Raw genomic sequence first — 144,179 nt, forward strand, 5'->3', positions numbered from 1 at the left:
CGCGACTGCTGAGAAACGGCGCGGACTTCCGCCTTGTATCACCTTTCATTAAAGAGTATAAGAGTATGAAAATACTGCAAATACTGATGCAAATACTGCCCATTGTGTAGTTATGATTGTCTTTAGGCTTGCCATCCTTCCACTTGGGCGGCACGGTGGTGTAGTGGTTAGCGCTGTCGCCTCACAGCAAGAAGGTCCTGGGTTCGAGCCCCGGGGCCGGCGAGGGCCTTTCTGTGTGGAGTTTGCATGTTCTCCCCGTGTCCACGTGGGTTTCCTCCGGGTGCTCCGGTTTCCCCCACAGTCCAAAGACATGCAGGTTAGGTTAACTGGTGACTCTAAATTGACCGTAGGTGTGAATGTGAGTGTGAATGGTTGTCTGTGTCTATGTGTCAGCCCTGTGATGACCTGGTGACTTGTCCAGGGTGTACCCCGCCTTTCGCCCGTAGTCAGCTGGGATAGGCTCCAGCTTGCCTGCGACCCTGTAGAAGGATAAAGCGGCTAGAGATAATGAGATGAGATGAGATGAGATGAGATGAGATGAGATGAGATCCTTCCACTTGCAAGTGGTAAGTGATATGCACTGGGATCACACACAGCGGCTCAGTCCCGAATCACTGCTTGTGCACTTCACTCGCGCGCTCTGTGAGCTGCGCAGGGCCGGAGTGTGCACCCTCCAGAGGGCACTCGCTGTTCAGGGCGGAGTGATTTGGAGCGAAGGATGCCTGCGGAGCCGAGCATATCCGTGTATTGGTGTTGCTGTGTGCACGCGAATCGTGTATTGGCGTTGCTGTGTGCACACTAATCGTTTTAAAAACGTTAATCTGATGATCCGCTGATACGGTCTAATGTAAACCCCACCTCAATGTGTCAGCCCTGTGATGACCTGGCGACTTGTCCAGGGTGTACCCCGCCTCTTGCCCATAGTCAGCTGGGATAGGCTCCAGCTTGCCTGTGACCCTGTAGAACAGGATAAGTGGCTACAGATAATGGATGGATGGATGGATAGATAATAGGTGGCATAGTGGTGTAGTGGTTAGCACTGTCACCTCACAGCAAGAAGGTTCTGGGTTCGAGCCCAGTGGCAGATGAGGGCCTTTCTGTGTGGAGTTTGCATGTTCTCCCCGTGTCTGTGTGGGTTTCCTCCAGGTGCTCCATTTTCCCCCAAAGACATGCAGGTTAGGTTAATTGGTGGCTCTAAATTGACCGTAGGTGTGAATGTGTGTGTGTGTGTGTGTGTGTGTGAATGGTTGTTTGTCTCAATGTGTCAGGCCTACGATGATATGGTGACTTGTCCAGGGTGTACCCCGCCTCTTACCCATAGTCGGCTGAGATAGGCTTCAGCTTGCCCGCGACCTAGCATAGGACAAGCAGTTATGGATAATGGATGGATGGATAATAATAATATCAGAAGTAGTAATAGTACTGTAATAGCGTTAGTAGTATGGCATAGTAGTATGGATAGCCACTTGCCTTGCTTTGTCATTAATGTTGTTAGTGTCAAATGTTGTTTTTTCTAATAATTAATAAATTATTATTATTATTATTAGTAGTAGTAGTAGAATATCCTCTTTGGGTATCTATCTATCTATCTATCTATCTATCTATCTATCTATCTATTGCACAAATATGAAATGTATCGTAAGTTCACTTTTAAGTGCAGTGTAACAGACTGTGCTTGGCTTTCAGTTCCGTCTGAAAAAAGAGGACATGGCCACACATGACTACATGAACATGAAGCCACGAACACGGTGGAGGAAGCAAGGCATCCATCACCCAACACACCTTAGCTGGTACAACGACACCAGCAATGGCACGGCAGTCAGCAAGAAGCTTCCAACCAAAGGAACATCCGTTTAACTCCAAGATTGATTTCAAACATATTACCCCAGCACTGCATGTTTTACTGTTTTTCCTGCTCTAATCCACCTGTTCGAATCACATAAAGTATATATTAATTAGTTGACGGGTTTAGTCAGAGTGTGCTGGAGCAAAGAGAACATTCAAATATGCAGTGCAGGGGGGAAATACTGCACTAAACAAACTTTTATTCAACCACCCACACTCTTACTTGTGCAGAAACTGTAGCAAAGCTATAGGCTAAAGGTTTTATGTAGTTTTCTATTTGTGTCTTGTTGTTCATTCAACCACTGTTGTGTTTATGTTGATAATAAATTTCTAACTTGTTAATCAATATCTATTTAGTCACATGTGGATCCCTACACCGGAATTATTGGCAAGCCTTAATAAAAAAACCAGAGTATGTCGTCTTATACAGTTTTATTTAAGCACAATATTACTTCATCTTAAAGCTAGACGGCCTTTCGATTTCATAGAATTGGTGAAATTTAGTTCCCGCTGAAATTTGGTCATTGTGATATCTGTTTATTTCTGTGATATCTCACACAATATCAGGCCATTCTGTAGCTGGGAAATTATTTAATTTGAGGGGATTCCCTAGCAAATAATTTACATGAAATCACTTGCTTCGTGCAGTCAAACAGACAGAGGAAGTCCGTGTGTGCATGCGCAGGTTTACTTTCTTCTTCTAATTCTTTTGGGTTTTACAGCACCTGGCACCCAGTGTTGCTTTACTGCCATCTACAGGTTTACCTTTGACCGTGCACTGACAGTTACATCATTCTGTTGCTAAACGAACAGCTGATCACACAGAGGTACTCGCTGACCGCCGATATTTATTAGTTTGGTCCTGCGTTTCCTTTCCTTCGCAACATAACGCCTTTTCTTCTCGCTTTCTGTTACTGTAGTCAGTCTTTCACGTTTCATTTGCACACTCACGTCCTCCATTTTTCTCTCCTGTTTCAAATTTGTATCCCACAATGCCTTGCGTGAATGGGGAAAGCCCACCACGTGATGTATGACGTAGTATCTTGAATTGGGTCACGGTGAAGCAGGAAAAAATAGTGGAGAATTTAGGGCCACATGGCCCCAAAATTCATTCATTGTTCTATTTTTAAAAACCTAATAAACTTGGAAGTCTGTGATTCCATTTTTGTTTTTTGTTTTTTTGTCATTTTTTCCGTTTCCGGTTGAGAGAACGTCATACGCATTTTAGCTGCCGCTTCTCGCCAGAGTTTTTTTTAATTATTATTTATTTTTCCTTTGTTTTTCTTTGTGTGTTGTGTAGCTTGATGTTTGTTTTCTGTTTGAATGTTTTGTCCACTGTTTGTGATGTCGCTCCACACCCAGTTTTGGGCGTCAGTTTCCTTCAGGCCTTGGGCCGTTAAGGGTGATGCCTGGGCTCCTTGCTATGGACTGCAGTGAGCTCATTGCTCTTTTAACATTGGGGTTGTCCAGCACTCTGTGTGGCGGTGCTTCTGTGCTTGGCGCGGTGTTCCGAGCGATGTTGTCTGGTGGCGGTGCAGGTGGTTTGGGACATGCCAGTGCTCTGTGTGGCGCTGATGCTGTGCTTGCTTTATGGATCCATGGCACAGTGTTCCAAATGATGTTGCCCGGCGGCATCACGGCAGCTGTGCAGGTGATGTGGGATTCATCTTCATTATAAGCCTTTTGGTGGGACTGTGGTAGCGACACCATTGTAATTACATCCTGACCCTCTTTTGGTGGACTCTTTTTTTTCTTTTTCTTTTTTTCCCTGATTGTAAAGCAACCTTGGGTGTGAAAAAGACACTATATAAATTGAAATTATTATTATTATTATTCGAATTCAGTAGCTTTCGGTCCACTAAACAAAAATAACTGAGTATCAGGGAAAATACTTTTTACGACCTACACTTGAAAAATCTGAAAGGCAGTCTACCTTTAAATAATGGAATTGTTTTTTTATGCCCCCAAACACAATCATCCTGTAATATTTGTGTACTGCAACCTTTTCTGTATTTTATTTGGATGAATGTTTTGGGTCATTATCTTGTTACAGAGGCCATCTATAGCCAAGAAACCTTGTGGCAGAGGTAACCAGGTATCAGACTAAAATTACTTATTGAAATGTATTAATTTTTCCTAGAATGACAATTTGTTTGCCTTTATTTTAAAATACTGTTTATTTTTTATCATGATACTTCTATGAGTATTAGAATTTTTGCCCATTTTCTTGCTTGTTCACTGTGTGACTGACTGTAAACCTACACTACCTTGAAGATATAATAATGGCTTTAACACCTTATGTATGTTGTGAACTATGTGCAGTAAGAGCCACTTGGGACTCACACCTCTTCTAGCAATTTAAAAAAATACTTTTCCTTTTTTTTCTTTGTGGTGAAGTTTTCACATATTGTCCAAGGCAGTCCAAACAAGTAACAAATTAAAACCAGTATAAAACAACATAAATTGTCTTGGTAATGTGCTGGGCCACTATGAGCCCATCAGAATGACTTCAGTGTACCTTGGCACAGATTCTACAAGTCTCTGGAACTGGCTTGATGAACACAAAGATAGTCTCACACTTGGTGTTTTGATGATGGTGCTGCAAAGACGGTGGCTGTTTAACACATCACTCCAAAATCTCCCGTTGGTGAGCAATTAAGTTAAGATCTGGTGGTCATAGGATATGATTTAGATTACTTTCATGCTCATCAAACCATTCAGTGAGCCTTTGTGGCCTGTGGATGGGATTGGGGTGATCCTGGAAGAGACCACTCCTATTAGAATAGAAATATTTCATCAGAAGGTGATCAGTCTGAATAACATTGCATTGATTTGCAAGTGGACCCACACCGTGCTGGCAAAATAAAATAAATACCTCCACGGCATAACAAAGACACCAGTTTTCCATTCATTTGTCACTCCTTGGTATCTACTGAGCAGGGTTTGACACCTTACAGATCCAGCATCTTGGTTTCAATCCCGAGTTCTGGTTACTGTCTGTGTAGAGTTCCTGTGCATGTTCCTCCTGTGTCCATGTGGGTTTCCTCCAAGTTCTCCAGTTTCCTCCCAACTCCCAAAACCATGCCAATAGATGGATTGGCAAAGATGAATTGCCCGTATGTGTGAATGATGGACTGGCATCTAATTCAGGTTGTATTCTCACCTCACAGCCAGTCATCCTGTGATAGGCTCCAGATCCATCATGACCCTGGCCAGGATAAGGTGAGGAGAGAATGAGACAGTGAGTCTATCTGCTCAGATACTTGCTTAGATAGATAGATAGATAGATAGATAGATAGATAGATAGATAGATAGATAGATAGATAGATAGATAGATAGATGGAGAGTGCACCCCTCCACCATGGATGATAGTCAACTCTATGACATGCAAATCTGCAACCACAACCACTTTATGTCTGGATATATTCCCAAAACTATTAGAATTATGTGTCCGCATGTGCATCCCAGAGGATTACCGGTACACCTAAATGTGGATTGCGATATGGATTCATCATATTTCAACACTGGCTATGTTTTGTTACTGAACTTTACTGCCATCTATTGGATTTTAAGATGTATGGCATTGCTGAGTGCAGACTTACACCAAGGCCAAATGTCATATCTCGCCAAGTTAGAGAAAGTGAAACTGAATTTGTGGATCTGCCCCATGACTCAGATCCACTCCAAAGATTACTGGGTTCTTCCTTGTCCCATGCTACACCTTTCCACCAAGTTTCATGGAAATTGGTTCAATAGGTTTTGCACAATGCTGTTTACAGGCAAATAAACAAACAGACAAACAGACTGGGGTGGCATGGTGGTGTAGTGGTTAGCGCTATCGCCTCACAGCAAGAGAGTCCGGGTTCAATCCCTGTGGCCGGCGAGGGCCTTTCTGTGCGGAGTTTGCATGTTCTCCGCGTGGGTTTCCTCTGGGTGCTCCGGTTTCCCCCACAGTCCAAAGACATGCAGGTTAGGTTAACTGGTGACTCTAAATTGACCATAGGTGTGAGTGTGAATGGTTGTCTGTGTCTATGTGTCAGCCTTGTGATGACCTGGCGACTTGTCCAGGGTGTACCCCGCCTTTCGCCCATAGTCAGCTGGGATAGGCTCTAGCTTGCCTGCGACCCTGTAGAACAGGATAAAGTGGCTACAGATAATGAGATGAGATGAGACAAACAGACTGCACCAAAAACATAACCCCTTTGGTGGAGGTAATAAAAACAGAAAGAAGCCAAATCCATGTATCAATGTTCATTTTTCAAAATGAATTCCATGTTCACTGTAAGCTGTTTTCCAGTTGAAAACATCTTGGCTTAAATATTACACCAAAAAAGCCACCCAAAACCACACTTTTGATGTCTTGTTGGTTTTTATCAGTATGGAAGTAAGGGCGTGTAAAATTTTGCAGGTTGGCGCACACATGTAGGCCTTTCTGCTGCTTCTTCTTCTTCCCATTCTGTCCACTGGAGGGCAACATAGCCTCTTAAAAGCCTTCCAAACAACAAAAAAAAAAATCTCCTAAGAGCGGACCATTCCATCATTCCAAATGGTGCATCCCTTGCTAGTGTCGAGGTTCCCCCTACACACACCCTCCCCAACAGCACACACACACTGAGAGAAGCAGCGTTTTAAGCCTCTCAGCCACAGCACTTTGGGCACAGACACAGTGCGAAGAAGTTCAAGAATGTTACCACGGAGTCCATCATTCAGCCATCGACTCTGCATTGCTGAATGTCTCTGCATTGTTATTATTGTTGAATATTAATGCAGGCTGCATGCTTCTTCTTCTTCTTCTTCTTTTTTTTTGAAAAGTCTGAATAATTTACACCAAGTGTAATGTTCTGCTTACTGGGCATCAGTGATATAATGTTAGCCTAATGTTCTAGTCTGGAAATAAACAACCGGCTTAATATGGATTTCCCCAAAATGAATGAAAGTCATGGCACACTGTGGGAGTGCATGCAAGCTCCAGTCAACCGCTCCAGCGTGGAAACAAACACCACCTGTAGCAATGCGTCAGTATTGACCAAACTTCAAGCCACACGATCTAAAGGTGAGCTCTTTTCCTTTGATCTCATATTTCATAGCAGATTGATATGAAAAGTATGCTGTTTGGGTTTCAAAAATATTCAGACTCATTCTTTAATAACCAATGCTTTGCATGAGTGCATACTTAAGAATCCACAGCTTTGTACATAAAATAACTAATGGTGAGGACAAAAAGGTTCTGGAGACCACCCTGTTTGTGAAACTCTGAAATATTCTGTGAAAAATCTCTATAGCGAATGACTTACCCATTTCCAATGTTAGAATCATCACTCAATCAGTGAACCATTGAGAAACCAATTTCTTTCCTAAGCGTGTGCTTTCAAGTGAAACGTTGTTGGTCATTTCATGCCATGTCCATGAACTGGGGCTGAGTCTAGAATGGTTTTTAGGTTTTGAGAGCCTGTATTCATTTCCTCTTGCGTCAGTGTGCAGCTTAAAATAAAAAGAACAAATTAATTAATGTTCAGCTTTCGACTTGCAGTTTTAATTGCCGTGAATCATATTTGATTTTTTTTTTTTTTTACTACAGTGGTGATTTCCATCCTAAGAACATGGTTTTGTGTTAAAACCCAAATATTTTATGTAGTATCAAAATCCTTATGTCATATGATGACAACACAAATTTTTATTGTTGCTAAGGACTGCGTTTAAACTTCAAAATCTGTATTGTTGGAGTAATATGATTCCTGTTGCTCTCATTTAACAATTTTGGAGTTTGCCATCTAATTTGCAAACCTCCAATTGTTCCCATGAGATGAAATAGCACACCAGCAGCTCTGTTTGTCTATGAATATCTTATTACATATGTTTTTACATATGCAGTTTATAATGCATTTACAATTTTCATTAATTCAGATATGTTGGCTGCTTGAAAAGGATGTAAATGCATCACAATATTGGGAAGATATATTCGAAAGATAATGGAGCTCAATCTGTTGCGCATGAAATGCATGCAATCAATAAACTGGAAGATCCGAAATGTAATGCACATACAGTACGTATGACATTTCAACATTGTCATGGAAACACATACCAAAAAGACTGAAACCAAAACCTTTATTACAGTTTATTTACTTACGTGTACTTACCTATGAGTACATCAATTTATTCAACACACACACACACACACACACACACACACACACTATTTAAACATTTTAAACAAGGTACATTGAATTAAAAAAAAAACCCACAACCAAAATGCTACCAAATGAAATTAATGAATATATATCAATATTGTGCATTCTTAGAAAGAATGGTTCCATCTAGCACCCATCTTGTTCTTCATGACTTTGTGAGAGACCCTTAATACAGAATTTATACAAAACCTTATAATAGATATTTCCTTTTCAGAAAATATTCCAAGGAGAACTTTTTAAGGAAACTTAACCATTCAAAGAATGCTTGGATAAAACCTTTGAGGATAGGAATTTGAAACAAAAAAAGCATGTCTTGCCAAATCACTATCGAATTATTACCAAATCACAGTGAGGTGAAGAGGAACATCAATGGTGTGGTAATGAAGTAGAAACGACTCCAGACTGCAAAAGAACATGAAGATACCTGTGGAAATTCCTCTGTATTCCTGCCATACAGTATGCTCTTATTGCTCTGAAAAGCATTTTATATTGATTCTCAAGCACACTTAAAGATAGACTACCTTTCAGATTTTTCAAGTGTAGGTCATAAAAAGAATTTTCCCTGACACACAATTATTTTTGGTTAGTGGATCAAAAGCTACTGAATTTGAACCACAGAATTCCAATTTTATGTTTAAAAAACAACAACAACAACAAAAAAACAGATCAATTAATGAATTTAAGGCCACGTGGCCCTAAATTCTCCACTATTTTTTCCTGCTTCACCATGACCCAATTCAAGATATATCTCATGCATCACATGGTGGGCTTTCCCTGTTCACACAAGGCATTGTGGGATACAAATTTGAAACAGGAGAGAACAATGGTGGACGTGAGTGTACGAATTAAACATGGAAAAACTGACTACAGTAACGGAAAGCGAGAAGAAAAGACGTTATGTTGCGAAGGAAAGGAAACGCAGGACCAAACTAATAAATATCGGCGGTCAGCAAGCACCTCGGTGTGATCAGCTGTTTGTTTAGTGACAGAATGATGTACAGTAACTGTCAGTGCACGGTCAAAGGTAAACCTGTGCATGTGCACACGGACTTCCTCTGCCTGCTTGACTGCATGAAGCGAGCGATTTCATGCACATTATTTGCTAGAGAATCCCCTCAAATTAAATAACTTCCCAGCCACAGAATGGCCTGATATTTTGTGAGATTTTACAGAAATAAACATATATCACAATGACCAAATTTCAGCACGAACTACATTTCACCAATTCTCTGACATCGAAAGGTCATCTCGCTTTAAATAAAAATCAGGTTTATATTATTACCGAACCTGAACTCATTTAAATCTTGTAAGCATTTGAACAAGCTATGGCAATGTGTACGGATTCTATTCTTATTTACACAAACAATGGACACTAATGCTCACCTCAACCTTCACTTTTCATCCAAATTAAGTCTAGCAAATTGTTACTAAATTGTAAGCACAAGGCTATGCTGGCATTATTACCATTTCAGGATCATATCAATTTTATGAATATTTATCTATAAGTGTTCTCTTATCAAATGCACCATGAAATCGAAGAAGAAGAAAGATCAAACCTGGAATCCCTGAGGGTTCTTCAGACTCTGTCTGGAGGAACCAGCTGGGTGTTTTCCTCTGACAAGTAGAGACCCTTTAGGAAGCTAAGAAACTCACTAAGATCCATTGAAGCTGTTTTTATAGGAATGGTTCATAATTACTACAGTTTTGTCATCATAAATATCATCAGTTGCTGAAATACACAGAGTTACTACAGCCAAAAATATACACATGTTCAGCTCTGTTATATAGCACTTGGATACCTTTGCATTACACTACAATTGTGAGTCTTTCCATTCAAATGGTGTTCATTCGGAGATTTTTGTTGAGTCTCCATGTTTCTTTTTTAAAATTATTACGAAAAACAACTAAAACAACGACATTTCTGTAAAAATGAAAAATTTATTTATGCTAACTAATCATTACATACTGTTTAGGAATAATTGACTTTTGAGTTGGGATGGCACGGTGGTGTAGTGGTTAGCACTGTCACCTCACAGCAAGAAGGTCCTGGGTTCAAGCCCAAAGGCCGGCGAGGGCCTTTCTGTGTGTGGAGTTTGCATGTTCTCCCCGTGTCTGTGTGGGTTTCCTCTGGGTGCTCCGGTTTCCCCCACAATCCAAAGACATGCAGGTTAGGCTAATTGGTGACTCTAAATTGACCGTAGGTGTGAATGTGAGTGTGAATGGTTGTTTGTCTCTATGGCCAAGTTTACATTAGACCGTATCTGTCTCGTTTTCTTCGCGGATGCACTGTCCGTTTACATTAAAACGCCTGGAAACGCCGGGAAACGGGAATCCGCCAGTGTCCACGTATTCAATCTAGATTGTGTCTGGTCCGGTGCTGTGTAAACATTGAGATACGCGGATACGCTGTGTTGAGCTCTAGCTGGCGTCGTCATTGGACAACGTCACTGTGACATCCACCTTCCTGATTCGCTGGCGTTGGTCATGTGACGTGACTGCTGAAAAACGGCGCGGACTTCCGCCTTGTATCACCTTTCATTAAAGAGTATAAAAGTATGAAAATACTGCAAATACTGATGCAAATACTGCCCATTGTGTAGTTATGATTGTCTTTAGGCTTGCCATCCTTCCACTTGCAAGTGGTAAGTGATATGTGCTGGGATCACACACACAGCGGCTCAGTCCCGAATCCCTGCTTGTGCACTACACTCGCGTGCTCTGTGAGCTGCGCAGGGCCGGAGTGCGCACCTTCCAGAGGGCACTCGCTGTTCAGGGCGGAGTGATTTGGAGTGCAGGATGCCTGCGGAGCCGAGTGTATCCGTGTATTGGTGTTGCTGTGTGCACACAAATCGTGTATTGGTGTTGCTATGTGCACACTAATCGTTTTAAAAACGTTAATCTGATGATCCGCTGATACGGTCTAATGTAAACCCCACCTATGTGTCAGCCCTGCGATGATCTGGTGACTTGTCCAGGGTGTACCCCGCCTCTCGCCCATAGTCAGCTGGGATAGGCTCCAGCTTGCCCGCAACCTTGTAGAACAGGATAAGTGGCTACAGATAATGGATGGATGGATGGACTTTTGAGTTGCTGTAGCATGATTTTAGAAAATATACCCTAGTGTCAGAGAAATATTAGGCTGGGGTCCTCCAGCCATAGAATTGGAGTCCTGGTTAAAACTATAAAACATACTCCTGGTGCAACAAAGATAGGCGAGAGAGAGAGAGAGAGAGAGAGAGAGAGAGAGTACACAACACTGATGCATGTCTATGTTATCCAGCGATTAAGAAACAAAACATTGAGCATCTGAACATCTGCGTTAAATGAGAGAAATGTGTTACATACCCTGCCTCTGCCAACACCCTGTTGATAATAATGGAAAATTTGCCTGGTCTCACGAGCACAATCACAGATGTGCAGTGAATTTGGTGTATAAATACACACTCACGTTAGAGACACAAGTTAAATGAGTAGGGCAAAAACATACAAAACAACAAAGCAAGGAGGGAGACATCTGTTTCATATACACAATGGCATATTGCACTGTTAATGGTCTTTGTTTTTGCATGATGAAAAGATCAATGATTGGCTAAATCAGCTGTAGCAAACTGACTGGAATTCTAAAGAGAGAGGGATTTTGATTAATTGTATGTATTTATGAACAAAGTAATAAGAATACATTTCAAACCCAAGATTAATCTTTTCTTTAAGCTTAATTCATAACTCTCCCAATACTTCTTTAATTATTTATTCTATTCTTTATTTATTATTTTATGTTATTCTTTATTCGGTATTCTATTCTATTCTTTTATTTGGCTTTTGCCAATTCTTGTGCATTAACCAAGGCCATGTAATACAAGTCAAGTCAACTTTATTGTCAAATATGCTATACATGCTCGACATACAGCACAGATGAAATTTCAGTCCTTTCTGACCCACGGTGCAAACAGGCAATGCAATAAATAAAATAGAATTACACACACACACACACACACACACACACACACACACACACACACACACACACACATATATATATAAATTGGAGCAAAAGGACATAAAATAAATAGTCAAGGGCACTTGAGGTATAGCAGGTAAACATGAAATAAGCAGTATAAACAATAAACTAACAGCTGTTAAGGTGAGGTAGTGTGGAATAGTGCAAATGAGCGAGGTAAAGTGAAATGTGCAGTCCCTGAGTTCAGTGTGCGAATGAATGTTGAGTGTGTGTGTGTGTGTGTGTGTGTGTGTGTGTGTGTGTGTGTGTGTGTGTGTGTGTGTTGGGGGGGGGACTGTGAGGGTGACATGATGTCAGATGCCGAAGGGGGGGGGGGGGGGCAGGGGGGTGTACGGACAGAATCTGTGGCGGGGGGCAGAGGGGGGAGGAGGGGCAGAACAGGGAGGGAGTTGAGCCTCCTGACCGCCTGGTGAAAGAAACTGTCCTTGAGCCTGCTGGTTTTGGCCTGGAGACGCCGCAGTCTCCTCCCTGACGGCAGCAGACTGAAGAGGCTGTGAGATGGGTGGGTGGGGTCACCAGCAATCCTGATGGCTTTGCGGGTGAGGCAGGAGTTATAGATATCCATAAGAAAAGGGAGAGAGACACCAATGATCCTCTTAGCAGCTCTCACGATGGGCTGCAGAGTCTTGCAGCAGGACACGGTGCAGGCGCCGTACCACACAGTGATGCAGCTGGTCAGAATGTTCTCGATGGTGCCTCTGTAGAATGTGTGCATGATGGGGGCTGGGGCTCTTGCTCTCCTCAGTTTGCGGAGGAAGTACAGATGCTGTTGGGCTTTTTTGGCCAGTGATGTGGTGTTGTTGCTCCAGGACAGGTCTTCAGAGATGTGCACACCCAGAAACTTGGTGCTGCTCACCCTCTCCACTGCAGCACCGTCGATAGTTAGTGGAGCATGCTGGGTGTGCGCTCTCCTGAAGTCCACAACAATCTCCTTCGTCTTCTCCACGTTCAGGCGGAGATTGTTGTCCTTGCACCACATGGCCAAGCAGCTCACCTCACTCCTGTAGATTGTCTCATCGCCATTGTTGATGAGACCCACCACAGTCGTGTCGTCCACAAACTTAATGAAGAGGTTGGAACTGGATGTTGGTGTGCAGTCATGGGTCAGCAGAGTGAAGAGGAGGGGGCTCAGCACACATCCTTGGGGGCCCCCCCATGTTCAGTGTGATGGTGCTGGAGGAGTTGCTGCCAACTCGTACAGCCTGTGGTCTCCCCGTCAGGAAGTCCAGCAGCCAGTTGCACAGGGAGGTGTTGAGTCCCAGCTGGTCCAGTTTATGAATGAGCTGCTGAGGAATGATTGTGTTGAATGCTGAGCTAAAGTCTATGAACAGCATTCTGACGTACGAGTCTTTTGCCTCCAGGTGGGTGAGGGCTGAGTGGAGGGCAGTGGAGATGATGTCATCGGTTGAATGGTTGGACTGATATGCAAACTGGAAAGGGTCCAGGGGAGGGGGGAGGGCAGACTTGATATGCTGCATGACTAGCCGCTTGAAGCACTTAATGAGGATGGGAGTGAGTGCGACCGGGGGGGGGAGTCATTGAAGCAGGAGGGAGACGGCTTCTTTGGGACCGGGATGATGGTGGTGGCTTTGAGGCACATGGGGACAACAGCCTGGCTCAACGAGATGTTGAAGATGTCTGTAAAGATATCTGTGAGCTCCTTGGCACAGTCTCTTAGGACATGACCAGGAATGTCATCAGGACCCGGGGCATTCCATGCGTTTGTCGTCCTGTGAGCTCTCCTCACGCTGTCTGGGGTCAGTGTCAACACCTGGTCGCCGGGAGGTGGTGGGGTCTTCTGTGCCGTGGTGCTGTTGTCTGCCTCAAAGCGAGGGAAGAAGTCGTTCAACTGATTCAGCAGAGAGGCGGAGTTATCACAGGTCTGTGGCGAGGGCTTGTAGTCTGTGATGGTCTGAATCCCCTGCCACAGGTTCCTGGTGTCTCTGCTGTCGTTGAAGTAGTCAGCAATTTTCCTGGAATACTGTCTCTTGGCCACCCTGATGCCTCGTGACAGGTTGGCCCTAGCTGTCCTCAGGCCCACCTCGTCCCCAGCTCTGAAGGCGGCGTTCCAAGCCCTCAGGAGCCTGTGGACTTCGCCTGTCATGAGAAGTACTTACAAATATGAGTATCAAAATAACATTACTTTCATTCCTGATATTAAGCAGAGTATCAGAATCAGAATCTCACTCACTCACTCACCTGTAGGTCAATAGGCTTGTCAGTTGCCAGCCTCTTATGAGGCTGTCTGCATCTATCTTGAGCACACTTCATCCATCTCTCACAGCTTTTGCCAGACAAACAACCATTCACACACACCTATAGGCAATTTAGATAAGCCAGTTAATCTCATCCACATGTCTTTGGACCATGGGAGAAAGCCTTCTGGTGGCACCCAGAGAAAACCCACACAGACATGGGGAGAACATGCAAAATACACACAGATTCTGCTGATGGGGGCATTTCTATCTTGAAAAAGACATTCAGGACAGAAATATAGAGCCCACACCACACCACAAGATGCACACCACTCATCAGCAGAAAATCTCAGAGGTAGAAGGTTTTGCTTAACCCAGTTGAGCATGCATTTCACATCCAGAAGAGAACACTGAAGGGTGGAAGTCCTCAAAACAATCAACAACTTAAAGAAATTGAAACAAAGCATCACAAAAGAAGAATGCAACAGTTTGGTGATGCCAGTTGGTTGCTGATTTGATGCAATTACTGCAAGCAAATATTAAAGCATTTTTTGTGTATATATATATATAAAATTTACCAGCTGGGAGGTCTGTATCGTGAAATACTGTGACCAAGGTCTTGAAAATACTGACCGAGGCCTCTGGGCCGAGGTCAGTATTTTCAAGGCAAAGGTCATGGTATTTCATGATATGGACCGAACTTAAGCTGGTAAATAACATATGTATGTAATAAATAACACAAGTAAATAAATAACACAAGTATGTCTTCCACCTTTTGACCTTCATTTAGGCTTCAACAGAACTTCCCAAAGACACTGAGGTCGTAGGTCATCTTTTTTGTTGTATTTTCTGCCCTTTGCTCCTCAGTAAACTGCTGGATTTGCTCAGCGTTAGCAACAGTTACAGGTTTTCAGCTTTCTCCTGAAATGTTTTCTTTTATTTCATCTTCATCAGGGTAGTAAAACTTGCTTTCGCTGTGAACACTGTCGTTATCGCTATCCATGCTGTAAAATTAATGCTATTATACTGAGAAATGTGAAAATAAAAGTTGACAAAAAATTGCTACCATGTTTGTTGTTGTTGTTGTGAACGAGTGAGTTGCCAAAGGTCCGTAAACAGGATCTGTATCATAGGATTCTGGACCACTCGCGAGCCAATCAGGGCGCACGATTTGATAGAAACCAGACCATGAAAAAAAATGTGTTATTGACAACCCCAAATAAAAAAAATAAAAAAAAAAAGTTGGGACACCATGTTGAAATTGAAATTAAAACTGAAAACAATGATTTATAAATAATCGTTGACCTGTATTGCACTCAAAACAATAAAAAAGCACATTATTTGATGTTTTACCTCATGATTTTTTTTTCAAAATAAACACATTTCAATGTTGATTCTTACAACACATCTATACTATTAATGGAAGGCTGTCTGTCTCTCTGTCTGTTCACCTCACCAAGGCTGGACGCATATACTCAATACTTTGCACATGGATTGATAACAGCCCAGAGGGGCCCAAGACAACATTTATGATTTTCCAAAACATGGGATTAGTGCTAATCCAACACACTATTCATTTCCCTTAGGCTACATGCTCACACTAACACACTGCTAATTTAAGACACTATCATTTCCCATAGGCTATATGCTCATGCTAACACACTGTGTGCAGCCTCAGCTGGGAATCCCCTCCCTGACTTGCCTGAGAGTTTCAATTGTATGGGCCTTTACAATCAGTGTTCCTCGACAGAGGCTTCTGCTAGGGCCAAGTTAACATCACTGAGGAGATGCAGAGAGCGATTTATGTCATTCTGACAGAACACAGTGAAAACATATATCACGTGTCCACTCAGCTCTCCACTGGGCCATTCAGAGGAAATCAGGTTCACGGGCAATAACTACTTGTTTCAAAAAAAGTTGGGACAGTGACGCGTTTACCATTTTATAATGCTGGCACTCCTTCTCACAACACTTTAAAGATGTTCAGAGAATGAAGACACCAATTGATGAAGCATTTCAGGTGTTATTTTGTCTTATTCTTCCTGAAAACAGGTCTTAAGGTGTGCAGAGGGGGCAGGCACCCTCTTCTTCCACAGCCATGCCTTTGTAATGTGTGCAGAATGTGGTTTTGCATTGTCTTGTTGAAATATCCCTGGAAAAGATGTCATCATGAAGGCAAATCTCACTGTACTTTTCTGCATTAATGGTGCCATCACAAATATACAGTGGGGCAAAAAAGTATTTAGTCAGTCACCAATTGTGCAAGTTCTCCCACTCAAAAAGATGAGAGAGGCCTGTAATTTTCATCATAGGTATACCTCAACTATGAGAGACAAAATGAGAAAAAAAATCCAGAAAATCACATTGTCTGTCTGATTTTTAAAGAATTTATTTGCAAATTATGGTGGAAAATAAGTATTTGGTCAGTAACAAAAATTCATCTCAATACTTTGTTATATACCCTTTGTTGGCAATGACAGAGGTCAAACGTTTTCTGTAAGTCTTCACAAGGTTTTCACACACTGTTGCTGGTATTTTGGCCCATTCCTCCATGCAGATCTCCTCTAGAGCAGTGATGTTTTGGGGCTGTCGCTGGGCAACACGGACTTTCAACTCCCTCCAAAGATTTGCAATGGGGTTGAGATCTGGAGACTGGCTAGGCCACTCCAGGACCTTGAAATGCTTCTTACGAAGCCACTCCGTTGCCCGGGCGGTGTGTTTGGGATCATTGTCATGCTGAAAGACCCAGCCACATTTCATCTTCAATGCCCTTGCATTGGAAGGAGGTTTTCACTCAAAATCTCACGATACATGGCCTCATGCTTTCTTTCTTTTACACGGATCAGTTGTCCTGGTCCCTTTGCAGAAAAACAGCCCCAAAGCATGATGTTTCCACCTCTATGCTTCACAGTAGGTATGGTGTTCTTTGGATGCAACTCAGCATTCTTTCTCCTCCAAACACAACAAGTTGAGTTTTTACCAAAAAGTTCTATTTTGGTTTCATCTGACCATATGACATTCTCCCAGTCCTCTTCTGGATCATCCAAATGCTCTCTAGCAAACTTCAGACGGGCCTGGACATGTACTAGCTTAAGCAGGGGGACACGTCTGGCACTGCAGGATTTGAGTCCCTGGTGGCGTAGTGTGTTACTGATGGTAGCCTTTGTTACTTTGGTCCCAGCTCTCTGCAGGTCATTCACTAGGTACCCCTGTGTGGTTCTGGGATTTTTGCTCACTGTTCTTGTGATCATTTTGACCCCACGGGGTGAGATCTTGCGTGGAGCCCCAGATCGAGGGAGATTATCAGTGGTCTTGTATGTCTTCCATTTTCTAATAATTGCTCCCACAGTTGATTTCTTCACACCAAGCTGCTCACCTATTGCAGATTCAGTCTTCCCAGTCTGGTGCAGGTCTACAATTTTGTTTCTGGTGTCCTTTGACAGCTCTTTGGTCTTGGCCATAGTGGAGTTTGGAGTGTGACTGTTTGAGGTTGTGAATAGGTGTCTTTTATACTGATGACGAGTTCAAACAGGTGCCATTAATACAGGTAATGAGTAGAGGACAGAGGAGCCTCTTAAAGAAGTTACAGGTCTGTGAGAGCCAGAAATCTTGCTTGTTTGTAGGTGACCAAATACTTATTTTACCGAGGAATTTACCAATTAATTCATTAAAAATCCTACAATGTGATTTCCTGGATTATTTCCCCCCATTCTGTCTCTCATATTTGAAGTGTACCTATCATGAAAATTACAGGCCTCTCTCATCTTTTTAAGTGGGCGAACTTGCACAGTTGGTGGCTGACTAAATACTTTTTTGCCCCACTGTAAGTTACTTTTGCCAAGGGACTGAGACAACCCCATACCATGACAGACGTTGGCTTTTGGACTTGTTGCTGGTAACAGTCTGGATGGTCTTTTTCATGTTTGGTCCAGTGCACACGACCTCCATTTCTTCCAAAAAATATCTGGAATACTGAATTATCTGACTACACTACACGCTTCCACTGTATGATGGTCCATCCCAGATGCCTCTGAGCCCAGAGAAGACTGGACTTTCTTCTGGACACAGTTAACATAAGGCTTCCTTTTTGCACAGTAAAGTTTTAACTGGTATTTGTGGATGTAACTCATATTGTAGTGCTTGACAAAGGTTTGCCAAAGTAACCCCGAGCCCATGTGTTTATATCAGCTACAGATGAATGACGGTTCTTGACGCAGTGCCATCTGAGGGATCAGAGATCACCGGTGTTCAGCTTAGGCTTGCGTCCTTGCCCTTTATGCACTGAAATTCCTCTAAATTCCTTGAATTGTTTAATGACATTATGCACCACAGAGGGTGCTATCTTTCTTTGAGGAACATTTTTTTTAAACATTTCAATAATTTTCTCACATGTTTTGAAAAAGCGAAGATCCTCTACCTATCTTTGGTCCTCAAAACTAGACCTTTCCTGGATACTGATTTTGTACCAAATCATGATTACAGTCACTTGTTGACATCACCTGTTTCAAATTACATCATTATTTAATTGTTTTACCTCATTACTAGCCCTAAATTGCCCCTCTCCCTACTTTTTTGGAATGTATTGCAGGCCTGAATTGTACAAATGGATGTATATTAACAAATGAAATGAAGTTGACCAGACAAAACATGAAATATCTTGGGTTCATCCTGTTTGCAATGAAATACAAGTCAAAGAAAATTTAGAAATCACTGCTTTCTTTTTTTATTTGCATTTTCCCTACTGTCTCAACTGTTTCTGATTTGGAGTTGTACTTTAAGTCAATCTTTTGAAATACTTATGCTTACCTGAACATTGGGTGATCTGCCACCAAAGGTGCCATATTCTAAGTTGGTTAGAATAAGAATATATCATATCATTGTACGTTGCTCTGGAAAAGAGCATCTGCTAAATGGCATGTAATGTAATGTAATGATTAACATGTTGAGTTATAAATATCAGGAAATGAAAGCAAAATTCAGGTCTAATGTTTTATATTAATCTTTTGATCTCTGCTGTTGTGTAGAGATTGTCCTTGCCGTTCCAGTACTTTCAGAGAGGACTGTATTTCCCCACTGGATAAATTCATTAGCATCTATAGGCATAATATCATGTCAGCATACTCTTAACCTGTTTAAATACAGACAGTAAGTAATTAAAGCATTAAAAATGAGCACATTAAATTGTTTTCCACATCATGGTATTGAGAAAGTTTTGAACTTTGCATACTTTGTGCAACATTACCCACCAAGCTTGGTAATTTGATTCTTACACGTTGGCATAGAGCCTAAATAAACTTGCTTGAAACCATTTAATTGGCATGAAATTACAGCAAGCATTGTTACCTGGTTTAATAAGGCATGTGACATTCGTAATTGCAAACCTAAGCTCTACTGACTGGCATTAATTAAGGAAAAGTGAAAACTGCCAAGCCAACCGAGCTATTATTGGGTAAACTCCCTTTGATTTCATCAATATTGTATCAATTCTGTATAAATTCAAAACTGAGGAGAGAGAGAAGCTGTGTTACTCAGGTCTCTAGCAAGAGATTGAGAAAGAGATTGATGGAATAGCCATTCAATGTGGAGTAACGGTGTTTAAATCATTAAACATGAACATTGGGTACTTCTCAGATGCAGTCACACTCTGAGGGGCGAGAAAACGGGAAGTCAGAGTTGATACTGGTTGCTCAGTTACAGGCTTGTAGCTGATATTTGGAGGGTATTATAGAGTAATTCACAGTTCAAGGACTTGAAAATGAACAAAGTGGAATCTGATAGGGTTGAACGGTGGTGTAGTGGTTAGCATTGTTGCCTTACACAGACTCAAAAACAAGCGTTCTCAGCCCTAATGGTGAAACCAAAGGTTTTGACATCATGTCTGGTATTCTCCAGGGCGACACTGGCACATCTCCTGTTTATTATAATCCTTGACTATGTCCTGCATATCTTCCTTGATAAACATCACAAGAAAGTTCCCCTTATCCACCCTCGGAAACATAGGCGTCACCCCCCATTCTCTTGACCGACCTGGACTATGCAGGCGATCTGTCTATCACAGTTTATACAGTCCAAAATGCAGATCATCTTCATGCATTAGAGGAGGCGGCAGCATGTGTTGATCTGCACTATAATGAAACCAAGACTGAGTTTATTTTCTTCATTCCAGATGCATCAGTAAGCACTTTCTCAGGCAAAGTCTTTAAGTGCGTCAATGATTTTAAGCACCTCAGCTCTTACATCATGAACTCCGTAAAGGACTTTATAACACATAAGGTAGAGGTGTGGGATACTTGCAACAAGCTAAACAAAATCTGGAGAAGCAACCTATCAAATAATATCAAGCCCAACCTCTTCAAAGCAGTTGTACTTCAAATACTGCTTTATGGGTCAGAGACATGGACACTCAGGGCAAAGGAGATTAAAAGGGTTGACGGATGCTACACCAACCTCCTAATGAGAGTATAAAATGTCTCGTGAAAGCAAGGCAACACCCTGGCCCAAATATATGGAGAGCTTCCACCCCTCTCGGTACAGCTTGTGCAATGCAGAGCCCAGTTCACTGGCTACACATTTCAGGCAAAGGGTATAATAATCTCAGACCCCCTTTTATGGAAGCCTTCCAAAGGAAGAACGCTAACGTTTCCTGACACTATTGCAAGGGACACTGTTATAAAGGTGGAAGACCTGCTCATCACAATCGTGTGGAAACGGATTGTTTGGGAAATTGCGGCTGAGGCCACAAGATGATGATAATGATGATGATGATACCTCCCAGCAAGAAGGATCTGGGTTCAAACTTCACAGCGGATTGGGGTCTTTCTGGGTATTTGCATGTTCTCCCTGTGCGTACATCTGTTTCCTACCACAGTCCAAAGACATGAATGGTTGTTCGTCTCTGTGTTCGCCCTGCTATAGATTGGCCACTGTCCAGTTTCCTTGTGACCCTGATGTCTAAGACATAGATAATGGCTGGATGGAACCTGATAAGTCCAGGGAATTCCAGTGAAATGCTCTTTACCAAGGTTTACTATTGGTCTTATGATATACCTCACAATGCTGTTGTATGATGACATGCTAAAGGCAAATCAGGATATAAAGTACTCTCTACATGCCTCAAAGGAAAACTAGTGGTTACTAGGAGATGCAGACATGGATATGAGGAGGAAAATGGTATGAATGAGCTACAGGGTGCTGTATTCAGTTCAAAAAGTCATTATTTACAGAGGAAATGCTATATTCAGAGGTTACACTACCTATGTGTAGTTCACACCCCTGAGGTTGCCAGATTTTATATGAGTTGAAGTGTCCAAGATATGGGTTTTCAGTAGCATTGAACAAGCACTTGGCTTTAAGCCTGGAGAAAAAGGGAAGATATAAAATGTGGACTTACGAAGCAGATGGCATTTTTTTCCTTCTTTGGGAAAAGTAATAATATGTATCATAATAGCAAGAGAAAAATGAAGAATAAATAAAAGACAATGCGATGAAATATGAATGAGAAACTGACAAACATCAAAATGAACATCTAGTAAGAGTCGAATATCTTGCCAATATTTTGCTGAATCAGTTAATCGCTGAAAAATGTATTTAATTTAAAAATAACACACATTGTTCGACTCTATTTAACAAGTTATAAAATAACACTTGATCCAGCACATCCTATTTTGCATTTTGTATATTGTGCAATGACAGTCTGTTGTCTATCAATATTATCTATAATAAAATAACCGCCAACTGCCTGACTAGAGTTTAGTTTGTAGCTGAGAGCCGAATTACGATGTGGACAAGTTCTGTAATAAATTCTCATTATGTACGCATAACTCTGCTCTGAGTACAGCTCAGCATGATTTGTGGTTTCTGAAATTGAAATGCCTGAGAACAATCACAGAAACTGATTACTTCAGTCATTGCTCAGTTGTAATCAGACTGGATATTTCTTCCCGTCACTGTTCACATGATTGCTACTGGCTGCACATGATTGCTGCTGGGTCCCACATCTGTGATAAGGATGATCCAAATTCTCCAAATCACTGATTCACTGTATCAGTAAGTGAAACACAGAGGGAGGCACAAGAGTTCTTTCATTCCAAATAACTAATGTACCATGACATCAGCTTAGGTTATCATGACAATGGAATCAAAACTCAAATGAAATCCCACTGATGCCCAAACGCAATTTCTGACTAGGCTTAATTGTGCTCTGGTATTAAGAAGGTCAAACAATGTTATCCATTACATGACTCTTCCCTCCTTCCTTTTAGAAATGTACTCACTGAGGATCCTCCTCTACTCTCTGATCTTCCTCCTGAGTGTGTTTGGCAACCTGCTGATCATCGTGGTGCTGGTTGTGAACAAGCGTATGCGCACCGTCACAAACTCCTTCCTGCTCTCCCTCGCTGTCAGTGACCTCATGATGGCCGTCTTCTGCATGCCATTCACTCTCATCCCTAATTTGCTGGAGGACTTCATCTTTGGAGCTGGCATGTGCAAGACCGTTGCCTATTTCATGGGTGAGGTGCTCTTCATTTCACCTTTCACTACCTACTGCCTTTCAGGGATTTATGGTGAATATTAGAGAATTTTAATATTATATCTGTTGGCTTAAATATTTTATGGATATAAAAAGTGTACACACCCTGTTAAAATGATAGGTTTTTCTGATGTAAAAAAAATGAGACAATGAAATATATAATTTCAAAACTTTTCCCACCTTTAATGTGACCTATAACCTGTATAATTCAATTGAAAAACAAACAAATCTGTTAGGGAGAAAAACATTAAAAAAAAAAAAACGTACAATAAACTGGTTGCATAAGTGTGCACACCCTTAAACTAATACTTTGTTGAAGCACCTTTTGATTTAATTACAGCATTCAGTCTTTTGGGGTTCACACCTGCCATCAATTAAAATGACTCTGATTAACCCCAAATTAAGTTCAGACATTTACTCAGTTGCATCCTCCAGCAAAAGCCAGCGTTCACAGAGAGCTTACAAAGCGTCAAAGGGAGCTCATTGTTGAAAGGTATCAGTCAGGAGAAGGGGACAAAAACATTTCCACAGCATTAGATATACCATGGAGCACAGTGAAGACCGTCACCAAGAAGTGGAGAAAATATGGGACAACAGTGACATTAGCGAGAACTGGACGTCCCTCCAAAATTGATGAAAAGACAAGACGAAATCTGGTCAGGGAGGCTGCCGAGAGGCCTACAGCAACACTGAAGGAGCTGCAGGAATTTCTGGCAAGTACTGGTTGTGTACTACATGTGACAACAATCTCCCATATTCTACATATGTCTGGACTATGAAGTAGGGTCAAAGAAAAACATCCAGGCCCAGCTAAATTTTGCAAAAAAAATACAAACTCTCCCAAAAGCATGTGGGAAAATGTGTTATGGTCTGACGAAAGCAAGGTTGAACTTTTTGGCCACAATTTCAAAAGGTATGTTTGGCGCAAAAACAACACTGCGCATCACCAAAAGAACCCCATACCCACGGTGAAGCATGGTGGTGGCAGCATCATGTTTTGAGGTTATTTTTCTTCAGCTGGAACAGCGGCTTTAGTCAAGGTGGAGGGAATTATGAACAGTTCTAAATACCAGTCAATTTTGGCCCAAAATCTTCAGGCATCTGCTAGAAAGCTAAAGATGAGGAATTTCATCTTTCAGCATAACAGTGACTCCAAAAAAGTTTTGGAATGGCCCAGCCAGAGCCCAGACCTAAATCCAATTGAAAATCTGTGGGGTGACCTGAAGAGGGCTGTGCACAAGAGATGCCCTCGCAATCTGACAGATTTGGAGCGCTTTTGCAAGAAAGAATGGGCAAATATTGCCAAGTCTAGATGTGGCAGGCTGATAGACTCCGACCCAAAAAGACTGAATGCTGTAATTAAATCAAAAGGTGCTTCAACAAAATATTAGTTTAAGGGTGTGCACACTTATGCGACCAGCTTATTGTACATTTTTTATTTTTTATGTTTTTCCCCCAACAGATTTGTTTGTTTTTCAATTGAATTGTACAGGTTATAGGTCACATTAAAGGTGGGAAAAGTTTTGAAATTATTTATCGTGGTCTCATTTTTTTACATTAAAAAAAACCTATCATTTTAATGGGGTGTGTACAATTTTTTTAACCAGTGTGTGTGTGTGTGTGTGTGTGTGTGTGTGTGTGTATATATATATATATATATATATATATATATATATATATATATATATATATTTATTTATTACACACACACACACACACACACACACACACACACACACACACACACCGGTGTGGGTGTATATATATAAGCACAAATTGGGTTTTGCTGTAAAAATAAATCTTTATTTGAAAGACTCATTTTAAGGGGAAAATCAGCATCCCTTTTTGAACATTATTCCAGTTATACCAGGAAAGACATATTTACAGGTTAAAGCATTATAATAATATTACTACTACCGCTGCTAATAATACAGTATATATTTGTTTTCTGCTTTGTAAAGTCTAAAGTTGAAGTACTGTAAGAGTTGTGAGAAAAGGCACAGACTGTAACCCCGACCCTAACTCTACTTTAACCTTTCAAACTGTTTATACAAATTGAGTTGAATAAATTTTCCACTGTGAGGCCATGCTGACAAAGTAGACAAAGTACTTTCACTGAAGAGACAACATTAGGAAAATTAAAGTATTTGATAGCAAAGGCAAAAAAATGTTGGGAAAACCCAAGTAATGAAAGGCCAAGATATGGTGGAGCAGTGGAGGATAAGTTGTTAGGGCTTTGAGCTACTCACCAGAAGGTTGTGAGTTCAAACCCCAGCACTTCATCCCAGCTGCCACTGTTGGGCTCTTGAGAAGAATTATATTCTGCACAATTATATCCTGTCTTAATTGTAAGTCACACTAGTCTGCAAAATAAATATAAATATGTGAGTGAAGGTGTCACAAAAAAGCTTGATAGCTGAGACAACAAATGTTAGATAGATGGACAATGAGCAAGACAGAAGAAGAAAATCTAAGAGTCTGGAGTGTTTGGTAGTAATGGAGAAACTCAAATGAAGTGAAATTATCGAGGGCTTTATAAATAAGAAGGAGATTTTGGCTAATATGGTTTTGGGATAAGGTGTTGATAAGAATCCAGACTTTTGAATTCTGGATAGTTTGAAGCTTGTGGGGTCACCTGGAGCTGTTTTGTGTAAATATAATCCAGGCTTCTTGGATGAGAGATTGTGCAGCAGAATATGAGCGATAAAATCTGTTTATTAATATTACAAAATACGCTGTTATTAGCATGCAGCTAAATTGATTCTTGTGAGTAAATAGACTTGCCTCAGATTTCACTAATATGATAATAAACAGGGATTAAATTGGGATTTAGATAATATTTTATATGTTTCTTCACTGAGGTCCTAATTTAACTAAGTACAAATAATTGGCAAGACCTTCAGTTGTCAGTCTTCCTTGTTTAACAGCTTTGCCATCAAATTAATATCCAAAATATCTCCAATTCTTTTTTGGCAAAGACATATAATTCCATAAATGTATTTAAAGCTAGACCGCCTTTCAGATTTTTCAAGTGTAGGTCATAAAAAGAATTTTCCCTGACACCCAATTACCCACATCTCAAGGGGTTATCCTCAAAATAAATAAATAAATAAATAAATAAATAAATAGATTTTTGTTTAGTGGACCAAAAGCTCCTGAATTCAAATCACAGACATCCAATTTTATTAGTTAAAAAAAAGAACAATTAATGAATTTAGGGCCATATGGCCCTAAATTCTCTGCTATTTTTTCCTGCTTCACCATGACCCAATTCAAGATACTATCTCATGCATCACGTGGTGGGCTTTCCCTGTTTGCGCAAGACATTGTGGGATACAAATTTGAAACAGGAGAGAAAAATGGAGGACATGAGTGTGCGAATGAAATGTGAATGACCAACTACAGTAACCAAAAGCGAGAAGAAAAGACGTTATGTTGCAAAGGAAAAGAAATGCAGGACCAAACTAATAAATATCGGCAGTCAGCGAGCACCTCGGTGTGATCAGCTGTTTGTTTAGCAAAAGAATGATGTAATTGTCAGTGTACGGTCAAAGGTAAACATGCGCATGTGCACACGGACTTCCTCTGTTTGCTTGACTGCGTGAAGCGAGTGATTTCATGCACATTATTTGCTAGGGAATCCTCTCAAATTAAATAACTTCCCAGCCACAGAATGGCCTGTTTTTTTGAGACATTACAGAAATAAACATATTACAATGACTAAATTTCAGAGGGAACTAAATTTCACCGATTTTATGAAATCAAAAGGCCGTCTAGCTTTAAACCATCACCATTAGTGCTATTATTATGCCATTTACCTTTCCATGAAATTATTGTACCTGACCTTCACTCCAAGTTTATCTCTGATACTAAACCATGACAATGACCTGATGACGATGACCTGATGATGACGACAATGACCTGATGAAGATGATGATGACCTGATGAAGATGACGATGACCTGATGATGATGACCTGATGATGATGATGATGACCTGATGATGATGATGACCTGATGATGATGACGATGACCTGATGATGATGACGATGGCCTGATGATGATGACGATGGCCTGATGATGATGATGATGATGATGATGACCTGATGATGATTACCTGATGATGATTACAATGACCTGGGGCCACATTACAGAAACTTCCTAAGTGTAAAATCCTATCTTATCTTAAGTTAGGATGGCATTTAGGAGTTTGGGTATTACAGAAGGAGGTTTCCTAACTTAACTTAAGAAGAAATCCTATCTTATCTTAAGATAGGAATTTAGCCATTACAGAACCATCCTAAGTTAGGAATATCTTAAGTAAGGATGCCAAAGTTACAAGGCCATACACTCTGTCCTAAAATTCAAATTTTCAACTGTCAGTAACTGAAAAAATGGCAGCAGCACTGCTAGTAGGTCTGTATGAGGATGAAGAGACAAGAAATTTAATGGTTGAAAGGCTACTGAGACCACATAATGACATGTTGAATTTTTCGGATCGTGTTTTGATGTCTTTTTATCACCTGCCAAGACATTTAATTTTGAATTTGGTGGAGGAGTACACTCCTGACCGCTGACACTATTTCAGCAACCTCCTGCCACTTTTTTTTCCTTTACTTGGGATGTTAAACTCGCCGAAAATTCCCAAACAAGGTTGACTTCCTCTCGTCCACCGCCACAACTAAAGCCTCCAGCTCGTCATGCGCAAAATTAAATGCCCTCCGCTTCTTTTCTGTCATTTTTGTCAGCTTTTCTGAAGACTTTCTAGGTCTTTTCACCTATAACGGTTTAGGTCGTTACAAAGTAATTATCTCGTGCACATTCGAAGTGGCAGAAACAGACACGACCAATCGAAAAAATCACTCTGACAGAACAGTTAGGGTTTCCTAACTTAAGATATGATAGGAGGCCAAAGATAAGATAGGAAACGGCCAGCAACTTAGGAATTGTTTCTGTAATAGGAAGTTAGGATTTTTCCTATCTTTGAGTTCCTATCTTAAGTTAGGACGAGTGGTTAGGATTTTTTCTGTAATACGCCCCCTGATGAAGATGATGATGACCTGATGATGATGATGATGATGACTTGATGACGAATACCTGATGATGATGACGATGACCTGATGATGATTACCTGATGATGACAATGACCTGATGAGATGATGACCAGGGGCCACATTACAGAAACTTCCTAAGTGTAAAATCCTATCTTATCTTAAGTTAGGAAGGCATTTAGGAGTTTTGGTATTACAGAAGGAGGGTTCCTAACTTAACTTAGGAAGAAATCCTATCTTATCTTAAGATAGGAATTTAGCCATTACAGAACCATCCTAAGTTAGGAATATCTTAAGTAAGGATGCCTAAGTTACAAGGCCATACACTCTGTCCTAAAATTCAAATTTTCAACTGCCAGTAACTGAAAAAAAATCACAGCAGCACTGCTAGAAGGTCTGTATGAGGATGAAGAGAAAAGAAATTTAATGGTTGAAAGGCTACTGAGACCACATAATGACATGTTGAATTTTTCGGATCATGTTTTGATGTCTTTTTATCGCCTGCCAAGACATTTAATTTTGAATTTGGTGGAGGAGTTGCGTCCAGCCCTGGAAGACCCACAAGGAGACATGGAGCCTTGCCTGTGGTGATGCAGGTAACAAATGCTCTGCGTTTTTTTGCCAAGGGTGACTTCCAGACTGAGGTTGCAAGCCTGTCTTCGATGTCACAGCCATGTATTTCAAGGAATCTCATGGAAGGCCATCTGCAGTCTCGCACCTAACTACATACAGTTTCCACGTGGAGAAGAGCTGCAGCGGATTAAGGAGGAGTTTTTAAGGCAGAGTGGGATGCCAGGGGTAATTGGGCTTGTTGATGGGTCTTTATTCCCTATCAAAGCCCCAAGCGGTCCAACTGAGCCAGCATATGTATGCCATAAGGGATACCACGCCATCAATGTTCAGGCCATTGGAGACCAAAAGGTTTCTAGGTCTTTTCACCTATAACGGTTTAGGTCGTTACAAAGTAATTATCTCGTGCACATTCGAAGTGGCAGAAACAGACATGACCAATCGAAAAAATCACTCTGACAGAACAGTTAGGGTTTCCTAACTTAAGATATGATAGGAGGCCAAAGATAAGATAGGAAACGGCCAGCAACTTAGGAATTGTTTCTGTAATAGGAAGTTAGGATTTTTCCTATCTTTGAGTTCCTATCTTAAGTTAGGACGAGTGGTTAGGATTTTTTCTGTAATACGCCCCCTGATGAAGATGATGATGACCTGATGATGATGATGATGATGACTTGATGACGAATACCTGATGATGATGACGATGACCTGATGATGATTACCTGATGATGACAATGACCTGATGAGATGATGACCAGGGGCCACATTACAGAAACTTCCTAAGTGTAAAATCCTATCTTATCTTAAGTTAGGAAGGCATTTAGGAGTTTTGGTATTACAGAAGGAGGGTTCCTAACTTAACTTAGGAAGAAATCCTATCTTATCTTAAGATAGGAATTTAGCCATTACAGAACCATCCTAAGTTAGGAATATCTTAAGTAAGGATGCCTAAGTTACAAGGCCATACACTCTGTCCTAAAATTCAAATTTTCAACTGCCAGTAACTGAAAAAAAAATCACAGCAGCACTGCTAGAAGGTCTGTATGAGGATGAAGAGAAAAGAAATTTAATGGTTGAAAGGCTACTGAGACCACATAATGACATGTTGAATTTTTCGGATCATGTTTTGATGTCTTTTTATCGCCTGCCAAGACATTTAATTTTGAATTTGGTGGAGGAGTTGCGTCCAGCCCTGGAAAGACCCACAAGGAGACATGGAGCCTTGCCTGTGGTGATGCAGGTAACAAATGCTCTGCGTTTTTTTGCCAAGGGTGACTTCCAGACTGAGGTTGCAAGCCTGTCTTCGATGTCACAGCCATGTATTTCAAGGAATCTCATGGAAGGCCATCTGCAGTCTCGCACCTAACTACATACAGTTTCCACGTGGAGAAGAGCTGCAGCGGATTAAGGAGGAGTTTTTAAGGCAGAGTGGGATGCCAGGGGTAATTGGGCTTGTTGATGGGTCTTTATTCCCTATCAAAGCCCCAAGCGGTCCAACTGAGCCAGCATATGTATGCCATAAGGGATACCACGCCATCAATGTTCAGGCCATTGGAGACCAAAAGGTTTCTAGGTCTTTTCACCTATAACGGTTTAGGTCGTTACAAAGTAATTATCTCGTGCACATTCGAAGTGGCAGAAACAGACACGACCAATCGAAAAAATCACTCTGACAGAACAGTTAGGATTTCCTAACTTAAGATATGATAGGAGGCCAAAGATAAGATAGGAAACGGCCAGCAACTTAGGAATTGTTTCTGTAATAGGAAGTTAGGATTTTTCCTATCTGAGTTCCTATCTTAAGTTAGGACGAGCGGTTAGGATTTTTTCTGTAATACGCCCCCTGATGATGATGACCTCATGATGATGATAATGACCTGATGATGACGATGACCTGATGATGATGACGACAATAACCTGATGACGATGACCTGATGATGATAACAATGACCTGATGATGATAACGATGACGGCGATTATTTTTTATTTCATACCACTAAATTCTAGATTTGGAAATCTGTAACGAGACCATTGGTAATCTCATTTGTAAGATAATTTCCATTGCATATAATCATAGAGTTATACTAGTAAGCCTTGTCTTCATTGCATGCTGTTGGGATTTTGATCCCTCTTACACTGTTTTCTATGAGCTAGCAACTGTTACTATTTCAGGTGTTGTGGACTATACTATTTTCTCTGCATGAGTATGTTTTGTGGGCTGAGAAACTAATAATGTATGATGGGTTGTCATACACTTCTTTGTTTGGTATGGAGTGAAAATATAGCTTTATTCTGTCGGCAGCAAATTACACCCAGGCCTAACAAAAAGGTTCCCATAGCAATATTTCCTCAACACTGAATATGATCATGAAACACTAATTCAGAATTAAGTACTCACACTAGGCATACCTTATAGTTCTCTGCCTCTAGTCATTAAAGAGAACTTTTTGATGAGGGCTGAATTTGAATCACTAATGCATACCTCATGGAATGTCAGACCTCTGGGCTTAATTATCAATTCATTTACAATATAAAGATCAATTTGAATGCAGGGTTATTATTCCTACTATTATTAGGGCCCGAGCCCTATGGGCGAAGGCCCTATTGTTCTTGTAAGAGTTCACTATTATTATTCTTCCGTCTTCTTCTTCTTCTTCTTCTTTATTTTTCTCCGCTGTTGGGCCATTTTCGGGGCGCTTGCCATGGGCGAAAACGCATGAAATTTGGCACCAGTTCCGAGAATTGCCACCGCTACTCAGAACCAAAAGCCCAAACTTGGCCGGGGCTCAGGGCCTCTATAGCGCCCCCAAAGTCGTTGTGATTTTGGCCTCCCGCATTAAGGTGCCTGGTTGCCATGTAGTTTGTAGTAGTGGCATGCAATTTGGTACGCATATGTATCTCACTAAGCCGGACAAAAATGCAATGCCAATGCATTAGCCACGCCCAACAGGAAGTGAGGTAATTTCACTTTTGTGCAAAATGCATGGCAACGAAGACGGCGCAACTCCTCCTAGACCGTTCATAGGAATGTCACCAAAATTGATACACATCATCTACAGACATGGCTGACAAAAGTTACAATTTGGCACCAGTTCCGAGAATTGCCACCGCTACTCAGAACCAAAAGCCCAAACTTGGCCAGGGCTCAGGGCCTCTATAGCGCCCCCAAAGTCGTTGTGATTTTGGCCTCCCGCATTAAGGTGCCTGGTTGCCATGTAGTTTGTAGTAGTGGCATGCAATTTGGTACGCATATGTATCTCACTAAGCCGGACAAAAATGCAATGCCAATGCATTAGCCACGCCCAACAGGAAGTGAGGTAATTTCACTTTTGTGCAAAATGCATGGCAACGAAGACGGCGCAACTCCTCCTAGACCGTTCATAGGAATGTCACCAAAATTGATACACATCATCTACAGACATGGCTGACAAAAGTTACTAAATACGTTTCACGTTGGATAAACCGTTCAGAAGTTATACGTCAATCAATTTTCAATGCAACATTTTACATGCTTAAAAATTCATAACAAATCTTCTACTTGCACAAAACTGCTCATACTTCACACACAAATCACTCACTGGGCTTCTGACATGTTACCCAATTTCTGTGATGTTTCGCCACTGGGGGCGCTATTTTTGGGCAAAAAATACAATCTTTCCTCAAATTTGGTCAAACTTCACGGCCACCCTCTTCCTACCTCCCATGTCATGTATACCACATTTTGGGAATTTTCGTCCATGGGGGGCGCTGTTTTTGGCCGACGCAATTGCTCCAAAACGGGTTTTTGGTAAATAATTCCATAATGCTTTTCCTTCACACCACTACCTTGTGATGGTGCGTTGCTGTTGTAGACACTTATTTTTCCAACTCATAATCGCTCATGTTCAGCATAGCGCCACCTACTGACATGGGAAAAACCACAAGATTTATTCTTCAAAAATCTATATCTCATCTTCTATTTACTCAATTGTCATCAAACTTCATACGCAAACTCTTCATAGCTCACCTGACATGTACGCCAAATTTTGTGCACTTTCGCCCCTGGGGGTGCTGGTTATGGCAGAAATGATATTGCAGCTTCTGATTTGTCAAACTTGGCAAGCAAACTCTTTACAAGACCCTTATTGGGGCGCTTGCCATGGTCGACAACGCACGAAATTTGGCTCCTTTTTCTTTGACTGCCACCGCTACTGAGAACCAGAAGCCCAGATCCAGGCGGGCCTCAGGGCCTCTATAGCGCCCCCTAACTCGTTGTGATTTTGGCCTCCCGCATTAAGGTGCCTGGTTGCCATGTAGTTTGTAGTAGTGGCATGCCATTTGGTACGCATATGTATCTCACTAAGCCGGACAAAAATGTAATGCCAATGCATTAGCCACGCCCAACAGGAAGTGAGGTAATTTCACTTTTGTGCGCAATGCATGGCCACGAAGACGGCGCAACTCCTCCTCGACCGTTCATAGGAATGTCACCAAAATTGATACACATCATCTACAGACATGGCTGACAAAAGTTACTAAATACGTTTCACGTAGCATAAACCGTTCAGAAGTTATACATCAATCAATTTTCAATGCAAAATTTTACATGCTTAAAAATTCATAACAAATCTAATTGCTCAAAACTGCTCATACTTCACACGCAAATCACTCATTGGGCTTCTGACATGTTACCCAATTTCTGTGATATTTCGCCACTGGGGGCGCTATTTTTGGGCAAAAGATCCAATCTTTCCTCAAATTTGGTCAAACTTCACGGCCACCCTCTTCCTACCTCCCATGCCATATCTACCACATTTTGGGAATTTTCGTCCATGGGGGGCGCTGTTTTTGGCCGACGCAATTGCTCCAACACGGGTTTTTGGTAAATAATTCCATTATGCTTTTCCTTCACACCACTACCTTGTGATAGTGCGTTGCTGTTGTAGACACTTATTTCTCCAACTCATAATCGCTCATGTACAGCATAGCGCCACCTACTGACATGGGAAAAACCAAAAAATTTATTCTTCAAACATCTATATCTCATCTTCTATTTACTCAATTGTCATCAAACTTCATACGCAAACTCTTCATAGCTCACCTGACATGTACGCCAAATTTTGTGCACTTTCGCCCCTGGGGGTGCTGGTTATGGCAGAAATGATATTGCAGCTTCTGATTTGTCAAACTTGGCAAACAAACTCTTTACAAGACCCTTATTGGGGCGCTTGCCATGGTCGACAACGCATGACATTTGGCTCCTTTTTCTTAGACTGCCACCGCTACTGACAACCAGAAGCCCAGATCCAGGAGGGCCTCAGGGCCTCTATAGCGCCCCCTAACGTGTTGTGATTTTTGCCTCTCACATTAAGGTGCCTGCTTGGCATATAGTTTCTAGTTATTATTATTATTATTATTAGGGCCCGATCACCGTTCAGTGCGAGACCCTATTGTTTTTGAAGGATTATTATTATTAGGCCCCGAGCACCGTACAGTGCGAGACCCTATTGTTGCCATGTGTCCAATTCTGTGCTTTGTTGCCATTGTGGGAGTAATGTCTCTTGCCGAAGAAGCTGTGGAAGGTATTTCGCGGGGACGCATGCCCCCGCCCCCCTTGGCCGCTGGCGCGAGGGCCTGTCGAGGCCGCTTGCGGCTTTAATTATTATTATTATTATAGTTTCCTGGGAAACACAGCATCCACACATCCTTGGAAGGAGGAGAATGATTTAATGGACTTTATGAACTAAGTTGAACTAGATGTGAAATTATGTAGGAGAGCAAGCAGAAATAACACTGATAAATGAGACATTAGTGGAAGCTGTCTTGAAGCCTTTATTAAGTGCAACAAAAATAATTGGCCCATAAAGCACATCAACCATTATGCCTTTATTTGGATGCGTCAATAAAACAGAGCATGACCTAAATGCGATTCATGTACGTTAATGTGAAGGCACAGACCATTGAACACCAATAATACATGCACGATTATAAATTGTTTCAATTTCTCCCATAGCCTGAGAGACTGCAGAACAGATCAAAAACCAAGGTAATTTGGGGATTTTAACAAGCTGCTGCTTGCTGATCTTTGAATGTGTTTTGAGTCCAGTTTATAAGATTGCAACTGAAGAAATTAGCCCTAGATTGGTACAAAAGAGGGTTATTACTACTCAGAGCTTGGCACAGTGTTGGCACCCATTGGGTCACTCCTACAGTGCCATGTGTCCAGCCTTGAGTCAGAGGAAGAGTGCTGCGGGAGAGAACATTTTGTCACATCCTACAGCTAAGCTTGGGTTTTCTTGCTTACTCTTGGTTTATTTTGCTCTCCTCTGCAACATTTATTTAAGCCAGTCTTTGGGCTATGGTTTCCATCAGCCACAAGCAGTCAATGAACCATTATAATGCCTTCCAACTATTGATTTTTATGTCTAATCTCCAAGGTTATATCAGTTGATGTCTGCCTGAAGGACTTAAAAGGCCATCACAGTCATACCAAATGAAGGTGCAGTGCCTCTAGGAGATATGGGATACTGTCTTTTAAGTGTAGCCTGCCATTATTCTGCCATTTAACTGTGGTTGCCACTAACTGCACTTTATACCTATTCTAAATTCTTTTGAGAAGAAACGAGACAGTCATAAGGTAGGTATGTTCCAAGCTTAGATCACCAAAACTCTTTTCCTTTCACCGTGAGTCATCATCCTTTTTAGTGAAGATTACACACTTTGTGAACAGGGAATCCAAAAGGACGATTGAGATGAATTTAGCTGTGGTCATCTCCAGCCATTAAGGGATTTGCACAGTGTGCATTTTCGAAGACTCTTCAAGCTTCAGTGCCTTTCTTCATAAAAAGTTTCATTTCATTCATGCATTATCTGGTCTCAACGGAGGAAGCACTTAAGCTTTAGAACAAGTGTGGGATCATTTCCCCCCCTGACACCTTAGAAGTGATTGCAAGCTGCACAAATTTAAATGTCACAGGAATGAAATTAATTCATAAAAAATGAAATGCTTTGCAATGATAATTTACAAGAAACACTAAATTATTCATTTGAAGGAAAAAAAGAGAAACTCTCAGTTCTCACGAGTATATTGTCCCAAACTCCAGGACTTCTGCAAAGATGATGATTCTCTAGAAAGCAGAAGGAGAATCTATTAAAGATCTAACTAGGAACTTTATGACTCATTGTCTTAGGAGCAACTCAGTGGGTAATTTTTTTTTTTTTTTATTGTCAAAGCGATCCATCAGTGGTAACATTAAGGGTAAATGCTAATATTAGTGATCAAATAAAATCTCCCGTTCACTTTAATAGGAACACCTGTACATTCATGCAATTCTCCAATCACCCAATCATGTTGCAGCAAAGTCCCTCTCATACCAGAATCTGGTCTTCCCAGGAAGTCTCCTGTCTCTTGCCTATACAGCTAGGGTTACGATGGGGGAGCTAGTCCTCTGGTAACCGTGAGAGTTTGACTTCCCCACTCACATCTGTATTGCAGCATGCCTTGTCAGATGGTAGTAAGTACCATTTTTATAATGGTCTTTGGTATGACCCGACTGCGAGCAGAACTCACGATCTCCCGGTCGAGAGGTGGACATGCTAACCACTATAGGCCAACTCGTAGTCTATGTTGCAGCAGTACAAGGCATAAAATCATCTAGATATATTTCAAGAGCTTAAGTAAACATTCACATCAGCTTTTAGAATTGGGGAAATGTGATTTCAGTTCTTTTTATTGTGACATGTTTGTTGCCAGATTGGCTGGTTTGAGTACAGTGGTGCTTGAAAGTTTGTGAACCCTTAAGAATTTTCTATATTTCTGCATAAATATGACCTAAAACATCAGATTTTCACACAAGTCCTAAAAGTAGATAAAGAGAACCCAGTTAAACAAATGAGACAAAAATATTATACATTGTCATTTATTTATTGAGGAAAATGGTCCAATATTACATATCTGTGAGTGGCAAAAGTATGTGAACCTCAAGAGTTAGCAGATAATTTGAAGTTGAAATTAGAGTCAGGTGTTTTCAATCAGTGGGATGACAATCAGGTGTGAGTAGGCACCCTTTTTTATTTAAAGAACAGGGATCTATCAAAGTCTGATCTTCACAACACGTTTGTGGAAGTGTATCATGGCACAAACAAAGGAGAATTCTGAGGACCTCAGAAAAAGCGTTGTTGATGCTTATCAGGCTGGAAAAGGTTACAAAACCATCTCTAAAGAGTTTGGACTCCACCAATCCACAGTCAGACAGATTGTGTACAAATGGAGGAAATTCAAGACCATTGTTACCCTCCCCAGGAGTGGTCGACCAACAAAGATCACTCCAAGAGCAAGGCGTGTAATAGTCTGCGAGGTCACAAAGGACCCCAGGGTAACTTCTAAGCAACTGAAGGCCTCTCTCACATTGGCTAATGTTAATATTCATGAGTCCACCAACAGGAGAACACTGAACGACAGTGGTGTGCATGGCAGGGTTGCAAGGAGAAAGCCACTGCTCTCCAAAAAGAACATTGCTGCTTGTCTGCAGTTTGCTAAAGATCACATAGACAAGCCAGAAGGCTATTGGAAAAATGTTTTGTGGATAGATGAGACCAAAATAGAACTTTTTGGTTTAAATGAGAAGCGTTATGTTTGGAGAAAGGAAAACACTGCATTCCAGCATAAGAACCTTATCTCATCTGTGAAACATGGTGGTGGTAGTATCATGGTTTGGGCCTGTTTTGCTGCATCTGGGCCAGGACGGCTTGCCATCATTGATGGAACAATGAATTCTGAATTATACCAGTGAATTCTAAAGGAAAATGTCAGGACATCTGTCCATGAACTGAATCTCAAGAGAAGGTGGGTCATGCAGCAAGACAACGACCCTAAGCACACAAGTCGTTCTACCAAAGAATGGTTAAAGAAGAATAAAGTTAATGTTTTGGAATGGCCAAATCAAAGTCCTGACCTTAATCTAATCGAAATCTTGTGGAAGGCCCTGAAGTGAGCAGTTCATGTGAGGAAAACCACCAACATCCCAGAGTTGAAGCTGTTCTGTACAGAGGAACGGGCTAAAATTCCTCCAAGCTGGTGTGCAGGACTGATCAACAGTTACTGTAAACGTTTAGTTGCAGTTATTACTGCACAAGGGGGTCACACCAGATACTGAAAGCAAAGGTTCACATACTTTTGCCACTCACAGATATGTAATATTGGATCATTTTCCTCAATAAATAAATGACCAAGTATAATATTTTTGTCTCATTTGTTTAACTGGGTTCTCTTTATCTACTTTTAGGACTTGTGTGAAAATCTGATGAAGTTTTAGATCATACTTATGCAGAAATATAGAACATTCTAAAGGGTTCACAAACTTTCAAGCAACACTGTCAGAAACTGCTGATCTGGGATTTTCATGCACAATGGTGTCTAGAGTTTACACAGAATGCTGTGAAAAACAAAAACGTCTAGTGAGTAGCGGAAATGGTTTGTTAATGAGAAAGGTCAAAGGAGATTGGATAGACTGGTTCAAGCTGCCAGGAAGGCCCAAGTAACGACTCTTTACAAATGTGGTGAGCAGAAAAGCATCAACATGTGGATGGGCTACAACAGCAGAAGACCGTGTGAAGCTACAATGGGCATAAGCTCACTAAAATGGACAGCAGAAGATTGGAAAAACATTGCCTGATATTTTTCCAGTCATCAACTATTCAGTTTTGGTCAGACTATGCGTGCTCTTGTAGTCATTCTGCATCAACTTTTGACATGTTTTACCTTCTGAGATGCTTTTCTGTGGCCCACGGTTAAAAGAATAAGTAGTTATTTTACTTACCATAGATTTCCTGTCAATTTGAACCAGTCTGGCAATTCTCTTCTGATCTCTCTCAACAAGGTATTTCCACCTGCAGAACAGCTGCTCACTAGGAGTTTTTTTCCCCCACCCACACCTTTCTGTGCAAATTTGGGATGGTTCCATATGCCATCTGCATATGGAACAATTTACCAGCTCATATCCTGGCAGGCAACTCAATCACCACCTTCAAGAATGAGTTGCACAGCATAAAAATCCGCTAAACATCAAAGGCAACATGTTTTTAATTGTAACTATAAATGATTTTATGATTGTATCTCAGATACAATCATAAAATCATTTATAGTTACAATGATGTTTAGGGTAGCAGATACAGTATCTGCTACCCTACAAGGAAGGCTTGACTGCACCACGTATCAGTTCGATAATACACCAGAAGGTGGTCTGAACTGTATTTGAAGAAGAAAGACTGGTCTGTGTAAAAAAAAAAAACACCTCCCCCCAAAAAAAAAAATCATCAGTTTCTGAACTACTCAAACCATTCCATTCCAAACCTGGTACCAACAACCAAACCTTGGTCAAAATCACTGTGATCATATTTATTTCCCTCATTCTGATGCTTGGTGTGAACATTTAATGAAGCTGTTGACCATGATTTTATGTACATGTATTATGCTGCTGCCATACACTCTTGGAAAATAAAGTACATTACTGTACCTTTAGGGGTATAATGGCTTGTCACTGGAGCAGTACCCTCTAAGGTACTTATTTGCACACTTTATATACTGATTGGGAACATATGCATCTCTTTTTGGCCCTAAAAAGGTACAAATAGTTACATTTACCCCTTTTCCACCAAATCAGTTCCAGGGCTGGTTCGGAGCCAGCGCTGGTGCTGGTTCACAACTCGTTCAACTTGCGAGCCAGCTGAGAACCAGTTTGCTTTTCCATCGCTCGCGGTGCTAAGAGAAGACACGTCATTACGTCGCTGTATACGTCAGTTACGTCGCTACGTTTGCATAAACCTTGGCACGAATATCGAAGCAAAAACAACGCGGAAGAAGCAGCAGCAACAACAACAACAACAATAATAATAATGGATGACTTCGCGTTTGTACAGTTGCTGCTTCTCGTCGCTTAAAAATGGCGATCTTTCGCGGTCTTGTTATTGTTGTTGGTCTTAACAACTCCGCCCCCCGCTGACGTAAGCGGTTCTTTTCTCTGGCCCAGCAGAGAGTTGGTGCTAGCCTGGAACCGTTTTTTCTGGCCCCAGAGCCAGTTCTTTGTCAGTGGAAACAGAAAACCCGGTTCCAAACTAAGCACTGGCCCCGAACCAGCCCTGGAACTGCTTTGGTGGAAAAGGGGCAATTGAGGTCCAATAATGAGCCCTCAGGGGTACATTAGTGTTGATTGTTCAAGTCAAGTTTATTTTTATAGTGCTTTTAACAACAGACATTGTCGCAAAGCAGCTTGACAGAATTTTAATGACTTTAAACATGAGCTAATTTTATCCCTAATCTATCCCCAATGAGTAAGCCTGTGGCGACAGTGGCAAGGAAAAACTCCTTCAGATGACATGAGGAAGAAACCTCGAGAGGAACCAGACTCAAAAGGGAACCCATCCTCATTTGGGTGATAACAGACAATGTGATTATAACATTTTTAAAGGTTCCATGGCATGGTGGTTTGTTGATGCTTTAAACGGGCTCGTGGAGGTTTCCGGATGTTATATCCGCAGCCTTTCTCGAAATGAACCCTCGGCATGTAGATATAGCCTCCTGGGAGAAAGCCCCATTTCAGCGCTTTTCCCAGTGCGTCGTTTTGCTAATGAGAAGCAGGAGGCGGGGAAGGGTAGAGGGTGGGGGCGGGTCTTATCATTAATATTCATGACATGTAAACGTGTTACCTCTGATTGGCTAACAGCACAGTGACGCTACCTCCAGTGGGTCAGAACAAGCGGATGTGGGTGTCTTACTATGGCGAGAGGGAAGGAACAAACCGCGAAGGGAAAAATACCGCTCGCTGACGTCATTAAGGTGCGACGCAAGGAAATAAAATAAATTCAACAAATGTTTGGGTTTTTACTGAACAAACAAACAAATAAAATGAACGAGTGACTTAAAAAAAAGAATGTGGGTGTCTTTGTAAAAACTGTTTTGATTGGCTATTATAACAGAGCATGCTGCATGCTTTTTGGTTTTGTAGCGCAGAGTACCTGGCTAACCGCAGGAAGCGGTTAGCTGCACAGTTAATGTAGCCATTGCAAGGCTAACGTGGCACCAATTTTAAAACACAGCAAAACATAAGCTCATAAGTTACAGTCAATTTCCAGACTAAACTCCGTTTAACAGAGCATGCTGCATGCTTTTTGGTTTTGTAGCGCAGAGTACCTGGCTAACTGCAGGAAGCGGTTAGCTGCACAGCTAATGTAGCCATTGCAAGGCTAACGTGGCACCGATTTTAAAACACGGCAAAATGACTTAACAGTTATACACTTACTTGTTCGGTGTTTGTTGCTGATGCGGCAGGGATGCTTGGTACGGACCCAGGCTTCAGTGACAGTTGATGTGCAAAACCTGCCCTGTACTGTCCCAAGTTGTGGAAACATTCCTCAGGAAAATGCTTCCGACAAACATACACCGTCTTAGGTAGACTCGACGGCGTATTATTGAAGTAAATAAAATTAAGCCACTGCGTCTTCAGGGGCTCTCCCGTCGGCAGTAAAAACAGACTCTTTTCTGTGTTGTCACATCCATGTACAGCACAATTTCCATGTTTCGCTCGCTTAGGTGATGCCATGTTGTTGTGTCCTCCGTCTATGGTCTCCTCACTACAACTGGGCGGGGCAATCCATACAGTGGGTGGGAATCCAGAGGGGGGGCGTGGGGATCATCTCCCTTGTTGACGTAGTAAAGGGAAGAGCTTATCAACGCACCGTTTTGACGTGCCATTCTCAAATGTTGGGCATAGTTTGGTTTACACATTATGAAATTTCTAGCCACTGGGGTGACTTAAGAAGGTCAGAGGAACTCATTTTAACGTTAAAAAACCTCAGAAAGTGAAAATTTCATGCCATGGGACCTTTAACAGTTTTAACATGAAGTCTGTTTCATTGATGTTATAACTCTTCATTGATGGAAACTTGAGTGCAAAACTGTTCATGACAACTGCAGTCCTAAAGTTAGCAAGTCAACTGTAGTCCTCAGCCATAAAAGCATTACTGTAAGTGTCCAGAGCATCCTCCAGGTGTGACTTTCAACTGTCTGTATGGGGCCGTCCTCCACAGGAGCGATGTGATGAGACTCCAGCCAGACATAGGGCATCAGGATGGATCAGGCAGGTCCGAGGAGCAGAAGAGGCCAGCATCTCAATCTCAGGATTGACATGTAATTCAGAGGGACAGACAAGAGGGAGAAGAGAAAGAGAGAGAAAGCATAGGCATGCCCATTGTCACCTGATGAGTAGAAACGGTATACATTTTGCGCTGAGTGCAAGCAGGGACTCCGGCAAAACTAACTATGACAGCATAACTAAAAGGGGAGAGCCAGAAGGCACCGTAACACAGGCATGAGGGCACCCCGGGACATAAAGCAGCCAGCCACTACACCATCAACAAACTTGAGTGAGCAAGCACAATCACTCAAGTGATTGTACCTTGGGGGACAGAAATGGACTCCTACTGTACCTCTATTTCAAAGGTTTAACATTGAACGCTTTGACAAACGAGTATGGCGACTTAAATGCCAACTGATGTTTAAAGTTCAGAACGGCCTGGCGCCAAAGTATCTCACTGAAAAATTAGTTAATTTCAGTAGTGTCCATGATAAGAACACGAGGTCTGCTGCTTATCACCTTTTGTTACCTTGTGTGAACCGAAGTTTCGGACAAAAGACATTTTTATTTAGTGGAGCTAAAATCTGGAATTCTCTACCTAGAGAAATAAGAGAAAATCATATTTTGTATTCTGCGATTTGATTAAGACCTTACAATAAAGTTAGGTTTATTAGGTTAGTTTTTATTGTTATTAGAAATTGATAATTTAGTAAGTTTAGTTTTTCATTTTTAGTTTCATCAATTTGTTTACTTATATTTTTGATCATTTATTTTGAGAGCCATATGTATTTTATCACATTTTGATATTTTATGCAACTCTCGTTAAATAAAGTTATTCTATTCTATTTCTGACAGTGTATGATTGGCTGATTGGATAATTACATGAATAAGCAGAGGTTCAGGTGTTCCTATTAAAGTGGCCAGTGAGCGTATAGTAATGTAACATTTATATGTGACTTTTTTAATTAAAACAGTAGTGTGAATGGTCACAAATGAACTATGATTAAATTTTTTTTGTAATCACAATTAAAGCATAGAGGCAAAAATGTAAAACAACATACAAGGCTGGGTAAAACAGATTGATGTTTAATTTATGATCTTTGCTGCTTTCATACAAGAAAACCCCATGGAACCACTGGCTGAGCAAACCTGCATATACATATTCATATATGCAAAAGTTGTTTGGTGAAGTGCATTCCAGTAGCTTGTACTGAAGCATGTCATTATTTCTGTAAACCAATTAAAGCTATGAATAGCCTTCTGAACATCAATGACTCTCAAAGTCGTAACTATAACAATAACAATAATTACTGTAGAAAATTAGGGAGGGGGAAAAAAACCCAGTGATACCATGGATAGTAAATCCAGTCTCATCAAAAATAAAGCCTTTGAGGTCTGCAGAATTACTAACACTGCCTTAAATCACACACATCACAGATTCTTGTTTGAAGATTGTGTCGCTTAGTTACAAGCACCATTCCTGTAGGCTACTTAACATGTCTCATACTTCCTCCCACAATTCTCCACAGGTATCTCTGTCAGCATTTCCACCTTCAGCCTGGTTGCCATAGCAATCGAGAGATACAGCGCCATCTGCAACCCGCTGAAGTCACGGGCATGGCAGACCCGCTCACATGCTTACAAAGTCATTGCCGCTACCTGGGTGCTGTCAGTGAGCATCATGATACCATATCCGATCTTCAGCACGTTGGTGCCCTTCCCCAAACCCAACAAGACCATTGCTCACATGTGCCGCCCAGACTGGCGTATAAGGCAAATGGAACAGATGTGGTAAGTTCAATACGCATCATGATTATCCAAATGAATTTGGAGTCAGCAAGCCAGGTATTGCACAAGACTAGAATTCTTATGAGCAAGAATAATGATAGTGGATTTCATATGTGTAAATCAAGGCGTAAAAAAGTGACAGCTATTCAGTTTAGTTCTGTTGCTGTAACTTCAACCATTTGGGTTACTTTTGTCTTTTTGGATTTGCTTTTATGAAAAGCTCCACCTTGAAATCTGTATGCATTTCCACCAAGCTGAAGCATATTTCCAATTTACTCGATGGGAATTATCTGTACTATAAACTCAATACTATTTCTGTACTACAGCACCAGTCTTTCCAGTCTCTTATTAACCTCCATCTTCTCCTTAAGAGAGTTAATTTTCTATTACTCTTTGCTTTCTTCTTAAAGGATTGTACTTTTTTGAGACTGGATTGCAAGATTGTAGCTATTTATCACAATCAATATTCACAATATGGTAAGTCAGTCCAGTCACTTATTATTACTTATCAAATTTATTTCAAGTCCACTCAAACAGAGCAGGAGTAGGTTTCCTAAAAGCCTCTTAACACTAAGAGCATCTTAACTAGGAGAGAGAGTGTTCATTGTGCTGCTTGCTCTACCATTTAACAATGATCTTTGTGTTACAATGCTTTTGGGAAATTTGACATAGATCATGTTTGCTTTGCCAAATTCACTGGTTGGAAATCAATATTAAAATCCAAGAGTTGCGATAGTACTTTTACAATTGGGGTGCCATTTGTGTTCCACTGAGTACAGATAAAATCAATTTTAAACATAGGTAAAGTGTCCTTCAGAACAAAATACAGTATGTGTATGTTTCATATTAATAATAATAATAATAATAATAATAATAATAATAATAATAATAATATCAAAGCATTTCACAGTCTCAATGCTCTAAAAATAAAAATAATAATGATATGGACAAATAATAAATTATAACAATAAAAGCATGTATATTAGTGTTTACATGTATGAAAAATTATGAAAACAAACTAGTATAATAATAATAATAATAATAATAATAATAATAATAATAATAATGTTCAAAAAGTAATGTCTTTAGCCCAGTCCTGAAGGTTTCATACGAGTCCACTTTATGAAGAGACAACGGAAGCTTATTCCACAGTCTTGGTCCAGCTGATGATGTTCTATCACTTTTGGTGTTGGTCCTTGGAGCAGCCAGGAGCTCCTTCCCATTCAACCTCAGAACACGAGCGTTGGAATATATGTGCAACAGTTTCTCTAAGTACGTTAGAGCGAGTCCATGCAATGATTTGTAAACCAGCATACAGTGGCTTGCAAAAGTATTTATCTCCCTTGGTGTTTGTCCTGTTTTCTTGCATTACAAGCTGGAATTAATGGATTTTTGGAGGGTTAGCACCATTTGATTTATACAACATGCCTACCACTTTAAATGTGCAAATTGTTTTATTTTTATTTTTATTGTGACACAAACAATAATTAAGATTAAAAAAACAGAAATCTGGAGTGTGCATAGGTATTCACCCCCTTTCGTATGAAAAGGGGGTGAGAGCTGGTCCAACCAATTCACTTAAGTCACATCATTAGCTGATTAAGATCCACCTGTGTGCAATCAAAGTGTCACATGATCTGTCACATGATGTCTGTATAAATCAGCCTGTTCAGGAAGGACCCTGACTCTGCAACACTACTAAGCAAGCAACATGAAAACCAAGGAGCCTCCAAACAGGTCAGAGACAAAGTTGTGGAGAAGTATAGATCAGGGTTGGGTTATAAAAAAATATCCCAAACTTTGAATATCCCACAGAGCACCATTAAATCCATTATCGCAAAATGGAAAGAACATGGCACCACTACAAACCTGACAAGAGAAGGCCGCCCACCAAAACTCACAGACTGGGCAAGGAGGGCATTAATCAGAGATGCAACAAAGACACCAAAGATAACACTGAAGGAGCTGCAAAGATCCACAGCGGAGATTGGAGTATCTGTCCATAAGACCACTTTAAGCTGTACACTCCATAGAGTGGGGCTTTATGGAAGAGTGGTCAGAAAAAAAGCCATTGCTTAAGAAAACACGTTTGGAGTTTGCCCAACAGCATGTAGCAGACTCCACAAACACATGGAAGAAGATTCTCTGGTCAAATGAGACTAAAAAACTGATCTTTTTAGCCATCATGGGAAATGCCACGTCTGGCACAAACCCAACACCCTGAGAACACCATTCCTACAGTGAAGCATGGTGGTGGCAGCATCATTCTGTGGGGATGTTTTTCATCTGCAGGGACAGGAAAGCTGGTCGGAACTGAAGGAAATATGGATGGCACGAAATGCAGGGCAATTCTGGAGGAACACCTGTTTGAGTCAGCCAGAGGTTTCAGACTGGGACGAAGGTTCACGTTCCAGCAGGACAATGACCCGAAGCAGACTGCTAAAGTTACATTGGAGTGGTTTAAAGAGAAACATTTAAATGTCTTGGCATGACCTAATCAAAGCCCAGACCTCAGTCCAATTGAGAATCTGTGACATAATTTGAAGATCGCTGTACACCAACGCAACCCATCTAACTTGAAGGAGTTGGAGCAGTTTTGCCTTGATGAATGGACAAAAATCCCAGTGGCTAGATGTGCTAAGCTAATAGAGACATACCCCAAGAGACTTGCAGCTGTAATTGCAGCAAAAGGTGGATCTACAAAGTCTTGACTTTGTGGGGGGGTGAATACCTATGCACACTCCAGATTTCTGTTTTTTTCATCTTAATTATTGTTTGTGTCACAACAAAACAACAATTTTCACCTTTAAAGTGGTAGGCATTTTGTGTAAATCAAATGGTGCTAACCCCCCCAAAATCCATTTTAATTCTCTTGTAATGCAACAAAACAGGACAAACACAAAGGGGAATGAATACTTTTGCAAGATACTGTAAGTAACTTATACTTGATGTGGGCATTAATTAGCAGCCACTGTAGCCTCTTCAAGACATTGGTGACAACTTCACCATGTTGAGGTCATACTACAACTCTGACACTTGAATTTAGGACATGTTGAAGTTTCTTGAGCTTGTACTCTGGCATACCATAAAGCAGGCTGTTACAATGATAAACATCATAACGTTAATAAAAACCTATTTCCATCACTTCCACTTCCATCCAAGACAATTACCGTATTTTATCTTGAAATAACCAAGTCACTAAATCTTATGATGGATCACTAAAATGCTTCAAAAATAATATTTCTTTTGCATTACTGTCTGATTCAATTTAACATCTCACACTTGAGGCTGCATTGTGGTGCGGTGGTTAGCAGTGTCACCTAACACCAAGAAGGTTCTGGGTTTGAATCTCGAGATTGACTGAGTCCTTTCTGTGCCTCTGTGAGTTTCTTCTGGGTGCTCCGATTTCCTCCCACAGTGCAAAGACACATGGATTAGGTCAACTGTCTACTCTAAATTGCCCTTAGGTATGAATGTGAGTGTGAATGGTTGTTTGTATCTGTCTTAGCCCTGCGATAGACTGGCAACCTGCCCAGGATGTACCCTGTCTCTTGCCTGAAGTCGGCTGGGATTGGCTCCAGCTTTCTCCACAACCCTGACAGATACAGTAAGTGATGTAGAAAATGCATGGATCTCATACTTGAAACTGCCTTTTCAATGAGTCATCCATTACAGTTATGAAAAATTTATATTTTAGTATCTCAGCATCATTTATTGAACAGATTCACTTCGATGAAATATTTAGAATATTCCACATATTTTAAAAAAGTAAGTTATATCATCTGAACTCCTTGAAGATCATGGGAAGAAGAAAAGTATGTTCTCTTATTATTTTACTTTATTTTCAATAATCTCATCTCATCTCATTATCTCTAGCTGCTTTATCCTGTTCTACAGGGTCGCAGGCAAGCTGGAGCCTATCCCAGCTGACTACGGGCGAAAGGCGGGGTACACCCTGGACAAGTCGCCAGGTCATCACAGGGCTGACACATAGACACAGACAACCATTCACACTCACATTCACACCTACGGTCAATTTAGAGTCACCAGTTAACCTAACCTGCATGTCTTTGGACTGTGGGGGAAACCGGAGCACCCGGAGGAAACCCATGCGGACATGGGGAGAACATGCAAACTCTGCACAGAAAGGCCCTCGCCAGCCACGGGGCTCGAACCCGGACCTTCTCGCTGTGAGGCGACAGCGCTAACCACTACACCACCGTGCCGCCCCATTTTCAATGATATTATTGAAAAATATATTTTTTAAATTAACGGTAAATTTAAAAAAAAAAAAAAAAGTCATTATTAGTCCTTATGGATATTAATTAAAGACATTGTATGTAATTGCTAATTCTTTTGCATATGTCTAAGCACATGAGCACATACTCTTATTTGCTAAAAGTAAAAAAACAAACAAACAAACAAAACATTGCTCCCATTGTCAGCAATTATCTTTTAAATAGATATTCTCTATATTTTAAATACAGGGTTAGTCAAAATTATGCTAACACGAATGGATTATTCTCCTGAATGTGTGGTGCGCCATGACCGCTGCTGGCGTAAATGGGCCCTGCTTTTTGGACACCCCAACAGTGACGTCAGACATCTGCTTACAGATGGTGCAGCAGTACGGCATTGATGAACTTCCACTACAGATCCGATTGGTTTCTACCATTTAAGCATAAACATAATTTTGACTAACCCTGTATAATAGATATTCTTGCCAGAAATGGGTTCTAATGACTAAATGCATGTTTCCTTAGATTCAAAATAATTAAACCGCATTTGATGGTGTTATCATGGCCATACTTCCTCCCTCAGCCTTTCTGTGTGAAGTAGAGCGAGAGGTTAAATAAACTTTTAAGTGCTGAATGCATTGGTAATTAGTGGGCAATATGAGGAGAAGGACTGATCAAAGTAATCACACTGCTGTCTCTAAAGATGACGGTCAATAATTCTGAAACGAGGAAAGTTAAGGTTCTAGGACAAAAATATTTCTCTCAAATAATGTACCGTATTTTCCGGACTATACGTCGCTCCGGAGTTTAAGTCGCATCAGCCAAAAAATGCATTATGAAGACGAAAAAAACATATATACGTCGCACCGGACTATAAGTCGCACTTTTTTGAAGGGTTATTCTATCCATAGAATCTGTGATTGTATCTGATAAGCGGCGCGTGGTTACTGCGCGACTGCATTGTTTATTTAATAAACGAACAGCTGAGCAGTGATAACGCGCCCTTTGCCCTGTAAGTAGCCTAGTCTGATTATTTTAAATATCTACTACTATCTTTAATACTATCACTATCGTTATTACTAATAGCCTATATTATTATTATAACTAATATTAGTAGCCTATTACTGATGCATTAATCAGTTTGCTTTTAGAATATTTTTACCGGTAGGGCTTATTATCGCCCCATGGCTCTTTCATCTGTGTTATTAAAGCTGTAGTCATCATCGAGGAGTGTCATTCTTCATTTTTGTCGAATTTTATTTCATCAAATCAGAGGTCAAGTAGGCTATAGGTATATCATCTCCAAAGACAGGTACGGTAGTAAAAACAACCGTCTAGTGAAAAAACAACAACAACAACCGCTTTTAAATCCCCTACCTAAATCCTTAAAATGAGTCACTTAACTCATGTCTTGTGTGATCTGATCTCCAATGGTGAAATAAACCGGTTGTGATGAGTACAGTCTGTTATTTTAGAAGATAAATGTAATATATAATTTAATATATAGACTAATAAAAATTAATATTTTATAATATAATATCACGACATATTACTGTCTGTAACTGTTTACTAAAGCGTTTTCTAAGATCATAATGTCTGATATTATTATTATTATTATTATTATTATTATTATTATTATTATTATTTTACACACACAATAAGCGCATGTGCGTAAAGTTATAGTAAACCATCCCCCGCCTTTTTTTTTTTTTTTTTTGAGTCGCCGGACCCACCCACCTCCTGCGTTCTGGGACCTCCCACTTCACAAATTAAGCACTGCCTAAAATCACTACATAACTTATTTAAATAACTATTGGCCTATCATTAATAATAAAACACAGGCCAATCAAGTTTATCAAGCTGATGATTTCACTCCAAATCAGCAAATCCATTGAATTCCTCATCCTCGGTGTCGCTTCTGAACAACTCTGCCTCCAGCGGCAGATGAAGCGCCGTTTCCTCTTCTTCTGCGTGGCTGTCGTCAGACTCAGCATCAGCTCCAGTTATTCCGCGGTGAAAAAAAAAAAAAAACATATATACGTCGCACCGGAGTATAAGTCGCATGGCCAGCCGAACCGTGAAAAAAAGTGCGACTTATAGTCCGAAAAATACGGTACTTGGCCATGCAGTGCACCATCAGTTGTGTTTGATGATCTTCTTGGGTTGTTTTTGACCCATCTGGATGTTAGGTATTACATGTATCTGGATTAGAACGGAGCAGCTTCCCCATCAGCACTTTGAGATCTCCGTTACCCCTGTGCAGGGGCCCTGAACTCACCTTGCCGGTTGTGAATGCATTAAAGACACTGCAGCGATTATGAAATGAATATGAAAAGCTCAATGCCTCTGATGCCTAAATGCAAAGCTTTGAGATTGCATTGAATGATGCTAAAATAAGACAAAAGAAGCTTTCGGATCATCAACGATCATTTTCTAGCACCTTCATCAACCATGTCCTGAAGCCCTTTTGAGACAGTTTTGCTTTGATTGCTCGGGCCCTGGTGATGAATTTGAAAGCCATGTATGAAACAGGAAGACAAGTGTGTTTGAGATCAAATGAACGCACAAAGACGTCAGAGAGATGAAAAAGAAGAGCGCAAAGGACCAGCGGAGATGCATTCACGCAGGCCTCCCACGGTGTCATTTGAATACTGCAATGCAATAATAACACCAACATGCTTTGTGTCTTTTTTAGATACAAACCCTGATTCAGTGTAGCTCTAGCAGATGTCAAGACAGATGTTTATTGGTAGCTGTCTTGTAGATTGCTCCCAATACTGCCAGTACTCTTGAGCATTTATTGTTTTTTTTCCCTTTCTGATGCTTGAGTGACTCAAGTGATTCCCTGTGCAGTACTTTTTGAATGATGTGGCGAGCCTCTACGAAGTTGTGATTTATGGTTGCATGGTATGAGTTGCATACGGGCAAAAAAAAAAAAAAATCACTTTTGTGTCCCCCCCCCCAATCCCGACATCGGATCTGCACCCCTGCTTGAGTCAGTGCCTGGAGGTGGATGATTACACTAATTCAATAACTCTTTAAAGCTCTTAGTAATCAATAAGGCCAACTGAGCTGACACGAGCACTGTATCTGATAACTGCTTTTGTGTTTTACATCTGCACGGGAACGTAGTTACTTTTTTAAAAGTCTGTATTGATTCAATTCTCTTTCATTTTGTTTATTGATCTGTTTTTTGTCTTTCTCACAGGTATGTCTTGCTGCTTTTTATTCTATTCTTCATCCCAGGTGTGGTAATGATCATTGCATATGGCCTTATCTCCAGAGAGCTCTACCGTGGAATTCAATTTGAGCTGGAGCAGAAGAATGACTGTAGAGGTGAGAAGTAAAACTATCTACTGAAATGGACTGAAAATGCTTTTTAAAGTATCTCTAACAGAATGCTTTTTTTAAGCAAGATGTCACACAGTTGGTGTAATGATTACGATCTCTATACATCTCGGGGCCAAATTATTATTATCTCACTAACTGACTAAGCTGACAAATATATTTTCAATAAATCAATAAATAGGAGTGGCACAGTGGTGCAGTAGTTTGCACTGTTAAGGCCAATTTATGCTGACAACCCAATCCTCGCAGATGGTGTCTGCGTAGCCCCCCCACCTTCGCAGACGCTCAGCGCGCACCTCCCAAAAATTGTGACCACCGCAGAAGCCTCGCAGACAGCGTCGCAGACAAAAGGGCTCTGATTGGTCCACTCTACATCCGCTGTACACGCACTTCCATTTCCCTACTTTCCCGGTTTGGTTTGTTTTCACGACCGCCATTTTTAAAAACACGAGCGAAGATGGAGCAGCACGAAGAGCGGTTGATCGAGGAAGTGAGGAAGTACGTACATCTATACGACTCCAGTTCTAGTCATTATAAGTAACCGGAGGATAAACACTCCACTAACCACACCCACCAACTACTCCTAGTGATTTCTTGACTTCGCGCCCCCTTGCGTTGTGGCGGTGAATAACATCGCGCATGCCTATTACTCCCCGCTCAACGATAAATTACAACTGTCTGCGAAAAGCTATCTGCGAAAGCCTTGTCGCAAGAGCATGCAGAGGCCCTAACCTCACAAAAAGAAGAAAGTTCTGTGTTCGAACCTTGTGGCTGACTGGAGCTTTTCTATGTGGAGTTTGCTTGTTCTCCTCGTGCCTGTGCAGGTTTCCTCTGGGTGCTCGGATTTCCTCCCACAGTCCAAAGACATGCAGATTAGGTCAACTGGCTCATCAACATTGCCTTTAGGTGTGAATGCGAGTGTGACTAGACCCCTTGTCCTGACATCACATTTACATTAACGACCGTTGCTACCCTAGTCCTGGGGGACAAGCGAACTTTGTTTACATACTGTTCACATACTGAAGCCAAGCGAAGATGTCTGACGTCTGTTGCTGGTGTCCGAAGAAAACTACAGCTACAAAAGCTCTACTACCGGATTACAGTGGTGCTTGAAAGTTTGTGAACCCTTTAGGATTTTCTATATGTCTGCATAAATATGACCTAAAACATCATCAGATTTTCACACAAGTCCTAAAAGTAGATAAAGAGAACCCAGTTAAACAAATGAGACAAAAATATTATACTTGGTCATTTATTTATTGAGGAAAATGATCCAATATTACATATCTGTGAGTGGCAAAAGTATGTGAAACATTGCTTTCAGTATCTGGTGTGACCCCCTTGTGCAGTAATAACTGCAACTCAACGTTTACAGTAACTGTTGATCAGTCCTGCACACCAGCTTGGAGGATTTTTAGCCCATTCCTCCATATACAACAGCTTCAACTCTGGGATGTTGGTGGGTTTCCTCACATGAACTGCTCACTTCAGGTCCTTCCACAACATTTCGATTGGATTAAGGTCAGGACTTTGACTTGGCCATTCCAAAACATTAACTTTATTCTTCTTTAACCATTCTTTGGTAGAACGACTTGTGTGCTTAGGGTCGTTGTCTTGCTGCATGACCCACCTTCTCTTGAGATTCAGTTCATGGACAGATGTCCTGACATTTTCCTTTAGAATTCGCTGGTATAATTCAGAATTCATTGTTCCATCAATGATGGCAAGCCGTCCTGGCCCAGATGCAGCAAAACAGGCCCAAGCCATGATACTACCACCACCATGTGTCACAGATGGGATAAGGTTCTTATGCTGGAATGTAGTGTTTTCCTTTCTCCAAACCTAACGCTTTTCATTTAAACCAAAAAGTTCTATTTTGGTCTCATCTGTCCACAAAACATTTTTCCAATAGCCTTCTGGCTTGTCCACATGATCTTAACTGCAGACGAGCAGCAATGTTCTTTTTGGAGAGCAGTGGCTTTCTCCTTGCGACCCTGGCATGCACACCATTGTTGTTCAGTGTTCTCCTGATGGAGGACTCATGAATATTAACATTAGCCAATGTGAGAGAGGCCTTCAGTTGCTTAGAAGTTACCCTGGGGTCCTTTGTGACCTCGCAGACTATTACACGCCTTGCTCTTGGAGTGATCTTTGTTGGTCGACCACTCCTGGGGAGGGTAACAATGATCTTGAATTTCCTCCATTTGTACACAATCTGTCTGATTGTGGATTGGTGGAGTCCAAACTCTTTAGAGATGGTTTGGTAACCTTTTCCAGCCTGATGTGCATCAACAACGCTTTTTCTGAGGTCCTCGGAAATCTCCTTTGTTCGTGCCATGATACACTTCCACAAACGTGTTGTGAAGATCAGACTTTGATAGATCCCTGTGCTTTAAATAAAACAGGGTACCCACTCACACCTGATTGTCATCCCATTGATTGAAAACACCTGACTCATTTCACCTTCAAATTAACTGCCAACCCTAGAAGTTCACATACTTTTGCCACTCAGATATGTAATATTAGATCATTTTCCTCAATAAATAAATGACCATGTATAAAGGGTTCACAAACTTCAGCACCACTGTACTTGGATAATCTAAGTCAGAAAGAAGCAAAGGATAGATATAAGCGGAAATTGGAGTTTTTTAGTGGTTATGAGCCGTACAAAATTCCTCAACACAATTGATGTGACGGTGCAGATTTGTGGCCTTGCGTTAGCTACATAGATGTTGGAATGTACCTTTTTTTCCCCTGCAGAGTCCCGACATGGAAGGTCAGTTAAAAAAAAATCATCTACAAAAGCAAGAAAACCTTCTTTGTGTAAAGAATTTTTCCCGACATCAGCTTTTGGGAACAGAATGTTCCCAAAAGTAGTCATTTACTCTCAAAGGACTACTACCTGGCTAGATGGTATTCCCAGCCCTCCATGTCTCAACAACCCCAAGGACATCTAGTTACAGAGCTATTTGCACTCTATCATTTATACATTGATACTTATTATTGTTAAAACAATATCTGAAGTGTTATCATTTGTAAAATAACTAAATATCTTGCTGTAGACTTTCAAACAATATTGTAAGATTTTATTTTAATTTTATCTGATAGTGGATGGTACAATAATTACAAATGCTAACAGAATCAGCACATTCCAGTTGTAGCTATAGTTATATAATAACTGTCATCACCCTTGTAATAATAATAATTTCAATAAAATGGTAATGTTTGTCAGAATGCAAGCACTTATGGATGCATCACAGGGGAGAGTGGGGGCATCGTAAACTCACCCAGAGCCGAATAGAAGAATGGGAATCATAGTCAGGGACGGGCGGCAGTCAGTCAATCGGTAAACAGTAGGGAAAGTGAGATGATGAAGTTGAGGCTAAATGTAAACACGGGCCAAAAACTGGAAATCAGGCAGAAGTCAAACAGCTCGGTAAAGTCAGGTACAGGACACTAAACAATACTTCGCACTGGCTGGCTGTGAGAGCTGAGTATTTATAGGCAAGGTGATTACTGGTGGATTGGAGACAGGTGATGTCATTTAGAAGTCAGGTGACAGATGGTGCTGTGACTCTTGGGGATTGTAGTCTGGAGCGACCATGTTTGGAGGCTGCACTGAACTCAGGTTTTCAGTGCCGTTCCTCACAATGTTCAGTTCCCTCTTCATTTATTCTCTATTCAAAAGACACAACTGAGTCACACAGGTTGATCAGTGTGTAACGGACAATAACGATTTTATCCGGAATAGTTTTCCTGCCTTAGTTGATTTATTTCCATTTCACATGCATGCAGCTGTTATAAAGTTCAGTCTGTGTGTAGAACTCTCTCAAACTGTAGGTTCATTACTATACTCCAGCTCCATGGTGACATTTTGCACAGGACTGGGTTCCTCTGCTAACAGAAGCAAAGCTTCAGTGGTCTCTGCTCTTAATCTTTTCTGTTCTTTCAGGATATATTATGCATGTCACTCCTTGTTGTTTTTTTTTTTTTACTGAGTTATGTCCGAGTTGTTTGCTTGGTGCCCAATCTGGGTTTTCCATGTCAAATAAGGAAGTTGGTTCACCTATCAGAAAATCAAACACTTTCATGTAGAAGCTAACTCGAATGTGAATAAAATGAGATTCTTAAACAAACTCACTTATGACTTTCTAATATTTTTAAATACAAGTTCTTACCTGAAATAAAGTGATCACTACAAACGCAAGTATTTACAAACTTCTCTGGAGTGTTCAGGCTTAAATCCTCTTGTCATATTCTCTTTAACCACTAATTTCTTTGTTGTTCTTGAAGCATTTGCTTCTTTGTTAGCATTTTTCTTGATAGCAGGGAGATGCTAATATATTTTATATTTCCCTATTTGAACAACCAAAAACAGTGCAAAAATTAATCATATTTAAGACAGATTAAGCCTTGCTTACACGAAGGACGGTGTCTGATTGTCCCCCGGGTGAAATTATCACGTGATGTGTGATGTCATATGCAAGGGATCCATAGCTGTCTGTCTCTCTGTGTTAGCCCTGTGATTGACTGGATACCTGTCCATGGTGTACCCTGCCCCTCGCCCAATGTCAGCTGGGATTGATTCCAGCTTCTCCTACAACTCAAAATGGATAACAGGCATAGAAAATGAAGGAATAAATCTAAACAGCCACCATGTTGCTGGTAATCAGAGTTGTAGGTCACTTTGTACAGAACTAGCTCTACAAACGCATTTGGCAGATGCTGTGGTACAACATGACCTACAACTGTGATTACCAGCAACATGGTGGGCATTTAGACTTTTCTTTTTATGATACATAAATTGCAGCTACAGTATATAGTTAAACTAAACGACCTGAACATTTAGGCAAGACTTTGCTATGGCTCACTACTAACAGTGCAGTCATGCTTATTTATTCCATTTCTGTAATGAACATCATTAGACATTGAATAGAAGTGATTTAAAGAAGAAGCCTTTATTTGTCACATGAACACTCAAGCACAGTGAAATTTGTCCTCTGCATTTACAGTAACCCATCTGAAGCAGTGAACACATGCATGCACACAAACAAGTGAGCAGTGAGCATATGCACATACCCAGAGCAGTGGGCAGCTAAGCTACAGCACCCAGGAAGCAGTTGGGGGGTTAGGTGCCTTGCTCAAGGGCACTTCAGCCCATGGCCGCACCATGTTAACCTACACTCTCAAAAGAGAGGTGTTAAAAACAACACATATTTAACACAGCGTGTTTATATAAGGACAACACAGTTTGTGTTAATAAATGTGTTGAACTCTATAACACAGTAACTGTGTTGAACTATTTAACACACTAGTGTGTTAAAACAACACAGTTTGTGTTTTATTTATTTATTTAAATAAATAAATAAAACACAAACTGTTGTTTTAACACACGTGTGTTAAATAGTTCAACACAGTTACTGTGTTATAGAGTTCAACACATTTATTAACACTGTGTTGTCCTTATATAAACACGCTGTGTTAAATATGTGTTGTTTTTAACACATCTCTTTTGAGAGTGTAAACGCATGTCTTTGAACTGTGGGGGAAACCAGAGTACCCGGAGGAAACCCACGCAGACATGGGGAGAACATGCAAACTCCACACAGAAAGGCCCTTGTTGGTCACTGGGCTTGAACCCAGAACCTTCTTGCTGTGAGGCGACAGTGCTAACCACTACACCACCATGCCACCTGGTGTAAACTAATGCTCACCAGTGATACACCAACTAACTTCAAATGTTATTTCAATGAGCTAAATAACATTTATTAGCTAACAACATTCAGAAAATGATGTGATATCCAGTGCTATCCAATGCTATCATGTCCTTCTATACAGCAGCCAAATATTTTAATTGGACCAAACAATGAAAAGCCTCCCTACTGTGCACCAAAAAGGGTTAGAAGCTTTAATAATTCACTAAAGGAAAAAACAAACAAACAACAACAACGTTTTGGCAATTATGTATGAATATATAATCAGGAGAAACTTTAGTTGTAGTGTGGTTTGGTTACTGATCACTTAGAAAAAGCAATCAATATAGAAAAAGGGGGGAAAAAAGGCATAATCAATGGTAGTTACTTTACAGTACTGTTGCCTCACAGCAAGAAGGTTCTGGACTCTAACCTTATGGCCAACTGGGGCCCTTCTGTGTGGAGCCTGCATGTTCTCCCTGTGTCTGCGTGGGTTTCCTCTGGGTGATATGATTGTTTGTCTGGCGAAGCCGTGACAGGCCTAGCAAGCTGGTGGTGAATGAAGTGTGCTCACTGGCAACTGACAGGCCAATTGGCCTACAGGCGTCAGGGTGTGCGTGCGTGCGTGTGTGTTACACATTGACATCTCAGATCTTTTTTTTTTTTTTCATTTGTACAGTTTATTTTCATGTCAAGTAGCAAAGCTTTTTAATGACTGCTGAACGACTAACTTAAATACTCCATGTTCGTCACACTTTATCTGAAGGTTATCTACATTGGTCCTTCATAATACATTCATAAGCATTCCATGATTATTTTTTGATGAGGGCTGGAGGATTTATATCTGCCTTTTGTTAAAAAAATGGTGGGTGACCTGGGTGCGATTTGCTGGGGGGGATGGTGGGGATCATCTCTGGTTTTTATCTCTGCTGAAAAAAAATCCTCGGGGACAACCCCGTCAATAAAACAAACAAACCAAAAAAAAAGTTGACATGACAGGCATGTTGTGACACAGTTTTCTATGGTCTACATCGCACTCACTTTCAAAATGACCCGAAGTGGCAGCTTTGATGTTCACGAACGTCCCCAGCAAATAGATACATTGTAGATAATAACAATATCTTTGCGTTCTATGAGAACGCAAAGATATTGTTATTATCTACAATGTATCAATGTATCTGCAGGGATGCAAACAGCGCGCCTTTTGGCGGATGCCGCCTTTTTCACGGCCGATTTTTTTTTTAGGGGGGGCGTTGGAGTGTCTGATTATAATTTCAAAGTAAATTCTGTATTAAAATTACTAAATAAGCAAATCCGTTACAGTGCATGAAACAGGAAGTATAAGGATGAGAAAAAAAAACAGTTTAAATCGGAAAGCTGGGCACAATGTGAACTGCGCCATCAGAGCAAACTGTTCATTTAGTATTCATGTATTTTAGTGATTTTCGAGTCACTGTCCATTTAATCTGGAGGGAGAGAAACATCACAGCAACGCGACAAGCAATGCGAATTTGTTGTGTGTTAGTGTTCGTGTATTTAGTCAGAGAGATGGGAAGATGAATTTACTATCTCTGGTTTAGTGTTCGTTTTCATTTAGTGTTATTCATTTGATATCATCGGATGTTATTGAGCTGTTAGCCTATTGTTACCTTAATTTTGTGACCTTTCATGATTTAAAAAAAAACATCCCCCCTTCTGTTTTTTTTGACAAATCGCACCCTGTGGGTGACATTAGCATTGAAAGAGAGAAATGAGAAAAGAGAATGTTGTTAGTTGTTGAGAATGGTTAAGGCTGTTATTTTGTCTTCCCTGACATTAAATTTATTAAGCTTTGAGACATATAATTGAGAAGAAGAAGCCTTTATTTGCCACATGCACACTTAAGCACAGTGAAATTTGTCCTCTGCATTTAACCCTTCTGAAGTAGTGAACACACAAATGCACACACAAGTGAGTAATGAGCACACACACATACCCAGAGCCGTGGGCAGCTATGCTATAGTGCCCGAGGAGCAGGTGGGGGCTAGGTGCCTTGTTCAAGGGCACTTCAGCCCAAAGCCACCCCATGTTAACCTAACTGCATGTCTTCGGGAGAAACCGGAGCACCCGGAGGAAACCCACACAGACACGGGAAGAACATGCAAACTCCACACAGAAAGACCCCCGTCGGCCACTGGGCTTGAACCCAGAACCTTCTTGCTGTGAGGTGACAGTGCTAACCACTACACCACTGTGCTGCCCACCAGTGAGTGACATATCCACTTGTGTTACATTTTGTTAGGTATAGTTATTGTATGTACTTCATACAGACAGAATTAGAATCTATGTAAGTCAAGTACTAGTGGGTCATTTGCATGAAAAGCTAAAATAAAGCATTATTTCGATATAGTTTCCCTCATTTAAGAAACAATGCCTCATATGTCATGCCATATTTCAGTTGATTACGGAAGAGTTAATAGATTTGCTTTTATGGCGTATAAGAAACTGCATCGGGATTTCTCTCCAGCTGCTTTGTGACAAGGGCTATAGTTATAGTTAAATGTGCTGTATAAGTAAAACTGAATTAAAATTGATGGCTTCTTGAACCACTTCAAGCCTAATTGTCAGCTAAATAAATAATAATGGAATGGATAATTCATGCATGTCCCAAAGATTTATTGACGTGATTAGTAAAACAAAGTAATAAATTGTAAGATAATGATAAAAACTACAATACTGATGTCAGTAAATCCATAATGATAACTGAGTGTTCTACTCTTGCATCTCTTTCATGTAATGATAAACTCTACCATTTAGTTCTTAAAATTGATGACAAATCTTGCTTTATGAAGTCTTTCATATCGAAAATTTATAAAGAATACAACCTTATAAACAATTTATGCAGTGCTAATGAATGTGTTACAAAGGTCCAATGTAGGTAATTAAAAAAAATATCACAACCTCATTTAAGGAAAAAATGTTCCTACTCGTTTTGCATGAATGTTGTTTCATGCTAATAATTTCAAACAATGGCATTCTGATGATGGAAATACAGAAACAGCTTTTTTCGGTTCTTATGCGCAGCAATACTGGCAGCACTGTGGATGCATTATGCATTATTTTGGATTATGAGCTCTTATTAGGTGATTCTGTCTCTAAAGATGGATTGGTTTTATCAAAATCCTTTCTTGCAAAGGGAATTTCTTTGAGTACTCATTTTGGTAAATACTTTATACTTGCATATTGCCTGAGTTCTCATCAATTTAAATCTCTCGGTTCCAGTTTCTACAAAGGGGAGTAAAAGCACTGGAGTGGTGTTGCGTGTTCCTCCAGCTATAAGGTATAGCTCTGATACAATTCATTGTATCGGTGCAGTAATTTGCACAACGCAGGGTTTGAATGGATTGTAATGGTTGTAGTGTAGACCCATTTTGTGCTGTTGTGAATGGATTCATTTGGACCCTAAATATTTGCACTTCCCCAAAACCATTTGGTATACAGTACAATGAGAGAAAAAGTATTTTTTTCCAGTGAGGGAAAAACTCTTATTATCTGTCTGCGCATGGGCAAGGTCACTGTCATCTCTCGCTCATCTCATCTCATTATCTCTAGCCGCTTTATCCTTCTACAGGGTCGCAGGCAAGCTGGAGCCTATCCCAGCTGACTATGGGTGAAGGGCGGGGTACACCCTGGACAAATCGCCAGGTCATCACAGGGCTGACACATAGACACAGACAACCATTCACACTCACATTCACACCTACGGTCAATTTAGAGTCACCAGTTAACCTAACCTGCATGTCTTTGGACTGTGGGGGAAACCGGAGCACCCGGAGGAAACCCACATGGAGAACATGCAAACTCCACACAGAAAGGCCCTTGCTGGCCATGGGGCTCGAACCCAGACCTTCTTGCTGTGAGACGACAGCACTAACCACTACACCACCATGCCGCCCCATCTTTCGCTCATGGAATAAAAAAAAAAAAAACATCACTTCAACACACAAAGTGTCTAAATATGTCATTGTTTTTCACACATACAGTGGCTATAAAAAGTGTACACACCCCTTTAAAATGATAGTTTTTTCAGATGTAAAAAAATGAGACCACAATAAATAATTTCAAAAAATTTCCCACCTTTAATGTGATCTATAACCTGTACAATTCAATTGAAAAACAAATCTGTTAGGGGGAAAAACATAAAAAATAAATACGTACAATAAGCTGGTTGCATAAGTGTGCACACCCTTAAACTAATACTTTATTGAAGCACCTTTTGATTTAATTACAGCATTCAGTCTTTTTGGGTTCACACCTGCCATCAATTAAAATGACTCTAATTAACCCCAAATAAAGTTCAGACATTTACTCAGTTGCATCCTCCAGCAAAAGCCAGGGTTCACAGAGAGCTTACAAAGCATCAAAGGGAGCTCATTGTTGAAAGGTATCAGTCAGGAGAAGGGGACAAAAACATTTCCACGGCATTAGATATACCATGGAGCACAGTGAAGACAGTCATCAAGAAGTGGAGAAAATATGGGATGACAGTGACATTAGCGAGAACTGGACGTCCCTCCAAAATTGATGAAAAGACAAGACGAAATCTGGTCAGGGAGGCTGCCGAGAGGCTTACAGCAACACTGAAGGAGCTGCAGGAATTTCTTGTAAGTACTGGTTGTGTACTACATGTGACAACAATCTCCTGTATTCTACATATGTCTGGACTATGAGGTAGGGTCAAAGAAAAACATCCAGGCTTGGCTAAATTTTGCAAAAAAAATACAAACTCTCCCAAAAGCATGTGGGAAAATGTGTTATGGTCTGATGAAAGCAAGGTTGAACTTTTTGGCCACAATTCCAAAAGGTATGTTTAGTGCAAAAACAACATGCGCATCACCAAAAGAACCCCATACCCACGGTGAAGCATGGTGGTGGCAGCATCATGTTTTGGGGTTGTTTTTCTTCAGCTGGAACAGGGGCTTTAGTCAAGGTGGAGGGAATTATGAACAGTTCTAAATACCAGTCAATTTTGGCCCAAAACCTTCAGGTGTCTGTTAGAAAGCTAAAGATGAAGAGGAATTTCATCTTTCAGCATGACAATGACCTCAAAAAAGTTTTAGAATGGCCCAGCCAGAGCCCAGACCTAAATCCAATTGAAAATCTGTGGGGTGACCTGAAGAGGGCTGTGCACAAGAGATGCCCTCGCAATCTGACAGATTTGGAGCGCTTTTGCAAGGAAGAGTGGGCAAATATTGCCAAGTCTAGCTGTGGCAGACTGATAGACTCCGACCCAAAAAGACTGAATGCTGTAATTAAATCAAAAGGTGCTTCAACAAAGTATTAGTTTAAGGGTGTGCACACTTATGCAACCAGCTTATTGTACGTTTTTTTTTTTTTAAATGTTTTTCTCCCTAACAAATTTGTTTGTTTTTCAATTGAATTGTACAGGTTATAGGTCACATTAAAGGTGGGAAAAGTTTTGAAACTTGTCTCACTTGTCTATGCCGAGTCACATAAAATAATTTGTTTTAAAATCGATAAAATAAATCACAATTCGACCTTACCTTTGAATAGTTTTAGACCAAACTTTGTAGCATCTTTAGTGCTTTTAGGAACAGCATTTTCTTTCATCATTTGTAATTCTTCTTCACTTATAGTGACAAAGTGCTTGGCCGCCTTTTTGCCGAGTCGCTGAAGGTGATTATCGAGAAATAGTCTGAATTTCTCGACCAATCAGCACGCATGAATTCCTATAATCACCTCCATATTTATTCTAATATAGATTAATCATAAACACTGTCCTATGCTCATCTCAGGACACTTATTTACAATATGCTCATACTGAACATCCTTTCAACACACTTGTTTAAGACTGTTTGACTTTATAGTATACAATTGTGCAAGAGTAATGACTTGGAGTTCCCTTCTGAGTCTGGTTCACCTCAAGGTTTCTTCCTTGTGTTGTCTCAGGGAGTCGCTTCTGGCTTGTGCATTAGACATCTCGAGCTACAACAGGGTTTCTGTCAAGGTGCTTTGTGACATTGTCTATTGCTGAATTGAATTGGTTCTAGTGGAATAATTTTATAGTCAATTCTCTTATATCTGTTTGATAATGTTTAATATTAAAGTAATTCTGAGGTCAGCAAATAAAGTTGAAATAATGATATTGTTTAAAAAGTATAAACCCAACATAAAGCTGAAAGATGGACACAAGTGTGTGGGTTTTATAGCTGTATTAAAACCAATGTAGCAAACAAACAATATAGCAATACTCAGACCTTTAGGACAGGGACAGGGTAAATGTTAGGTGATGAGGAAACAGGCAGAAACTAGCCAAGACTAAATAAATAAATAAATAAATAAAAAGTAGGCTGATAATCATCATTAACGCAATTTGCAAAATAAGCCTGAAAGTTAGGTTTGCAAAGTGGGGTCCAGTGACTCCAGGGATCCATGAAGCATTGCCAAGGGGTCAGTGATGTTTTGAGAAACCACAACCCATTATTATTAAAGTTATTATACCTATTATTGAGTTCCTATAGGTGTAGTCAGTTTGACTGGGTACCTGAATTGAATTGGTTTAATCAAAACCTCAGTAACTCAAAAAAACTGAAGTCTAAATATAACATCAACTTCAACATGTGTGCTGAGGAGGTCTATGGAATTTATTTTCTAAGTAAAAGGATCCCTGGCTGCAAAATATTCAAGAACCCCTGATTTAAAGGAGTACACAGTAAAAATCATAGTGTCAATTTTACTCTTTAAGAGTTGAATTTAACTCTGTCAGATAACATTTGGTCCCACTCAAAATCAGTGTAAAACTTACTCTATAGCCAGTGTAAGATTTTTAGAGTTAATTTTACTCTATTTTGTGTCAAAATTAACAATGAGGTGTGTAAAAATATTTAACACTATAGTGTACGATTTTCAGAGTTAATCTGACTCTATATTGTATTTTCGCGGGGAATCATCACCCTGCAGAGTAGATTTTGTCGTTGTGTGCAAGTGGGAATTAACTCTCACTTTTGACACTACCATTTAGACGATTTTACTCTGCATAGTGTTATAACTACTCTATCCAGAGGAAAATAGGTTTACACTGCAATATTGACACTCCATTTTTTACTGTGTACAATGTCTGAATTAAAGGGAATGTGACTGTTTATACACCTGGTTGTTTTTGTGTGCCTTGGGGATTATGCAGGTGTAAATGTACACAAGATTCATTAAAAACAGATTTGAATCCAGATCCACATTTAAATCCAAACAAGTTCAGGAAGAATCAGATATATTTTAGCTATACGTTATACAAGCATATCCTTGACTTGCAAGTGATGTCAAAGCAAAATAGAAACCCGGATGTCGGCCATGTTGGTGGAGATACAAATGCGGAGTCAAGCGACATTCCATACAAAACAGTCACGTGTGTGCAACTCTTAGTTTTTCCACTGCTTTAAGCGTTCTTTTAGCTATGCCATATCTTTGTGCTGTATATGGTTGTGGTCACAACAGTACTCATGACTATGGCACGTTCCAATTTTTTAGAATTCCATCCGTGATTTGGAAAGAGGGTGAGGAAACTCTGAGGCTTAGTACAGAGAGGAGATGAGGGGATCAGGACACTTCGTCCAATATCCATTTCGTCCAATAGTTCAGACATTCCGTCCAAAGCCTTTTCAGACGCACTATCAATTATTTTATATTTCAGGTATTCTGGTGTTCACAAATGAAAGCCCCGTGAGAGCGCTGCTCTGTGCCTAAAGATTTAACATGATCCAGCTGGCTTTAAAAATTAATAACTCGGCCAACGGAGCTTGCAGCAAAGCCAAATTTGACAGGCACCTCCCTCTAAGCCTCCCCCTTGGAAAGAGCACAGTCTCGGGTCAGTAGGGCCACACCTCAGCCTGGGATTCGCGAATGAAGCCCCCGCGATAGCACTGCTCAGCGCCTAAAGATTTAACATGATCCACACTATGGCACTCATTTGCTTTACAAAAATGTGTTTTGCTTCAGTCAAACTCCTTTGACAATTCGTCCTTTTTTTGAACAAACAAATAATTGAAATATAAAATAACTGATAGTGCGTATGAAATAGGCTTTGGACGAAATGGTCATGGGATGAAATGACCTGTATTCGTACTTGATGGTCAGTAGAAGCGTCTTATCTTCAGAAAAGCCTGACTTTTTTTAAATACGAGTCCAAATCACACGTATCTATTTTACCTTGATCGTTCAAATCGTGGTAATACTGAGAAAATTCAGCATTATTTACAGGCACGCTTTCAGCGGCTGCCATCCTAGTTGCTTTGTATATCCACCATCATGACGTAGCACATTTTGATCACATGGTTGCAAGTCATCTATATGCATCCAACTGTTCAAGCCACAATTTGGCTACAGACAATGGCGACAGATAATGGATAGATGGATAAGGAATTCTGCTAACACTTCACTAAAGAATGGTGTTCATAGGGACACTTGACAGTTACAGAAGCCCTGCATGACATCTGACTGCTTTCTTCCATTCTGATGTCAAGCTTTATTGACATAAGGTCTCATTATACATGGGGAACGCTATAGCTGATTTGATTTGCATTTTTATGTGTATTGCAGCCTGAGCTGATTAGCAAATCATTTATTTCAAACTGATTAGCCAGTGACTGCAAGTGAAAAAGCAGATGTTTGCAGTATGTCCAGAACCTTGTCCATTTAAATCAAACCAGCTCAAACCAGATTAAAGACAAATGAACTTCAAGTGGAAACAGGATCAGTTTGCCACGCTTTAAGTTTGTTTAAGCTTGTGTGTTAGCTGTTCCAACAGTTAGCGAATGTAAAGGTTCTTTATTGGTTGAAGCCATTGCAAATGTACTCTTGTTCAGCTGTGATCAAGCCTGCTTTCTTCAATTTTGATGTCACGATCATATCAGCTGTGTAAAGTGACAGATTTACTGTAAATGAAATAACATTGTGTTATAAAATGTATAATAACTCACATACTTCTGAATGCCCAGCAACCTATTTGTAGCACTGGTACATCAGAATCACACAATGATGATGATGTAACGTCTCCTCATTTCCATCATCTCATCTCATTATCTCTAGCCGCTTTATCCGGTTCTACAGGGTCGCAGGCAAGCTGGAGCCTATCCCAGCTGACTACGGGCGAAAGGCGGGGTACACCCTGGACAAGTCGCCAGGTCATCACAGGGCTGACACATAGACACAGACAACCATTCACACTCACATTCACACCTACGGTCAATTTAGAGTCACCAGTTAACCTAACCTGCATGTCTTTGGACTGTGGGGGAAACCGGAGCACCCGGAGGAAACCCACAGGGACACGGGGAGAACATGCAAACTCCGCACAGAAAGGCCCTCGCCGGCCACGGGGCTCGAACCCAGACCTTAGGCGACAGCGCTAACCACTACACCACCGTGCCGCCTCATTTCCATCATTCTATGGTTTAAAAAAATAAATTATACGGGGCTCGACATTAACTTTTTAATCCACTCATCCAGCCGGACAAGCAGCAAGATTTTTCACTTGTCCTGACCATAACCTTTTTATTACTATGCATTTACTAGTTCAATGAAAGGAAGGTGATTAACAAAGTTTCTCAAAAAACAGGTATAGTTATGATAATCATTCGGCTTTAGTGATTTATAATTTTTCAATAAAACTAACTAACAATAAACAAAATCTATCCAATGCCCCATTATGGTGCGCGTGTTGTTAAAACCCATTGCCTGAGCTGCAGTTTTAAGAGTTAAGGCCAATTTATGCTGACAACGCAGTCCTCGCAGATGGCATCGCAGATGGCGTCTGCATAGCCCCCCCCCTTCGCAGATGCTCTGCGTGCACCTCCCAAAAATTGTGACCACCGCAGAAGCCTCGCAGACAGCGTCGCAGACAAGAGGGCTCTGATTGGTCCACTCTACATCCGCTGTACACGCACTTCCGCTTCCCTACTTTCCCAGTTTGGTTTGTTTTCACGACCGCCATTTTTAAAAACATGAGCGAAGATGGAGCAGCACGAAGAGCGGTTGATCGAGGAAGTGAGGAAGTACGTACATCTATACGACTCCAGTTCTAGTCATTATAAGTAACCGGAGGATAAACACTCCACTAACCACACCCACCAACTACTCCTAGCGATTTTGCGACTTCACGCCCCCTTGCGTTGTGGCGGTGAATAACATCGCGCACGCCTATTACTCCCCGCTCAACAATAAATTACAACTGTCTGCGAAAAGCTATCTGCGAAAGCCTTGTCGCAAGAGCATGCAGAGGCCCTTAGACTCACCCAAATTCAAAGTTTCTGGAGGAAATAAAGTTAAATCTTGATTAAGCCAGTAAAACCTGAAGTATAAATTAATTTAAAGACAGATTAGAAAGCATTTTTTTTAGCCACTTTGGAAGAAACTCGCATTTCCTTTTCTTTTCATATGACTGTTTGGTTTCTGTTTGTCATTTTATCTTTTTGGGATCATCATCTTTTTCAGTTTCTTTTGATGAAATGAAGCCAAAAGTAAACAAGTTGGATGTGATAAGGGTGACAATCACATTGTGAAAGAAAATAAACCAAAAGTGAGTTCGGCACTGTCGTAAAATTCCCATGAAATATTTTACGTCATTTGTGATGGTTAATGTGTACCATGGCGGCACAGTGGTGTAGTGGTTAGCACTGTCGCCTCACAGCAAGAAGGTTCTGGGTTTGAGCCCAGTGGCTGATGAGGGCCTTTCTGTGTGGAGTTTGTATGTTCTGCCCGTGTCTGCATGGGTTTCCTCCGGGTGCTCCGGTTTCCTCCACAGTCCAAAGACATGCAGGTTAGGTTAATTAGTGGCTCTAAATTGACCATGAGTGTGAATGGTTGAGAGGAGAAAACCTCTATAATAATCTAGTAGAAGGCAACGGGGAAACCACTACTGTAATGTTCCCAAGACACTTTGATGGCTGAAGCCATCAGAGCGGCCACGTCACTGTAATGATATGCCAGAATGGATGCATGGAATGTGAACCATACAAAAGAAAAATACAATGAATGTCCAAATGACATGAAGATGCACCACAGATATTTATTTTATGGAGGTATTTGTTTGCCATTTCTCCAATTTCGATGAATTCAAAGTCTAATAATCTATAATTAGACATTATGACGTGGTTATTTTTACACTCACACACCTTCTGTACTCGGCTTCACCGGAAGTTCATAAACAATAACATGGCCACATCACTGAGGCGATTGAACTAGTTTTGTTGGAACATTATTGATGTACCTCTTGAATAATTACAATAAAAATGGTGATTTTCAACAAATATTCAACTTGTCCCATTGGACAGGGAGATGCGGATTTACCTTGTCTGAAGTAAGCATTTGATTATCTTGGACAGTCAGACTACTGTTAATGTCAAGCCCTGTTATACATACTTCTGTTATTAAGGTGTAATAAAATTGACATTGGCATTACTCATAAATCTTAAAAGCAAAAATAAGAAACACGCTTTACTTAAGGGATTGGGGAAAAACATATGTAGTAATGTGTTATACAACTGTTAAAGCCTTTACTGTGACTGTGTTATCAAGCAGGTTTTCATGTTATTACTACTAAATGCTGACAAGTAATCTTACTTTGCATGCTATGTAATTTAAGATACTCATTTTTGACCTGTTATAACACAACCATATGACAACAAACATCACTTGACACAGGTGGGATATCAACCTGACATCAACACTGAAGAAATTCGTCTTTATGTTACCTAATACCTGCTTAAATAAGCCTCTTTAAATGTTTAAGTAGATTCATGTCAAATGTTATGAAGGCTTATGTAGGTATAAAGTGAAATCGTGACAGTTGATCCTTATGTCAACAAATATCTGTCACTTGACTCAGGTGCTGTCAACCTGACATCGACATTGATGAAAGCAGTGTTTAAGTCACCTGATGCCTACTGCAACAAGCATCTAAATGTTTATGTAGGCTTCTGTCAGTTGTAATGAAGGCTTTTGGAGGTATATTGTTGTCATATTGGTGGCATGGTGATGTAGTGGTTAGCACTGTCGCCTCACAGCAAGAAGGTCCTGGGTTTGAGCCCAGTGGCCAACGGGGGCCTTTCTGTGTGGAGTTTGCATGTTCTCCCCGTGTCTGCGTGGGTTTCCTCCGGGTGCTCCGGTTTCCCCCACAGTCCAAAGACATGCAGGTTAGGCTAATTGGTGGCTCTAAATTGACCGTAGGTGTGAATGGTTGTTTGTCTCTATGTGTTAGCCCTGCGATGACCTGGTGCCTATGTGGGTTTATGAAGAGTTTATGCAGGTAATGCGAAATTGTGACATGTTGAAACAAGCAAACCTTTTTTTAAAGAACAAATACTATCCACCCTTCTATCCATACCACTTATCCATCAGGGTCGCTGTGGAAGCTGGAGCCAATCCCAGTTGACTATGGGCGAGAGCTGGGGTCCACCCTGGACAGTTTGCCAATCTATTGCAGGGCTAATACAGAGATGAACAACCATTCACGCTCACATGGGACAATTTAGAGTAGCCAGTTGACCTAATCTGCAAGTCCTAATCTGCAACTGTGGGAGGAAACCAGAGCATCCAGAGGAAACCCACACAGGCACAAGGAGAACATGTAAACTTCACACAGAAAGGCCCCGGTCAACCATGAGGTTCAAACCCAGAACCTTTTTGCTGTGAGGTGACAGTGCTAACCACTGCACCACTGTGCTACACAAACAAATACTACTTAAAATAAAAAAGGAAAAATGTTTACATTTATCTGATAAACTATTGAAAGATAATTGTGCTTCTCTTAGCTTTGCCAATTTTTATAACCAAATAATATAATACTTACACTAGGACTACAGTTTTGGGACATTTCATATAATTCTCTTTTAAACTGTGAAATCATATATAAGACAAAACATAAAACCTAAAATTGGATCAGGTTGGATAGTTGTCCTATTATAAATGTTTCTTATTTTCCCCATCCTTTGTTCATTTCTGTTCTCAGCAATGAAAAATGGTGCGAATGGCACTGTATCCCATGGCCAGGATGATAGCGATGGCTGCTACATCCAGGTTCCCAAGAAACCCCCAGCTATGGAGCTTTCCGCCATCAGCAACTCAGCCTCATCCAAGCCGGACAGGCCACGCAGCAACACCTCTGAAGCCAAACTGGTGGCCAAGAAGCGTGTGATCCGTATGTTGGTCATCATTGTTGCCATGTTCTTCATCTGCTGGATGCCTCTCTATACAGTAAACACATGGAAGGCGTTTGACCAGCAGTCGGCTCAAAGGGCCCTCTCTGGCGCTCCCATTTCCTTCATCCAGCTACTATCTTACACATCAGCCTGCGTCAACCCCATCATCTACTGCTTCATGAATGTGCGCTTCCGTAAGGCACTGCTGGCCACCTTTGCCTGCTGCATCCTGCCGTGCCGCAAGCACAAAAGGAAGGAAGGTGATGATGAGGTTACTGGTGTCACAGCTGCATCGATGTCTAAATTTAGTTACACCACTGTTAGCACAGTGGGGCCATGTTAACTTTGAATCAAGGGTTCATCCAGATTGGTTGAGGGTCTAAAGATTTTTTGTATTTGTGAATAGGTTCGTGTAGTCCTCTTTCTGTCTTGCTGATGTATTGATGTTGTGATGAACAAATGCTCAAGATGTTGCCAGTGATGAGAAAACAGTATTGATGCTGATCCTTGGAGGAAATGTTTGAGCGCATTCTTCTAAAATGCTCATGAAATCTGCTCAAAATCTACCTATCACAGACTGTGCCTGTGCCATAGATGAAAATCATGTAAATATTCAATCAATCATTCATACTGTGATTGATATACAGTAGATATACTGCATGAAACAAGCTGTCAGTTAGCTCTCTTGCCTTAGGTCAACTAAATAATGGCTACAAAATGGTACCTTCGTTCATGAATAGAATATTATGGACATGTCATGTGTCCTCATTTATGGTTTGAGTGTGAGTCTGTGTTCTCTGCATTGCTGTCTGTGAATTGTGTTGATAATCTGATGAACCAAATTTTGCCACATGCTTCATTTCCAGCATAAATTCCATCGGAGATTATGCATCTTATTACCAAATCCTTATGCTTAATGCATATCTCTCAGCTTGCTGTCTTGAAGCTAGTACACTTGACCAATCCACTGTTTGGATGCACTGCTATTTTCATAGGTAGCAATGAATTTCACTAAGTAGTTCTTTCCGTTTGAGCAATTTTGCTTTCGAGCTGAAAGGAAGTTCAAGAAGCATTATAAAGAACAGAGGGGTGTTTTTGTTTTTTTCGAAAGATGTGTTGGAACGATTCATAATATTAAAATGCACAGGCATGAATACAGATGTACAAGAACACACACACAGTGCGGTAGTTGTCCGAATTGCTTTCTTGCTCATAGGAAAGTTGATGAGACGTTTTGTAAAACTCCTCTGAATATATAAAACTATAATCTCAGCGCTATTTTATCTGAGAAACTCAGGAGGATCTTCTACAAACACAACATCCCTGTACACTTCAGACCCAGTAACACTCTGAGGCAGAAAATGGCCCAGCCTCAGGACAGAATACCCAGACACAAACAGGACAATGCAGTGTACGCAATCCGATGCAGTGAGGAATGCACAGACCTGTACATTGGGGAAACGAAACAACCGCTTCACAGGCACACGGCTCAACACAAGAGAGCCAGTTCCTCAGGCCAGGACTCTGCAGTCTATCTTCATCTCAATAACAAAGGACACTCATTTCAGGACTGCAATGTATACATTCTAGCCAGAGAAGACCAGTGGTTTGAAAGAGGAGTACACTGTAAAAAAAAAAAAGTTACACCAACTTAAAAATTCAAGGCAACTTACTGCACAGGATTTTTGAGTTCATGTGACAACTAAGATTTTTAAGTTTTGAAGAAAGTTGTGCCAACTTATACTTTTGGTCTCCGATAACTTAGCCTTCATATTCACACAAACTTTTTTTTTTCAGTTTTACATGATAAGAATTCAACTTTAAGGCCAATAATCTTTCATCCAAGTAAAAACTTCAAAATTTGAGTTCAATTTTCTTTTTATCCCACAATAAAACAAATAACAATCCAGTTCAAATAGCATGTTTATTTTAACATGATGGTAGCAAATGACGTGCAGTTTGCAATTTGTCAACCTTTTGAATATGTATGTGTTTTAATAGATTCACTCTATGTTCATTGTATGCATATTATACACCATTGTATGCCATTTGTAGCATTTTAATTGGCTGGTACTGAATTGTTTGCACATTTCGTTTGTCAAATTAGCTTCAGGCTTAAAATCAGTGAATGTGTGACTTAACAAAAAAGCACTGCCACTACAGTTTTATAGCAGTCTTGCTACCATCATGTTAAAATAAACATGCTATTTGAACTGGATTGTTATTTGTTTTTATTGTGGGATAAAAAGAAAATTAAACTCAAATTTTGAAGTTTTTACTTGGATGAAAGATTATTGGCCTTAAAGTTGAATTCTTATGTAAAACTGAAAAAATTAAGTTTGTGTGAATATGATGGCTAAGTTATCTGAGACCAAAAGTATAAGTTGGCACAACTTTCTTCAAAACTTAAAAATCTTAGTTGTCACATAAACTCAAAAATCCTGTGCAGTAAGTTGCCTTGAATTTTTAAGTTGGCGTAATTTTTTTTTTACAGTGTAAAAGAAGCCATCTACGTCAACCTGGAATGACTGTCACTGAACAGAGGAGGTTGTCTGAGACACCACTTATCGGCCACCTACAATGCAATCCTTGGTACACTTCCCAGAAAACTGAATACACATCCACACCAAAACTCAGCTGACTCAATGACTCGCATGATGACAGAGAGCCAACAACCCACAGATCACCCCAACAACTCTCTAGGCTGCTAACACTGTTCACACCTGGCCTCCAGTGACCTACACCCACAGGATGACTGAATGACCTAGGTGACCTCAGCGACTCTCCTTAGGTTTGCTTTTGGTCCACCAGAGGATAAATACCTGGAATTCCCCACTAGTCAGACAGAACTGAAGAAGCCTTTTGGATGAGAGGTGAAACGTCTTCAAGAATTTCAAGCAAGTCCAGTTGCCTTTTTTTTTTTAGCACCTACGGACTCCTGAATAACATTTCACTGAAATTCATATTTGGAATACCATGCTTTAGGTAAAATATAAGACGTGTCATGTACAGTGCTCTCCACAATTACTGGCACCAGATTAATGAAACGGGTTAGAAAAAATCCACCTTTTGGTGAAGTCACTTCATCTCACACTGAGAAAATGAGAAAAATCCAACCTTTAATTGAAATACATTTTTTCAAACAAAAACAAATCCCTCATCTAGAAATAATTATTTTCAACAAAAACACAATCTCTGGGAATTACAGTGGATGCAATGTAACTGAAGCATGTTTCCCATTTAATTTGTATATCTTTGAGTGTATAGGATCTTTAAGCTGTAATCCATGACTTCCTGATTAACTGGGGTATTTCTAACCTTTTTTACTAATCTTTTCAAGTTGTGCCAATAATCATGTCGGGCACTGTAAGTTATTTGAATATTATCAATGATGGGGTAGTGTGATGCCAAATTTTAATGATTAAAAAATGACCCAGATTGTTTTTTAAATATCCATTTATAGTTCCTTTTTGATGTTGTGGAAGGTCTGTGAAACAAATCGTCCCTTAATAAGACAAAAAAAAAAAAAAAAAAAAACGCAGTTTGTCATGTTAATGAGACACCACAAAGCTGTCTGCTCTAAAGACTTTCCTATGTCTGAAAGCTTAAAGGTGCTATGTGTAAGAATTTGGCCACCTAGTGAGTTCATACTCCGTACTCCAAAACATAGGGGGCAGCATATTGCCAGAAAGGTGGGGTGTCCACACTTATTGTAAGAAACAAGGAAATGCACACAGCCTGCTCTCCCCCCACCCACCCCCAATGCACCACCACTCTCACAGAATTTGCACTCACTGAATATAGCATAAAGCTATTTTTTTTAAAAAGTTGATCCACTGCTGTGTTCATACAGTCTAACTTTACAGTCATGAGTTATACGAAAAAAAAAAGCCAACTACTAACTAACAGCAGGGCAAAAATATGCAAAATTCAACCAACCTGCCGAAACTCTGAGAACTGGTCAAGATAACACTGCTATCTTATAATCTTCATATGTACCATCAGCCTATAGTTTATATTATAACTTGCTTGGGACCAAAAGGCCACTGGTTCAATTCCCTAGACCAGCAGGAATGGCTGAAGCGCTGTTGAGCAAGGCACCTAACCCCCAACTGCTCCCCAGGCTGCTCTGGGTATGTTGTATGTTGCTCTGGATAAGAGTGTCTGCTAAATAGCATTAATGTAATGTAATCTAGGTATGGAACCGAACCCAACTAATGCAGATTGTGTCCAAATTCACATCCCATATTCTTGATTGAATTGCTTGTGAAGTCTTCATTGCAGTGAAGTGCAGTGCATATCACATGACACGTCACAACTTCACCTTTCCAATGCTCTTAGTTGCTTGTCTGTGCGACAGAGTTTTGGTGAGAAAAAATATTTTGAATTTACATCAAATTTAACCATAGTTACCATTTGTATCTAGCTCTGCATCCATCTTGTTTGAATTACTCATGAACTCATTGGAACACATATCACATGGAAGTACGTACATAATTGTACTGAAGTAATTACATTATGGAGCAGGTCAAACTTCCGCAAAGTAACATCTTTACTAATTTCTTCACCGGGCGGCACGGTGGTGTAGTGGTTAGCGCTGTCGCCTCACAGCAAGAAGGTCCGGGTTCGATCCCCGTGGCCAGCGAGGGCCTTTCTGTGTGGAGTTTGCATGTTCTCCCCGTGTCCGTGTGGGTTTCCTCCGGGTGCTCCGGTTTCCCCCACAATCCAAAGACATGCAGGTTAGGTTAACTGGTGACTCTAAATTGACTGTAGGTGTGAATGTGAGTGTGAATGGTTGTCTGTGTCTAATGCCGCTTTTCCACTACAAACGCGGCTGAGTCGGGCTGAGCCGTGCCGTGCTGAGTTGGGCTGAGTTGAGCTGAGTGGGGCTGTTGGAGTTGCATTTCGACTACAACCGCGCTGAACCGTGCTGGCTGGAAGTGGGTGGACACATTGGGTGGAGTTAGCAAAAGTGGGTGGACGTCACGTGATGTCGTTAAGCAGCGCAAACAGTGACATCAGTGAGCTTTTAAGCGGTAGTCTCACGACCCAAATAGTAAACAATAAACATGGACATGGAGTCGTTAGTGTTGCTGGTCTTGGTTCTGTGGCTTGTTGTCACCGACAACGCGAACAGATACTGGCAAGAGCGTATAGATGAGGCGAGGCGCATAAGGCTTAAGAAATTCTCGTAATTCTTCTTCTTCCGGGTTTACGGTGTTTACAGATCCCAGCGTGCTCGTGGGGCGTGTGTGGGCATGTGAGGACACTCCTCCTCACCAATCAGTGCACAGGGGAGTGTCTCCTCACGCCCCCAGCCTCACTCGGCTCGCTTTGGCTCGCTTCAGCCCCACTCCAAAACGGTGCGAGTTTTAGGGGCTAAGCAGGGCTGAAGCGAGCTGAGTCGTGCTGTTTTTTGGTAGTCGAAACGCGAGCCGTGTCGGGCTGAAGTGAGCTGAAGCGAGCTGAAGTGAGCTGAAAAAGGGTAGTGGAAAAGGGCCATATGTGTCAGCCCTGTGATGACCTGGCGACTTGTTCAGGGTGTACCCCGCCTTTCACCCGTAGTCAGCTGGGATAGGCTCCAGCTTGCCTGCGACCCTGTAGAACAGGATAAAGCGGCTAGAGATAATGAGATGAGATGAGAATTTCTTCACCCATTTTCACTCTCCTGCTTCTCGGTTGAGGAAGTCATGAAGTCCCTATCGCTTCAGAGTGTACAAAATAAAAATATCAAAATGAACAGAAGAACTTTTCCTGCACATCCTCATTTCAGTGCCTGGATTCCAGATGTTTCTGCACATTGCAGCTCTTTTCTTTAGCTTTCTGTCACTGTGTCAAAACCTCAAGAATCCGGAAATATTTCTGAAAAATTCTTGCAAGAATCTGGATCATATCTGGAGATTATTTTTGACAATGCTGTGATCAGACAGTACTCAACATGGATTGCATCATATATGGGTCATAGTTTCAAATATCTGGGCAAAACCATCTCTGGATTCTGGGGTATTTTATGCAGTGTGTAGTCTGTAAAAATAACTGGTTTCTTGAATCTATGTTTATAGTCAATTGCAAATCAGCTCTTTCCATTTGGGATGTAGTTTTTGTGTATTCGTGGCTTAAAGCTAACTGCCTATAAGTGGGTCTAACTACACAGTGACATGCCATGTGTCCAAAATGGCTCCCTACTCACTATTTAGTGAGGACGCCATTTTGTAGTGCTGTCCGAAATGATAGTGAAGATTTACACCCGATATAGTGCACTCAAGGTATCCCACAATACATCACAAAAAGTAGTGTACAACTAATGGTCACTAACCAAGCAATATATCTCATCCTGCATTGCAGTCGCACTGAAAGAAATCAAATTAAAAGTCTCAAATTTGATTTAATAAAAGGCAGCGGCGGCGGCACGGTGGTGTAGTGATTAGCGCTGTCGCCTCACAGCAAGAAGGTCCTGGGTTCGAGCCCCGGGGCCGGCGAGGGCCTTTCTGTGTGGAGTTTGCATGTTCTCCCCGTGTCCGCGTGGGTTTCCTCCGGGTGCTCCGGTTTCCCCCACAGTCCAAAGACATGCAGGCTAGGTTAACTGGTGACTCTAAATTGACCGTAGGTGTGAATGTGAGTGTGAATGGTTGTCTGTGTCTATGTGTCAGCCCTGTGATGACCTGGCGACTTGTCCAGGGTGTACCCCGCCTTTCGCCCGTAGTCAGCTGGGATAGGCTCCAGCTTGGCTGCGACCCTGTAGAAGGATAAAGCAGCTAGAGATGATGAGATGAGATGAAAAGGCAGCGGCAAAGAAGAAAGTATTCAGCCTTGATTTAAAAAAAAAAAAACCTGAAAGATGCAGGTACTTTGTATTGATTAATGTGGGAAATACACTCAGTATAATATGTATTTATCACAAAAATACATGCATGTATTTATTATTTTGAAAACCCACCAGCCGACTGATCTGGCACATTTTAATTGTGCAACAGTAATGACGTAAATACTAGCATGACGGACTAGTGTCCGAAAGCGTTTTTTAATTTTACCAATGAGCTCACTATATAGTCCTCTATATAGCAATTCCCTATATAGGGAGTAGGGAGCAGGGAATGAGTAAGTGATTTCGGACACAGGGATGGTCACGTCACGTGCACTACTTCTTCATCCTCTCATTTTGGACTGAGGGCAGACTGGACACTACCATGACTCACTATTGCCTCTTGAGGTTCAAAATAATATTACAAGCTGGACAGTGTATCCTGTCTCAGGGATAGCTGGTTAGCATGCTAACTTCAGGAGATATCTCTGCGACACCATACATAGACGTCTTTGACATAACTTCAAACCTGTTATTTCTTTTTGAATGCTTTAAACTTGAATTCTGACAAATTCTTACACATAGAACCTTTGAAGTTATAGCTGTACCTCTGACTTTAAAACTAACACTAATTCTAACACTAACACTAGAGACTCTTTAAAAAAATGTTATATAAACGTCACCTGACAGGATTGATTATTCGAGATATTAACAAATGGCTTACTTTTTAATTCTGTTTACGTAGAGCTTTTGCCATACACATCCCTGTCAATTAGCGGCTAGGATAGAAATGATAAGATACCACAAATAGCCAATTAATATAAACCTGTGATATTTACCTTGGAGCTGGAACTACTTGTCGAGCTGTGCTGTTAACAAAATTAAACACTACTTTTTGACCAAAACAGATTTGAGAATTCAACCATACTGTGGTATAAATTGGAATAAGAAACTAATTAATATGATTTGCAGGGCTAACCAATTTACATTTTCATTTTGATTAAGGTCAGTGCAAGCTGTAAAAACATGAAAGTTATACTTTGTGGTTAGGAACACTGTGAACTAATGTTAATCGCAGATGAAAACTGTTTTCTCATTATTGTTGTTGTTGTTTTTCTCCTTATCCTGCTCTCTCTCTCTCTCTCTCTCACACACACACACACACACACACACACACACACCAGATGGACTTCAGCAGATCTGGACTGAAATTTATATATTTCTAATGTGTTTATCTCTTCTCATTCTGTACTCCTTTTGTACTCTTTTTCTCCTTTACCTTCTTCATACTTACAGGATATGTTTTTTTTCCCCTCCCTCCCTACTGTTCTTTGTACCATTCTTGTACATTGTAAAATGACCTGAAACCCAGGAGCCTTGGGGCTAAAACAGAAGCACTCTTTCTCAGTATGACAGGCCATCTCTTGGTGAAGCAGGTGCTGTTATTTCTAAGAACTTGCCAGCTTTGTGTTATGTGATAAAGTCTGTTCTAGGCCTTCAAGAGCTCTAAGCAATGTTTTGAACAATGAATGACACATGAAGCAGGCTCGCAACTCTTTTCATTCTGCTCTGGCAAATCTAAATTTCTGTTTCCAAGACTACCATTCCATTTCATACAGGCCTTGACAAAGTTCAAACATAGCTTGAAGTAACAAATGGAGCTTTAAACTGAATTAGAGCCCTGCGCAAATAAAAACAATGAAGGAAAAAAAGTGAAAAAAAAATCCCTACTGATATTGGAAATGACACAACAAGATGCAACAAACCAATAAATAATCCACTATCCTGCGCTTATTTGGATAATCCACCTGTGATCGCACTGATAAGGCAGATGGGAAAATGCTTGTCATATTCAAATTGCTTTGGAGACCTGTGTACATTAATAATTGCTCACAGACTTTCCTTAAATGAGTCAGTTAACCAGAAGACTAAATACAAACCTGAAAAATCAACCCCCTAAACATTAATGAAGCATATGGTGAGAGACAGAAGGCAACTAAATATGAGCCAAATCCAAGAATTATAATTAAGGTCTACTGCAAAAACCGTCATTTGAGTTCATACACAAAAACAGGCAAAGGTCTAGAAAAACCAAGGCTTGGACACAACCGTAAACTCCAATAAATAAATTAAAGGAATTCACTACAGGGTATACATAGATAAACTAATCATGGACATTGAACAGGTGAACACAATAGGACAACAAATCAATGAAAGGACAAGGTCAGAGACAGGACTTGAACAGAAACCCAAAACTTGAGCAAATAGCGTTCATCACAATAGAAAGGGGGAAACTGTAACAATTTATTGCAAATGACACAACAGCAAATAGGAACCTTGGGATGACAGCAAATTCTTAAGAATAAGCCAAATCCAACTTGTTTAAGAAGTAATGAATAATTAACAATTATTTGCCAAAGACGAAGTGAATATCGGTGAATAATAACCGAGATGAACTTGAGGTTATTATTCATCGATATTCATGGAGAATGAGGTGGATAATTGCTTTAGTTTAAATACACAGGTGATTATTTCAGAAAAAAAATATGTTTAAAAAAAATATTTATTTCAAACTTCCAAAGCAGCATACAAATGTAATAAAGGTGCGCACAGGCTTGTGTCACTTATCTACGCTGAGTCACATAAAATACTTTGTTTTAAAACAGATAAAATAAAGCACAATTCCACCTTACCTTTGAATAGCTTTAGACCAAACTTTGTAGCATCTTTAGTGCTTTTTTGAACAGCATTTTCTTTCATCATTTATAATTCTTCCTCACTTACGATGACGAAGCGATTGGCTGCCATTTTTCTGAGTTGCTTGAGGTAATTATTGAGAAACAGTCCGAATTTCTCGACCAATCATTGTGCACAATTTTCTATAATCACCAATGGCAACATGGTGATTATACTCTTACTGAAATGATACAGCTGGATGAGTGTTTCTGCAAAGTGTCAGTACTTATAAGTCTATTAATTTTCCTAGTTACTATGACATTTTACCGAATGTGTGCCTTTGTGAGTGTATTCATTCCAGACAGCAGAAAATTCCAGCCCAAGTATTATTCATATGGAGCTGAAAGTGCCACACCTGTAAGCAGCAACCACAACATTTTCAACTAAGTTTTATATCACGCCTAAGATATGATCTCATCCAGCTTGAGTTGTGGCTGTGTTCTGGCAGTGAGTGAATTGCGTCATTGCATGGGTCATGTGTCAGATGAAAACGGTGAGTGTGGGCTAGCAGTGAGTCATCTCTCTTTGGCTTTTGGATATGTATAATAAGCTGTAAATCTATTTTTGTTTAAGACTCGGCAGAGGGTAAGACAGTTCAAATGACACCGAGGTCAGATGCTTACTATCTGACTATAAAAGCACCTGAAGTATCTGCTGACATTGACAACCAAACCTCATGCTAGCATGGACTGTTAAACAAATCATTATAATGTAATATTTTAAGAGTATAATATGTATCAAATGCTCTAATTCATGACATGTTTATGACAGTGTTTAGCATTCGTAAAAGGAAATTACATTTAACATGCTTCACATATTTAATTCAGATATTAGCAACGTTGTGATTCTTGTGACATATAGGCTATTGTATTTTGCCAGAATAGTTCCTTATACAGTATTTCCTCAGTACAGGAACAGTTTGGAAGAATTTAATCATCCCCTCATGCCAAAGGCTGGTGTTTGAAATTTGCTATGTTAGTTTTGCTCAGGAGTTAATGTTAGTGCTGACGATAATGTTGCTAACACGTACAGTGGTGCTTGAAAGTTTGTGAACCCTTTAGAATTTTCTATATTTCTGCATACATATGACCTAAAATATCATCAGATTTTCACACAAGTCCTAAAAGTAGATAAAGAGAACCCAGTTAAACAAATGAGACAAAAATATTATACTTGGTCATTTATTTATTGAGGAAAATGATCCAATATTACACATCTGTGAGTGTCAAAAGTATGAGAACCTTTGCTTTCAGTATCTGGTGTGACCCCCTTGTGCAGCAATAACTGCAACTAAACGTTTCCGGTAACTGTTGATCAGTCCTGCACACCGGCTTGGAGGAATTTTAGCCCATTCCTCCGTACAGAACAGCTTCAACTCTGGGATGTTGGTGGGTTTCCTCACATGAACTGCTCGCTTCAGGTCCTTCCACAACATTTTGATTGGATTAAGGTCAGGACTTTGACTTGGCCATTCCAAAACATTAACTTTATTCTTCTTTAACCATTCTTTGGTAGAACGACTTGTGTACTGTTGTCTTGCTGCATGACACACCTTCTCTTGAGATTCAGTTTATGGGCAGATGTCCTGACATTTTCCTTTAGAGCTTTCTGATATAATTCAGAATTCATTGTTCCGTCAATGATGGCAAGCCATCCTGGCCCAGATGCAGCAAAACAGGCCCAAACCATGATACTACCACCACCATGTTTCACAGATGGGATAAGGTTTTTATGCCGGAATGCAGTGTTTTCCTTTCTCCAAGCATAACACTTCTCATTTAAACCAAAAAGTTCTATTTTGGTCTCATCTGTCCACAAAACATTTTTCCAGTAGCCTTCTGGCTTGTCCATGTGATCTTTAGCAAACTGCAGACGAGCAGCAATGTTCTTTTTGGAGAGCAGGGCTTTCTCATTGCAACACTGCCATGCGCACCATTGTTGTTCAGTGTTCTCCTGATGGTGGACTCATGAACATTAACATTAGCCAATGTGAGAGAGGCCTTTACTTGCTTCGAAGTTACCCTGGGGTCCTTTGTGACCTCGCTGAGTATTACACGCCTTGCTCTTGGAGTGATCTTTGTTGGTCGACAACTCCTGGGGAGGGTAACAATGATCTTGAATTTCCTCCACTTGTACACAATCTGTCTGACTGTGGATTGGTGAAGTCCAAACTCTTTAGAAATGGTTTTGTAACCTTTTCCAGCCTGATGAGCATCAACAACGCTTTTTCTGAGGTCCTCAGAAATCTCCTTTGTTCGTGCCATGATACACTTCCACAAACGTGTTGTGAAGATCAGACTTTGATAGATCCCTGTTCTTTAAATAAAACAGGGTGCCCACTCACACCTGATTGTCATCCCATTGATTGAAAACACCTGACTCTAATTTCACCTTCAAATTAACTGATAATCCTTGAGGTTTACTTACTTTTGCCACTCACAGATATGTAATATTGGATCATTTTCCTCAATAAATAAATGACCAAGTATAATATTTTTGTCTCATTTGTTTAACTGGGTTCTCTTTATCTACTTTGCGGACTTGTGTGAAAATCTGATGATGTTTTAGGTCATATTTATGCAGAAATATAGAAAATTCTAAAAGGTTCACAAACTTTCAAGCACCACTGTATGGGGAAACCTGTAGCTACCAGGTTTACACTGTAAACTGCACACCTAAATCGTCAACTGAACTGTTCCTTTAAATGTTTTATTTTGTAGCCAGAGTTCCTGCCTTTTTATTTAATTTGAGTTTGATTCATAGCTGAATGTCACCAATGGAAAAATAGTTTTAATACAGTGTGAAAGGTGAATAGGCGATAAATAATTCATTGTGAGATTTTTGTTTATTTATCGTGTTTGAATGTGGGGGAATAAAAATGTAGTTTTGTGACTAAACACAAAAATTAGTCAACTATATAGGGATAGGGTATTCAAAGGAAATGGACTGTGCGATTTTTGTCATTATGTATTGGCATCCAAATATTGAAACGGTGACACTGGGAGTTTTAAAAGTTTATTTGGCTGAAACACCAGAGTCTCTCGGCCACCATCGCCTTAAAAGAGTGAATGAGCATCTGTGCGTTTCTGTGTACTGCCTGGCTGTTCTTTTCCAAGCTCATTATATGTAATTTAAAGATCATTTAATGTTAACTTGTATTCAGTTGTTCATGTTCTATCTGATCTGTCTCCTACCAGTTTTGTGTGACATAAAAGTGAAATTGTGATTGTTCCCTAGACTTTTTCATCAGGTTTAATCCATAATGTTGGTCTCAATGATTAATAACAGTCTGGTTTCTTGTGACTGAGAAAATGAGAATATTTTTCTCCAGGTGATGACAGCTAATTCTGTTTAGTAATTCAGTAGTCCTCAGGAGGAAATGCGCCATAATAAAAGGAGTTAAACAAATAAAAAATGTGCTGCTAGGTTCTTTATGAGTGATCCGTTCTCATTACACATTGCTGACTTGATTTGTAGCTTATGCAGCAACAGATGAAGAATAATTGCATGGGTAATTTAGATTGCATGATATGTCAATTGACTCCTTGTTTTCTGTGCGATGAGCTGAATCAATAGGTCATCACCTACTCAGTGAAAATATTCCCTGCAGAATTGCATGTTGCTTATTTTTATTTCATGAACATAGGGAGGGGTGGCATGGTGGTGTAGTAGTTAGTGCTGTCGCTTCACAGCAAGAAGGTCCTGGGTTTGAACCCAGCGGCCGGCAAGGGCCTTTCTGTGTGGAGTTTGCATGTTCTCCCCGTGTCCGTGTGGGTTTTCTCCGGGTGCTCCGGTTTCGTCCAAAGACAGGCAGGTTAGGCGAATTGGTGGCTCTAAATTGAGTGTGAATGGTTGTTTGTCTTTGTGTCAGCCCTGTGATGACCTGGTGACTTGTCCAGGGTGTACCCCACCTCTCACCCATAGTCAGCTGGGATAGGCTGCAGCTCGCCTGCGACCCTGTAGAACAGGATAAGCGGCTACAGATAATGGATAGATGGAACATAGGGTTTTGAATACCGATGACACTTTAAACGTAACTTGCTGTCTTCTACAAAATAAGTAATTAAAACACATTTTACCATCACTTCATGATTCGAGATTCAACAATCAGGTGTCGTAGCATTTATAACTTCTACTCATTAATTTTCATAATTGTTCATTGAAAATGAAAAGGAAAATGTACTTGTGCTTTGTACGTATTGTTATTGCCATTCTGAGCAACAATTGTGTAACAGTTAGTGTCAAAGCCTCTCTTTTGCATCCATAGAGACAGGAGCAGCTTACTTTTTTGTCATGTATAATGTCGAAACAATGTTGGAGCCATGCTAAAATAAAACATGAAATAAAGCATGTCTAATTCTGCATCGAGATCTGTCTTCTGTCATCATGCACTGCAGCTCCCTGACGTTCCACTTGGGAATTTTTAAACACTTTTACAATGTCCAGTTCCCAGTGTCAACTCAAAGTAGAATCCATTTCTTACATGGATAATAGGATTTGATATAACACACTAGAGAACAAACGAGATCTACAGTTTGTAGGTAAAATGTAAGAACTATAGAAAAATAGGTAATTGAGATACAGTACTTTTTTTTTGTTTTCTGCCTTTACTCAAACAAATGAACAACTGCTTATAGCGATAGATAGATAGATAGATAGATAGATAGATAGATAGATAGATAGATAGATAGATAGATAGATAGATAGATAGATAGATAGATAGATAGATAGATAGATAGATATCCTTCTACATATTAGGGAATGCACAACTATTAGTTTTTTAAGGTTTACTAGTTTTTGAAAAAAGCCCAAACTGATTCAAGATATACCTATTTCTAAGCTATTATATTAGTGATGTTAAATGCAATTAATGCTACACTGTTAATGATGAAAATAAACAAATCAGTGCAATAACTTTGCAAAATAATGAATGTGTATGATTACATTTTATTTATGCCACGGCATACCCACTAATAAACTGCCTAAAAGTTAATATCCAACAGTGGTCCATGTACTGAGCCATGTACACCAAAATTAATATTCCTTCATCCTTCGGATTACCAGAACCACTAATGTAGTTCTTGAGCAATATGCACTTATTCATGCAATTATCAAATCAGCATGCGGCAATAGCACAAGGCATAATATCCTGCGGATACAAGTCAAAAGCCTGTCACCTGGTCCAATCTTCAACAGTTCACATTTGGTGAGTGTGTATTCACTGTAGCTTCAGATAACTGTTCTTCGCTGACAGGAGTAGAAGCTCTTATCGCCCACCAGTGTTCTAGTTGTACATGTTATGCATTTTGAGATGCTTTTCTGTTCAACACGATTGTAAAGAGTGGCTATTTGAGTTACCATAGCCTTCCTGACGGGTGGGCCGATGGTGTAGTGGTTAGCACTGTCGCCTTACAGCAAGAAGGTCCTGGGTTCAAGCCGACGAGAGCCTTTCTGTGTGGAGTTTGCATGTTCTCCCCATGTCCACGTGGGTTTCCTCTGAGTGCTCTGGTTTCCTCCACAGTCCAAAGACATGCAGGTTAGGTTAATTGGTGGCTCTAAATTGACCATAGGTGTGAATGGTTGTTTGTCTCTATGCGTCAGCCCTGTGAAGACCTGGTGACTTGTCCAGGGTGTACCCCGCCTCTCACCCATAGTCAGCTGGTATAGTCTCCAGCTTGCCTACGACCCTAAACAAGAAAAGCAGCTATAGATAATGGATGGATAGCCTTCCTGACACCTCAAACCAGTTTGGCCATTCTCCTCTGACCTCTCTCATCAACAAGGCTTTCCCACCAGTAGAACTGATGCTCACTGGATATTTTTTTCTTTTTGTACCAGACTGTTTTTCATGCATGAAAATCCTTTGAGATTAGCAGTTTCTGAAATATACAAACCAATCTGCCAACAAGCACCAACAACCACGCAGCGTCACTTTGTTCTCATTTTTCTCCCATTCCCCGATGCTTGCTGTGAACATTAACTGAAGATCTTGCCCTGTATCTGCATGATTAAATGAGTTGCTCTGAAGCCATATAATTGGTTAATTGGATAATTCCATGAATGAGCAGATGCACAGATGTTCTTATTAAAGTTGCCACTGAGTGTATATTTATCACATCTACACATTTCTTGCCATTTTCCTCATGTGTATTAACCATTACGCTTTCCTGTTTTTCATACTTTGAACCCAGATTTCATGATTCAGTATAGATCAGCATGATGTTTTATTTAAGGAGAGAGCTATAAGTTTTGAAGGGACTTCAGCAATATACCATATACCCAGCTCTATAATGGCTGAACAGGCAGTTATTTTGGACAGCAAAACTATTTCTTGGATTTTCTAATGGACATGCTCAATTTCTTTCATTTTTCAACGGTTGAACCCCATCATAGCCAGGAGTGGAAAGTAAACAATGGAAAGTATCCATGGAAATGGAAAGTCTCCATGGGGGACATCTCTAAGTCTCCTTCACCCAGTGCGAAGGACCAAGGAGTCATGTTCGATGACAAACTCTCCTCCTCAGTGAACATTGCTGCAGTGACCCAGACGTGTAGATTCCTCCTCTACAACATCCGAAGGATCCATCCTTTTCTTACCACCTACTCTACTCAGCTCCTGGTCCAAATGCTGATCCTCTCCTGCTTGGGCTACTGCAACTATCTCCTTGCTGGCCTTCCAGCTTCTGCCATTAGACCCCTGCAGCTTATCCAGAACGCTGCAGCTCGCCTGGTCTACAACCTTCCTTGTTCTTCCCATGTCACCCCTCTGCTTGCAGACCTTCCCTGGCTACCTTTCGCAGCTCGCATCAAATTTAAGACATTGGTGCTAGCTTACCAGGCTCTCAAAGGGTTAGAGCTAGCATACCTCCAGAGTCTGATCCACCCCTACACACCCGCCAGATCCCTACGCTCCACTACTACTGGTCACCTGGCCCCTCCTCCTCTCTGCTCTTACCCAGCCTGCTCAAAACTACTGTCTGTCCTGGTTCCCTGTTGGTGGAATGACCTTCCCATTGAGGTCAGAACTGCTGACTCCCTGACCACCTTCAAGCGCAGACTGAAGACTCACCTCTTCAGGCTGCATCTCTCCCCTTCTTCCCTGCCCACTGTGTAACTGAGTTCAGTCTTGACCAACCCAGGCTGTGTACAGTCTAGCTTGGGGTTAGCTGTTTTGAGTTCTATTTAGTTATACTTTATATGGTTGGTTTGTTTCCTTGGCTGTTTGAGTATTGGTAATTCAACAGTATATTACACGAGGTATTGCTGTCACTTGTTCAGTTGGCACTAAAACTTTCTTGCCTAGAAGTTCAGAACTTTATGTACTTGACTTTTGTACTCATTGTGTATCACTCTGGATAAGAGCATCTTCTAAATGTAATAATAATAATAATAATAATAATAATAATGTAAAAAAATTCATAAGCTTGGGATCAATAAAGTAAATCTATCTATCTATCTATCTATCTATCTATCTATCTATCTATCTATCTATCTATCTATCCTCTTATTACAGTAAATAAGTACATGTTTCACTGTCAAGGTAATTTAAGTATAATTAAATTATAGCACTGTTACTTCTAAACATTCTACATTGTACATTTATTTTTTTCATCACCATTATGAAGTTTAAAAAAATGCATCTCAGTCTGGAAGACAGTAAATTGAATAAATAGGAAACATGTTCAGATAGGGTGGCACGGTGGTGTAGTGGTTAGCGCTGTCGCCTCACAGTAAGAAGGTCTGGGTTTGAGCCCCGTGGCCGACAAGGGCCTTTCTGTGCAGAGTTTGCATGTTCTCCCCGTGTCCGCATGGGTTTCCTCCGGGTGCTCCAGTTTACCCCACAGTCCAAAGACATGCAGGTTAGGTTAACTGATGACTCTAAATTGACTGTAGGTGTGAGTGCGAATGATTGCCTGTGTCTATGTGTCAGCCCTGTGATGACCTGGCAACTTGTCCAGGGTGTACCCTGCCTTTCGCCCGTAGTCAGCTGGGATAGGCTCCAGCTTGCCTGTGACCCTGTTGAACAGGATAAAGCGGCTAGAGATAATGAGATGAGACATGTTCAGATAAGCCATAGCTAGCCAAGAGAGCTAAATTAGCTAGGCAGCTCTTTCAATGTTTTAGAGTATCAAAGCTCTGTATTAAACTGAAGATGTCACTTTGATGTGCAGGACTGATTGCCCGTTGTGTTAAATGTTGTATATCTTCAGTATGTGCTGCTATAGGCTATAACCTACTGTATTATTTATAACCTACATCTAACAAATCAGCAAGCTAATGAAACCCTAAAAGCATCTGGCTAAATTAGCTAGCCAGCGAATATTCTCTTTCCTTATAGACTAAGTAATTCTTCAGTAAAGTAATAATAAAGTAATGGTTTGGTAGTTCATTACGGACGAAGCAATGCTTACCCAATCTTATATATGTTCGAGAGAACTGAGCTAACTAGTTATTGAACAGTGATGTTACCTTCTCTTCATTTTAAATTAGTTATACATTAAGACATGAAGATGCAATGTATGGTATGCCGTCCATTTGATTTAATATTGGAAGCCCAGGACAAGGAGACTTGGTGGTGGAATGAGGGAGTTCAGGAAAGTATAAAGAGGAAGGAATTGGCAAAGCAAAACTGGGATAAAAGGAGAGATCAAGAAAGCAAACAAAAATACAAGGAGATATGAGGGAAAGCAAAGAGAGCAGTGGCAAAAGTGAAGGAAAAGGCACATGATAAAATGTATGAATGGTTCGACACGAAGGATGGAGAAAAGAATCTGTATCAATGGATGGAGGAGAGGAGAATGTCAGGAGTGATTTGTGGCAGAAGGTTGCCAGCAAGAGTGAAAGGAAATAGACTGGTACCAAAATCCAGAATTGTGACACCCAAAGGCATTTTTGAGACAAAGTCGGCAAACAGTCTTATTTTGTCAATTTGGGTGTGCCGAATTCAAATCTGCAATATGCCGAGCTCTATCTGACCTCTGTTGACCTCTAGAGGTCATTGAACTTTGGGCCTGTAAACGTCTCAGCTGAACCCAGTTTCTCAGCTTTCTAAGGAATGAAATGTACTAAAATGATTAATGAAGTTAGCAAATGGCCTTGTTTGTTAAATGTTTGGGTGCTGAATTCATTTTTCATTTGTAAAACGACATATGACCTCTGATAACCTCAAGGTCATTAAACTTGGCCTATAGGCCTATGCATTTAACGGCATTTTTAAACTGACTTTACTCCCCCAAAAAGAATATGAACAGACAAAAAACAAATAGAAAGGAACAAATACAACATTAAATGCCAGTCCATGTACATGTGACTTCACAATGAGAATGCCTAGGTGATCACCTTACATAACATTGCATTACATTTATCGGTTATTGTTTATACAAAGCTACTGAAAAAAGGACAGATTCAGCAGCATACAAAATGTGGGGGCATACAGGTTAATCAGGGTTAGTATATGAGAGTTTTTTTCTTTGTTGTTTGTTTTGTTTTAAACGGGGTAAAGCCTTTACAAAAAACAAACAACAAAGAAAAAAACTCTCATATATACTAACCCTGATTAACCTGTATACCCTGTAAGCCCCCACATTTTGTATGCTGCTGAATCTGTCCTTTTTTCAGTAGCTTTGTATAAACAATAACCACTAAATGTAATGCAATGGTATGTACAGTGGGGCAAAAAAGTATTTAGTCAGCCACCAATTGTGCAAGTTCTCCCACTTAAAAAGATGAGAGAGGCCTGTAATTTTCATCATAGGTACACTTCAACTATGAGAGACAGAATGGGGCGAAAGAATCCAGGAAATCACATTGTAGGATTTTTAATGAATTAATTGGTAAATTCCTCAGTAAAATAAGTATTTGGTCACCTACAAACAAACAAGATTTCTGGCTCTCACAGACCTGTAACAACTTCTTTAAGAGGCTCCTCTGTCCTCCACTCGTTACCTGTATTAATGGCACCTGTTTGAACTCGTTATCAGTATAAAAGACACCTGTCCACAACCTCAAACAGTCACACTCCAAACTCCACTATGGCCAAGACCAAAGAGCTGTCAAAGGACACCAGAAACAAAATTGTAGACCTGCACCAGGCTGGGAAGACTGAATCTGCAATCGGTAAGCAGCTTGGTGTGAAGAAATCAACTGTGGGAGCAATTATTAGAAAATGGAAGACATACAAGACCACTGATAATCTCCCTCAATCTGGGGCTCCACGCAAGATCTCACCCCGTGGGGTCAAAATGATCACAAGAACGGTGAGCAAAAATCCCAGAACCACACGGGGGGACCTAGTGAATGACCTGCAGAGAGCTGGGACCAAAGTAACAAAGGCTACCATCAGTAACACACTACGCCACCAGGGACTCAAATCCTGCAGTGCCAGACGTGTCCCCCTGCTTAAGCCAGTACATGTCCAGGCCCGTCTGAAGTTTGCTAGAGAGCATTTGGATGATCCAGAAGAGGATTGGGAGAATGGCATATGGTCAGATGAAACCAAAATAGAACTTTTTGGTAAAAACTCAACTTGTCGTGTTTGGAGGAGAAAGAATGCTGAGTTGCATCCAAAGAACACCATACCTACTGTGAAGCATGGGGGTGGAAACATCATGCTTTGGGGCTGTTTTTCTGCAAAGGGACCAGGACGACTGATCCGTGTAAAGGAAAGAATGAATGGGGCCATGTATCATGAGATTTTGAGTGAAAACCACCTTCCATCAGCAAGGGCATTGAAGATGAAACGTGGCTGGGTCTTTCAGCATGACAATGATCCCAAACACACCACCCGGGCAATGAAGGAGTGGCTTTGTAAGAAGCATTTCAAGGTCCTGGAGTGGCCTAGCCAGTCTCCAGATCTCAACCCCATAGAAAATCTTTGGAGGGAGCTGAAAGTCCATGTTGCCCAGCGACAGCCCCAAAACATCACTGCTCTAGAGGAGATCTGCATGGAGGAATGAGCCAAAATACCAGCAACAGTGTGTGAAAACCTTGTGAAGACTTACAGAAAATGTTTGACCTCTGTCATTGCCAACAAAGGGTATATAACAAAGTATTGAGATGGACTTTTGTTATTGACCAAATACTTATTTTCCACCATAATTTGCAAATAAATTCTTTAAAAATCAGACAATGTGATTTTCTGGATTTTTTTTTTCTCATTTTGTCTCTCATAGTTGGTGTACCTATGATGAAAATTACAGGCCTCTCTCATCTTTTGAAGTGGGAGAACTTGCACAATTGGTGACTGACTAAATACTTTTTTGCCCCACTGTAAGGTGATCGCCTAGGTATTCTCATTGTGAAAAGTAAGTCACATGTACATGGACTGGCATTTAATGTTGTATTTGTTCCTTTCTGTTTGTTTTTTGTCTGTTCATTTTCTTTTTGGGGGAGTAAAGTCAGTTTAAAAATGCCGTTAAATGCATAGGCCTATAGGCCAAGTTTAATGACCTTGAGGTTATCAGAGGTCATATGTCGTTTTACAAATGAAAAATGAATTCAGCACCCAAACATTTAACAAACAAGGCCATTTGCTAACTTTATTAATCATTTTAGTACATTTCATTCCTTAGAAAGCTGAGAAACTGGGTTCAGCTGAGACGTTTACAGGCCCAAAGTTCAATGACCTCTAGAGGTCAACAGAGGTCAGATAGAGCTCGGCATATTGCAGATTTGAATTCGGCACACCCAAATTGACAAAATAAGACTGTTTGCTGACTTTGTCTCAAAAATGCCTTGAACTCCTTAAATAAGCACTTTTTTTAATTTTGGTACCAGTCTAAAATGTGTACAAGAGAGTAGTAAGAGCAGCAATGTTGTATGGTTTGGAAACAGTGGCACTGACACAAAGACAGGAGGCTGAACTGGTGGTAGTGGAGTTGAAGATGTTGAGATTCTCACTGGGAGTGACAAAGTTGGACAGTATTGGCAATGAGTACATTGGTGCTTGAAAGTTTGTGAACCTTTTAGAATTTTCTATATTTCTGCATACATATGTCCTAAAATATCATCGAATTTTCACACAAGTCCTAAAAGTAGATAAAGAGAACCCAGTTAAACAAATGAGACAAAAATATTATACTTGGTCATTTATTTATTGAGGAAAATGATCCAATATTACATATCTGTGAGTGTCAAAAGTATATGAACCTTTGTTTTCAGTATCTGGTGTGACCCCCTTGTGCAGCAATAACTGCAACTAAACATTTCCGGTAACTGTTGATCAGTCCTGCACACCGGCTTGGAGGAATTTTAGCCCATTCCTCCGTACAGAACAACTTCAACTCTGGGATGTTGGTGGATTTCCTCACATGAACTGCTCACTTCAGGTCCTTCCACAACATTTCGATTGGATTAAGGTCAGGACTTTGACTTGGCCATTCCAAAACATTAACTTTATTCTTCTTTAACCATTCTTTGGTAGAACAACTTGTGTGCTGAGGGTCGTTGTCTTGCTGCATGACCCACCTTCTCTTGAGATTCAGTTCATGGACAGATGTCCTGACATTTTCCTTTAGAATTCGCTGGTATAATTCAGAATTCATTGTTCCATCAATGATGGCAAGCCGTCCTGGCCCAGATGCAGCAAAACAGGCCCAAACCATGATACTACCACCACTATGTTTCACAGATGGGATAAGGTTCTTATGCTGGAATGCAGTGTTTTCCTTTATCCAAACATAACGCGTCTCATTTCAACCAAAAAGTTCTATTTTGGTTTCATCCAACCACAAAATATTTTTCTAATAGCCTTCTGGCTTGTCCATGTGATCTTTAGTAAACTGCAGATGAGCAGCAATGTTCTTTTTGGAGAGTAGTGGCTTTCTCCTTGCAACCCTGCCATGCACACCATTGTTGTTCAGTATTCTCCTGATGGTGGACTCATGAACATTAACATTAGCCAATGTGAGAGAGGCCTTCAGTTGCTTAGAAGTTACCCTGGGGTCCTTTGTGACCTCGCCAACTATTACACACCTTGGTCTTGGAGTGATCTTTGTTGGTCGACCACTCTTGGGGAGGGTAACAATGATCTTGAATTTCCTCCATTTGTACACAATCTGTCTGACTGTGGATTGGTGGAGTCCAAACTCTTTAGAGATGGTTTTGTAACCTTTTCTAGCCTGATGAGCATCAACAATGCTTTTTCTGAGTTCCTCAGAAATCTCCTTTGTTCGTGCCATGATACACTTCCACAAACACGCAGTGTTGGGCACGTTACTTTCAAAAAGTAATTATAGTTACTAGTTACTTTTCCCAAAAAGTAACTGAGTTAGTAACAGAGTTACTTTGTCATAAAAGTAACTAATTACCAGGGAAAGTAATTATTCCGTTACATTTTGTTCCCCCTCAAAAAAAATCAAATTCAATTAGTGTAATCATAATAAAAGTGAATGTTAAATGTGTTTAATGACTGAAATGGACACTTAACAGAACCAATTAGTAATGTTATCTACACTATATTAATATTTTTGTGGGACAATGTGAGATAAGACATCTATCAAATGTAATATATTTTTGTAGTTATTAGTAAAATTATGTTACTAATTACTGGCCACTGATGAGGACAAACGCTTTGTTCCTCGACATAATGTGCATTGCACGTAAACACTCTTGCCTTTTATTTCAAGTAATGAAAAGTAATGGCTGTATTTCCAATGTGAAAGCGCAGTGCTGGGCTGACCGCTCACCATCGCTGTGTCTTCCGATTGAAAGAGCACGCAGTAGTGCAGTAGACGTGGCCTACCTACATATGTTGTCCAAATCTACTCTGATTGGCTTACTGTGCCGTTGTCTCGGGTCTCCCCGCCCCACATGAAAGCAGAGTAAAGAAAGGCTGAATGAGCAGCGTGCCAGATGAGAACAACTTTAATAAAGTAACGCATAGTATTTTATTGTAAGTAACGGGAACAGCGTTATAACGATGTAAAAAGTAATTAGTTAGATTACTCATTACTAAAAAAAGTAACGCCGTTAGTAATGCCGTTTATTTCTAACGCCGTTATTCCCATCACTGCAAACATGTGTTGTGAAGATCAGACTTTGATAGATCCCTGTTCTTTAAATAAAACAGGGTGCCCACTCACACTTGATTTTCATCCCATTGATTTTAAAACACCTGACTCTAATTTCACCTTCAAATTAACTGCTAATCCTAGAGGTTCACATACTTTTGCCACTCACAGATATGTAATTTTGGATCATTTCCCTCAATAAATAACCAAGTATAATATTTTTGTCTCATTTGCTTAACTGGGTTCTCTTTATCTACTTTTAGGTCTTGTGTGAAAATCTGATGTTTTAGGTCATATTTATGCAGAAATGTAGAAAATTCTAAAGGGTTCACAAACTTTCAAGCACCACTGTATATTAGATGGACAGGACATGTAAGAAAACTTGGAGACAAAGCCGGAGAGGTGAGATTGAGATGGTTGGGACTTGTACAGAGCAGAGATCCAGGGTATATTGGGAAAAGAATGCTGGAGATGTGGCGGCACGGTGGTGTAGTGGTTAGCGCTGTCGCCTCACAGCAAGAAGGTCCGGGTTCAAGTCCCGTGGCCAGCGAGGGCCTTTCTGTGCAGAGTTTGCATGTTCTCCCCGTGTCCGCGTGGGTTTCCTCCGGGTGCTCCAGTTTCCCCCACAGTCCAAAGACATGCAGGTTAGGTTAACTGGTGACTCTAAATTGACCGTAGGTGTGAATGTGACTGTGAATGGTTATCTGTGTCTATGTGTCAGCCCTGTGATGACCTGGCGACTTGTCCAGGGTGTACCCCGCCTTTCGCCCGTAGTCAGCTGGGATAGGCTCCAGCTTGCCTGCGACCCTGTAGAACAGGATAAAGCGGCTAGAGATAATGAGATGAGAATGCTGGAGATGGTGTTGGCAGGTAGAAGGAAAAGAGGAAGACCAAAGGTGAGATTTGTGGATGTGGTGAAGGCGGACATGAGGACGGTTGGTGTGAAAGAATAAGATACAGAGGAAAGGAGGAGATGGGGGGACATTATCCACTGTGACGACCCCTAATGGGAACAGCCGAAAGAAGAAGATTTATCAGTTTGAAAATTAAATATCTTGTCTTTGTATTGAATTAAATCTATGTTGGTCAAAAAGGATTTGCAAATCATTGCATTCTGTTTTTATTTACATTTTACATCCCAACTTTTTTAAAATCAGGGTTGTAAAATGCTCCATGTATCCACTTTCTATATTACATTATTATTATTATTATTATTATTATTATTTTGCACTTGGCTTGCACGTCTTTGGGAGGAAGGTCTGAGAGAAAGCTTTTGGTCTTGCTAATGTCTACCAGAATTGTACAATGCCTCAAGTCTTGAAAGTTCTGGCAGAAATCTCTCTCACTCTGGTGAATTCTCCCTCAGTTTGCTGCCTTCACACCTCATAAAACCAGCAGCTATATCCTCTTTAGAGATCAGCCAGACTGACCAACTGCATGATTACTATATCTGATAGGCTGTGTCTCCCATAAATTAGCAGCTGAGAAATTGGCTTGATGAAGTGTAGGTGGCCTAAAGCCAGTGGAGATAAATTGTCCAAGTTCCAAAAGACTATGCTCCCTGCTACAAAAACAGTTCCTCAAAGTCATGAATCTGGCAGCATCTACACAGAAGCACTCTCATCAAGCAAACTGATGAAGTGGAAAAAATGAACGAGTACCAGGTACAGCACAGAATGTATTATAAATATATTAAATTTACTGGGATGGTTAGGTTAATTTTTGCACTCATCGGCTTCTTTATTAGAAATACTTGCCCATTCATGCAGTTATCTCAGCTAATCATGTTGCAACAGCACAATGCATAAAATCATACAAATACAGGTCAAGAGCTTCAGTTAATATATTCATCAAACATCAGAATAGGAGAAAAAAGGAGCTTTTAGTGACTTTGAATATGACATGGTTGTTGGTGCCAGGCAAGCTGTATTTCAGAATTGATTGAAAAGATGTTTTTCTGTCCTCAACTGCCCTTTTTCAGTGAACGCCTGCACACTGTAGCCTCAGATTCCACTTAGCTGACAGCAGCAGAAACTGCACAACTGTTCCTACTTGCTGTGTATTCTGAGATGTTTTTTCTGCTCGTCACATTGAGTGGTTATTTGAGTTACTGTAACCTTCCTGCCAGTTTGAACCAGTCTGACCATTCTCCTCTGATCTCGCTCACCAACTATGCTTTTCTGCCCATAGAACTGTTGCTCACTTATTTTTTTTTTCACACCATTCTCTGTAAACCCTAGAGATTGCTGTGTGTGAAAATCACAGGAGATCAGCAGCAAACCAGCCTGTCTGGCACCCACAATAATGCTGCAGTCAAAGTCACTGCAGTCACATTTTCCCCATTCTGATATTTGATGTGAACATCAACTGCATCTGCATGGTTTTATGCGTTGCATTGCTGCAACATGATTGGCCAACTGGGTAATTGCAGATGTGAGCAGTGGTACCACTACCATCATCACTGCCATCGATAACTGGCCTGCTCTCGTGAATTAATTTGTTCAATTCCAGAAAATAGCATAATCAAAGAGAATAATGATTTATAAAATTGAGACAGCCACAGACAGTGCAGAGATGTGAAATTCACTTGTAACAGTTCTAATAACATTTTTCACATATGCTCATTCATTACTCATTATGCCTGCACTTTCAGAAAGAACCATCTGTCCTGTTCTTCTTTGGAGAAACAACATACTTAGACCTACTAGACTTCACTATCAAAACTATGCAAAACAATTATGAGATGCTAAGTTATAAGCAAAAGTGCCTTTGCAAGTCATGTTGTTGGCTGCATCTTTTTGGAGAAAACTGTATCAGGGAAGGCAAGTTATCAATTTCTATGGCTTCGTGTAGCTTACTGAAGATAGAAACCAATGTTTAATTTGGAAGAATGCCAACATAAATTAGAAATGGGAAGAAATTTGATATTTTCAAGTTTGTTTATGTGATCAGAGTAGCAAGGGAAGTATGATTGGCAAGGCTGCTCCCTAACCAGATGTAGCTGTCTAAGTTGGTTAGTATCATCCATCCATTATCCATAACCGCTTATCCTGTGCAGGATTGCAGGCAAGCTGGAGCCTATCCCAGCTGACTATGGGCGAGAGGTGGGGTACACCCTGGACAAGTTGCCAGATCATTGCAGGGCTGACACATAGAGACAAACAGCCATTCACACCTACAGTCAATTTAGAACCACCAATTAGCCTAACCTTTGGATTTTGATGGGGGAAACCAGAGCACCCAGAGGAAACCCATGCAAACACAGGGAGAACATGCAAACTCCACACAGAAAGGTCCTCACCGGCTGCTGGGCTCGAACCCAGAACCTACTTGCTGTGAAGTGACAGTGCTAACCACTACACCACCATGCCACCCTGGTTAGTATCGGTTCCTATGAATTTGCAATCATGTTTTGATAATTTAAATGTCCACCAACTGACATGTCCCTCTTAAATTTAGACATGAGCATATCTTGGATTAGATCCATGGCTGTTTATCTGGTTATGGTTTATGATTTACCCCTCATTGTTCTCGTCTATCTGTGTACTGATCCCTGCTGTGGACTGTGAGTCTAAATGACTTATCAGAAATAAACAAGCAAACTTGCCTTGCGTCTTTCTTGTATCTTTCAGATGAGTAAAATAGCACGTCTTACTTTGCTTGGAGAATTAATGTTAATGAATATGCTATTTTAGGATTTTTCTAGCTAAATATTTAAACTTCACTGTGGAGTCAGTGCAAATAAATTAATTTAGCATTCACAGTCTGTTTAAGTAAAACTGAAAGTCATTTTTGACTCATTATTGGTGTGCTCTGGTTAGATATTCCCTGTACATTCATACATCCGATGTGTTGGATTTTGTTTTGGGATGAGTATGCCAACACAGAGAACAAAGCAATACTTACAGAACACAGTTCATTACTTGCATGATCGGCCAAGGTCTGCAGCTTCAAAGGTCTGCTTTCCAAAAGAACCTTCCTAGTTATAGCCATCATAAATATTTATTAACCCTATAGTATATAGCACAAACATACCCCGATCAGCCATAAGATTAACACCACTGACAGGTGACGTGAGTTACATTGATTATCAGTGGCATCTGTCAAGGGGTGGGATATATTAAGCAGCAAGAGAACAGTCAGTTCTTGAAGTTGATGTGTTGGAAGCAGGAAAAATAGGCAAGCATAAGGATCTGAGAGACTTTGACCAAGGCCAAATTGTGATGGCTAGATGACTGGGTCTGAGCATCTCCAAAATGGCACATCTTGTGGGGTGTTCCCGGTATGCAGTGGTTAGTACCGACCAAAAGTGACACAAGGAAGGACAACCGTTGAACCGGCGACAGGATCATGGGTGTCGAAGGCTCATTGCTTCGCATGGGGCATGCAGGCTAGTCCATATGGTCCAATCTCACAGAAGAGCTACTGTAGCACAAACTGCTGAAAAAGTTAATGCTGGCTAAAACAGAAAGGAGAAATTGATTTTTCTCTTGCTGCCTAATATATCCCAGCCCTTGAGAGGTGCTATTGTGATAAGATAATCAATGTTATTCGCTTCACCTGTTAGTGGTTGTAATGTTATGGCTGATTGGTGTGTTCTATATGCACAGTGTCTTGCAAAAGTATTAATCCCCTTTCTGTTTGTCCTGTTTTGTTGCATTACAAGCTGGAATTAAAATGGATTTTTTTTTTTTGGGGGGGGGGGGTTAGTACCATTTGATTTACACAATGTGTCTACCAATTTAAAGGTGAAAATTGTTGTTTCATTGTGACAAACAATAATTAAGATGAAAAAACAGAAATCTTGAGTGTGCATAGGTATTCACTCCCCCAAAGTCAATACTTTGTAGAGCCACCTTTTGTTGCAATTACAGCTGCAAGTCTCTTGGGGTATGTCTCTATTAGCTTAGCACATCTAGGCACTGGGATTTGTGCCCATTCCTCAAGGCAAAACTGCTCCAACTCCTTCAAGTTAGATGGGTTGCGTTGGTGTACAGCAATCTTCAATTTATGCCACAGATTCTCAATTGGATTGAGGTCTGGGCTTTGATTAAGCCATTCTAAGACATTTAAATGTCTCCCTTTAAACCACTCCAGGGTCATTGTCCTGCTGGAATGTGGGCCGTGATCCCAGTCTCAAACCTCTGGTTGATTCAAACAGGTTTTCCTCCAGAATTGCCCTGAATTTAGTGTCATCCATCTTTCCTTCAGTCCTGACCAGCTTTCCTGTCCCTGCAGGTGAAAAATATCCCCACAGCATGATGCTGCCACCACCATGCTTCACTGTAGGAATGGTGTTCTCAGGGTGTTGGGTTTGCACCACACATGGCATTTCCCATGATGGCCAAAAAGATCAATTTTAGTCTCATTTGACCAGAGAATCTTCTTCCATGTGTTTGGGGAGTCTGCCACATGCTGTTGGGCAAACTCCAAATGTGTTTGCTTCAGCAATGGCTTTTTTTCTGGCCACCCTTCCATAAAGCCCCACTCTGTGGAGTGTACAGCTTAAAGTGGACAGATACTCCCATCTCCACTGTGGATCTTTGCAGCTCCTTCAGTGTTATCTTTGATGTCTTTGTTACATCTCTGATTAATGCCCTCCTTGCCTGGTCTGAGTTTTGGTGGGCGGCCTTCTCTTGTCAGGTTTGTAGTGGTGACATATTCGCCATGGGATATTCAAAGTTTGGGATTTTTTTTTTTTTAAATAACCCAATCCTGATCTATACTTCTTCACAACTTTGTCTCTGACCTGTTTGGAGGCTCCTTGGTTTTCATGTTGCTTGCTTTGTAGTGTTGCAAAGTCAGGGTCCTTCCTGAACAGGTTGATTTATACAGACATCATGTGACAGATCATATGACACTTTGATTGCATACAGGTGGATCTTCATCAACTAATTATGTGACTTATGAAGTGAATTGGTTGGACCAGCTCTTATTTAGGGGTTTCATACAAAAGGGGGTGAATACCTATGCACACTCCAGATTTCTGTTTTTTTTTTAATCTTAATTATTGTTTGTGTTACAATAAAAAAACAACAATTTGCACCTTTAAAGTGGTCGGTATGTTGTGTAAATCAAATGGTGCTAACCCTCCAAAAATCCATTTTAATTCCATCTTGTAATGCAACAAAACAGGACAAACACCAAGGGGGATGAATACTTTTGCAAGTCATTGTATAGCAAACACCCTTACACTTCCAAACCATATATGAGATACAGTGAAATTCCAGCTATGTGAGGGTTATACAACAGGTATTCATATTCATATCCTACATTAACACGCATCAGATGCCAACAGTACTAAATAGAAACTTTGAAAATGGTTTCTTTCACACATAGCCTACCCGAAGAGCAGAATGTTGGACTTGAAGCAATTCACAGCCTCTAATCATTGCTATATAGGATGTGCAATGATGTGCATGTTGCTAGGGGTTTTTTTTCAGTTTGACTCTTAATTTCCATTAGATTCTCTGAGATATCTGAACTCATGACTACTATCAAAAACAACATCCTTATTGCTGAAATACAGAATATGGCCAAAAGTTTGTGGACACCTAATCATCACACCCATATGTGGGTCTTCCCTAAACTGTTACTACAATGTTGGATGTACTCAATTGTATAGGACGTCTTCGCATGTATTACAATTTCACTTCACTGGAACTAAGGCCAAGTTTACATTAGACCGTATCTGTCTCGTTTTCTTCGCGGATGCACTGTCTGTTTACATTAAAACGCCTGGAAATGCCGGGAAACGGGAATCCGCCAGCGTCCACGTATTCAATCTAGATCGTGTCTGGTCCGGTGCTGTGTAAACATTGAGAATACGCGGATACGCTGTGCTGAGCTCTAGCTGGCGTCATCATTGGACAACGTCACTGTGACATCCACCTTCCTGATTCGCTGGCGTTGGTCATGTGACGCGACTGCTGAAAAACGGCGCGGACTTCCGCCTTGTATCACCTTTCATTAAAGAGTATAAAAGTTTGAAAATACTGCAAATACTGATGCAAATACTGCCCATTGTGTAGTTATGATTGTCTTTAGGCTTGCCATCCTTCCACTTGCAAGTGGTAAGTGACGCGCATGCCCGACATGCACTGAGATCACACACACAGCGGCTCAGTCCCAAATCACTGCTCGTGCACTCCACTCGCGCACTCTGTGAGCTGCGCAGGGCCGGAGTGTGCACCCTCCAGAGGGCACTCGCTGTTCAGGGCGGAGTGATTTGGAGCGCAGGATGCCTGCGGAGCCGAGCGTATCCGTGTATTGGCGTTGCTGTGTGCAGGGGAATCATGTATTGGTGTTGCTGTGTGCACACTAATCGTTTTAAAAATGTTAATCTGATGATCTGCTGATACGGTCTAATGTAAACCCCACCTAATTTGCCCAAACTTGTTCCAGCATAACAATGCCCCTGTACATACAGCAGGCTATATGAAGACATAGTTTGCCAAGTTTGGTGTGGAAAAACTTAAGTGTCTTGCACAGAGCCCTGACCTCGACCCCACTGAACGCCTTTAGGATAAACCAAAACACTGACTGTAAGCCAGGCCTCCTCACCCAACATCAGTGCCTGACCTCACTCATGCTCTCATGGCTGAATGAATAAATCCCCACAGCCACACCCCAAAATCTAGTGGAATGCCTTCCAAGAAGAGTGGAGATTCTTATAACAATAAAGGGGAATGAATCTGGAATGGTATGTCCAACAAGTTCATAAGTGTGTGATGGTCTGGTGTCCACATACTTTTGGCCATATGGTGTATCACAATGCATAACGACTGCTACTTTCATTGCTAATTTTTCATCTTCATTATGTAATCCTTATCCTTCCCTGACTTCAGTTAGATTGCCTAATTTAATTGAATTTACATGACAGCCTAACTTACCTGCCTCTGAACTTCAGCCTCTGGAAAAAGAACATTTTCAATGTTTGCTTTCACATTTTGGAAATAAAATACAGGGAATTGATTTTTCATTCATTTCATTATCTCTAGCTGCTTTATCCTGTTCTACAGGGTCGCAGGCAAGCTGGAGCCTATCCCAGCTGACTACGGGCGAAAGGCGGGGTACACCCTGGACAAGTCACCAGGTCATCACAGGGCTGACACATAGACACAGACAACCATTCACACTTACGGTCAATTTAGAGTCACCAGTTAACCTAACCCGGATGTCTTTGGACTGTGGGGGAAACCGGAGCACCCGGAGGAAACCCACGCGGACAACATGCAAACTCCGCACAGAAAGGCCCTCGCCGGCCACGGGGCTCAAACCCGGACCTTCTTGCTGTGAGGCGACAGCGCTAACCACTACACCACCATGCCGCCTGGAATTGATTTTTATTTGAAAGAAAAAAAAACCCCACACACATAGGATGAGATGTATTTTGCAAAAATACACTATTTTGTTGACATGTAGATTTTTATCAGCCTCAGAACTCATTCATTCTCTCATTATCTCTAGCCGCTTTATCCTTCTACAGGGTCGCAGGCAAGCTGGAGCCTATCCCACCTGACTACGGGCGAAAGGCGGGGTACACCCTGGACAAGTCGCCAGGTCATCAGGTCAGACACCCATTCACACTCACAGTCAATTTAGAGTCACCAGTTAACCTAACCTGCATGTCTTTGGACTGTGGGGGAAACCGGAGTACCCGGAGGAAACCCACGCGGACAACATGCAAACTCCACACAGAAAGGCCCTCGCCGGCCCCGGGGCTCGAACCCAGGACCTTCTTGCTGTGAGGCGACAGCGCTAACCACCATGCCGCCCCAACCTCAGCACTGAAGACATCAATAATACTGAAGAAAGTGTGACTTAAAATTGAAATTAAATCAATGAAGTGATTTCATATTGAAGAACTGTAGAGTTCTTTACCATTAATACATCACCTATTTTCTTTAGTTACAGGAGAGTGGGGAGACTTAGGACAAGTTTTCAGCTTTTGTAGATTGAAATTATTTGCAAGTAGCTTCACATTCATATTGCATTAGAGAGTATTTACTATACCCTCTTACCACAATGTTAGTTTCTCAGATTGTCACATATACTGGCCTTCAGACTTCACTTTTTCTGTTATTATTTTTTGCAGGGAGACATGAGACATTGAATGGAGATATGGGACATTATGTTGGGAGACTTGGGACATAGTGGGGAGACATGGAACAAAAATAAAATACATAGGCCTACACATTAAATTTTTATTCAAAACTTGTAACATATGAACTGTATGAACACACAATGCTGGTACAGCAATAGACAAATGTCCGTTTACCCAAAACCTGACTTGACAAAACAGTTCATTCTTAAGAAGGAATGAAATAAGCTTAATCCTCATGCAGGCACACGCCCATATTTTTAACAAACATTTTTAAACAATTTTACAAACCACAAGAAAAAGCCTGGAACATGATGAACTGTCCCAACTCTCCCCATCTAGCCATTTTGAAAAAAAAAAATTCTTAACACTCCCCCACCCCCCACAGAATTTAAGTTTAATAAATAATACTATATATGGTAACGCAAGGCTACACACTTTAATTCCTAACAAATCCTGAATTCACCAGTGTACATTACACCATAGAATGGAGGTGGACTGAAGTAGAAAATACAAGTTTTGTTTGACTAAAATATTGAACTGCACAGACCTTACTGCAGTGTCCAGCTTCGTGGCTCCAAAGGAAGTAGGTTACTGTAAGGGGCAACATCTAACTTCTGATATAATCTAAAACCTGATTAGTTGAAATTAATTTATGGGAATACAAACTGTCCCAAGTCTCCCTGCTCTCCTGTATTGTTAATTATACTGAGGAATTGAGAGGTTCTGTCATGATCCTACCTGGTGGCTTCTCTCTTCAGGTAACATCTCCACTCAGCATTACCGGCCACGCCCACTCTCACTTCCTCTTATTAACTTTCAGTGACTGTCATTGGCTGTTGCCGATCACCTGCTTCCCCCCGTGTGTATTTAAGCTGCAGTCCTCCCAAGCCTCAGTGTCAGATCGTCTGCAACTCTCAGCATGATAACATGCTCTGTGTTCTTACTACTCTGACTTCTGACGATTCTCTGTTCTGTTTTGAATCTGTCTGCTCTCCAGCCCCAGTAACCTGATCTGCCTTCTGTCCTGTTGACTCTGCCTCTTGCCTGCCTCTCTTGTACCTTCGCCTGTTCTCCAGCTCGCTCTGCTCGCTTGGAGTCTGCCTGAAACCCAAGTTCTGCTAGCCTACTGCCACAGCTCTCTGACGATGCCAGATCCTGTCTCATCTCTGCTGCTAAGCAGGGTTGGGCCTGGTCAGTACTTGGATGGGAGACCTCAGATGTCACCACCAGCCATCCCTGCCTCTCAGTTCTCCTGCCACTGGACTTCACCCACATGCATTCTTCCAACTCCCCTTTCCCCCATCATTAATAAACTGTGGTTTGAGCGCATTTGATCTCCTCTCCTGTCTGTTCCATGACAGGTTCATTAAGTTGAATATTTATTCACTTAAAAACGGACTCTTTTTGTTTCACAAACTTATGCAAAACAAGTTATAAGAAAAATATATTAGTCATGTGAAAAAGAAAGTACACCCTCTGTCAGGACATAATAAAAAAATCATGTGGTCCTTACCAGGTCTTAAAATTAGGCAAATACAACCTTGGATGACCAATAACACATATTCGCCCTGTCATTATTTATTTAACACATATATGCAGTAGCAGTGTGTGAAAAATTAAGTATACCCTTACTGCTTCCATAGAAATTATGAAGGCAATTAGCAGCCAGGTGTTGCTGATCAAATGAATTTGATTAATTGATCATCAGCAAGTGTGGCCACCTCTTAAAAAACAGAAGTTTTGGCAGTTTGCTGGTCTGGAGCACTTAGGTGTGTGTTAACACAATGCCAAGGAGGAAAGACATTAGCAGTGATCTAAGAGAAGCAATTGTTGCTGCACATCAGTCTGGGAAGGGTTAAGGCCATTTCCAAACAATTTGAAATCCATCATTCTACTGTGAGAAAGATTATTCAGAAGTTGAAAACATTCAAGACAGTTGCCAATCTCCCAGGAGTGGATGTCACAGCAAATTTACTCCAAGGTCAGACCATGCAATGCTCCAAGAAACTGCAAAAAAACAACAACCAAGAACTACATCTAGAACTCTACAGGCCACAGTTAGCATGTTAAATATTAAAGTTCATGACAGTACAATTAGAAAAAGACTGCGCAAGTATGGCTTGTTTGGAAGGGTTGCCGGAAGAAAGCCTCTTCTATCTAAAAAGAACATGGCAGCACAGCTTAGGTTTGCAAAGATGCATCTGAACAAGCCACAAGCCTTCTGGAACAATGTCCTTTGGACAGACGAGACCAAAGTGGAAATGTTTGGCCATAATGCACAGCACCATGTTTGGTGAAAACCAAACACAGCATTTCAGCACAAACACCTCATACCAACCATCATGCACGGTGGTGAAGGGATGATGATTTGGGCTTGTTTTGCAGCCACAGGGCCTGGGCACCTTGCAGTCATTGAGTCAACCATGAACTCCTGTATTCCAAAGTATTCTAGAGGCAAATATGAGGCCATCTGTCCAACAGCTAAAGCTTGGCCACAATTGGGTCATGCAACAGGTCAATGAGCCCAAGCACACCAGCAAATCTACAGCAGAATGGCTGAAAAAGAAAAGAATCAAGTTGTTGGAATGGCCAAGTCAAAGTCCAGACCTCAACCCAACTGAAATGCTGTGGCAGGACCTTAAGAGAGCTGTGCATAAACAAATGCCTTCAAACATGAATGAACTGAAGCAATGTTGTAAAGAAGAGTGGGCCAAAATTCCTCCACAATGATGTGAGAGACTGATAAAATCATACAGAAAACGATTGCTTCAAGTTATTGCTGCAAAAGATGGTTCTACAAGCTACTGAATCATGGGGTGTACTTACTTTTTCACACATGGAGTCTGCATTTTCACTTAATTTTTGTTAAATAAGTAATGACACGGTGGAATCTGTTGTGTGTTGCTTTACACCGGAGGTTAAATTTGCATAATTTTAGAACCTGGTAAGGATCAGATGACTTTTTTGTTATGTCTTGGTTGGTAAAACCATGTAACTGGAAGTGGATGTACTTTCTTTTTCACACAGCTGTATGTACAGTGATTGATAGTGTTCATGTAAACATCTGAGATACATTTTTACATATAACAAACCTTCTGAATCTCCTCAGTGTCCTCATAGCTAGTTACAGCCATGCTTGCACTGGCTAATTAGTGCAAGTTAATTAGGATCTTATTAAATCTGGGCCTTTGAGTTTATCTACTTGCATCCTGCCATTTGTACATATGTTACACACTGCTGTCATTAAATTTGTTTTTTTGTTTTTTTACAAATATAATGGTCTTGTCTTTTGTTAATGAGTCAGTAGTTAGTTCTGTTTTTAGCTATAAATAGTTTTGTGAATGATGCTCCATGCCACAGTACAAAGATTAGATTCCACCTCTGCATCACTGAATTTCCATCTAGTGCTTTCAGCAGTACACTTGGGGTGTCATTGTATTACAAGATAAACTATTGGACTTGAACAAAAAAACATCTTCTGAAAACTACTTCCTGTGACCAGTCATGCAGAACTGCTCTCAAGGCTCTGAATTATACTTAATGTTTTGTTTTGTTTTTTTTCTTCCCCAGGTTGTTAAAAACCAATGGAAGACTAAATTATCAGACTCCATTATTTTTTTTTTTTTCATGGGCACTCTTTAGTCCATTTTGGTGCAGTACTTTAAATGCTTTTAGAATTAAGTAATTAATCTAAAATGAGTCACATTTGTCACTGATAGAATTAGTAGGCTGTGCATTTGCACACGATAAAAGCTTGTGCAAGGCTCTTTCTTTGAAATATTACAAGTGGGCATGGAGTAGCAATAACTCACGACAAAAATGTCACTTCAAAGTCATGTGACACAAACTTTGTGAAGTTTGTGATTTTTTTTTTCAACACAGTCATGCACAACATAATAGCTTTACAGGTCATTCAATTTTACTTTTTTTTAGAGGCTCTTGGATGTTTTTGTAAGATAAGTTGGAGAGACAGAGGAGAAGCAAACAAGAAACTTCATTATCATTTTAATCACAAATAAAGCAGGTGTCTAAAATGTGCAGTTCGAAATGCATGAATCCCTTTATCCAGTGATTGGTCATTCCTATTATAATATTTCTAGAGAATACATAAATTGCTCAGCCTCAGAAATCTGACAGTTGCTCACATTTTTGCATGACTTATAGTAGCTTTAGGCTTACAGTGGATATAAAAAGTGTACACACCCCGTTAAAATGATAGTTTTTTTCTGATGTAAAAAAATGAGACCACGATAAATAATTTCAAAACTTTTCCCACCTTTAATGTGACCTACAGTATAACCTGTACAATTCAATTGAAAAACAAACAAATCTGTTAGGGAGAAAAACACAAAAAATAAAAAAATGTACAATAAGCTGGTTGCACAAGTGTACACACCCTTAAATTAATACTTTGTTGAAGCACCTTTTGATTTAATTACAGCGTTCAGTCTTTTTGGGTTCACACCTGCCATCAATTAAAATGACTCTCATTAACCCCAAATAAAGTTCAGACATTTACTCAGTTGCATCCTCCAGCAAAAGCCAGGGTTCACAGAGAGCTTACAAAGCGTCAAAGGGAGCTCATTGTTGAAAGGTATCAGTCAAGAGAAGGGTATAAAAAAATTTCTCCAGCATTATATATACCATGGAGCACAGTGAAGACAGTCATCAAGAAGTGGAGAAAATATGGGACAATAGTGACATTTGCGAGAACTGGACGTCCCTCCAAAATTGATGAAAAGACAAGACGAAAACTGGTCAGGGAGGCTGCCGAGAGGCCTACAGCAACACTGAAGGAGCTGCAGGAATTTCTGGCAAGTACTGGTTGTGTACTACATGTGACAACAGTCTCCCGTATTCTCCATATGTCTGGACTATGAGGTAGGGTCAAAGAAAAACACCCAGGCTTGGCTAAATTTTGCAAAAAAAAAAAACATCAACTCTCCCAAAAGCATGTGGGAAAATGCGTTATGGTCTGATGAAAGCAAGGTTGAACTTTTTGGCCACAATTCCAAAAGGTATGTTTGGTGCAAAAACAACACTGCGCATCACCAAAAGAACCCCATACCCACGGTGAAGCATGGTGGTGGCAGCATCATGTTTTGGGGTTGTTTTTCTCCAGCTGGAACAGGGGCTTTAGTCAAGGTGGAGGGAATTATGAACAGTTCTAAATACCAGTCAATTTTGCCCCAAAACCTTCAGGTGTCTGCTAGAAAGCTGAAGATGAAGAGGAATTTCATCTTTCAGCATGACAATGACCCCAAGCATGCATCAAAATCAACAAAAGAATGGCTTCACCAGAAGAAAATTAAAGTTATGGAATGGCCCAGCCAGAGCCCAGACCTAAATCCAATTGAAAATCTGTGGGGTGACCTGAAGAGGGCTGTGCACAAGAGATGCCCTCACAATTTGACAGATTTGGAGCACTTTTGCAAGGAAGAGTGGGCAAATATTGCCAAGTCTAGCTGTGGCAGGCTGATAGACTCTGACCCAAAAAGACTGAATGCTGTAAGTAAATCAAAAGGTGCTTCAACAAAGTATTAGTTTAAGGGTGTGCACACTTATGCAACCAGCTTATTGTACATTTTTTTTATTTTTTATGTTTTTCCCCAAACTGATTTGTTTGTTTTTCAATTGAATTGTACAGGCTATAGGTCACATTAAAGGTGGGAAAAGTTTTGAAATTATTTATCATGATCTCATTTTTTTTACATCAGAAAAACCTATCATTTTAATGGGGCGTGTACACTTTTTATATCCACTGTATGTAATTTTGCTTTATATACACTCACTGTCCACTTTATTAGGAACTCCTGTACACCTGCTCGTTTATGCAATTATCCAATCAAATAAAGCATAATCTGCATAATATCTTGCGTATACAGCTTCAGTGTCCGTGGTGTGTCCATGGGGTTTAGTGATGCGTCTAGTGCAGTAGTATAGTAGTAGCGCTTTACAGTTCTGCTTTCAGCTGCTGCCGCTGGCTAGCTTTTGCAAAAAGGGAAGCATCTATAAGTCTTCCTCTGCCAGTACATAGCCTCTCCTAAGTCAAAACTCCCATATCACCTCCTCGTGGTGACACACGGTAGCTGGACACCTTGCGGCTCCAGGTTATGCTGTTGGGAGATCTCGGAGTAGCATGGACCCTAAAGCTGTGATGTGCAGGCCCATTGGCATGTGGGCATGCCCTGGCATCCAGCAACCATGCCACAGCTATGGGTTAAATAGCAGAGTAGGCAAGGCTCTTCAGCCATGGTAGGCAACTGCCTAGGAGAAGGACACTCTCTATACAAACCTGCACCCATGGCTGTCGCCTGACTTGTGGCACTTTTGCACCAGTCTGCATATGACTTCAATGGGCGAGAGAGTGCGACTGGTCAAGCACAAGCCTTTCTCACTGAAATCCATTCAGGTGCAAGTCACTCAGCAGATCCAGAAACACCAGAAGTCTTGCTGAGAAATCATCTATCAGAATGATAAGATAGTCCATAAAAACAGCTTCAGTTGACGTTCAGATCAAACATCAGATTTGGGAAAACTGTGATTTCAGTAACTTTGACCCTGCATGGTGGTACTCATGTAGTCTTCTGCTTTAAGGATTGATGTATTTGATGTGCAATGTTTGTCTGTTCACCATGGATATAAAGAGTGGTCAATGTTACAGTTACTGAGTTACTGTCGACATCCTGTCAACTCTAACCAGTCAGGGCATTCTCCTCTGACCTCTCAAATCAAACTCAAATCAGTACTGCCACTCACCATTTTGTGTTTCGCACCATTCTGTGTAAACACTACGGACTGTTCTGTGAAAAAAAATCCCATTTTCTGAAAAACTCAAACAAGCCCATCTGACACAAACAAGCATTCCATGGTAAAAAGTCACTGAGATTTTTTTTCCCTCCATTCTGATGTTTGATGTGAGCATTACCTGAAGCTCTTGACCTGTATCTGCATTGTGGTCCTGCAACAAGATTGACTGAGATGATTGTATATTCCTAATACAGTGGCTGGTGAGTGTATATATTTCCCTAACCAACTCGATTAATGTAATATATTTTTAGTATGTTATGCTCTGTACCTGATATATTTAATTTGATGATTAATTTCATATGAAGTTATATTTTTGATTAATCTACTTTGGTCATTTTTCCACTCCATCAGTTTGCTTCATGAGAGTGGATGGATGACTGGATAATTGTAAGAATAAACAGGTGAACTGGTGTCCTTAATAAAGTGGCCAGTGAGTGTTGTTTTGCAGTTTAGAAGAAATATTTCTTCTTCCTAGATTGTTCAGTTGTAGTTAGTGTTGCATTCCATACCAGCTCATGAAGACCATTAAATGAAGAAATCTTTTTCATAAATTAAATTAAATTATTTAAAATGAGGGCGGCACGGTGGTGTAGTGGTTAGCACTGTCACCTCACAGCAAGAAGGTTCTGGGTTTGAGCCCAGCGGCTGACAAGATCCTTTCTGTGTGGAGTTTGCATGTTCTCCTCGTGTCTGCGTGGGTTTCCTCCAGGTGCTCCGGTTTCCCCCACAGTCCAAAGACATGCAGGTTAGGCTAATTGGTGGCTCTAAATTGACCGTTGGTGTGAATGTGAATGGTCGTTTGTCTCTATGTGTCAGCCCCGCCATGACCTGGCGACTTGTCCAGGGTGTACCCCGCCTCTCGCCCGTAGTCAGCTGGGATAGGCTCCAGCTTGCCTGTGACCCTGTAGAACAGGATAAAGCGGCTAGAGATAATGAGATGAGATGAGAACAATTATTCACAGAAGGCGAGGTGAATATCGGTGAACAATAACCAAGACTGAGTCGAAGTCTCAGTTATTATTCACCGATATTCACGGAGCCTGAGGTGGATAATTGTTTTAGTAATCTTTACTTTTACAGGGGCTGGTTGCTGGGAATATTGACCCTTATCATCAGCAGTAATAGCATGCACTCAATCAATGCTACACAACCTCCAGCAGCAAATAAGTTAATAAAGAACATAATGAGGAAGTAAATTAGAATAGTTTACATATAAAATACAAGTTCACACAAGTACAGTACTCTTCCCATCCAGGTACAGTAGCTACTGTACTTGGAGAAAACACCTAATCTTTTCATATTTCTCAATCAGAATTAGTGTTTACAATACAAGTCACTTAAGTCATGTGCTAGATTGTGATATTTTATAACCTGTCAAGTAATAATGCTGAAAGCCATATTGTTAAATTTGCAGAGATTAATTTGATTATTGCAAATAAGACTAGTCAGGGAGTAGTACATACAGTATTTGTAATACTATAATTATAATATTTAACAATTATTCACGGTTTTCTGTGTCTATGTGTCAGCCCTGTGATGACCTGGCGACTTGTCCAGGGTGTACCCCGCCTTTCGCCCGTAGTCAGCTGGGATAGGCTCCAGCTCGCCTGCGACCCTGTAGAACAGGATAAAGCGGCTAAAGATAATGAGATGAGATGAGAACAATTATTCACAGAAGGAGGAGTGAATATCGGTGAACAATAACCAAGACTGAGTCGAAGTCTCGGTTATTATTCACCGATATTCACAGAGCCTGAGGTGGATAATTGTTTTAGTATAAATATGCAGGTGATTATTTTAAAAAATGTATTAAAATAATTTATTTCAAACTTCGAAAGCAGCATGCAAATGTAATAAAGGCATGCAGGGACTTGTGTCTCTTATCTATGCTGACTCACATAAAATACTTTGTTTTGAAATAGATAAAATAAATCACAATTCCACTTTACCTTTGAATAGTTTTAGACCAAACTTCGTCGCATCTTTAGTGCTTTTAGGAACAGCATTTTCTTTCATCATTTGTAATTCTTCCTCACTTACGGTGACAAAGCGATTGGCCGCCATTTTGCTGAGTCACTCAAGGTGATTATTGAGAAATAGTTCGAATTACTCGACCAATCAGCGCATGTAATTTTCTATAATCACCTGTGTATTGATACTAATGTTGTATTACAGTACTCCTATTGGGTGTTTATTAGGATGTTTGCTGTCAGGTAAGCAGTAAGGAAAGATAAATGTGCAGGCTGAGTTTTTATTAAAAGATGAACAGGTGAACAATCCAAAACACAATCCAAGAATTAAAGTCAAACAGACAAAAAATCAGGCGATCAGCAAACAGGCAAAACTAGGCAAATTCGGAGAACAAAGTCAGAATCATGCAGCTCATTTGCATAATGACAACGACACATCCAGAAAACTGACTTAAGCAGGTGCTTAACCTATCACAGAATATGGATAACTTTCCCACGTAAATATTGATGTAATTTGTGGATTACAGTCCCCTCTTAAAAATGTCGGAACAGTAAGCCCAATTCTTTTGTTTTCGCTACACACTGAAAACATATGACAAGAGATTTGAGATCAAAAGATGAATATGAAAAGATAGATCAGAATTTCAGATTTCATTTCCTGATCTGTACATCTAGATGATGTAAAGCACCTTTACACCTTTGGTTGCAGACCACCCAAATGTTGGATGAGCAAAAGTATTGGAACAGAGGGTCTTACAGTAAATAAAAGTAAGTAACGTTATTTGGTCGCATATCCCTTGCTTGCAATAACTGCATCAAGCTGGCAACCCACTGACATCACTGAAATATTGCATTCTTCTTTTGCGACGCTTTCCCAGGGTTGTACTTCAGCTTCTTTCAGTTGTTGCTTGTTTTTTGGGGGGTGGGTGTTTATCCCTTCAGTCTTCTCTCCAGGAGGTGAAATGAATGCGCAGTTGAGTGAAGGTCTGGTGACTGACTTGGCCAGTCTCAGATGAGTGAGTATGTTTTGGATAATGAGCAGATCCTTTCTTTCTCCACAATTTAGCCTTTCCATCACTTTGCTAGATGTTAATCATGACATTTCCTGCACAGCAAGCTACAGGAGCACATAGTATTAGATAGGTGCCACAGCTCAGCTAACTAGAGCTCATTTATGAAGATAACAGGAAAATCCACGTAGAAAGTCTGTTCCTGTGATTCTGCGAGCAATAAATCACACCACACTGTAGAATGATGCTCTGAAAATATTAAAAATAAATGCACATATTTCTGGTTAAATGTGATGTTTGGTGCTATATATACACTGTAAGCTTCCTTTAAGCAGAGTAGGCTGTTATATGTAAAGAACCTTATTAACCATTCTTTTGTTATATTCTAACTGTTATATTGCAACTAAAAAGGGGTTGTGGAAGGCTGATGCAGGATAATTTCTTTTCAGACTGAATCAAAATGATTGATTCAGGGCTTCTAATCCTTAATTTGCGAAACTATGCATGTTCCATACAGGGAAACTGTTTGAAAGAAACTTTGTTTTAAAAATATCTTCATGTGTACGTCAGAGAGATGGGGTGGTGATTACTGTTAGTCCAACAGCCTCAGGAATGAATACAGAAAGACATGAATAATAAATAATACATTATTCATATTTTGACTAATTTTTTTGTTTGTCAAAAGCAGCTTTTGACCTGAGTGGGAGTCTTGTGATTTGGAGGTTCAAGTGCTTTGGGTTGTTGATTATTTTTTCTTTTTTTTTTTTTCTTGAAGCTGAGTGACTCAAAACAGTATCTGAAGCAGAAAAAAATTCTATGAAAGTTAAGCAGAGATGAAATCATGTTCAGAATAATATAATGATGTGCCTATCCTTATCAGACATGATTCAATTTCAAAAAGAAAGAATCCCTGCCTGTCTTTTACTTCTTGTTACTTCTCCAAGTGAAAAAGTTTGAATTTATTTTGCTCCTCTGTGCCACCTGTAATTATTTTCTGCCTCGTTCTGTCTTCTTCCTTTTTTTTAATATGCTTCACAATTTCTCTACTTTTCCTTTGCAGTTATATACAGTACCAGTCAAAAGTTTGGACTCACCTTCTAATTCAATGTTTTTTCTTTATTTTTATGAATTAAAATACACTTTGTGTCATTACAGGTGGCACAGAGGAGCAAAACAAATTAAAACTTTTTCACTTGGAGAAGTAACAAGAAGGAAAAGACAGACAGAGATTCTTTCTTTTTGAAATTGAATCATGTCTGATGGTCCTGGTCATGACAAACTGAATCTGTCATGTCCTAGAGAGGTAGCACCTTACCCCAGTAAGGGTCTGGTGGCTCCGGATACGTCCCTGCTGGCAGACATGATCCTCCTTAGACATGAAGATCCCCTCATAGACCTTAGTCTAGCCAACATATGAGGTAGGAGAAGGAAAACTCTGATTTCAAACCACCTGCTGCCTTGCAGGTAATGCCTATTTACGCAAAGGCTAGGAGAAAGTAAACTCTAAATTCAAACCACCTGCTGCCTTACAGGGAGCCTCTTTAGGCAAAGGCTAGGTCCGTCATGGGTATGCGGGCTTGTAGTTAGCCTCACGGATTAATGACCGTGCCTTGCATAGTTGGGGTAGATTGAGCTCCTTAACTGCAGTAAAAACAATCAATCTAGGAGAAGGAAAACTCCAAAATTGATACCCTCTTCCAACATGCCCTAAGCCAGCACGGAAGAGTATGGCTGATGAAACTAACATGAAATATGTCCAATAATATAGATTCAGATCGCAGGGGGCCACCTCTGGACCCTTGACAGGCGACCAAGAGGGCACATCAGCAGCCCCGGATTGGTGTGACAGTTGTGCCCAAAGGTTGACTTCAGCAGCCTCCAACTGGAATGCGACATGCAATCAGAGGAAAAACAAAACATAAAAGGATATTCAACATCTGCACATATAAACCAAGAACAATAAATAATCTTAACTCACATGCTCTAGAAAATTAGCTTCATGAAGTCAAGGAAGTGAACTGGGATATCATTGGTTTCTCAGAAACAAAGGTGAAAGAATCAGAAATTGAGATACATGAGGATACTGGCCACAAACTCTTCTTTTCAAGCAATGAAACTTCCAGAACAAATAGTGTTCGCTTTCTTGTTAACAAAACATGCTTACTACTTATTGAAAGCTATGAATTAATCTCTGATAGACTAGCAGTTCTAAGCCTACAAGGCAAGTTCTCAAAACTTGTCTTCATACAATGCTACTTTCCTAACTCAGTGCGCTCTGAGGAAGAAGTTCTTGAACTTTATGATAGCATTCAGGCCATAGTTGATGATATTCCCTTTAGAGACCACCTTTTCATAATGGGTGACTTCAACAGTAAACTTGGCAACTTACATACCACATATCCATTTGCAATAGGCAAACATAATATTGGCAATGCAAATTCACGCAGTGAACTACTTGCAAACTTCTACACCAGAAATCACCTTGTTGTAACAAACACTATGTTTCAAAAGAAAAGCCAACATACTTGGACCTCACCTGATGGAAATACATAAAACCAGATTGACTTTATATTAACAAGAAAACCATCAGTAACTTCTCAACAGCACTACACTGAACGTTCCAGACATTTCAGATAACTGCATGGTTAGAACAAAGGTCAGAATAAGCTTTTACTGGCCAAAGAAACAAAATACTAATCCAAAATATGATCTAAAACAATTAAAGAACCCTGACATCTCACAATAATTCCAATTTGAACTCTAAACTCATTTTTCCTGCCTGGAAAATATCACAGATATACTCTTTGAAACTATCTCCAAGGGAATACAGGAATCTGCATCAAAAAACCTACCCCAAATCAACCAAAACCAGCCTATATGGATGTCTGATGAAACAAAATAAGTGATCAGAGGCAAACACAAGATAAAGAAAGAAAAAGGACCACAATCTGCTCAATATAAAATTGCAAAAGCAGAATCCAAAAAGCTAATCAAAAAAGACAAGATCAAACAAATTTAGGATGACATTATACCTCTTCAACCAAATATTAACCACAGGAAAGGTACCACAAGCATTTAAAGAAGCTCTCATAGTTGTCCTCTACAAAAATAACTGTTGTCTTGAATGTGGTAACTATCATCCAATAAGCTTGTTAAGCCATATATACAAAGTATTTATTACTATCTTTGCAACAAAAATCAAAAATGACTTGTATGCATCCTTCCCCCCTACTCAAGCTGCTTACCAACCTGGCAGAGGAACCATAGAACAGATCTTTGCTCTTGAACAAATAATCGAGAAATCCATAGAATTCAACAAGCCAGTATATATATGCTTCATAGACTTCTCCAAAGCGTTCGATAGTGTGAAGCGTCCCTGTCTATGAAAATTTCTTGAAAGCACCAGAATCAACAACGGATACATAAACCTACGATAATTCAAAAGCATTCATCAAGACTGATATTAGCACATCCAGATCTGTCAATATCTTTAAAGGAGTGAAGCAAGAAGATGTACTCTCAGCTATACTTTTCTGCATTGTAATCACCGCAGTACTCTCTAAAACTGAAGATGAATGTCAATCTGGATTCTCAATCAGTGGTCACCTCCTCTCCAATCTCAGCTACGCTGATGATATTTCTGGAATAAATCAATCCTGTCAGGACTTAGAATCTTTTGTTAATTCTCTTGCTAAACATGCTGCAGAAGCCAGACTTTCTATAAACATATCAAAAACAGACTGCATGACAACAGACAAATCTAATCCAGACCTCAACCTTACAATATACAGCAAACCAGTGAAGCAAGTTTCTGAATTCATCTATCTCTGACACAAACTGTCTTCAAAAAATGACGGAATGATAACTGTGAACCATAGAATCGAACTTGCTGCTTTTGATAAGAACAAAATTGCACTAACTTCAAAACGGATCCCATACCACATAAAATCAAGCATCTACAACACCTATGTCCTTCCTGTAGTTTTATATGGACTAGAATGTGTCAACTGGAATTCTGCTGCACTACAGAAACTGGAAGTCTTTCAAAATCACGTAACGTGACTTATGACTAACACCAAACTCTCAGACCATGTCAAAATTGAAGATCTTAGACAAATAACCCAATTGTCACCAATCACCTCTGTCATCAAAAGTAAAGTACTCAAACTGTTTGGCCACATAAAATGAATGGATTGTGGCATCAGCAAGATCTGTTTGGAAGGCATGATTAATGGAAAGAGAAACAGGGGTTGGCAACCAAAGAGATGGCGAGATAACATCACAGCATAGACAGGTCTTGATATAAATTTCCTGAACGATCTTGCCAAAGATCGAAATCTAATGAAGCGACTATCTCATGTTAGTGCACATTCTGCTGCAGGTGGAGATAGCAGTTAATGATGATGGATGTCATTTCTCTTTACTTAGTTGAGCGGTTCTTGACATAATATGGATTACTACAGTTGTGGAATAGGGCTATTTACTGTATTTCTATTATTTACTATTTACTGTTTGATCACAAACGCATTAAGAAGGCAAAAAATTGCACTAATTAATTGTTGAGGCACAACTGTTAACCAAAAAGCATTCCATTTACCTCATGAAGCTGGTTGAGATAATGCCAATAGTGTGCAAACCATTATCAAGGTAAACACTGGCTGCTTTGAAGAATCTAAAATATGAAACAGCTTTTTTTTAATGCTTTATTGTTTACCACATAATTCTTGTGTGTCCAAAATTTTGACTGGTACTTTATTGGATTAAAAATTTTAACCCAATTTACCACATAATTCTTATAAGTGTGTCCAAACTTTTGACTGGTACTTTATGGTATTGTATGTATGTCTTTAAATCTGAAGGAAAGCCCTTAAGCTATTAAGCATAAAGTCAAACTTCAGCAACAACGCAACTTAATTTCATTTGCTTCAGGAAATATATTTAGTTGAAACACAATTCATTACTGTCTGTCACTCATGCTTCCTCAATTTCAGTTTTACCGGTCAATCACATAAGGCATGCCTTAGCTGTAAGTATTTTATTCCCTTGACGCAGCAATTATTGGGGTCTGCCTCTGTCTTTGCTCCTTTCTTTCATCACTCCTATCTAGTCCCTGTGCACATGGGTTCACTCTTCACACCTGTATCTCAAAAGTCTGTCCTTGGAAACCATTAATTAATTAGTTAGTGTGTGTGTCTATGTGTGTGTCAGAATGAGCACGTGGCTGTCTATACAAATGTGTGTCTAGGCAGGTAATGAATAAGAAAAAAGGTAAATCCTCTGAGATACTTCCTTTCACAAAGAGAAGTGTTCAATTTCAGTCACACTTTCTCAAGGATAGTGTTTATAGTGCTGCATGACACTGCCATAAACCTTTCATGACAACTGCGAAACATTCATTTAAAAGTGTGAGGTAACATTATTTGTGATTTCTTTTCTTTAAATTTAACATCAAATTGACAGGTGATTTTTACTGACATTTGTAACACAGGGGTGATTGTAATAGTAGCAGTTGCACTAATCAGGGACAAACAAGAATCTCATAATAATGATCACAATAATTTAAAGACAAAAAACAACCCAACAAACAAAACAACAACAAAAAACTCAGAGGCACTAAAAGTAATTTTTGGGACCAAGTTTATATTTTGATTAGCATTTATGCTGGGATCAGACTACACAAATTCCGATTTTGTCGCGTCTGACAAATTTCCAATGTTGTGGTGTCTGGGATGCCCCATGACACCCCAATGAAAATCTAGCATGTCAGACTTTTTTTTGTATTTTCTTGCCTAGTTTGACAATGCTAACAATGTGTTCCTTGATAGCTATGATTGACAATTTCTTGACCCTCTTTCTTGACCACACGCAAAAGCATGAATGATGATTGGTCAGGATCAAACTTGTAGTGTTGCCAGTCTCCAGACCAAGGGTTCATCCACTGCAAGAATTTATGGCACGATGATTGCCTAATCTGACAGTGACAATCATAAAAGACAAAAATATTGTGTAGTCTGATCCCGGCATTAGAGTGTTGAGGTTAAAATGATAAAACCTGTTTTAGATTAAACAATACTCTTTGAGGTTCAATGGGATGCATTTCAATCATTCTAATCTCAACCCATCATACTACATCAGTTAGGAATAAAATATTTGACAGGGCTGGGGATAGTTGTAACACTTTTGAAAATAGTGTTACAGCCAGCTGCCAGTGATGCCAAAGGGCATTACTGAGCATGCCGATAGGCATAAACAGTGTACACCATGGAAAGAGAAGCCAGATGGGGGTGTGCCTTGAATGTCAGACAAGGGAAATCTTTCAAATCTGTCAGAAAGGCTCAATCGAGCTTCCATGTCACTTCATAATTCTATATTTCAAAGTCAACATGTTGGCATATCAACTGGCAGTGGAGTATAAACTCACACATACCCAGTCTTAGGATGAAAAATCTATGGCAGGTCCTGACTGGGGGCGGCACGGTGGTGTAGTGGTTAGCGCTGTCGCCTCACAGCAAGAAGGTCCTGGGTTCGAGCCCCGGGGCCGGCGAGGGCCTTTCTGTGCGGAGTTTGCATGTTCTCCCCGTGTCCGCGTGGGTTTCCTCCGGGTGCTCCGGTTTCCCCCACAGTCCAAAGACATGCAGGTTAGGTTAACTGGTGACTCTAAATTGACCGTAGGTGTGAATGTGAGTGTGAATGGTTGTCTGTGTCTATGTGTCAGCCCTGTGATGACCTGGCGACTTGTCCAGGGTGTACCCCGCCTCTCGCCCGTAGTCAGCTGGGATAGGCTCCAGCTTGCCTGCGACCCTGTAGAAGGATAAAGCGGCTAGAGATAATGAGATGAGGTCCTGACTGGCTTTCAGACTTTATGATAAATCTGTGAAAAGTTTATGAAAAGTGTAATGGTAACTAGTCTGGCACAAGTTACAAGCTTTAACTTTTCAAATGTGGAGAGGTTTTTCAAGAGCCTTGGTGAAGTAATTGAAAGGCATTGCTTTGATAGGAGTGATATATCGAAAATAAAGAGATATACACCAATGACTAATAAAATGTTGGCTACTGATAAATATCATCTCATCTCATCTCATTATCTCTAGCCGCTTTATCCTTCTACAGGGTCTCAGGCAAGCTGGAGCCTATCCCAGCTGACTACGGGCGAAAGGCGGGGTACACCCTGGACAAGTCGCCAGGTCATCACAGGGCTGACACATAGACACAGACAACCATTCACACTCACATTCACACCTACGGTCAATTTAGAGTCACCAGTTAACCTAACCTGCATGTCTTTGGACTGTGGGGGAAACCGGAGCACCCGGAGGAAACCCACGCGGACACGGGGAGAACATACAAACTCCACACAGAAAGGCCCTCGCCGGCCACGGGGCTCGAAACCGGACCTTCTTGCTGTGAGGCAACAGCACTAACCACTACACCACCGTGCCGCCCTGATAAATATCATAATTAACATATCACCCTATGAACACATACAGTTTGGACACACCATTCAGAGGAGTTTCTGTATTTTGACTATTTTCTACATTGTAGAACAATACTGAAGACATCAAAACTTGGAAATAACATATGGAACATATATGAATTTATTTGGTAAAAGATGTTCAAAAAAACAAATGGCTTCATATTTTAGATTCGTTAAAGTATACACTGTTTACCTTGATGACGCTTTGCACACTATTGGCATTATCTTAACCATAATGAGGTAGTCACCTTGAATGCTTTTCAGTTAACAGTTGTGCCTCGTCAAAAGTTAATTAGTGGATTAATGTCTTGCCTTCTTAATGTATTTGAGATAGACAGTAAACAGTAAATAATAAAAAATACAGTAAATAGCCCTATTCCACAACTGTAGTAATCCATATTATGTCAAGAACCGCTCAACTAAGTAAAGAGAAACGACATCCATCATTACTTTAAGACATGCAGTGCCTTTTAATTCATAAAAATAAAGAAAAACATTGAATTAGAAGCTGTGTCCAGACTTTTGACTGGTACTGCATAAAGAACATTGTTTACTATGGACTTTCATTCATTCATTCATTCATTCATTCATTCATTCATTCACATTTTTATGTTCAACCTTTAAAGCACAAGCTTTATCCACTAGGCCAGTAAATACATTCGTCTTTTGTGCGGAAAGATGAAGCAAATTGGCTTTCACTGAGAAACAAGGATCACAGAGTATGTCAATATAGTGAAGCTAAAGGGACATTCAGGATGCATGCTGTGATGCTAAAGGCTTCTGCCCAAGGCACACCCCCGTCTGGCTTCTCTTTCCATGGTGTACACTGTTTATGCCTATTGGCATGCTCAGTAATGCCCTTTGTCATCATTGGCAGCTGGCTGTAACACTATTTTCAAAAGTGTTACAACTATCCCCAGCCCTGTCAAATATTTTATTCCTAACCGATGTAGAATGATGGGTTGAGATTAGAATGATTGAAATGCATCCCATTGAACCTCAAAGAGTATTGTTTAATCTAAAACAGGTTTTATCATTTTAACCTCAACACTCTAATGCCGGGATCAGACTACACAATATTTTTGTCTTTTACGATTGTCACGATGTCAGATTAGGCAATCACCATGCCATAAATTCTTGCAGTGGATGAACCCTTGGTCTGGAGACTGGCAACACTACAAGTTTGATCCTGACCAATCATCATTCATGCCTTTGCGTGTGGTCAAGAAAGAGGGTCAAGAAATTGTCAATCGTGGCTATCAAGAAACACATTGTTAGCGTTGTCAAACTAGGCAAGAAAATACAAAAAAATTTGGACGTTAGATTTTCATTGGGGTGTCATGGGGCATCCCAGACACCACAACATGGAAATTTGTCAGACTTGACAAAATCATGTTAAAACCGGAATTTGTGTAGTCTGATCCCAGCATAAATGCTAATCAAAATATAAACTTGATCCCAAAAATTACTTTTAGTGCCTCTGATATTTTTTTTGTGTTTGTTGGGTTGTTTTTTGTCTTTAAATTATTGTGATCATTATTATGAGATTCTTGTTTGTCCCTGATTGGTGCAACTGGTGCTATTACAATCATCCCTGTGCTATAAATGTCAGTAAAAATCACCTGTCAATTTGATGTTAAATTTAAAGAAAAAAATTCACAAATAATGTTACCTCACACTTTTAAATGAATGTCTGTTTCGCAGTTGTCATGAAAGGTTTATGGCAGTGTCATGCAGCACTATAAACACTCATCTCATTATCTCTAGCTGCTTTATCCTGTTCTACAGTGTCGCAGGCAAGCTGGAGCCTATCCCAGCTGACTACGGGCGAAAGGCGGGGTACACCCTGGACAAGTCGCCAGGTCATCACAGGGCTGACACAGACAACCATTCACACTCACATTCACACCTACAGTCAATTTAGAGTCACCAGTTAACCTAACCTGCATGTCTTTGGACTGTGGGGGAAACCGGAGCACCCGGAGGAAACCCACGCGGACACGGGGAGAACATGCAAACTCCACACAGAAAGGCCCTCGCCGGCCACGGGGCTTGAACCCGGACCTTCTTGCTGTGAGGCGACAGCGCTAACCACTACACCACCATGCCACCCACTATAAACACTATCCTTGAGAAAGTGTGACTGAAATTGAACACTTCTCTTTGTGAAAGTAAGTATTTCAGAGGATTTACCTTTTTTCTTATTCATTACCTGCCAAGACACACATTTGTATAGACAGCCACATGCTCATTCTGACACACATAGACACACACACTAACTAATTAATTAATGGTTATCAAGGACAGACTTTTGAGAGACAGGTGTGAAGAGTGAACCCATGTGCACAGGGACTAGATAGGAGTGATGAAAGAAAGGAGCAAAGACAGAGGCAGACCCCAATAATTGCTGCGTCAAAGGAATAAAATACTTACAGCTAAGGCATGCCTTGTCTGATTAACTGGTAAAACTGAAATTGAGGAAGCATGAGTGACAGACAGTAATGAATTGCGTTTCAACGAAATATATTTCCTGAAGTAAATGAAATTAAGTTGCGATGTTGCTGAAGTTTGACTTTATGCTTAATAGGTTTAAAAGCTTTCCTTTAGATATACAGTCGTGGTCAGAAGTTTACATACAGTGACATGAATGTCATCTTGGATATGAATGTCATGACAATATTTGGGCTTTCAGTGATTTCTCTGAACTGTTCTTTTTCTGTGGCAGAATGACTGTACAGCATACATCTTTATTAAAAAAACACTAGAATTTGGTGCATAAGTTTTAATTTTCTTTGGGTTTTCTGAAATCAACACAGGGTCAAAATTATACATACAGTGTCAAAAATTTGCATACGCTCACTTAGATTATTTATTCAGAGGTGCTAAAACTTCCAAAATGTCTCTTATCTTGCCAAGGCCGAGGTCTCTTAGCTTCCTCTTAGTGATCATGATTAACTACAGCTGGTAGCTTCTCTGTGACTTCATAAAAAGGGTTTGTTTATAATACTCATTGGATTGACCAACACACAGTAAATTGGGAAAGTCCAAGGAGCTCAGTGCAGATCTGAGAAGAGGACCGCAGATATACACAACTCTGGAATGCCTCTTGGAGCCATTTCTAAACAACTGCAAATTCCAAGATCAGTTCCAACAATTGTATCCAAGTTATTGTGAGGTGTAGTCACTTTGCCAAGCCACTTTGCTTCAAGAAAACCCAAACTGTCACCCTCAGCTGAAATGAAATTGGTTTGGATGGTCAGGAAGAACCTGGGAACCACCATGGTACAGTTCTGCCATGAACTGGAAGCTGATGGATCATTGTCTACAGTTCAGATCACCATGGACTAAGAGGCTGCTATCCAAGAAATAACCCCCTGCTCAAAAATTGACACCTTCAAGCTTAACTAAAGTTTGAAGCTGACCACACGGACAAAGAAAAAGCCTTCTGGAGGAAAGCTGTATGGTCAGTTGAGACAAAGATTGAGTTGTTTGGCCACAATGACCACCATGTACAGAGGGACACTGTACCAGCTGGTGGTGGTGGTAGGATCATCATGGTCTGGGACTGTTTTGCTGCCAGTGGAACTGGTTCATTGCAGAAAGTGGATGGAATAATGAAGAAGGAGGACTACCTCGGAATTCTTCAGCATAAACCATCAGAAACTTGAACAGAACTTGGGACTTACAAGAGGACAATGAACCCAAACACACATCAGAGCTGGTTGTGAAGAATAAAACAGGCTAAGATTAAGCTTAAAACAAGCCCTGACTTCAACCCTATTGAAAATATATGGACCGTGCTTATAAGTCAAGTCCATGCCAAGAAGAAAAAAGAAAAAAACACAAATTTAATTGAACTCCACCAATTCTACCATGAAGACTCATGAAATAACCAACCAGAATTCTGCCAGAAACTTGCTCATGGTAAACAAAAATGTTTGGTCAAGGTGAATCTTGCGAAGAGATATTTTACCCAAATATTAGGTGTGCTGTATGCATATTTTTGACCATGTATATATAATTTTGACCCTGTGTTGATTTCAGAAAACCCAAAGAAAAATTTAAATTGTGCACCAAATTCTCGTGGTTTTTTTATATTAAAGCTGTATATTGTACATTCTGCCATAGAAAAAGAACAGTTCAAAGAAATTACTGAAACCCAAATATTGCCATGACATTCATATCCAAGATGACATTCATGTCACTCAGTGTTGTTTTTGGCAGCCATTTTTGATTTAGTTTTAGTCTTAGTCTTTTGGATGAAATGCTTATTAATTTTAGTCAATTCCATCCTTCATAGTTTTGGTCTAGTTTTAGTTGACAAAAACTAAAAGGGTTTTAGTCCAGTTTTAGTCATTCATTTTAGTCGAAAAAAATAATTACTTTAAAACATTAAATTAGGCCAATACAGAGATAGGAAATTGTAATTGAGGTTGACAGGTTGTGCATAACATACTCTCTACATAAACGCTGTCTAGTGTGCATGCTCTCTACATAAACGCTATCTAGTGTGCATGCTCTACATAAACGCTGTCTTGTGTGCATGCTCTCTACATAAATGCTGTCTAGTGTGCATGCTCTACATAAACGCTGTCTTGTGTGCATGCTCTCTACATAAATGCTGTCTAGTGTGCATGCTCTACATAAACGCTGTCTAGTGTGCATGCTCTACATAAACGCTGTCTAGTGTGCATGCTCTACATAAACGCTGTCTAGTGTGCATGCTCTCTACATAAACGCTGTCTAGTGTGCATGCTCTCTACATAAACGCTGTCTAGTGTGCATGCTCTACATAAACGCTTTCTAGTGTGCATGCTCTACATAAACGCTGTCTAGCATGCATGCTCTCTACATAAACGCTGTCTAGTGTGCATGCTCTCTACGTACATAAACGCTGTCTAGTGTGCATGCTCTCTACGTACGTAAACGCTGTCTAGTGTGCATGCTCTCTACATAAACGCTGTCTAGTGTGCATGCTCTCTACATAAACGCTGTCTAGTGTGCATGCTCTCTACATAAACGCTGTCTAGTGTGTATACTCCATTGTTCACAGACTCGTGTTTCTGCCCCTGTTTAACATGTCGCAATGCGCTGATAGAGCACAAACATGTCATGATGAACACACAACTAGAAGATGACCACGCTGTCCATTAATGTAAATATGATGGCTAAATGTGCTGCTAACATTAGAGTAGCCAGGTGTGCTGCTGCTCATTTAGACATATTAAGGCACAGCAACAGGTCTGAAAAGCTACATTTCCCCCCGTATGTTTCACAGTAACTCAAATATGGGTCAATATATGATAAAGCATTCAGTTGCTGTCCCACCAAAAATCCCTGCAGGACAAGTTTTACTCATGACATGTTAATTGAATTTAAGTTAGCTTAACCAAGCCAACTTTAGCATGAAGCTAGCGGTCCCATTCATTTTCGCCAGGTCATGGTGTTTTGGAAAACTTCATAGGAAACTCATCACAGACCGATTGTTGAGTGACATTAACCAAAGCTAGCAAACGTATACATGATCTGTTAACAGGACTTCTTGTAACGTTAACTTACCGTCACAGAAATAGCAGCATGGTGAGTCTTTAGATGCCTCTTGAGGTTGGTCGTATTCTTGCCACGTAGTTTATAACCACAGCGTGTACTGTACCTCTGTCTCCCACTACAGGGCATTCCATTTTATTTTCTGCTGGATTATGTGTAAAGTATGTCCATAAATCGTCGCGTCTTTTCCGCCCACCAAGCCCTTGTGCTGGCGTTGCTGCCGCCATGGTCCATGAACTGTGTGTGGCTGCCCTGGTGTGCACTGTGCCTGGATATGCCTGGTGGTGGGCGTGACCAAACAAGGACAGGATGCAGGTACATTGCTGATATTTTCAGCATTTGGCAGACAGATTGCACGCACCGTTGGAGGAAACGCCATGCATTTTGATAGTCCTATAGCCAACCCACTAACATTTTCGTCTCGTCTCGTCAACGAAAACAACAGATACATCTCATCATATTTTTGCTATCAAAGAGTTATGTTTAGCTCGTCACTGTCTCATTTTAGTCATGAAAAAAGGTGCTTAACGAAATCATTTTGTCATCGTCATCGTTAACGAAAACAACACTGATGTCACTGTATGTAATCTTCTGACCACAACTGTACATACAGTACCATAAAGTACCAGTCAAAAGTTTGGACACACCTATAAGAATTATGTGGTAAACAATAAAGCATTAAAAAAAAAGTTTCATATTTTTGATTCTTCAAAGTAGCCAGCGTTTACCTTGATGACACTTTGTACACTACTGGTATTATCTTAACCAGCTTCATGAGGTAGTCACCTGGAATGCTTTTCAATTAAAGGTGTGCCTCGTCAACAATTAATTAGTGCAATTTCTTGCCTTCTTAATGCGTTTGAGATCAAACAGTAAATAGTAAATAATACAAATACAGTAAATAGCCCTATTCCACAACTGTAGTAATCCATATTATGTCAAGAACCGTTCAACTAAGTAAAGAGAAAAAAACAATTCATCATTACTTTAAGACATGAAGTGTCTTTTAATTAATTAAAAAAAAATAATTAGAAGGTGTGTCCAAACTTTTGAGTGGTCCTGTACACATAAAGAACATTGTTTACAGTGACAGTGATTTGTTCATTTGTTCACATTTTTATGTTAGACCTTTAAAGTACAAACTTTATCCGCTAGGCCAGTAAATACATTCGTCTTTTGTGTGGGAAGATGAAGCAAATTGGCTTTCGTTGATAAACAAAGATCACAGAGCGTGTCAATATAGTGAAGCTAAAGGGACATTCAGGATGCATGCTGTGATGCTAACGGCTTCTGCCCATCCTTCAGTACTTGATGTGTTGGGGGTGAGAACAGGTTGGTTTAAAATAATTAGTACTGTGTTAGATTTTGTAGTCAAACAAACACACACACACACACAAACTGACAGTCATGCTCTTTAATTTCATAAATGTTCAGATTTTTCTTTCGAATGTAAATTGTTTAGCATGGGTTCAATTTGTGCTTCTTTTCTCTTATTGTTACAGCTTACACCAGCTATTGTTACACAATGACATCCAGTAATGAGGTAGGTTGTAACAGAGGAATGCCTTGTATTTGATATCAATTCATGAACACTGTAATATTATAGCAGAGGTTGAAACGGTTGCTATTTGGGGTAGACAATTTTGGGAACTTTGATTCTACATGTGAGAGACCTCATACAAAAACTGTTAGAGTTCGCAGGTGCTGAGACAAAATGTACAGTGGTGCTTGAAAGTTTGTGAACCCTTTAGAATTTTTTATATTTCTGCATAAATATGACCTAAAACGTCATCAGATTTTCACACAAGTCCTAAAAGTAGATGAAGAGAACCCAGTTAAACAGAGGAGACAAAAATATTATACTTGGTCATTTATTTCTTGAGGAAAATGATCCAATATTACATATCTGTGAGTGGCAAAAGTATGTGAACCTCTAGGATTAGCAGTTAATTTGAAGGTGAAATTAGAGTCAGGTGTTTTCAATCAATGGGATGACAATCAGGTGTGAGTGGGCTCCCTGTTTTATTTCAAGAACATGGATCTGTCAAAGTCTGATCTTCACAACACATGTTTGTGGAAGTGTATCATGGCACGAAGAAAGGAGATTTCTGAGGACCTCAGAAAAAGTGTTGTTGATACTCATCAGGCTGGAAAAGGTTACAAAACCATCTCTAAAGAGTTTGGACTCCACCAATCCACAATCAGACAGATTGTGTATAAATGGAGGAAATTCAAGACCACTGTTACCCTCCCCAGGAGTGGTCGCCCAACAAAGATCACTCCAAGAGCAAGGCATGTAATAGTCGGCGAGGTCACAAAGGACCCCAGGGTAACTTCTAATCAACTGAAGGCCTCTCTCACATTGGCTAATGTTAATGTTCATGAGTCCACCATCAGGAAAACACTGAACAACAGTGGTGTGCATGGCAGGGTTGCAAGGAGAAAGCCACTGCTCTCCAAAAAGAACATTGCTGCTTGTCTGCAGTTTGCTAAAGATCACGTGGACAAGCCAGAAGGCTATTGGAAAAATGTTTTGTGGACAGATGAGACCAAAATAGAACTTTTTGGTTTAAATGAGAAGCGTTATGTTTGGAGAAAGGAAAACACTGCATTCCAGCATAAGAACCTTATCCCATCTGTGAAACATGGTGGTGGTAATATCATGGTTTGGGCCTGTTTTGCTGCATCTGGGCCAGGACGGCTTGCCATCATTGATGGAACAATGAATTCTGAATTATGCCAGGAAATTCTAAAGGAAAATGTCAGGACATCTGTCCATGAACTGAATCTCAAGAGAAGGTGGGTCATGCAGCACGACAACGACCCTAAGCACACAAGTCGTTCTACCAAAGAATGGTTAAAGAAGAATAAAGTTAATGTTTTGGAATGGCCAAGTCAAAGTCCTGACCTTAATCCAATCAAAATGTTGTGGAGGGACTTGAAGCGAGCAGTTCATGTGAAGAAACCCCCCAACATCCCAAAGTTGAAGCTGTTCTGTACGGAGGAATGGGCTAAAATTCCTCCAAGCCGGTGTGCAGGACTGATCAACAGTTACCGGAAACATTTAGTTGCAGTTCTTGCCGCACAAGGGGGTCACACCAGATACTGAAAGCAAAGGTTCACATACTTTTGCCACTCACAGATATGTAATATTGGATCATTTTCCTCAGTAAATAAATGACCAAGTATAATATTTTTGTCTCATTTGTTTAACTGGGTTCTCTTTATCTACTTTTAGGACTTGTGTGAAAATCTGATGATGTTTTAGGTCACATTTATGTGGAAATATAGAAAATTCTAAAGGGTTCACAAACATTCAAGCACCACTGTATAACGGTAAAGTTAGCTGTCGAGCTAAATGAGTCTTTTTTTTTTTTTAAATATAGCTTTAAGCTATCCAGCAAAGATGCCCCTTATACATTATCCTGAGCGTTACCTTACAGGCTGTTGCAGATATATTTATCACAAGTAATCACTACTGAACATCAAAGTGACATCCTAAGTTTAATACAGAGTGTTCATTCTGTAAAACATCAAAAGATCTGGCAAGCTAGTTTCACAAACTCAGCATGCTGACCTGTACTTGCTTACCTCTACAGGTTGGATGTTGAGCCGTGAAATATCAATATGTTCTCTGCATTTTGCTTACATAATTTGCAGATCATTATCACGCTGTTTCCTTTAAAGCATTTAGAAATAAAGATACCTGATAAATTGAGCCAGGGGTGCTGATCTGTCTCCTCTGTCTGAGACAGTGCTTGGTGCCTGAAGTGTGGACTTTATTTACTTTGATTGGATCTAGAAGTTGAATTATTTCAAGTTCACACATCTTTTAATTGGCTTACAGTCTTCATGGGTTAAACATATAACGATTTTTTTCACTCTGTAATGGTGATCTAAATAAACTTAGCAAAGTTTAATATTTTATTTTTAAAAGAAAACACAAGTAAAACTCAAGTAAAAGTACTATGATTTGGTTAATTTAATAAAAAATTTTTCATTACAAATTATTACCCCACCCATGACGGAGTAAACGGGGCGAGGTATTGTAATCAGTACGGTTTATCTGTGTGTCTGTCTGTTAACAATCTAGCGTCTAGACGGTTGCACCAACTGACTTCAAATTTTCAGGTAGTCCGCAGATTACCTGATTAAATTTTGGGGGTAATTGGGTGAAGGTCAAGGTCACCAGAAAGGTCAACCTTTCGGTCAAAATAAGATTTTCCATTATAACTCAAAAATGGTTGCCGATAGACAGATTATATTATATTATATTATATTATATTATATTATATTATATTATATTATATTATATTAGATTAGATTAGATTAGATTAGATTAGATTAGATTCCACTTTATTGTCATTGCACGTCACAGGTACAAGGCAACGAAATGCAGATTGCATCTAACCAGAAGTGCATAGCAGTAAATAACATAAGTGTAATATACAAATATAAATGTACAGGAATTACAGTATATGGAATGGTATAATGATATGATACAGTAGATATTTACAGTATGTACAAACGTGTGATATAAATGTACTATAGTGCAATGGTATGATATGATGTTTACTATTATGAGCATATAGGAACTCCCATATGGCCTTTTATTTGGCACCATGATATGTGACCTTGAAAGGTCAAACTCAAGGTCACAGATTTTCAGAGGGCTGTAACTTGAAAATGGTTGATTGTAGACAGATATTTACCATTATCAACTTATAGGAAGTGCCATATGGGCTTTCATTTGGCACCATGATCTTTGACCTTGAAAGGTCCTACTGAAGGTCATGGTTTTTTGCATGTTTGTTTATTATTTATTGCACATACAAGAACAAAATTGGCTTAACAAAATATAACAAATACAAGACATGCAGGGGAGGCCTGAAACCTAATGGTTTTCCGAGGGTCTCCCCTTGTTAAAATAAAAATGATAATATTAGGGTCAACTTACTGTATATAAAGCATAAAGTAAAAAAAAATCCCTTAATAATTAAAGTATTTGATCAAATAGGTAGCCAGGAAAAACAAACATACAATTTGCTACAAGCAAATATATGAATACATGGTAAAATAACAATAATGACATCAATTTGCTGAATAAAATGATAGGGCTAAGCTAAACATCAACTTATTGAAGAAATCTAATATTAAATATGAAAACATCATCAATTATGAACAATTAATTGATAAGGATTTGGAAAGATAGATCAGTGTAATTTTGTAGTTAGGTTATTCAAGATTTCTTTTATCAGTTGCTTCTTGAAAAGGGGCAGAGGCATACTGTTTTGTAATTGTTTTTTTTAGACTATTCCATACAAAGGGTCCTTTATACATTAAACTGTTGCTGATTAGATTTGGTTAGAATCAGTCTTAAGTTATTGCACTGTCTTGTGTTGTGTTTGTGGATATCTGAGTTAAATGTGATGCTATCTCTGTGATGTGCTGGTAAACATGAACTTCCATAGATGATTTTGTGAACAAAAAGACTAATCTGTAATTTGTTAATGTTGTATATTGTTAATACTTTTAAATCATGAAACAAATTTGCTGGAGGGAATGTGAAGCAATCCTAATAAAGTGTTTCTGTAGTAAGAGCAGTGGTTTTAGCGTTGTTGGATAAGTGCTTGCCCATATAATATTACAGTATGTTAGGTATGGGTGAATCAAGGTGTAATATAGAATCATGAGTGTTTTTTGTGATAGTAAATATTTAACCTTTCGTATTATTCCTGTATTCTTGTATATCTTTTTGCTAATGAGCTCAACATGATTTTTCCATGTAAGCTTTTCATCTATTAAAACACCTAAGAAGTGTGTACTGTATATATAACTTGATTGACTGGTATGTTGTCAGTATATATTTTGGCGTTTTTCTTACGGTGTTTTTTACTTTTTCCCACAAAGATGATAATTTTTTTTAAATATTTAAGGACAATTTGTTTGCTCGAAACTACTTATTTACTGCACACATTGTATAATTCATGAAGCTAACTAGGACATCAAAGTTTCGGTGGGACATAAACAGGTTCGTGTCGTCTATGAATAGTAAAGTAAACAGTTTTTTGGCTACAAATGCTAAGTCATTTATATAGATTATAATCAATAGTAGGCCAAGGATGGATCCTTGTGGAACACCACAAGATGATTTTCATAGGGGAGTGGTAGTCACGCGTGGTAACATATTGTTTCCTGATGACTGATCTGGATTCTTTTATCGTTGCCTTCAGGGTGTCAGTTTTGGCTTGGGAATATTGGAGTGATGTCTTTTAATTCCTGTACTTCTCGTACTAGCGAGTCTGTTCTCTTGTTTGCAGAGTCCATTAACATCTGTGTAAACGATTGAAAATTTGATTCTTGTCTCTTTAATAGGTCCTTATAGTGCGCCTTGTTTTTTTCAAGCATTTCATTCATAACACCAACAGTTACCACTTAGTCTTCGACTTCTCCTTTCTGGTTGCGAGTTATCATTGTGGGTACAGTAGATGTGAGAAGGAATGTCAAGTCAAGTTTATTTGTATAGCGTTTTAGCAATAAACATTGTCGCAAAGCAGCTTCACAGAATTTGAATGACTTAAAACATGAGCTAATTTTATCCCTAATCTATCCCCAATGAGCAAGGCTGTGGCGACGGTGGTAAGGAAAAACTCCCTCAGACAACATGAGGAAGAAACCTCGAGAGGAACCAGACTCAAAAGGGAACCCTTCCACATTTGGGCAACAACAGACAACATGACTATAACATTAACAGTTTTAACATGAAGTCAGTTTCATTGATGTTATAAACTCTTCATTGATGGAAACTTGAGTGCAAAACTGTTTATGACAACTGCAGTCCTAAAGTTAGCAAGTCAACTGTAGTCCTCAGCCATAAAAGCATTACTGTACTGTAAGTGTCCAAAGCATCTTCCAAGTGTAACTTTTAACTGTCCACATGGGGCTGTCCTCCACAGGAGCGATGCGATGAGACTCCAACAAGACATAGGGTACCAGGATGGATCAGGCAGGTCTGAGGAGCAGAAGAGTTCAGCATCTCGATCCCAGGACCAACATGTAACTCAGAGGGACAGATTTGGGGGGGGGGGGGGGGGGTGAGAAAACAGAGGTTGTTAGGTATGCCCAATGTCACCTGAATAAGTAGGAACAGTATACATATTGCACTGAGTACAAGCACGGACTCCGGAAACTAACTATGACAGCATAACTAAAAGGGGAGAGCCAGAAGGTACAGTAACACAGGCATGAGGGAGCCCCGGGACATAAAGCAGCCAGCCACTACACCATCAACAAACTCGAGTGAGCAAGCGAGTGGGGGACTGACAGCATGCATACATTCCAGTTTACCAAAACTGGGTGGTGATGTAATGACTGTTGTCTGATGATTGAGCATTCCCACCTTTGTGGTGATGTGATTACCTTCAGCGGATGGGAGGGGGCACTGCGACATTGCAACAATGAAATAAGATAAGGCAGCACAGAATCTATTGCATAGGGTACTGAAGATATTACAGATGATGTAGCTGTAACTCTTGTAAAGAGCAAGATAGAGTGAGACTTACTCGCAAGGGCTCCTCAAAAGGAGCCAGCTGCGGTTTATCTGCTTGAACAGAACAAACTACTCCTGCGTCGGTCTGGTCGGCCGCTGGAGATTGCTTCAAAACTGCACCAAAATGCTTTGAATTTGTCAAAATGTTCCAAGTTTCATGTCAAACAGGATCCTCGTAGTCTGCAATAACTTCATTTCGCAAAACTTGTCAATAGCAAATCCGATTGACTGTGTATTTCCTGAAATATTCTGAGCTGCTCACGTGATGCCAGGCATGCCCGCCATGTTATGTATGGTACAGTGGCCTTCAGCTCAAATGTGACCTATAACTTACTGAAACTCTGGTGAAACACAATATCAAAATAAATAAAGCCACGGCGGAGCTCATCATGGTGGTAAAACAGCCAAAGCTGTGATGCTGTAATGGTATTGTGTAAGAATAACAGCAAAATGGCAGTTGAAACATTAATCTTTCAAAGGGCTATAGCTTTAAAATGGTTCATAATAGCCAGATGTTTACCATTATCAACATATAAGAAGTCCCATGGGTGGCACAGTGGTGTAGTGATTAACGCTGTCGCCTCACAGCAAGAAGGTCCGGGTTCGAGCCCCATGGCCGGCGAGGGCCTTTCTGTGCGGAGTTTGCATGTTCTCCCCGTGTCCGCGTGGGTTTCCTCCGGGTGCTCCGGTTTCCCCCACAATCCAAAGACATGCAGGTTAGGTTAACTGGTGACTCTAAATTGACCGTAGGTGTGAACGTAAGTTTTGAATGGTTGTCTGTGTCTATGTGTCAGCCCTGTGATGACCTGGCAACTTATCCAGGGTGTACCCTGCCTTTCGCCCGTAGTCAGCTGGGATAGGCTCCAGCTTGCCTGCAACCCTGTAGAACAGGATAAAGCGGCTAGAGATAATGAGATGAGAGATGAGAAGTCATCCCATATGGGCTTTCATTTGGCACTATGACATTTGACATGACCTGGCGACTTGTCCAGGGTGTACCCCGCCTTTCGCCTGTAGTCAGCTGGGATAGGCTCCAGCTTGCCTGCGACCCTGTAGAACAGGATAAAGCGGCTAGAGATAATGAGATGAGATGAGATCAACATATAGGTATAAAATAAGTGCTGCCAGGTGAGGTTTGTTTTGCCTGGCAACACTTGTATTATTGATAACAACCTGAGTGAAAAGTAATTTTTTTTAAATGCTGACATGAATTTCAGGGTTTCTAATATCCATTCACACTCACACTGAAAACTGTATATTTTCTGCTATTATGCTGTAATGGTATTGTGTAAGAATGGCAGCAACATGGCAGTTGAAACATTAATCTATCCCTGGCAACTTAATAGCTTTAATGGAAATGTTTTGCCATGGCTCCAGTGGGAATCAGAACCAACAGATTTATGTGTAGTAAATGGTTGTAACAGTGCTGGTGGTGACATAAATGATGATGTAGTGATTTTGCTACTCAAACTGCCTCTGTGTAAAGCAACCAACGACAAACTCAAAACAACAAGCAAAGAAAACATTGGTGGATATAAGAGCAAATGTTATAAATAAACTTTGCTTGACCAAAACAAATGTTCAGAAACAGTAACAGAGAGGTGATGCAGCTTGACTTGTGCCATGTTGCTAACTAGCTAATGTCTGAGCTTGGATTTTGAACAACAATAGACTTGCCACCTTGTGAATTATACGTCATATCTTGTCTCGCATGGTTCACATGTCAGACTACATGCTGAGGTATGCACTTCGTAGCATTCCATTCAATACAGTCAGGTGGGAATACACAATATCTGTTACTTTTCCATTTTGGATGACTAAGTGGTAATGAATATTTGTTGAAAATCTATCCAGAGGTGATTTTACCTCATACAATAACGGGTTTTGTATGTGAAAAGAGCTTTAGTATTTGGCCTTTTCCCTTTTTTGCGTTAATGGAAAAATATTTGTACAAAACATCATGATCCATTTTAGATCAAATCCACTGAGTGTCATCTGAAAATATGTTGAATTAGAAGAGATTAGACATGAGGCAAATCTGGCCTGTTGTACAAAGCATTTAACATGGTCAATATCACAAATTTGTTTACATTTAAATAAAAATAGTGCAGAATCTTGAAAATAAAATATTGTTCAGTGCATTCTGAATATTTCAGAACTAATTACTTCATCTGTTAGTGTTGATTTTCTCAAAAGCATCAAAACACTTTTTAAGAACATCTTTTTTTCCTTTTCTTTTTTATTATACCATCACAAAGGCTGTACAATATAACCAAACAAAACAAAGCTAATACACAAAGACAATAGTGCATAGACAGTGAATACAAAATGTGTAATGAACCAAGGGAAGAGGTAGATTTTTAAAGTGCAAATTAAATCCTTAAGAGATTTATATAGTATCAGTGATTTTGTAGTATATACGCCGTACCAGTCAAAAGTTTATAAACCCTACTCATTCATAGATTTTTCTGTATTGCCATTTTCTACACTGCAGAATAATACTGAAGACACCAAAACTCTGAAACAACATATGGAACACACATGGAACTATGTGACATACAAAATGTGTTTAAAACAAGAGTGTTCTGAGAGCACAATATCCCCCGCTGGCAACTATGCCATAACTCTGGTAAAATGCCTCCGAATTCAATGAAATTGCAATACACATATTACCGATATAGAACAAAGAATCCTGCCAAGTTTTGTGAAATTCCTCCAAAAATTGTGAGAGCAGTTGATTTCAGAAGGTGAGTACCCTTCCTGGGACGGATGGATGGACGGACGGACATCACCATGAAATAATCCCCCTTCGAGCCTAATATTTTAGATTCTTCAAAGTAGCCACCGTTTATCCCTTCCCTTTTCCTTTCCCTTCCTAAATGGCAGTGCAAGCATCACATTCACCATTCTCACTACCAGTTTTCACTATTACTTAAATTGTATCACATTCATAGTTCATATCAAATTACAGAACATAGTGTTCATTCACATAGTTCATGCGCATCCCCCACTGCCTCCCTCTCTGAATGTGTATTTGTGTTTTACCTTATTGCACTTCTTATCAGAATGCACTGAAGAAGATTAAGTGTCAGAATAAATTGAGAGCACTCACCCTATAAATCCAACCCTGCTGCAAGACAGGCCAAAAAAAAAAAATCCACTTTTGTATTACAGAAGAAGAACATATTAAACAGTAAGCCAGATAATTTCACCTTGGATGAAAATATCTGCACCCTGCTTGGGGAACTCACCAAATCTGTTCTTTTGAGGGTTCCCCCCTTTGCTATAAATTGGTAGTGCTGTGCCAACAAGGAACTGTTTCACAGAACATAAAGTAATAACCACGAGCAAACCAAGTATCAGAGTCTATTCTCTGATGGCAGGTCAAGCACTGTCTTTGTTAAAATCAAATTTAAAACCTCATATCAGATAACTTCTTTTTCACTTGATTGTAAGACCCACAGGCAATTTTAACTTCAGGGCTTCTTTACTCCATCCTGCAGAATTTTTATTGCACTATTATTGTCCTCCATAATGATTGGCACCCCTTGTAAAAAGGGTTATAAAAAAATCCACCTTTGGGTGAAGTCGCTTCATCTCACACTCAAAAAAAGAGAAAAAAAATCAACTTTTAATTGAAATAAATTTATTCAGAAAAAAAAAACCCAAATCCCTCATCAAAAAAATAATTATTTTCAACAAAAACATATGGCACTATTATTGGAACCCCTGGAAATTACAGTGAACACAATGTAACTGAAGCATGTTTCCCATTTAAATTGTACATTTTTGAGTTAAGTAAAGTGTGTAAGAACTTTCAAGCTGTAATCCATGACTTCCTGATTAACTCTTGCTGGCATATTACTGCAGTGATGTGGCTGCTCTGATGGCTTTTACCAGCCATCAAAGTCTTTAGGGAAGAATTATTATAGTAGTGGTTTCCTGTTACCTTCTACTGGATTATTATAGAGGTTTTCTCCTCTCAACCATTCACACACACATTCACACCTACTGGCAATTTAGAGTTGCCAGTTAACCTAACTGCATGTCTTTGGATGGTGGGGGAAACCGGAACACCCTGAAGAAACCAACGCAGATACGGGGAGAACATACAAACTCCACACAGAAAGGCTCTCCTTTAGCCATGAGGTTTGAACCCGGAACCTTCTTGCTGTGAGGTGACAGTGCTAACCACTGCACCACCATAACACCCCTTGATTACCGTAACTAGGGTAAAAATATCAGGCGCTACAGAGGCCAAATTCCTTTAGTCAGAATCAGAATCAAAATAAGAAATACTTTCATAATCAGAAGCATCTTACCTAGGCTAAGGAAAGAAAGGACTGGACTGTTGCTCGGTGGACTTGATAAAACACAGTGGATCAACACCAACAGATGACATGGCACCCCAAATCATCACAGACTGGAGAAACTTCACACTGGACCTCAAACACCTTGGATTTTGTGCCCCTCCACTCTTCCTCCAGACTCTAGGACCTTGATTTCCAAATGAAATGCAAAATTTACTTTCATCTGAAAAGAACACTTTGGACCACTGAGCAACAGTCCAGTTCTTTCTCTCCTTAGCCCAGGTAAGATGCTTCTGACATTGTCTCTGGTTCAGGAGTGGCTTGATATTAGGAATGTGACAGTTGTAGCCCCTTTCCTGAAGATGTCTGTGCATGGTGCTTTCTGATGCACTGGCACCAGCCTCAGTCCACTCCTTGTCAAGCTCTCCCAAGTTCATGAATCGACTTTTCTTGACAATCCTCTCAAGGCTGCAGTCATCCCTGTTGCTGTGTCTTACCCTCCTTGTGGAGGGTGCTGATGATCATCTTCTGGACAACTGTCAAGTCAGCAGTCTTCCCCATGATTGTGGTTGTGTGTACTGAACTAGACTGAGAGATACATGGTATTTATACTGTTTTACTCAAACTCAAAATGAAATATTCTTATACTTTGAGATACTGGATTTCTGATTTTCATGAGCTATAAACCATAATCATCAAAATTAAAACAAAAAAAGTCTTGATATTTCACTTTACATGTAATGATGCAATATTTCACTTTACATATAATGAATAGAATATATGAAAGTTCACGTTTTTGAATTAAATTAAAAAAAAGGAACTTTTTCATGATATTCTAATATTTTGAGATGCATTAGTACAATGCAGATACATGGCGGATATCATGTTTTGCAGAAAGTTGATTATGGAACTTTGAATAGAAATCAAAAGCTGAACTTCTTTTGACAGGAACTTAATTTATTTAAAAATGGTGCTTATGGTGTTTTGGAACCAAATTCTTAATTTGTACTCCCAGGTACTTGTAGTCCTCCACAATGTCCACACTGACCCCATGGATGGAAACAGGGCTCACCAGTGCCTTGTTTCTTCTCATGTCCACTACCAGTTCTTTATCATATTGAGCTGCAGATGGTTCCGCTCACACCATGTAACAAAGTTTTCCACCGCCGCCCTATACTCAGTCTCACCAGCTTTACTGATACATCCAGCTATAGCAGAATCATCAAAGTACTTCTGAAGATGGCAGGATTCTGTCTGATAGTTGAAATCCATGGTGTAGAGGGTGAACAGGAATGGAGAGAGGATTGTCCCTTGTGGTGACCCAGTCTTGCCGACTGCCTTATCCGACACACAGTGTTGTAAGCGTACATACTGTGGCCTACTGGTCAGGTAATTGACAATCCAGGACATGAGGGGGCTCCACATTCATGCTCATCAGTTTCTCAACAAGCTGCACTGGCTGTATGGTGTTGAAAGCATTGGAGAAGTCAGTGAACATTACCCTCACAGTGCTTGGCGGTTTGTCCAGGAGGGAGTAGGCACAGTCTAGCAGGTAGATTATGGCATCCTCAACTCCAATTCAGGGCTGATAGGTGAATTGGAGAGGGTCTAAGAATGGTCCGACCATGGGCCAGAGCAGCACCAGATCAAGAGTCTTCATGATGTGAGATGTCAAAGCCACTGGCCTGTAGTCCTTGGAGCCACTTCAGCATCTTCGGCACTGGGATAAGGCATGACATCTTCCACATCATGGGGACTTTCTGAAGACTTAGGATCATATTGAAGGGACAATTCTAAGGTCCTTTCACTGGCTTCCAGTAAGCTACAGAATTGACTTTAAAGCATTGCTGCTGGTGTACAAATCTCTAAGTGGTACAGGGCCCAATTACCTCTCTGATATGTTGCAGCGGCCTAACCCAATCAGATCTACCAGATCGCAGCAGCAAAATTTACTGTTAAAACCTGTTGTTAAAATAAAGTGTGGTGAAGCAGCTTTTAGCTACTATGCAGTACAGCTATGGAACCAACTCCCAGAGGACATTAAAAATGCTCCTGCTGTTGGCAGCTTCAAATCTAGACTAAAGACCAAGCTGTTCTCAGATGCTTTCTGCTAACTGATAAATGAAGCTGACAATAAAGCTGACTTGAAATACTGCCATCTTTACATGTTTAAACTTTACTTAACTTTTACAGTCTCTGCATGTTTTAAACTTTACTTAACTTTTATTATATTTTATTCTGCTGTTTTTACTGAACTTTTACTTCATTTTATTATTTTATTTCTACTATTGTTTAATTCTTATTTTTTCTCTCTTCTTCCCCCTTTATTTTATGTAATTTTATTTTCTATTGTTTACTGTTTTTCTTTTACCTCTGTAAAGCACATTGAACTGCCACTGTGTATGAAATGTGCTATATAAATAAACTTGCCTTGCAGCACTCCACATAGCTGGGGGGCACAAGCTTTGAGCACCCTGGGGCTGACACTGTCAGGTGCCAGCAGCCTAGCATGAGCGGAGATGCTTCAGCGGTCTTCTCACCTGGTGAAACTCATTGTGGAGGTTTCAGGTATGTTACATTAACATCATTTAGCAGACACTCTTATCCAAAGTGCCATACAACATACCCAGAGCAGTCTGGGGTTAGGTGCCTTTCCTGATGGTCCAGGGAATCAAACCAGTGACCCTTTGATCCCAAAGCTGCTTCTCTAATGATTAGGCCATGGCTTTCCCCTAAAATCTTGTCTGTCCATCTGTTGCCATCCTCATAGTTGAGGGTTGGCGATCCAGGCAGCTATCAACTAGCTTCCCTGAATTCTCTTGGAGGATTGTAGCACACCAGAGGGGCCCAAACCCTCATCTGGTGGCAGCTAAAATCTTGAAGTCATCAAATTATGCCATAACTTGACAATGGTGAGCCCTTAAGAAGTTGGGGGAGGGTTGGAGATGTTGATGGTGGACTTGATGGTGCTCCTGAGCAGACAACAGATGGGTCAAGGGGGAATGGGCAGTGGACATTGATTCAAATCTATTGAAAAACAGATTAAATTCATTGGCCTTACCCACACCATCCGTACCCACTCTGTTGCCCTTTGGCCTGAAGCCAGTGATAGTCTTCATGCCCTCCATACCTCTCCTATGTTATTCTGCTGGAGTTTCTGCTCCAGTTTCCTCTTGAACTTCTCCTTAGCCTCCCTGATTTTCCCTTTCAGCTCTGCCTGTATAGTCCTCAAGTCCTCCCTTTTGTCAGCTCTAAAAGCCCTCTTGGCATTGAGAATGTCCTTTATGTCAATTGTTACCCATGGCTTGTTATTTGAATAACAAATGACAGTCTTTTCTGGGACAATGCAGTCCACACAGAAGTTGATGTAATTTGCGATGCACTCATTGAGCCCTTCAATGTTCTGTCCATGTGGTTCACATAGTGCCTGCCAGTTCATAGCCTCAAAACAACCCTGAAGTGTCTCATTGGCCTCCTATAACCACCTCCTCACTGTCCTTGTGGTCGCAGGCTGTCTTTTCACTAGGGGCACGTAGCAGGGGTTAAAGGGTACCAGTACAGCATTTTAAAATGATCAATATCAATAGTACAAGCCCTAATTATAATAATGCACACAAGTGCAGCCACCCGATTAGCTATCATAAGCTTGAAAGTCCAAAAACATGTCAAGTTTTATTGCACATGGGCAACCAATATGGCACCCAGGATGTGACATCAAGTTGTTGATAGCCAGGTACTGGAAGTTAAGTGCATACATGTCAACCCCTACGGATTTCCCGTATTCCCTATGGATTTTGGCATTTTAAGAATGGTACGGGCGTAGTGGTATTCAACTACGGATTTTTCTACATTTTCACCTTAAAATTATTTTTGATTTATTACCATCAAAAAAATCATCATGAAATATGAAAATGCATGGGAGCTGCCATTTTCTACATTTAGAATTACTCAACCGGTACTTCCGCTAGTACCAACAAGCCATTCCGAATGTCTGAGCATGCGCAATTGTGATTTTCCTGCACATCAAGCGGGAAATAACAGCACATGTAGTGTAACAATAGACAGGTCAAGAGGTCAAGATCCCAGATAGCAGAGGGACGTTGAAACGGCGCCGATTCTTGGTCAGAATGGTCGGTTTCCGTCATAAGTCAGAAAATCAACGCTGAAACGGCGCCGTGAAACGTCGATTTCTCCGCCATCGGAGAAGGTCGATTTATCACTGTTGAATCACCGTGGGTAAAGGTTGATCTGTCGACCGTCAGAGAAGGTCGAATATACGATGTTGAACCATCGTCACTTTTGCCGGCCAGTTTTCAACATTGGTAGGATGAGCAACTAATTGTTCAGAATATAAATTCTGGCCCGTAGCCAGGGGGGATCGGAGGGTTCTTTCGATCCCCCCCCGGACACACACGCCCCTCAAGATTACTCAAGATTTATTCATTTGTTCATGTCCGATGAATATACATTGATTCACATTTAAATTTACAATATCAAATCCAGACTAATCAAAAAAGAAAAGTAGACTAAGTGAGGACGAGTTAGAAAAACGGGTTCATTTCTCCTATGTTTATGTTTACACGTTTTGTTCAGACTGCTTTACACCCCAATCCAGTGGGTGGCGGTAATGCCCCCATTAGACCCCTTTCACTGACGTCACCCGAAACCGGAAGTAAACAAACCCTGCGCCATATTGGAAGACCAACAAACTCGTGATTAGGGGGAAATAACGGCAGCGCGTGGTATGTGAACCCATGAGGCATTTGGTTCATCAAAAACCTACAATGGTAAACTTTTGTGCTGTGTTAGGGTGCTCTAACAAAGCTGATGGGAAAGGTGAAAAGAAGTCTTTCTACAGAATACCAGCTGTGATTGAGACACAAGCAAACCAAGGAGCTTTCTGCCAGGAGACAGAGAGAGGATTTAGCTGCTTTATGCAGAGCGGATCTGAATACTTCAAGTCTATTTTGTTACTGGTAAGTCACTAGGCTAGAGTGTTGTAGAACATTTTTTTAAATGTCTAAATTAGAAGATTTGAAGTGTGCTCGTGTATTTGGGGGGTACGGGAGTAGGGGGCCAGATGAAGTCCACCTTTGGGGAAAAAAAGATCCCCCCCACACACACACAATGCTGGCTACGGGCCTGAAATTGCCACTGTTTGTCTTATCCTGCTTACACATAGATACGAGTAAATGATATAAGTGATAATGATAAGTAAATGATAAAAAAAAGAACAAAAACCAGTTTACTTTCTTAACTCAGCAATGGATTTGACCTTCTATCTTTGAAAGTTTTTTTGCAAATAACTTAACATTTCCAAGATGATCTCATTCATCTCATTATCTCTAGCCGCTTTATCCTTCTACAGGGTCGCAGGCAAGCTGGAGCCTATCCCAGCTGACTACGAGCGAAAGGTGGGGTACACCCTGGACAAGTCGCCAGGTCATCACAGGGCTGACACATAGACACAGACAACCATTCACACTCACATCTACGGTCAATTTAGAGTCACCAGTTAACCTAACCTGCATGTCTTTGGACTGTGGGGGAAACCGGAGCACCCAGAGGAAACCCACGCGGACACGGGGAGAACGTGCAAACTCCACACAGAAAGGCCCTTGCCAGCCCCAGGGCTCGAACCCAGGACCTTCTTGCTGTGAGGCGACAGCGCTAACCACTACACCACCGTGCCGCCATTTCCAAGATGATCATAAATTAATTCTAAGAAGATTGAAAGTGTTACAAAACCTGCATCTTATACCTAACTGGTGGGAATGGTGGTGTTACAACTTATCCTGGTGTTACTTTCATACCCGGTGTCTCTCATCTCTGTTGTATTGACTTTCATTTCAAGGCATGATATAAAAAAGGACCAGTACGTATACGTAGCGATATGTCGTTGGATGTCCCACGCTGTCCCATAATGCAGTGCGATTACCAGTGCTGTTTACTGGATGACGTCATTTTCGTTATATACCTGGGTGCACGTGAAACTCCCACACCACTCGGTTGGATCGCGACTCTCTTGTGGATCAGCCTGCTGTTACGCTTGGACCATTGAAACAACACTGAGAAAAACACTGGACCACACTACATTTTCATTCATCCCTGGACATCTGGTACGTACCATTATTCAGTCACTATTAATAAAGGGAATTTCGAATACAATTTCAAGCAGTTTAAGAAGTTATGATGAACTTCAGTCATATCACGCGTTGGAGAAATTTCCCTCAACTAGTATCCATTTGAAACAACAATGCAGATGCATTATTCAATCGAAAAACGAGTCGAAGTAGTTGTCTTGTTGGAGTGAAAACTTAGCGTTGGTGTGAAAACTTAGCGTTTAAATCGAGCATGTAGGCCTAGGTCGCATGTCGTTTTGAGCTGACCTGTTCTTTTGTGTAGCCTCATTATTGTCTCATTATTGTCTTCATGCTACATTTTATTCTATCAGGTGTCTACCTTAGCCCTTTGTGGAGGAACCGACGTAGGGGTCACAGTGAGGCGGATGCTGCGTAGCCTCCTGGGGCCACATTACAGAAACTTCCTAAGTGTAAAATCCTATCTTATCTTAAGTTAGGAAGGCATTTAGGAGTTTTGGTGTTACAGAAGGAGGTTTCCTAACTTAACTTAGGAAGAAATCCTATCTTATCTTAAGTTAGGAATTTAGCCGTTACAGAACCATCCTAAGTTAGGAATATCTTAAGTAAGGATGCCTAAGTTACAAGGCCATACACTCTGTCCTAAAATTCAAAGCTGTCATAACTGAAAAAATGGCAGCAGCACTGCTAGTAGGTCTGTATGAGGATGAAGAGAAAAGAAATTTAATGGTTGAAAGGCTACTGAGACCACATAATGACATGTTGAATTTTTCGGATCGTGTTTTGATGTCTTTTTATCACCTGCCAAGACATTTAATTTTGAATTTGGTGGAGGAGTTGCGTCCAGCCCTGGAAAGACCCACAAGGAGACATGGAGCCTTGCCTGTGGTGATGCAGGTATTCTCGCTGACACTATTTCGGCAACCTCCTGCCACTTTTTTTCCTTTACTTGGGATGTTAAACTCGCCCAAAATTTCCCAAACAAGGTGGACTT

At 40.4% G+C, this 144,179-nt stretch overlaps 2 protein-coding genes across 2 annotated transcripts in view; both read left to right on the forward strand.

Moving 5' to 3' along the window:
• The window catches only part of si:dkey-1h24.6 (cytotoxic T-lymphocyte protein 4), a 5,668-nt gene extending 3,477 nt beyond the window's left edge, over positions 1–2,191 (forward strand). Inside the window, exon 4 of the mRNA XM_060899500.1 lies at positions 1,687–2,191. Coding sequence (XP_060755483.1) covers positions 1,687–1,857 — 171 coding nt within the window. The 3' untranslated portion in view covers positions 1,858–2,191. The remainder of the gene's footprint in view (positions 1–1,686) is intronic.
• A 4,325-nt stretch (positions 2,192–6,516) lies between these two features.
• On the forward strand, positions 6,517–70,104 carry cckbra (cholecystokinin B receptor a). Its single transcript, XM_060899501.1, has 5 exons — positions 6,517–6,898; positions 22,508–22,756; positions 43,034–43,295; positions 50,739–50,866; positions 69,572–70,104. The coding sequence occupies exons 1-5, from the start codon at positions 6,757–6,759 to the stop codon at positions 70,102–70,104; spliced, it is 1,314 nt and encodes a 437-aa protein (XP_060755484.1). The 5' UTR covers positions 6,517–6,756.
• Positions 70,105–144,179: the final 74,075 nt, after the last annotated feature.

The sequence above is a fragment of the Neoarius graeffei genome, chromosome 18 (assembly GCF_027579695.1).
Source record: "Neoarius graeffei isolate fNeoGra1 chromosome 18, fNeoGra1.pri, whole genome shotgun sequence".
Taxonomy (NCBI): domain Eukaryota; kingdom Metazoa; phylum Chordata; class Actinopteri; order Siluriformes; family Ariidae; genus Neoarius; species Neoarius graeffei.

Bases quoted from the DNA above. Each gene is read 5' to 3' on its own strand.
- cckbra (XM_060899501.1), top strand. From the start codon at position 6,757: ATGGATTTCCCCAAAATGAATGAAAGTCATGGCACACTGTGGGAGTGC. The intron at 22,757-43,033 runs GTGAGGTGCTCT...AATTCTCCACAG, and splicing joins GACCGTTGCCTATTTCATGG to GTATCTCTGTCAGCATTTCC. The intron at 50,867-69,571 runs GTGAGAAGTAAA...TTCTGTTCTCAG, and splicing joins GCAGAAGAATGACTGTAGAG to CAATGAAAAATGGTGCGAAT.